The 136,484-nt window shown below is 50.8% G+C and overlaps 2 protein-coding genes across 10 annotated transcripts in view; one reads left to right on the plus strand and one right to left on the minus strand.

Moving 5' to 3' along the window:
• The window catches only part of LOC140403020 (ankyrin repeat and death domain-containing protein 1A-like), a 101,663-nt gene extending 65,410 nt beyond the window's left edge, over nt 1-36,253 (plus strand). For 4 of the 7 annotated variants that reach the window (XM_072490675.1, XM_072490673.1, XM_072490677.1 and 1 more), the window contains 8 exons: nt 1,489-1,587; nt 13,364-13,462; nt 14,056-14,148; nt 20,235-20,333; nt 21,565-21,660; nt 22,161-22,362; nt 31,146-31,277; nt 36,091-36,253. In XM_072490675.1, coding sequence (XP_072346776.1) covers nt 1,489-1,587; nt 13,364-13,462; nt 14,056-14,148; nt 20,235-20,333; nt 21,565-21,660; nt 22,161-22,362; nt 31,146-31,277; nt 36,091-36,152 — 882 coding nt within the window. In that variant the 3' untranslated portion in view covers nt 36,153-36,253. The remainder of the gene's footprint in view (nt 1-1,488; nt 1,588-13,363; nt 13,463-14,055; nt 14,149-20,234; nt 20,334-21,564; nt 21,661-22,160; nt 22,363-31,145; nt 31,278-36,090) is intronic. The other 3 variants (XM_072490676.1, XM_072490679.1, XM_072490674.1) reach the window with 2 other exon arrangements.
• A 15,277-nt stretch (nt 36,254-51,530) lies between these two features.
• Nucleotides 51,531-121,406, minus strand: LOC140403021 (uncharacterized). 3 transcript variants are annotated; one of them, XM_072490683.1, is made up of 5 exons: nt 121,211-121,406; nt 116,796-116,950; nt 103,909-103,960; nt 62,069-64,048; nt 51,531-61,960 (listed from the first exon to the last, which is right to left on the minus strand). In XM_072490683.1, exons 1-5 carry the CDS (start codon nt 121,275-121,277, stop codon nt 52,206-52,208), a joined length of 12,009 nt encoding a protein of 4,002 aa, XP_072346784.1. In that variant the 5' UTR covers nt 121,278-121,406; the 3' UTR covers nt 51,531-52,205. The 3 variants fall into 3 exon arrangements, with proteins under 3 accessions (XP_072346784.1, XP_072346783.1, XP_072346782.1); XM_072490682.1 differs by having other exon boundaries at nt 51,531-61,420; nt 61,457-64,048; XM_072490681.1 differs by having other exon boundaries at nt 51,531-64,048.
• Between the last annotated feature and the right edge of the window lie 15,078 nt (nt 121,407-136,484).

The raw sequence follows: 136,484 nt of genomic DNA on the forward strand, positions 1-136,484 counted from the left end.
CTAATGTGCTTCTGGTAAAAGGTGTTTTAAGTCGTATGGATGTTAAAAGGAAAGCTTAAAGGATTACTTAGTGTTGCATTCTTTGGGGGTTGTATTTGAAGCGATGGTTGCTAAGATGTTCACCGTATGTTTTAAAAAGGTTAACCTAAGTTCATAGAATAAACATTGTTTTGCTTTGAAAAATACTTTTCCATTTCTGCTGTCCCACACCTGTAGAGTGGGCCGTGCGCTCCCCATACCAGGAAGTCGGACGGAAGTAAAACGGGGACAGAAACACAAAGCAGTAAGGGGGAAAGTGTAAGGCAGAGAAGCCATAGTCAAAAATCAAAAAGGGCGACAGTACAAGGTACAGTGACTGAGGGGAGCTCAGTGAATAGGCCCAGTAATACTAAAAGGAATAAAACGGGAAGTGAAAACATTAATGGTAAGCGATGCGGCAGGTTGTTACAGGAAGATGTGGGTTCGACGACAAGGAAAATTAGGAGAAATTTTAAAAGGGAAAAGAACTTAGGAGAGGTTACTGATAGAACATGGAACATACAGTGCAGAAGGAGGCCATTCGGCCCATCGAGTCTGCACCGACCCACTTAAGCCCTCACTTCCACCCTATCCCCGTAACCCAATAACCCCTCCCAACCTTTTTGGCCACTAAGGGCAATTTAGCGCGGTCAATCCATCTAACCTGCGGGTCTTTGGAACAGACCTCTTCATTCACCTGAGGAAGGAGCAGCGCTCCGAAAGCTGGTGACATCGAAACAAACCTGTTGGACTTTAACCTGGTGTTGTAAGACTTCGTACTGTGCTCACCCCAGTCCAACGCCGGCATCTCCACATCACGTCTTTGGAATGTGGGAGGAAACCGGAGCACCCGGAGGAAACCCACGCAGACACGGGGAGGACGTGCAGACTCCGCACAGACAGTGACCCAAGCCAGGAATCAAACCTGGGACCCTGGTGCTGTGAAGCCACTGTGCTAACCACTGTGCTACCGTGCTGCCCTGAGGTGTTAAGATTCAAAGCCAACATAAGGGTATATTTACCTGAATGCTCGTAGTATTCGGAATAAGGTAAATGAGTTGATGGCGCAAATTATCGTGAATGACTCTGATTTAGTGGCCATTACTGAAACATGGTTAAAGGATGGTCACGACTGGGAGTTAAATATCCGAGGGTATCAAACTATTCGGAAGGACAGAGTGGATGGTAAGGGAGGTGGTGTAGCTCTGTTATTTAAGGATGACATCGGGGCAATAGTGAGGGATGACATCGGTGCTATGGAGGATAAGGTTGAATCCATTTGGGTGGAATTCTGAAGAAAGTAAAGGGATTGTCCCTCTTGGGATGTGACGAGGGGTTACGGGATGACCACGTCCAATTATGCTGCGGCCAACGGCTGGAATGGAGACTTGCCAATCAAACATTTCAGCTAGAGGGTGCTAAGGAATTGTCCCAAACTCCTTCAAACCCCCCTTGTCTGCTTGTTTTCAGGATGGACAAAGGGTTTTGCACCTCGCGGCTGAGGGTGGTCATCTGGATTGTGTCAAATTGCTGCTTGACAACCATTCTCAAATCAACGTGCTGTGTAATGTGAGTACTGGCGGGAAGCAGTGCGAGTACAATTGGTGTGGAACAGTGCGAGTGTGTGTAGTACAATCCTGGATTGCCTTTCGTCTCAGTGGGGTTGAAACCCTGGATTCATCACAACGACAGCCTCTACTTACATAGCGTCTTTAAATTGGCACAAACGCCCCAGGGCCCCTCAAAGGAGTTCCATCAAACGACATTTGACACTGAGCCTGTTAAGGAGATATTAGGGCCGACAACTAAACCTGGTCAAAGAAGTAGACGCTAAAGGAGAGTTTTAACAGGAGCGAGAGAGCCGGAGAGGTAGGGATAGGGAATTCAGGATCTTGGCAGGTGAAGGCAAAGTTACAGGTGCTGGCCTAAAATCTGGATTGCTGAAGAGATCAGAATTGGAGCCCTGCTACGATCTTGGAGAGCATTAGCGTCAATAGAGGATTGGTTGACAGGCTGGAAGCGAGGAGTGGTGTGAAACGTGCATTTCTAATTTGGCAGGCTGTAAATAGCGGAGTGCTGCAAGGAACAACTTGCATCATCGCTATTTACAATCTATTTAATGACTTCGAGCAAAGGATTAGCAGCAATCTATCTAAATTTCTCACACGTCTGAAACGCACTGTCTGAGAGTCTGGTGGAGACAGATTTACATTCAAACTATATTAACCTGACTCCGCGTGTCCCCTATCTTGTGCCTTTTACCAAATTACTTTTGATAATCCAAGCATGCTACATCCACTGGTTACCCTCTACTTTACTAGTTACATCCTCGGGAACGTTAATACTTTTGTGGGATATGATTTCCATTTCACATAGTGATGTTGACTTTGTCTGATGGTACTATGCTTTTCTAAGTGATTAGATATCGTGAATAGTAGATTCTAGCTATTCTGTATCAATTACGTCATTCCCTGTTTTCATTACCACTCCTTTTTTGAGTTACGATGTTGCATTTGTTAGATTTCAATCTGCTGGGTCTGTTCTTACTTTATTGCAAGGATGCAATGAAAACATTTAAGTTTTCTTATCCCTCTTCTACCCTCACATGTTTCCCTTTGAACCTGTGGAAAAATCTCTTTAATATCTCCAGCGAGACCTCGTTTGCTTTGACCATCAGTGCATTTCTCATTTCCCCAGTTTCTACACTTCACAGATTGAAATTGATGTTGGAAACTAAACCTTGCTTTGTGAGCTAATTCAAAATCATCCGCCATTTCTGCTGCCTGCCTAGCAGTTTTAGCCTTTCCTCTTCCACATGAGTGAATCTTCAAATTCCTCCACAATAACCGTTTCCCGAGGAGCTTCATACACTCGGGGTTGGATTCTCCGATTCTGAGGCTGTGTCTAGAGCTTGTGTCTAGTCTTACGATGGAGAAGTCGGCGGCGCCCTCGCTCCGATGCTCTGCCCAGTGGGGGGCTAGCAGCCTCGCCACAGAAACGCCCCGGCGTTCTCGGCGTGTCAGGACGGAGAATTGCCAGATCTGTGGCCGCGTATGCGCACGGTCGCAACGTACAACACGGCGGCAGCCGCGCGCGGACCCGACCTGTAACCCCCCTCGCCACCCCCAGACCACTCCCCCCAGGCCCCGCCGAAGCCCCCCTGGCCAGCGGAATGGCTCCCCCCCCACCCCCGACTGTGGCGGAGCTGGACACAGTCCGCGGCCGGCACGCGGGGTTGGCGAAACCTCAGACCACAAGTGACCCACGCCTTCGGGAAGTCGGCCCATCGAGTGCGGAGCATCGGGGGAGGGCCTTCAGGTGACGTCCTGAGGCCGCACCGATGACGCCGTTTTGGAGGGGGGGGCGGGGCTATGGAAACAGGCGCCGCCCCCGATTTCAGCGTCAAAGGGATTCTCTGCCTGATTGGCAAAGACGATTTTCGCATCGGCAATCAGAGAATCTCGCCCTGGGTCTATTTTCAATGCTTGTATCCACCTATCCCCACTAGGCCTTTGACTAAGAGAGGTTACACCTTCCTCTAGACTCCTCATCACGAGCATTTAACTGCACCCTTTCAAGTTGATAATCCATTTTCCGAAGTTCAAATTCGCTCTATTTTTCTCTGGCTTCTGTTATATCTACACGCCTGTCTTCCCTTCTCTCCTGCCATTGTCACTCTTTCCCTCTCTTTTTCCTTTGCTTTTTGAAAAATTTAGAGTACCCAATTCTTTTTCTTTTCCAATTAAGGGGGGCAATTGTCGCGCGGCCCATCCACCGAGCCTGCACATCTTTGGGGCTGTGGGGGCGAGACTCGCGCAGAAACGGGGAGAATGCGCAAACTCCACACGGGACAGTGACCCGGGGCCGGGATCGAACCCGGGTTCTGGGCACCGTGAGGCAGCAGTGCTAACCACTGCGCCAGCCGTGCCGCTCCCCTTTTTCCTTTGCTTTCAATTCCAACTCAAGCTGTCTCAGTTGCTTCATCTCCAACTGAATTGTTACGAATTGCAGTGGTGCAGGCTGTGTGACAAATCTAAATGCTGAGCTACTGCGTGAATTATGTCCACCTTCCTCACCCCTGCAGGTAAAATCAACTACAGTTTGACTGCCAAATCCAAACGCTTTTCATCACCGCCCTTGGTAAACAAACCAGAGTGACCTCTTCAACTCCCAGTTCACTCCCTCTGTAAACTGACAGGAGTATCAACTGAAAGAAAGCCTTCACACACGAGACTGTCTTTAAATTCCACAATCCCAACCCAAACTAGGAATCATATTTTTTAATCCATGCAGAGAGCGTCCAATTTTTTTTTTAGGATACTGGACCAGATCCCAACATTTGTTCGGATAACGGACGAGAGCGCAGCAAAATTAATTTGTGAAACTGTGGGGAAAGAATAATTCATGCCAGGCGTGGTGACCCTGACCAATGAGTATCTTTTATGTTCATTCAAACACGGAATTAAGCGCATTAACATCCAAGAAATAGCGTCACCATTATCAGTTAATGATAATCTTTATTATTGTCACAAGTCGGCTTACGTTAACACGGTAATGAAGTTACCGCGAAGATCCCCTAGTCGCCACATTCCGGCGCCTGTTCGGGGACACGGAGGGAGAATTCAGAATGTCCAATTCACCCAACAACACGTCTTTCTGGACTTGTGGGAGGAAGCCGGAGCACCCGGAGGAAACCCACGCAGACACGGGGAGAGCGTGCAGACTCCGCACAGACAGTGACCCAAGCCGGGAATCGAACCTGGGACCCTGGCGCTGTGAAGCGACAGTGCTAACCACTGTGCTACCTTGCCAACCAAAACAGTTCTTAAACACAAGGAAAAACTTAATCTTACAATCTATACCTGCTACTAATCCCAATAAGGCAGCCCAATACAGTTCAAATGCCACTTATAAATAAAGTTAAAATAACAGGTTTACTTACTTAGCTGTACAGAACTTTGGAGAGAGTTCCCTTCAAGAGCACATCCAGTACAATTCTGCTCAACGTAACACATTTGGCCAAACTGCTGTTCAACTTAAAATCCAATACCAGACGGCAAAACTACAGACCTGGTTCCTCCCATTAATTACATCATCTGTATCCAACTATGCTTAGCTGGGAACTAAGACCAATCCATCATAACTTAACATCACCCTGGCACAGTGGTTAGCACTGCTGCCTCACGGCGCTGAGGTCCCAGGTTCGGTCCCGGCTCTGGGTCACTGTCCGTGTGGGGTTTGCACATTCTCCCCGTTTCTGCGTGGGTCTCACCCCCACAACCCAAAGATGTGCCGGTTAGGTGGATTGGCCATGTTAAATTGCCCCTGAATTGGAATAAATAAATAATTGGGTACCCTAAATTTATTTTTTAAATTAATTAATTAATTAATGTCACCCCAGGAAATCTCCAGCAATCATTTTTTAAAAATTTAGAGTAGCCAATTCATTTAAGGGGCAATTTAGCGTGGCCAGTCCACCTAACCTGCACATCTTTGGGTTGTGGGGGCGAAACCCACGCAAACACGGGGAGAATGTGCAAACTCTACACAGCCAGTGACCCAGAGCCGGGATCGAACCTGGGACCTCAGCGCCGTGAGGCAGCAGTGCTAACCACTGTGCCAGGGTGATGTTAAGTTATGACGGATTGGTCTTTGTTCCCAGCTAAGCATAGTTGGATACAGATGATGTAATTAATGGGAGGAACCAGGTCTGTAGTTTTGCCGTCTGGTATTGGATTTTAAGTTGAACAGCAGTTTGGCCAAATGTGTTACGTTGAGCAGAGTTGTACTGGATGTGCTCTTGAAGGGAACAGACAGTGACCCAGAGCCGGGATCAAACCTGGGACCTCGGCTCCCCAGCAATCACAATTCCATTATCTTTATCTGTAACCAAGTAAGTGGTTAGAATCAATAATTTGCTCATTCTTTTACCACTCCTTAATTACAACTTTAGCAGAGACAGTCTGGGTACTTTAACCGAGGTTGTTTTCATAATGTTATTGCAACAAATATATACCGTTACCCAGGCTTTTAAGACCACTACCGCAACGGATAAAAAAATACAATATAGATAACAATTACTACATTAATTACACCTGGGCAGGACTGGAACCAATGTCCTAGGGGGTGCTTTTGCTAACACTGTTGGGGAGGTTTTAAACTAATGTGGCAGGGGGATGGGAACCAGATTAGGAAGTTAGGGGTCAGTAAAGAGGCAGCAACTAAAGCCAGTGAGGTACTAGATAATAAACTCAATGTGACTAAGGGGAAGAGTAGACAGGGAAGAGATGATGAACTCAAAGGGACAGGTGGTCTGAGGTGCATTTGTTTTAATGCAAGAAGTGTAGCAGGTAAGGCAGATGAACTTAGGGCTTGGATTAGTAACTGGGAATATGATGTTATTGGTATTACGGAGACTTGGTTGAGGGAAGGGCAAGACAAAATATCCCAGGGTATAGATGCTTCAGGAGGGATAGAGAGGGAGGTAAAAGGGGTGGAGGAGTTGCATTACTGGTCAGAGATGATAACACAGCTGTGATTAAGGAGGGCACGATGCAGGATTCGAGCACTGAGGCAATATGGGTAGAGCTAAGAAATAGGAAGGGTGCGGTAACATTGTTGGGACTTTACTACAGGCCTCCCAAAAGCGAGCGTGAAGTAGAGGTACAAATATGTGGACAGATTATAGAAAAATGTAGGGGCAATAGGGTGGTCGTGATGGGAGATTTTAACTTCCCCAACATTGAATGGGACTCATGTAGTGTTGGAGGCATAGATGGAGCAGAATTTGTAAGGAGTATCCAGGAGAGTTTTTTAGAGCAGTATGTAAATAGTCCAACTCGGGAAGGGGCCGTACTGGACCTGGTATTGGGGAATGATCCCGGCCAGGTGGTTGAGGTTTCAGTCGGTGATTACTTTGGGAGTAGCGATCACAATTCCCTAAGTTTTAGAATACTCATGGACAAAGACGAGAGTGGTCCTAAAGGAAGAGTGCTAAATTGGGGAAAGGCCAAGTATAACAAAATTCGGCAGGAGCTAGGAAATGTGGATTGGGAGCAGCTGTTTAAGGGGAAATCCACATTTGAAATGTGGGAGCCTTTTCAGGAAATGTTGATCAGAGTGCAGGACAGACATGTCCCTGTGAAAATGAGGGATAGAAATGGCAAGATTAGGGAACCATGGATGACGGGTGGAATTGTGAGACTAGTTAAGGTGAAAAAGGAAGTATACATAAGATCTAGGCGACGTAAAACTGATGAAGCTTTGGAGGAATATCGGGAAAGTAGGACAAATCTCAAACGCGCAATAAAGAGGGCTAAAAGGGGTCATGAAATATCTTTGGCTAACAGGGTTAAGGAAAATCCCAAAGCCTTTTATTCGTATATAAGGAGCAAGAGGGTAACTAGAGAAAGGATTGGCCCACTCAAAGACAAAAGAGGGAATTTATGCGTGGAGTCAGAGGAAATGGGTGAGATTCTTAATGAGTACTTTGCATCGGTATTCACCAAGGAGAGGGACATGACGGATGTTGAGGCTAAGGATGGATGTTTAAATACTCTAGGTCAAGTCGGCATAAGGAAGGGGGAAGTTTTGGGTATTCTAAAAGGCATTAAGGTGGACAAGTCCCCAGGTCCGGATGGGATCTATCCCAGGTTACTGAGGGAAGCGAAGGAAGAAATAGCTGGGGCCTTAACAGATATCTTTGCAGCATCCTTGAGCACGGGAGAGGACTGGAGAATTGCTAAGGTTGTCCCTATGTTTAAGAAGGGTAGCAGGGATAATTCAGGGAATTACATACCTGTGAGCTTGACGTCAGTGGTAGGCAAACTGTTGGAGAAGATACTGAGGGATAGGATCTATTCACATTTGGAAGAAAATAGACTTATCAGTGATAGGCAGCATGGTTTTGTGCAGGGAAGGCCATGTCTTACAAACCTAATAGAATTATTTGAGGAAGTGACAACGTTAATTGATGAGGGAAGGGCTGTAGATGTCATAATCATGGACTTCAGTAAGACGTTTGATAAAGTTTCCCATGGCAGGTTGATGGAAAAAGTGATGTCGTATGGGGTTCAGGGTGTACTAGCTAGATGGATAAAGAACTGGCTGGGCAACAGGAGACAGAGAGTAGTGGTGGAAGGGAGTGTCTCAAAATGGAGAAAGGCGACTAGCGGTGTTCCACAGGGATCCGTGCTCGGACCACTGTTGTTTGTGATATACATAAATGATCTGGACGAAGGTGTAGGTGGTCTGATTAGCAAGTTTGCAGATGATACTAAGATTGGTGGAGTTGCAGATAGCGAGGAGGACTGTCAGAGAATACAGCAAAATATAGATAGATTGGAGAGCTGGGCAGAGAAATGACAGATGGAGTTCAATCCAGGCAAATGCGAGGTGATGCATTTTGGAAGATCTAATTCAAGAGCGGACTATACGGTCAATGGAAGAGTCCTGGGGAAAATTGATGTACAGAGAGATCTGGGAGTTCAGGTCCATTGTACCCTGAAGGTGGCAACGCAGGTCGATAGAGTGGTCAAGAAGGCATACAGCATGCTTGCCTTCATCGGACGGGGTATTGAGCACAAGAGTCGGCAGGTCATGTTACAGTTGTATAGGACTTTGGTTAGGCCACATTTGGAATACTGCGTGCAGTTCTGGTCGCCACATTACCAGAAGGATGTGGATTCTTTAGAGAGGGTGCAGAGGAGGTTCACCAGGATGTTGCCTGGTATGGAGGGTGCTAGCTGTGAAGAAAGGTTGAGTAGATTAGGATTGTTTTCGTTGGAAAGACGGAGGTTGAGGGGGGGGACCTGATTGAGGTCTACAAAATTATGAGAGGTATGGACAGGGTGGATAGCAACAAGCTTTTTCCAAGAGTGGGGGTGTCAATTACAAGGGGTCACGATTTCAAGGTGAGAGGGGAAAGTTTAAGGGAGATGTGCGTGGAAAGTTTTTTACGCAGAGGGTGGTGGGTGCCTGGAACGCTTTGCCAGCGGAGGTGGTAGAGGCGGGCACGATAGCATCATTCAAGATGCATCTAGACAGATATATGAACGGGCGGGGAACAGAGGGAAGTAGATCCTTGGAAAATAGGCGACAGGTTTAGATAAAGGATCTGGATCGGCGCAGGCTGGGAGGGCCGAAGGGCCTGTTCCTGTGCTGTAATTTTCTTTGTTCTTTGTTTAATCACAGTCTTGTTTAGCAAGGGGGTGAAAGGTTCTCAGGAATATGAAAAATGAAATGAAATGAAATTGGAAATCGCTTATTGTCACAAGTAGGTTTCAAATGACGTTACTGTGAAAAGCCCCTAGTCGCCACATTCCGGCGCCTGTTCGGGGAGGCTGGTACGGGGATTGAACCGTGCTGCTGGCCTGCTTTCAAAGCCAGCGATTTAGCCCTGTGCTAAACCAGCCCCTGTCTAGATGGGAATGTGGGAGTTGACATTGTAATCGGATCAGCCGTGACCTTGTTGAATAGGCTGAGTGGCCTATTCCTGTTTCCAATTCGAATGCCCTGAAGTAGATCGAACGGTTAAGCAAGAGATTTTACATTGCTACAATTTTACGTTGTGTTTTCCAGTAACACAATGCTGCGGTGATAAAAGACATTTCACCTCCCAAAGAATTGAACAACATTGTGTCTGAATTTCAGCGCTGGTGCGATGCCCGGTATGTCGGCGATTAGCTGACCGAATCAAACAGCATGTTTCTTGAGTTGTTTGTGAGAGGCAAGGTTCAGACTGTACTCACCCCCAGCCAAACCCAAAACAGAATATCTGTGGTCAGATGGAATTCTATGGTTGGACAGCCCCTGTGCTGTTAGCTGCATTAACAACCAATTTGTTTAACTTGCCAACCAATTGGTACGTTTTGTCCTGTAGTATACATTGTGATTGTTTGAAATTTGGCATTCTTGTCTTTGTCCAAATCAAAAGCCTCAGTATCGTGTCTCTTGTCTTTTCAGCAATAATTTATCATTTACGGGATAGGCCAGAATTCGTTGCCCATCTCTCATTGCCCATTGAGAAGGTGGGGGTGAGCTGCCTTCTTGAACCGTTGCAGTCTGTGTGGTGTAGGTGCACCCTCCATGCTGTTAGGGAGGGAGTTCCAGGATGTTGCCCCAGCGACAGTGAAGGAACGGCCGATATATTTCCGAGTCAGGATGGTGAGTGACTTGGAGGGGAACCTCCAGGTGGTGGGGTTCCCAGGTATCTGCTGCTCTTGTCCTTCTAGATGGCAGTGGTCGTGGGTTTGGAAGATGCTGTCTAAGGAACCTTGGTGAGTTACTGCAGCGCATCTTGTAGACGGTGCACACGGCTGCCACTGTGCGTCGGTGGTGGATGGAGTGAATGTTTGTGGAAGGGGGAGCAATCAAGCGGGGCTGCTTTGTCCTGGATGGTGTCGAGCTTCTTGAATGTTGTTGGAGCTGCGCTCATCCAGGCAAGTGGAGAGTCTCCCATCGCACTCCTAACTTGTGCCTTGTAGATGGTGGACAGGCTTTGGGGGGGCAGGAGGTGAGTTACTCTCCGCAGGATTCCCAGCCTCTGACCTGCTCTGGTAGCCACAGTATTTATACGGCTGGGTCCAGTTCAGTTTCTGATCAATGGTAACCCCCAGGTTGTCGATTGTGGGGGATTCAGCGATGGTAATGCCATTGAATGTCACGGGGCGATGGTTAGATCCTCTCTTGTCGGAGATGGTCATTCCCGGGCACTTGTGTGGAGTGAATGTAACTTGCCCCTTGTCAGCCCCGAGCCTGGATATTGTCCGAGTCTCGCTGCGTTTGGACACGGACTGCTTGGGAGAGTGTTTTCCTCCAGGATGGACCCCCAGGATTGGGAGAGGGCGGGATGGGGGGGGGGGGGGGGTTGGGAATGTTGGTGGAGAGTGACGAACAGAAGTTGCTCAATCTCCGGATATGGGAATGACCATTTGGGACATGTGAGGAGAAATTTCTTCAGTCAAGGGGTTGGGGATCTTTGGAATTATCTGACCTGGGTAGTTGTGGAAGCTTCATTGCTGACTATATTTAAGGCAGATTCAGGTCTCCTGGGGAAAGAAGGGGTATGGAGACTGGGGTGGAAAGTGTTGTTCAAGCCCTGGGTCTGCCGTGATCGCGCTGAATGGCAACGTCGACTCAACGTGCATATGGTCGACGCCTCCTATCTCTGGTGTTCTTGTTGGTAGTAGCAAAGTTATGTTGATGGGACGGCCATGAATTTGGTCATGACAGTTTATATGGATGGTCAGACTAAGGGAGGTTAGCAAGGCAGTCCACCGGGTGCGATAACATGGTTAGTTGAGATGCGATTGAAGTCAGCGAGGTTGAGAAATTGCTTAATGCAAGAGGCCGAGAGAAGAAAGCAGTGAAGAAGGATTTTAAATGAGAGGTGACAGGTGGATCAGGATTGAACAAGGTTGCGTTGTTTGTGTGGGTGGTTCAATGGTAGAATTCTCGCCTGCCACACGCCAGGCCCCGGTTCGATTCCCGGTCAATGCAAGGCCAATGCGAGGGCTGCACAGTGGCATGGTGGTTAGCACTGCTGCCTCACAGCGCCAGGGACCCGGAGGACCGTCTGCACGTCCTCCCCGTGTGAGCGTGGGTTTCCTCCGGGTGCTCCGGTTTCCTTCCACAGTCCAAAGATGCGCGGGTTAGGTGGATTGGCCGTGATAAAATTGCCCCTTGGTGTTCAGGGATGTACAGGTCAGGTGAGGTTAAGGCGATTGGGCCTAGGTGCTCTTTTGGAGAGTCGGTGCAGACTCGATGGGCCGAATGGCCTCCTTCTGCACAATCTATGATTGCAGGACACGCATGCACCTCAAAGTCGGAGAAAGTGCCAGGGAAGTGGCAATAATTTTCATTGCCACCACAATTAGAACATAAGAACTAGGATCAGGAGTCGGCCATTCGGCCCCTCGAGCCTGCTCCGCCATTCAATGAGATCATGGCTGATCTTTTGTGGACTCAGCTCCACTTTCCGGCCCGAACACCATAACCCTTAATCCCTTTAATCTTCAAAAAACTATCTATCTTTATCTTAAAAACATTGAATGAAGGAGCCTCTACTGCTTCACTGGGCAAGGAATTCCATAGATTCACAACCCTTTGGGTGAAGAAGTTCCTCCTAAACTCAGTCCTAAATCTACTTCCCCTTATTTTGAGGCTATGCCCCCTAGTTCTGCTTTCACCCGCCAGTGGAAACAACCTGCCCGCATCTATCCTATCTATTCCCTTCATAATCTTATATGTTTCTATGAGATCCCCCCTCATCCTTCTAAATTCCAACAAGTACAGTCCCAGTCTACTCAACCTCTCCTCGTAATCCAACCCCTTCAACTCTGGGAATAACCTAGTGAATCTCCTCTGCACACCCTCCAGCGCCAGTGCGTCCTTTCTCAGGTAAGGAGACCAAAACTGAACACAATACTCCAGGTGTGGCCTCACTAACATCTTATACAATTTCAGCAGAACCTCCCTAGTCTTAAACTCCATCCCTCTAGCAATGAAGGACAAAACTCCATTTGCCTTCTTAATCACCTGTTGCACCTGTAAACCATCTTTTTGCCACTCATGCACTAGCACACCCTGGGCGAAATTCTCCCCCAACGGCGTGAGGTCCGCCGACTAGCGCCCAAATCGGCGCCAATCAGACGGGCATCGCGCCGCCTCAAAGGTGCGGAAGTCTCCGCATCTTTGGCGGCCTAGCCCCTCAATGTCGGGGCTAGGCCGGCGCCGGAGGGATTTCCGCCCCGCCAGCTGGCGCGGAAATGCGGCGCATGCGCGGGAGCGTCAGCGGCCGCTGACAGTTTCCCGCGCATGCGTAGTGGGGAGAGTCACTTCCGCCTCCGCCATGGTGGAGGCCGTGGCGGAGGCGGAAGGGAAAGAGTGCCCCCACGGCACAGGCCCTCCTGCGGATCGGTGGGCCCCGATCGCGGGCCAGGCCACCGTGGGGGCACCCCCCGGGGCCAGATCGCCCCGCGCCCCCCCCCAGGACCCCGGAGCCCGCCCGCGCCGCCTGGTCCCGCCGGTAAATACCAGGTTTAATTTACGCCGGCGGGACAGGCAATTCCTGGGCGGGACTTCGGCCCATCCGGGCCGGAGAATTGAGCCGGGGGTCCCGCCAACCGGCGCGGCCCGATTCCCGCCCCCGCCCAATCTCTGGTACCGGAGACTTCGGCGGGGGCGGGGGCGGGATTCACGGCGGCCAACGGCCATTCTCCGACCCGGCGGGGGGTCGGAGAATGACGCCCCCTGTGTCTTACCGATATGGAGCCAACCTTTGGCTGTCACTACGCTATTACTGGTAGATTTACTGTGAAGGTCTAATTCTTGATTCTTTAATCAGCAAAACCTCAATGCTCTACACTACGCAGTGAGACAGGGACACCAAGACGTCTGTCGTTTACTGGTGGAGGAAGGAATCGATGTGAATGCAGTGGGAAAGGTGAGGAAGAGCGTTTACCACCTCTCCGTAAACTCTGAGCAACCCTCATCTGTGCTGAATTAACTGATCTCAGCCACGGGGTCCAATTGGTCGCAGAATCCCGCAATAAAATAACAAAATAAAATCAGCCAGGGTTCCCACGTCTGATCAGAATTCAGAGGCTACTGCACAGATTTCGAATGGTGACAGGGTTTTGTTTGCCTCCTACTGAAACCCTGTTGAATACAAATTGGCTGGGCTTATGCATGAAGGATAGCCACTTGGGTGAGGCATTAGAGGGTGACCGATGCCTTTGGAAAAGGAGTGGCAAAGTTTGGGGAGAAGACGGGAGGAGATGTTCCGAATGGCTAACTTGTCACCATGACACTACTCAAGTCTGGCGTCAATCCATATTGTCGCCTCTAACGTAGCCTCACATGGAGGATAGCCCCATTTCTCATTGATTTAATCGATCTACGGACATTGAATTGTGTCTGATTTGGTCAGACTTTCTGAGGGTGGGGGTGGGGGGGGGGACAGAGAATAATAAGCAACCGACTGTTTCACCGACTGTGATTGACATTAATTGTGCCATTTTGTCTTATGATTGACAGTCTGCCAGTCTCCATCTCGCGGTCAAACACAACTTTGCTCAGATTGTCAAGCTCTTGGTCGACGCCGGGTGCGACATCAACATTGGTGACCACGTAGGTTCTTGTGACCACTGGGGTAATGTGAACCTTTAAACCCAACTGGAGTGAAACAGTTAAAGATTGTTAAATTGCCAAGTTAAATGTTTTTAAATTCCTATTTTCTTCAGGTATTTTTCCGTTTCTATCAATGGGAAGAAACTGAAATGGGTGTGGAGGCAATTGGACTCAGGGGGCGGCACGGTAGCGCAGTGGTTAGCACCGTCGCTTCACAGGGCCAGGGTCCCGGGTTCGATTCCCGGCCTGGGTCACTGTCTGTGCGGAGTCTGCACGTTCTCCCCGTGTCTGCGTGGGTTTCCTCCGGGTGCTCCGGTTTCCTCCCACAAGTCCCGAAAGACGTGCTTGTTAGGTGGATTGGACATTCTGAATTCTCCCTCAGTGTACCCGAACAGGCGCCGGAATGTGGCGACGAGGGGATATTCACAGTAACCTCATTGCAGTGTTAATGTAAACCTACTTGTGACAATAAAGATTATTGTTATTTGTTGACAGAATTTACAGAAACCATTTTCTATAGCCTGAGGGGTAGTTTTAACAAGTTTATGTCTATCACATTTTCCAAATTAAAATACGGATTTCATCTTTTTTAATGGAAATCAGATTTGTTATAGCAACACACTTGTCCATTGAACATAGAACATACAGTGCAAAGGAGGCCATTCGGCCCATCGAGTCTGCACCGACCCACTTAAGCCCTCACTTCCACCCTATCCCCGTAACCCAATAACCCCTCCTAACCTTTTTAGTCACGAAAGGCAATTTATCAGGGGCTGGTTTAGCACTGGGCTAAATCGCTGGTTTTTAAAGCAGACCAAGGCAGGCCAGCAGCACGGTTCAATTCCCGTACCAGCCTCCCCGAACAGGCGCCGGAATGTGGCGACTAGGGGCTTTTCACAGTAACTTCATTTGAAGCCGACTTGTGACAATAAGCGGTTTTCATTTCATTTTCATTTCATTTCACGGCCAATCCACCTAACCTGCACATCTTTGGACTGTGGGAGGAAACCGGAGCACCCGGAGGAAACCCACGCAGACACGGGGGAGAACGTGCAGACTCCGCACAGACAGTGACCCAGCGGGGAATCGAACCCGGGACCCTGGCGCTGTGAAGCCACAGTGCTAGCCACTTGTGCTACCGTGCTGCCCATCTTTGAGTTCCTGTTGGTTCCCTAGATTTGCTTTGTAGTCACATTCCTCGGTAATGTGGGGTTATTGGTGTCATGATATACACCAGTATATCATGGTGCAGACACACACTGATGGACACACAGCGGGACCAATCAACACACACAGCACCGCAGCCAATCACCAGTTAGAGCACATGCACTATAAAGACAGAGGGCATCAGAGTTCCCGCTCATTCGGAATGCAGCCTCCTAGTAGGACAGAGCTCACAGCCTGCAGCACACATCTTCACCATGTGCTGAGTGCATAGACTGGTTAGGACAAGGCATAGGTCTTTAGTTTAATCTAACATCGTGTTAACCCACAGTGAAAGTATGTTCAACAGTTTCTAACTGAATAGAATAGTGTTGCACTATTTTAAGTGTTGGTGGCCTGTATGTGTTACACGGATCCAGAACACCCAACACAACATGGTACCAGGAGCTGAGGGATGTTAGAACTTCTTAGACCTACCTGCAAGTGATCCGCCTTCCACCAGCATACAGCCACCCTGCAAAATGGACAGCGTCCGCCCGCCGCCGCCGCTCCGCATCACCGGTAACCTGGGGGCCAACTGGAAGATATTCAAACAACGCTTCCAGCTCTACCTTGAAGCCACAGACCGGGAAGCTGCCTCAGACACCAGGAAGATCGCTCTCTTCCTATCCACGGCCGGGGACCATGCCATCCACATTTTCAATTCTCTCACCTTTGCTGATGGTGAAGATAAATCAAAATTCAAGACGGTCCTCCTCAAGTTTGACACTCACTGCAACATAGAGGTGAATGAAAGTTTCGAGCGCTATGTATTCCAACAGCGTTTGCAGGGTAAGGATGGACCTTTCCAGTCCTTTCTCACCCACGTCCGCATCCTTGCGCAGTCCTGTAATTACGGGCCCACCTCCGACTCCCTGATACGCGACCCGATCGTTTTCGGGGTTCAGTCGGACCCCCTACGCCAGCAGCTCCTCGAGGTGAAGCAGCTCACCCTAGCGACCGCCATCGAGACCTGCGTGCTACACGAACACGCCACTTGTCGGTATTCCCACATCCAAGCGGCTGAAACGGCGCGGCGAGGTCCCCACGAGGCAGAACGGGTCCAAGCAATCGAGCAACTGCAGGGCCTCAGCCTGGATGAGGGCGGCCATTTCGCGCGCTTTTCACGGACTCCCGGGCTTGTGCGCACCGAACGAGGGGACGGCGACGAACGTACCACGCAGGCGCGCACCACGTACGGCCGCACCGCGCATGCGCTGTGGCGCAGCGAACGTACTGACGCTACAACGTGCGGCAACTGTGGCTCCGCCCACTTAAAGCGGCAATGTCCTGCCAAATCCCGACGATGCCTCAGATGTGGCAAACTTGGTCACTCTGCTGCTTTATGCAGATCAGCTCAGCCTGCCAACTCTCGTCGCTCCAGCCAGCCTCGCAGGAATGTCCGGGCCATTCAACCCACGGTCACCGAGTCCGATGCGGACCTACTGATATTGACACCGAGGACCCGAAGGCGCCTTTTCGAATCGGTATCGTTACAAAAATCAGGGTGTCCCCGAAGCAAAGAATCCAGCCTCTATCGGTATACAGCATCGATCCAGACGATGAGTGGTGTGCCACCCTGACGGTCAACCAGAATTTGTCGCCCACCTCAGAGAATTAATTTATGAACTTTGCGGACTTATAGACTCTCGGAATTGTTTCGCTGCTTTGTTTGATCGTTTCCCTGGTTTGTATATCGTGTTGATCTCGTTATTCTTGTTGCTTCTCTGCACCAGGCACCTTCCCATGTAACTAGCTTAGTTCTCATGTACGTAGTCCTGTAAATATGTCTTCGCACCCCACACGTAGTTAGGAACATCCTCACCATACATTATTTATTGCCACACACGTACATTCTTTTTTTTTTTAACAAACAATTTTATTGAGGTATTTTTTGGCATTGCAAACAGTTACAGATAACGAAATGTGCAAACATCAATATAAAACCAATACTTCAATCAAACCATACTGCACATGCCCGCTCCTCTCCCCTACACACTACCCGCCGATTTATCCCTCCTACTCTATTCTAATACATTCTTTTGTAAAAGGGAGGGATGTCATAATATACACCAGTATATCACGGTGCAGACACACACACTGATGGACACACAGCGGGACCAATCGACACACACAACACCGCAGCCAATCACCAGTTAGAGCACACTCACTATAAAGACAGGGGGCATCAGAGTTCCCGCTCATTCGGGATGCAGCCTCCTACAAGGACAGAGCTTACAGCTTACAGCACAGATCCTCACCATGTGCTGAGTGCATAGACTGGTTAGGACAAGGCATAGGTCTTTAGTTTAATGTAACATCGTGTTAACCCACAGTGAAAGTATGTTCAACAGTTTCTAACTTAATAAAATAGTGTTGCAGTATTTTAAGTGTTGGTGGGCTGTATGTGTTCCACGGATCCAGGGCACCCAACACATCAATTGGGTCATGGGGATATGGTGTAGGTGTTGACTTTGGGTAGGGTGCTCTTTCCAAGAGCCGGTGCAGACTCGATGGGCCGAATGGCCTCCTGCTGCACTGTAAATTCTATGATTCGATGATATGCTTCCATCAGTTTATGTTTGTAAAACAGTTCCCTGGTCTCAAGATTTTGTGGGTCAAGATTTCCCGAAGATTTGGGTAATTGTTGTGTTTTTCTGTCTGCTTATCCTTACGAAAGCTACCATCCAGCAGATTCCAGTCAGATTCCGCTGGACAGGAAGGGAGCCTTGTCCTTCAATGAAGTGAGCCAATTCTCAGTTTCTTAAATTAAAAAAAAAAAATATGTCTATTCAAATTTTCCAACAAAATTTTGAACAAACCCCCCCCCCCCCCCCCCAATAACAAAATGAAAGAAACACAAACGCAACAGACAGAAATGATACAAAACTTATACATTGGGTTTCCCCCATATACAGTAACCCCCATATGATATTCAAAGGTACCCATAGGGAAGCCCCCCCCCACCCACCCGAATTCCCCCCCCCGAAAGAGACCCCCCTCCCTCCCCCCCCACCCTTGGGCTGCTGCTGCCACTGACCTCCTCCTAACGCTCCGCGAGATAGTCTAGGAACGGTTGCCACCGCCTGAGGAACCCTTGCACAGACCCTCGCAAGGCAAACTTTATCCTCTCCAGCTTGATGAACCCTGCCATGTCATTGATCCAGGCCTCCACGCTCGGGGGCTTCACGTCCTTCCACATGAGCAAGATCCTCCGCCGGGCTACCAGGGACGCAAAGGCCAGAATACCGGCCTCTTTTGCCTCCTGCACTCCCGGCTCGTCCGATACCCCAAATAATACCAGCCCCCAACTCTGTTTGACCCGGACTTTCACCACCTTGGACACCGTCCTCGCGAGACCCCTCCAGAACCCATCCAGCGCCGGGCACGACCAGAACATATGGACGTGATTCGCCGGGCTTCCCGAGCACCTCCCGCATCTGTCCTCCATCCCAAAGAACCTACTCAGCCTCGCCCCTGTCATATGCGCTCTGTGAGTAACCTTGAACTGTATTGGGCTGAGCCTGGCGCAAGAGGAGGAAGAATTAACCCTACCCAGGGCATCAGCCCACAGAGCCTCATCTATCTCCTGAGCCGATTCTCAATGGCGAGGTGAGGAAGTGATCCGAGGTAAAGTGTTTGGCTTCCAGTCTCACTGGAAAACATGGTTAGGAGTTAGCTTACGTCTGACACAGGCGGGCGGCATGGTGGCGCAGTGGATAGCACTGCGGCCTCATGGCGCTCCCAGCTCCAGCTGCCGCTACGGCCCACGGCGGACTCAGCCGGCGGAACCGGACCGCTGAAGTAGTGCCCCCCCTTCGGCCGCTCGCGCGCCCCCCCCCCCCCGGACCGTCCGCACACAGTGCCCCAGCCCCGAATGAAGCCCCCACCCCTGCCCTCGGGCCACGTGACCGGAGCGCCCCGGAGGAAACCCACGCAGACACGGGGAGGACGTGCAGACTCCGCACAGACAGTGACCCAAGCCGGGAATCGAACCGGGGATCCCCGCAGCTGTGAAGCAACTGTGCTAACCACTGTGCTACCGTGCTGCCCAGCTTCCCAGCCCTTTGGGAGAAATAGTTTTCCCTCAACTCTCTTTTAAATTTGCTACCTCTTATCCTGAGATTATGACCTCTCGATCTCGAAATGCCTTACTAGAGGAAGTATCTATGTCCACTTTATCTCCACTCTTTATCATTCCTGAATGTACGTGCCAGCAGTGAAAGTGCTTCAATGTTCCTCTTAACGCTTCTTATACTCCCTGGTAACCTGCTTTCTCCTTTAAGGCACGTTACGACCAATATTCACTCTGGTTCTTTTTTGTAAGCAATCTATTTATTTCAATGGTCAGTACCCCTCAAATCATTTTGCCCAGCTTGTGTCATGTTACACTTTGTGATAATATGTCATTATTCTTTGCCTTGTGATCCAGAATGGTCTGATGGGCTGATTAAATGAAATAGAGTTCGCACACTCTACAGAGCTATAACTATTAATAAAGTAAGATTGAGTCTGTTAAACAGTCATCTATAATTAAGTATTACGAATGATGTCTACTTCTCTCTAAGCTAGACTAGTCCTTGATCTATCTCTCTCCTCTGCTAACACACTACCCAAGATTCCCTGAGGTCTGATATTTATACTGGGAACTGCTGGTGCCCTCTAGTGTTTGAATTACACTGAGGTGTAATAATGAACCCTTCACTGGTATACCTATATACCTGTCATTACAGCTTACAAAGTACCTTAACTGGGACAAGCTGAAAGGTGCCTGAGTGGTATGTCTGGGTTTCTGTGCATCAGCGTCACCTGCAACGGGGATAAAACATTGTTTGGGACCTTACCTTTGTCACAGGGGTGGATGTTTCTGTCTCTATCCACAGAGGCAGCAGAGTGCGTTACACCTGGCGGTAGAGAAGCGACAACTCGCAATTGTGGAGATGCTCCTCAAAAATAACATTAACTTACAGCTTCAGGACAAGGTGAGGACGAACTACGCACTCAGCAGCTTAACAGGAGTTAGCACGGAGCCGGCATTTAAAATTGCGAGCGTGCACGATGCTCTCATGCTGCAGGTCGTTAGGATAAGTATTCATGCACATGTGTTCTCACACAATGTAAGAAATCCACGCAGCATATATTGTTGCCTGTAAACCCACAACGTGCCTTTACTTGGTAATGAGAGTGGATCAGTCCTCTCTCGCCACGCCTCAAGCCCCCCCCGCCACCCCTGATCCTCTGTCTCACCATCTCACCATGTGGGGGCGAAACCCACACAGACACGGGGAGAATGCGCAAACTCCACACGGACGGGGCTTTTTTCACAGTAACCTCATTTGAAGCCGACTTGTGACAATAAGCGATTTTCGTTTCATTTCATTTTCAGAGCCGGGATCGAACCTGGGTCCTCGGTGCTGTGAGAGCCACTCCTGATTTCTTCCCTGTAAAGAACTTGCAGGGCGGTACGGTAGCACAGCGGTTAGCACTTTGGCTTCACAGCTCCAGGGTCCCGGGTTCGATTCCCGGCTCGGGTCACTGTCTGTGCGGAGTCTGCACGTTCTCCCCCGTGTCTGCGTGGGTTTCCTCCGGGTGCTCCGGTTTCCTCCCACAAGCCCCGAAAGATGTGCTGTTAGGTGAATTGGACATTCTGAATTCTCCCGGTGTGTACCCGAACAGGCGCTGGAATGTGGCGACTAGGGGCTTTTCACAGTCACCTCATTGCAGTGTTAATGTAAGCCCACTTGTGACGATAAAGATGATTAAAACTGACCTGTGGTTTAGGGGTGTGTGATAGCTAGCTGGTGTTCCTCTGGCCGGGTTGCCAATTGAGGGCCACAGAACGAGGATGTGAGAAATGAGTTTGCGAATCTGTCACTCAGACAGGCAGTTGTGCGTGAGGCCGACCTTGGAACAAACCTCAACACAGCCGGTCCCGGTAAATCAGATTCGACGTGGATCACCAAAGAGCCAGCTTGAGTGATGAGTGCCCTCCATTTCCTTCGCTTTCGCGACTCTGGCTTTCCTGCTATTGGAGCTGTCCAGGTGGTGGCTTTGTGTCCGATTCGCTCATGTACGCTGCTGTTTCAGCAACCCTGCCTTTGCTGCCGATTAACAGCTCGGGGATTTTCTGCTGTTCCTTGGAACTTAAAGCCGAGGACCAACTTTCTTTGCCGATTCATGAAACATTTAGTGATTTCTGAATGTTATCCGTAGCAGGGGAAGACAGCGCTGGATCTCGCTGTGCGGGGACAACACGCAGTTCTGGTTGATATGATTATAAAGACGGAAAGGTTCAACGCAAGACAGCTGGTAAGGTGGCTTGGGGGTGAAGTGTGTTGTGAACTTTGAGCTGTGAATGAGGGTGTGGGTGAAGGGTTTTGAAGAGAGGACAGAGGACGGGGAGAATTTCCCTGGATGGTGGCGTGGGACCTTTGATCTCTACCCAAGAAGGTGGACAGGGGGCTGGATTGTCCGATTCTGGGGCTATACAGCCCCGTCGGCGTGGGAACGGTTACGTCAGGACAAAGCGGCAAACCGATTCCCCGTTTTGCTGGGGGCGGGTGGAGAGCACGCGGCTCCTCGCTGCCGATACGCCCGGGAGAATTGCTGGGTCCGTGGCCGCGCGTGCGGGGGGGGGTGCCGTGCGTGCTACGTGACGGCGGCCGCTCGGGGGACCCGTCCCGCGAAATAGTCCCAACCTTCGGCTGGCTCACGCCCCCCCAGACCCCCCCCAGTTCCAATAACCATTGTCTACCTGAATGGGCCCCACACTGTTGTAGGTGAACTGTCCTTCTACTTTTTTCCCTCAGGGTACCTGGGAGGTTGGTGCTGAAGGACAGGGAGGTTCAGCACTGGATCTGACTTTGAACTGCGTGCAGGATCTGAACCACATCCGTGCTGTGTTGTGGATCTTGGCCACCAAGCATCTCAAGGCAGGCGACTGGAAGAAGCTCGCCGAGCACTGGGATTTTTCCAACAAACATATCATTGCCATGGAGACTCAATGGACAGGTACCCGGAGCAGATGTCGGTCACATCAGGCAAACTAGGGGGGACAAGCCGAGGCAATTGATCAGGGAAACAGAGTCATAGATTGTACAGCCCAGCAGGGCTGCCCCAGCTCTTGGAAAGAGCCCCCTACCTCACCCCACACCTCCACCCTATCCCCGTGACCCAACCCAAACCCCAGGGCAGCACGGTAGCACGGTGGATATCACAATTGCTTCACGGCTCCAGGGTCCCGGGTTCGATTCCCGGCTTGGGTCACTGCCTGTGCGGAGTCTGCACGTCCTCCCAGTGTGTGCGTGAGTTTCCTCCGGGTGCTCCGGTTTCCTCCCACAGTCCAAAGATGTGCGGGTTAGGTGGATTGGCCGTGCTAAATTGCCCTTAGTGTTGGGTGGGGTTACTGGGTTATGGGGATAGGGTGGAGGTGTTGACCTTGGGTAGGGTGCTCTTTCCAAGAGCCGGTGCAGACTCGATGGGCCGAATGGCCTCCTTCTGCACTATGAAAAAACATTTTTGGACACTAAGGGGCAATTTATCACGGCCAATCCACCTAACCTGCACGTCTTTGGACTGTGGGAGGAAACCGGAGCACCCGGAGGAAACCCACGCAGACACGGGGAGAACGTGCAGACTCCGCACAGACAGTGACCCAAGCCGGGAATCGAACCTGGGACCCTGGCGCTGTGAAGCAATTGTGCTAACCACTGTGCTACCGTGCTGCCCAGAGATCTTTAAACAGTTATTGAGATCTGACCTGCTTTCACTCACTAAAACTCAAGACTGGCTGTCTGTGTCAAAGATGCCTACTAGCGGCTGTCAAGGTAATCACTGCCTTGCACTTTAACCGGTTTCGGCTTTCCAAGCCTTTGTGGATGACAGCCATTATCACAACTTTAACATCACAGCGGCTTCTTTGCTATCCTTTCTACTTCACTATGAAAAGTACACAGCAACACAACTTATCGGGACTCAAACTTAGCATGCAAAGGCAGCTTCAGCAGACAGGTCGCATTAAGCATTGACTAATATCAGCCTGACCTAAACGCAAGACACATGTCTGCCTAAACAATTGAACATGATGGTAGGTGACAAGGAAAATGTCCTCTTACAAGTGTCACAGACAGCGATCACTTAACAGGAACCAAAACACTACGACATTCTATCAGGACTTGACGTTCCCTCAACCCAGTTCCACACGGGATGATGACCATGAGTTATGAGTTAACACTACCTCCGTTTCTTACAACACACACCGTTGACTGTTGGAATTTCACACCCAGCTCTTCAGTTGGAGCACGTAAAATAATCTCAAGGATTGGATGAACTGTTCTGAGTGGCAGCTCCTGACTAACCTCGTTTAACAATGATTTCTGTCCCGTATCCAAACTCTCGAATGCTCTCCCTACATTCCTGCACCTCGCCCGGATTCCCGATATTCCTGCACCTCGCCCGGATTCCCGATATTCCTGCACCTCGCCCGGATTCCCGATATTCCTGCACCTCGCCCGGATTCCCGATATTCCTGTCTCAAGCCCGGATTCCCAATATATTCCTGCCTCCCGCCCGGATTCCCGATATTCCTGCACCTCGCCCGGATTCCCGATATTCCTGCACCTCGCCCGGATTCCCGATATTCCTGCCTCTCGCCCGGATTCCCGATATTCCTGCCCCTCGCCCGGATCCCCTATATTCCTGCCCCTCGCCCGGATTCCCGATATTCCTGCCCCTCGCCCGGATTCCCGATATTCCTGCCCCTCGCCCGGATCCCCTATATTCCTGCCCCTCGCCCGGATTCCTGATATTCCTGCCCCTCGCCCGGATTCCCGATATTCCTGTCTCTCGCCCGGATTCCCGATATTCCTGCCTCTCGCCCGGATTCCCGATATTCCTGCCCCTCGCCCGGATCCCCTATATTCCTGCCCCTCGCCCGGATTCCCGATATTCCTGCCCCTCGCCCGGATTCCCGATATTCCTGTCTCTCGCCCGGATTCCCGATTTTCCTGCACCTCGCCCGGATTCCCGATATTCCAGTCTCCCGCCCGGATTCCCGATAGTCCTGCACCTCGCCCGGATTCCCGATAGTCCTGCACCTCGCCCGGATTCCCGATATTCCTGCTTCTCGCCCGGATTCCCTACATTCCTGCACCTCACCCGGATTCCCGATATTCCTGCTTCTCGCCCGGATTCCCGATATTCCTGCACCTCGCCCAGATTCCCGATATTCCTGCTTCTCGCCCGGATTCCCGATATTCCTGCCTCCCGCCCGGATTCCCGATATTCCTCCCTCTCGCCCAGATTCCCGATATTCCTGCACCTCGCCCGGATTCCCGATATTCCAGTCTCCCGCCCGGATTCCCGATAGTCCTGCACCTCGCCCGGATTCCCGATATTCCTGCACCTCGCCCGGATTCCCGATATTCCTGCACCTCACCCGGATTCCCGATATTCCTGCTTCTCGCCCGGATTCCCGATATTCCTGCACCTCGCCCAGATTCCCGATATTCCTGCTTCTCGCCCGGATTCCCGATATTCCTGCCTCCCGCCCGGATTCCCGATATTCCTGCCTCTCGCCCAGATTCCCGATAGTCCTGCACCTCGCCCGGATTCCCGATATTCCAGTCTCCCGCCCGGATTCCCGATAGTCCTGCACCTCGCCCGGATTCCCGATATTCCTGCACCTCACCCGGATTCCCGATATTCCTGCTTCTCGCCCAGATTCCCGATATTCCTGCTTCTCGCCCGGATTCCCGATATTCCTGCCTCCCGCCCGGATTCCCGATATTCCTGCCTCTCGCCCAGATTCCCGATAGTCCTGCACCTCGCCCGGATTCCCGATATTCCTGTCTCTCGCCCGGATTCCCGATAGTCCTGCACCTCGCCCGGATTCCCGATATTCCAGTCTCCCGCCCGGATTCCCGATAGTCCTGCACCTCGCCCGGATTCCCGATATTCCTGCACCTCACCCGGATTCCCGATATTCCTGCTTCTTGCCCGGATTCCCGATATTCCTGCACCTCGCCCGGATTCCCGATAATCCTGTCTCTCGCCCGGATTCCCGATATTCCTGCCCCTCGCCCGGATCCCCTATATTCCTGCCCCTCGCCCGGATTCCCGATATTCCTGCCCCTCGCCCGGATTCCCGATATTCCTGTCTCTCGCCCGGATTCCCGATTTTCCTGCACCTCGCCCGGATTCCCGATAGTCCTGCACCTCGCCCGGATTCCCGATATTCCTGCTTCTCGCCCGGATTCCCTACATTCCTGCACCTCACCCGGATTCCCGATATTCCTGCTTCTCGCCCGGATTCCCGATATTCCTGCACCTCGCCCAGATTCCCGATATTCCTGCTTCTCGCCCGGATTCCCGATATTCCTGCCTCCCGCCCGGATTCCCGATATTCCTCCCTCTCGCCCGGATTCCCGATATTCCTGCACCTCGCCCGGATTCCCGATATTCCAGTCTCCCGCCCGGATTCCCGATAGTCCTGCACCTCGCCCGGATTCCCGATATTCCTGCACCTCGCCCGGATTCCCGATATTCCTGCACCTCACCCGGATTCCCGATATTCCTGCTTCTCGCCCGGATTCCCGATATTCCTGCACCTCGCCCAGATTCCCGATATTCCTGCTTCTCGCCCGGATTCCCGATATTCCTGCCTCCCGCCCGGATTCCCGATATTCCTGCCTCTCGCCCAGATTCCCGATAGTCCTGCACCTCGCCCGGATTCCCGATATTCCAGTCTCCCGCCCGGATTCCCGATAGTCCTGCACCTCGCCCGGATTCCCGATATTCCTGCACCTCACCCGGATTCCCGATATTCCTGCTTCTCGCCCAGATTCCCGATATTCCTGCTTCTCGCCCGGATTCCCGATATTCCTGCCTCCCGCCCGGATTCCCGATATTCCTGCCTCTCGCCCAGATTCCCGATAGTCCTGCACCTCGCCCGGATTCCCGATATTCCTGTCTCTCGCCCGGATTCCCGATAGTCCTGCACCTCGCCCGGATTCCCGATATTCCAGTCTCCCGCCCGGATTCCCGATAGTCCTGCACCTCGCCCGGATTCCCGATATTCCTGCACCTCACCCGGATTCCCGATATTCCTGCTTCTTGCCCGGATTCCCGATATTCCTGCACCTCGCCCGGATTCCCGATATTCCTGTCTCTCGCCCGGATTCCCGATAGTCCTGCACCTCGCCCGGATTCCCGATATTCCTGCACCTCACCCGGATTCCCGATATTCCTGCTTCTCGCCCGGATTCCCGATATTCCTGCACCTCGCCCAGATTCCCGATATTCCTGCTTCTCGCCCGGATTCCCGATATTCCTGCCTCCCGCCCGGATTCCCGATATTCCTCCCTCTCGCCCGGATTCCCGATATTCCTGCACCTCGCCCGGATTCCCGATATTCCAGTCTCCCGCCCGGATTCCCGATAGTCCTGCACCTCGCCCGGATTCCCGATATTCCTGCACCTCACCCGGATTCCCGATATTCCTGCACCTCGCCCAGATTCCCGATATTCCTGCTTCTCGCCCGGATTCCCGATATTCCTGCACCTCGCCCAGATTCCCGATATTCCTGCTTCTCGCCCGGATTCCCGATATTCCTGCCTCCCGCCCGGATTCCCGATATTCCTGCCTCTCGCCCAGATTCCCGATAGTCCTGCACCTCGCCCGGATTCCCGATATTCCTGTCTCTCGCCCGGATTCCCGATAGTCCTGCACCTCGCCCGGATTCCCGATATTCCTGTCTCTCGCCCGGATTCCCGATATTCCTGTCTCTCGCCCGGATTGCCGATATTCCTGCCTCTCTCCCAGATTCCCGATAGTCCTGCACCTCGCCCGGATTCCCGATATTCCTGTCTCTCGCCCGGATTCCCGATATTCCTGCACCTCGCCCGGATTCCCGATATTCCTGCACCTCGCCCGGATTCCCGATATTCCTGCACTTCGCTCGGATTCCCGATATTCCTGCCTCCCGCCCGGATTCCTGATATTCCTGTCTCTCGCCCGGATTCCCGATATTCCTGTCTCCCGCCCGGATTCCAGATATTCCTGCACCTCGCCCAAATTCCCGATATTCCTGCTTCTCTCCCGGATTCCCGATATTCCTGCACCTCGCCCAGATTCCCGATATTCCTGCTTCTCGCCCGGATTCCCGATATTCCTGCCTCTCGCCCGGATTCCCGATATTCCTCCCTCTCGCCCAGATTCCCGATAGTCCTGCACCTCGCCCGGATTCCCGATATTCCTGCCTCTCGCCCGGATTCCCGATATTCCTGCACCTCGCCCGGATTCCCGATAGTCCTGCACCTCGCCCGGATTCCTGATATTCCTGCTTCTCGCCCGGATTCCCGATATTCCTGTCTCCCGCCCGGATTCCAGATATTCCTGCACCTCGCCCAAATTCCCGATATTCCTGCTTCTCTCCCGGATTCCCGATATTCCTGTCTCCCGCCCGGATTCCCTATATTCCTGCTTCTCGCCCGGATTCCCGATATTCCTGTCTCCCGCCCGGATTCCCTATATTCCCGCCACTCGCCCGGAGTCTCGATCTTCCTGCACCTCGCCCGGATTCCCGATATTCCTGCCTCCCACCCAGATTCACGATATTCCTCCCTCTCGCCCGGAGTCCCGATATTCCTCCCTCTCGCCCGGATTCCGTACATTCCTGCACCTCGCCCGGATTCCCGATATTCCTGCACCTCGCACGGATTCCCGATATTCCAGTCTCCCGCCCGGATTCCCGATATTCCTGCCTCTCGCCCGGATTCCCGATATTCCTGCCCCTTGCCCGGATTCCCGATTTTTCTGCCTTTCGCCCAGATTCCCGATATTCCTGACTCTCGCCCGGATTCCCGATATTCCTGCCTCTCGCCCGGATTCACGATATTCCTACCCCTTGCCCGGATTCCCGATTTTCCTGCCTCTTGCACGGATTCCCGATATTCCTGCCTCTTTCCCGGATTCCCGATATTTCTGTCTCTCGCCCGGATTCCCGATATTCCTGTCTCTCGACTGGATTCCCGATATTCCTGCCTCTTCCCCAGATTGCTGATATTCCTGCCGTCGCCCGTATTCCCGATATTCCTGTCTCTCGCCCGGATTCCCGATATTCCTGACTCTCGCCTGGATTCCTGATATTCCTGCCTCTCGCCCGGATTCCCAATATTCCTGCCCTCGCCCATATTCCCGGTATTCCTGCCCCTCGCCCGGATTCCCGATATTCCTGCCTCTCGCCCGGATTCCCGATATTCCTGCCTCTCGCCCGGATTCCCGATATTCCTGCCTCTCGCCCGGATTCCTGATATTCCTGCCTCTCGCCCAGATTCCCGATATTCCTGCCCTCGCCCATATTCCCGGTATTCCTGCCTCTCGCCCGGATTCCCGATATTCCTGCCCCTTGCCCGGATTCCCGATTTTTCTGCCTCTCGCCCAGAATCCCGATATTCCTGACTCTCGCCCGGATTCCCGATATTCCTGCCTCTCGCCCGGATTCCCGATATTCCTGCCCCTTGCCCGGATTCCCGATTTTCCTGCCTCTTGCACGGATTCCCGATATTCCTGCCTCTTTCCCGGATTCCCGATATTTCTGTCTCTCGCCCGGATTCCCGATATTCCTGTCTCTCGACTGGATTCCCGATATTCCTGCCTCTTCCCCAGATTGCTGATATTCCTGCCGTCGCCCGTATTCCCGATATTCCTGTCTCTCGCCCGGATTCTCGATATTCCTGACTCTCGCCTGGATTCCTGATATTCCTGCCTCTCGCCCGGATTCCCGATATTCCTGCCCTCGCCCATATTCCCGGTATTCCTGCCCCTCGCCCGGGTTCCCGATATTCCTGCCCCTCACCCGGATTCCCGATATTCCTGCCTCTCGCCCGGATTCCCGATATTCCTGCCTCTCGCCCGGATTCCTGATATTCCTGCCTCTCGCCCGGATTCCCGATATTCCTGTCTCTCGCCCGGATTCCCGATATTCCTGCCTCTCGCCCGGATTCCCGATATTCCTGCCTCTTGCCTGGATTCCTGATATTCCTGCCTCTCGCCCGGATTCCCGATATTCCTGCCCTCGCCCATATTCCCGGTATTCCTGCCCCTCACCCGGATTCCCGATATTCCTGCCCCTCGCTAGGATTCCCGATATTCCTGCCCCTTGCCCGGATTCCCGATTTTTCTGCCTCTCGCCCAGATTCCCGATATTCCTGACTCTCGCCCGGATTCCCGATATTCCTGCCCCTTGTCCGGATTCCCAATTTTTCTGCCTCTTGCACGGATTCCCGATATTCCTGTCTCTTTCCCGGATTCCCGATATTTCTGTCTCTCACCCGGATTCCCGATATTCCTGTCTCTCGACTGGATTCCCGATATTCCTGCCTCTTCCCCAGATTGCTGATATTCCTGCCGTCGCCCGTATTCCCGATTTTCCTGCCCCTCACCCGGATGCCCGATATTCCTGCTTCTCGCCGGATTCCCGATATTCCTGTCTCTAGCCCGGATTCTCGATATTCCCACCTCTCGCTAGTATTCCCTATATTCCTGTATCTCGCCCGGATTCCTGATATTCCGGCCCCTCGCCCGGATTCCCTATATTCCTGCCCCTTGCCCGGATTCCCGATATTCCCACCTCTCGCTAGTATTCCCTATATTCCTGTATCTCGCCCGGATTCCTGATATTCCGGCCCCTCGCCCGGATTCCCTATATTCCTGCCCCTTGCCCGGATTCCCGATATTCCTGCCTCTCGCCCAGATTCCCTATATTCCTGTCTCTCGTCCGGATTCCCTATATTCCCGCCTCTCGCCCGGATTCCCGATATTCCTGTCTCTTGCCCGGATTCCCTACATTCCTGTCTCTAGCCCGGATTCCCGATATTCCCGCCTCTCGCCCGGATTCCCTATATTCCTGTCTCTCACCCGGATTCCCGATATTCCTGCCTTTCGCACAGATTCCCTATATTCCTGTCTCTCGCCCGGATTCCCGATATTCCTGCCTCGCGCCCGGATTCCCGATATTCCTGCCTCTCGCCCGGATTCCTGATAGTCCTGTCTCTCGCCCGGATTCCCGATATTCCTGCCTCTCGCCCGGATTCCCGATATTCCTGCCTCTCGCCCGGATTCCCGATATTCCTGCCTCTCGCCCGGATTCCCGATATTCCTGCCTCTCGCAAACAGAAGGATGAGCATTTTAACATTCAGACTTTGCTCTTGACCGGAGCCAACTTGGGTGAATGGGCGGAGAGGTGGGCGGAGAGGTGGGCGGAGAGGTGGGCGGAGAGGTGGGCGGAGAGGTGGGCGGAGAGGTGGGCGGAGAGGTGGGCGGAGAGGTGGGCGGAGAGGTGGGCGGAGAGGTGGGCGGAGAGGTGGAGGCTTGGCAACAGCAGCCAAACATAACGGCAAAGTTACAAACAGACTGGCTTAATGTCGGACCGTGACTAGAATGTCACTCCCCAAAGCACAATGCTCCGTCAAACACTCCCGCCATGTAGCGTACAAAGTAGATGAAGGGTGGTGAAAGCACATCACTGTGGATGCTGGAACCTGAAGCCAAAGAGAAAATGCTGGAAAATCTCAGCAGGTCTGGCAGCGTCTGTAGGGAGAGGAAGGAGCGAACGATTCGAGTCCAGGTGACTCTTTGACAAAGAGCGATAATGACTTTACGTTGTCGTTTCGAGCATAGCTGGTCAGCAGTTACGCAGCTCAACGCTGAGGGGGGAAAAAGATTTCAAATTTGCGTTCACAGTTAGCGGACCTCCGGGGGGCATTCCTCGGCCTGATCTGCATTTTGTGTTTAGGGAAGAACAGCTATAAAGAGCATGGATACCGGATGCTGCAGATTTGGCTTCATGGCTTCGCAACCTCGGGCAATCACCCCATCAAGGAGATGTATGAGAGTCTGGTGAAGATTGGAAATGCTAAAGCAGCAGGTGAAAACCATCAAGAACGATTCTCATGCGGCGGGGCTGAATTGTGTCTTTTAGAAAGGTCCCAATGAGATATAAGCAGCTCAATATTCTTGTTAATTATGTGATCAACCCAATTTTTATTAATTCCAGGTAATTTTGCCCCGGACACTGGGAATATTTCTATGTGTTGACCATGGACCCCCACTGACATGTATTACATAGAACATACAGTGCAGAAGGAGGCCATTCGGCCCATCGAGTCTGCACCGACCCACTTAATCCCTCACTTCCACCCTATCCCCGTAACCCAAGAACCCCTCCTAACCTATTTGGTCACTAAGGGCAATTTATCATGAGCAATCCACCTAACCTGCACATCTTTGGACTGTGAGAGGAAACCGGAGCACTCAGAGGAAATCCACGCAGACACGGGGAGAACGTGCAGACTCCACACAGACAGTGACCCAGCGGGGAATTGAACCTGGGACCCTGGCGCTTTGAAGCCACAGTGCTAACCGCTGTGCTGCCCAAAAGGCAAAGGTTTTGGAAATTAATGAAACGGCTGGGGCGGACTTTTGTTGAATTTGAAAGGTTGGGCGGCACGGTGGCGCAGTGGTTAGCACTGCTGCCTCACGGCGCCGAGGTCCCAGGTTCGATCCCGGCTCTGGGTCACTGTCCGTGTGGAGTTTGCACATTCTCCCCGTGTCTGCGTGGGTTTCGCCCCCACAACCCAAAAGATGTGCAGGGTAGGTGGATTGGCCGCGCTAACTTGCCCCTCAATTGGAAAAGAAAAATGAATTGGGTACTCTAAATGTATGGGAAAAAAATAACAATTTTAATCGGTGGACACGAGCATTGGGAATTGGAACTACCTCTGAAGATCTGAGGTATCATTGTCTTGGAAGAATTTAAGAATTCGCTACCCTCTGTGATAAGGACCCATGTTGAGGACCAAAGGGTTATAACCGTTAGACAAACAGCAATAACGGCTGACGATTATGAGTTGATCCATAATTTTAAACCTGTGCTCCGTCACCCTCATAATTTTGGAAAGGACAGGAAGTGGGAGAGTGAAAGGAAGGCAGGTAGCCAAGGTCAGGAATGGAGAGCGGGGAATGCTCGTAGGACACCTCAGACCCGGAAGGAAGGCACTGAGGGTGCAGGTGAAGTCCAAAGTGTTACCGTCGCAATGGAGTGGGACATGTTCATTCAGCATGTTGGAGGTTGGGAGGAAAACCCATGAGATTTGTCATGGTTCATGAGGAGGATTCCGAACAGGGAACAAGAGTAGAGTTAACTACAGAGCAGACGTTTAGCTCTAGTTAGAACTAGGAGACCTAAGGTAAACACTGCTGTGGGAGCAGGTATGGCAAATAAGGTAGATTAGGAAATAAGCAGGGCTTTGTCCAAGAGGAAATCACCCCATTTTCACACAATAATGTAGCCAAACTCATAACTATTTTGAAGGACAGAGATGCTCCACAAACACTTCCTGGAGAGGGCTTCGGTTTTCCCTCCGGAGAGTTCAATGAAAGCGAAGGTATTAGTGAATGGGATAAGTGGAGGTTATATCCCAGTTCCATTGTATGAAGTACAATTGGAGTGTGATTATTTATCAGGTTCAGGGCAGTTGTCGGAGTGGTTAAGAAATTACCAATAGACTTACTTTTGGTAAGTGATGTGGGAGGAGTGAAAGTTATAGTTTCACCCATGATTGCAGAGAGTCCGAGGGAAGATAAGGACACGGAACAGCTACGGGAGGGAGCAAGTTCCAGATTTTTTTTCCATTTTGTGTGGTCCGGGGCAATGGATAAACAAAGTCCGCCACCACCCGAGATGGAAGCCACACCACAATTGGATGGCGGAATAGCCAAAGCTATCCTTGAGAATGAGGGTGATTCCAAGGAAGTGTTTGATAGGACTTCATTAATTGAAGCCCAGGAGCTGTACAGGTTAGCACAGAAGTTAGGGCTGAGGGGGTTCGAGAGGGCTATTCTGTTAATAATGGAGTACGGATGAGGAAATGGAGACACCTTCATAGACCTGTGGACGAGTAATCGCCGGTTGTTCATCAGATAGTGGTACTGCCCAAATACTGGAGGGAAATACCGCGGGTAGCAGCAGCAGAACATGTGGGAATTCTGAAAACTCTGGCACTTTTCCGGGCCCATGTCATCAGGATGAAATGAAAAATGAAAACCGCTTATTGTCACAAGTAGGCTTCAAATGAAGTGACGGTGAAAAAAGCCCCTAGTCGCCACATTCCGGCGCCTGTTCGGGGAGGCTGGTACGGGAATTGAACCGTGCTGCTGGCCAGCCTTGGTCTGCTTTCAAAGCCAGCGATTTAGCCCTGTGCTAAACCAGATGTAGTGCGATTCTGTAGAACCTTTCACACCTGTCAGGTAACAGGTAAAAACCAGAACATGCGATTAAACACTCATCTTTAATACCCATATGGAGAAATGTCTAGTTGGGTATTAATAGGTCAACCAGCAGCCATATTGACTGAACCCAGCGAAGGGGACTGGGATAGAAGTGGAAATCCAGTACGTGTTGTCGAATCAGTTAATTGAGCTGAGGAATGGATGCCATGTTAGTGTGGAAGCCTGATGGGTCTACCTGGTTCGGCACAGATTACTGGTAAATCAATACCATCACCAAAATGGATTTGTGTCCGATTCCAAGGGTGGAGGACTGTACTGATAGGATAGGCTGCCTCATTCGTTCTGAAAATCGATCTATTAAAGGGGTTTTAACGCCCAGAGCTGCCGCCTTTGTGACTCCAAGGGCCACAGAATCGTAGAATTTACAGTGCGGAAGGAGGCCATTCGGCCCATCAAGTTTGCACCGGCCCTTGGAAAGAGCACCCTGCTTAAGCCCGCGCCTCCACCCAATCCCCGTGACCCAGTAACCCCACCTGACCTTTTTTCGGGCACTAAGGGGCAATTTATCACGGCCAATCCACCCAACCTGCTTTGGGCTGCGGGAGGAAACCGGAGCACCCGGAGGAAACCCACGCAGACACGGGGAGAACGTGCAGACTCCGCCCAGACAGTGACCCGAGCCGGGAATCGAACCTGCTGTTCGATTTTTTAAAAAACGCACCAGCTACATTTCAGTAACTCATGTACCAAGTCGTGGCTCGGGTGCCTAACTGCATGGTCGATTTGCGTGATGTGGTAGTTTACAGTGACACATGGAAGGAGCATGCAGGACAATTGAAATAAACTGCAGTTGGCCAATTTAGTCATCAATTTGGCCAAAATCATATTTGGCAAAGCAAACATGTCCTGCATTGGGCAGGTTGTGAGACCGGGACAAGTGGTATCCAGATGGCCAAGGTGAGGTCACTACTAGATTTCCCCATTCCCAAAACAAAATGGGAGATTGAGGTTCCTCGGTCTGTGCGGGATGTGAAGAAAAACTTCAGTACGATAGTGATAACTTTGACCAATATATTGTGGAAATAAGCAAAAACCGTGTGGCCCACAGAATGCCAAACAGCGTTTGAGAAATTGCGGGTCGTACTGCTGTTTCCGAACACTATAAAACGGCCACAGATGCCAGCGACCTGGGGGGCGGGAGCCGTGTTACTACAGGATGACAAGTCAGGAATAGAGAGGCTGGTGCCAAAGAGAGTTCGCCACCATTGAGGAGGAAGCCTTTCAGCATTTTGAAATTGATGTCTGGCCTGATAATAAGCCCCACATAGCTTAGACTGACCATAATCCGCTTGCATTTGTAGAAAAATGGAAAACACTAGCCCAGTGTGCATGACAGTCGGAAGAGACCTCGTGCATTGGGATTGGGGATGAAGAACATGAATAGGATCAGGCCGATTGTAGTTCCACGTGTTAGAAATGAATGGGGTCTGGTGTGTTGACCTTCTTATGATGGGAGTAAATAGGACTGTAGCCTGTTGGGATTCCATATGACGGGAATTAATAAGTATCTGGTCCATTGCAATTCTATACACTTCTTTTAAAAAAAAAAATTTAGAGTACCCAATTCATTTTTTTCCAATGAAGGGGCAATTTAGCGTGGCCAATCCACCTACCGGCACAACTTTGGGTTGTGGGGGTGAAACCCACGCAGACACGGGGAGAATGTGCGAACTCCACACGGACAGTGACCCAGAGCCGGGATCGAACCCGGGACCTCGGCGCCGTGAGGCAGCAGTGCTAACCACACAGTGCTACCTGTGTACTTCACAGGTATATTCCTGCAGTGCAGAAGGACGGCATTCGGCCCATCTAAGTCAGCACTGCCCCTCTGAAAGAGTACCCGACCTAAGCCCACTCAACCCACCCTATGTCCGTAACCCCATAACCCCACCTAACCCGCACATCTTTGGACACTAAGGGGCAATTTATCACGGCCAATCCACCTAACCTGCACATCTTTGAACTTGTGGGAGGAAACCGGAGCACCCGGAGGAAACCCACGCAGACACGGGGAGAACGTGCAAAGTCACCCAAGGCCGGAATTGAACCTGGTTCCCTGGCGCTGTGAGGCAGCAGTGCTAACCACTGTGCCACCGTGCCGCCTCCTGATGATGGGAGTAAATAGGGATCTAGTTCATCGGGGTTCTGTCTAATGGGAATTAAAAAGCATCTGGTCCTGTGGGATTCTATGATGGAATCAACATGGCTATGGTGAGTTGGACGTCTATATGAGGGTGAGTGAGCAAGTAGGATTTTGATTCAATAGATCTGAAAATGCGGATTATATCCGGATAATCTAGAGATAGCAATGCATTTCTTTTCTTGAATATGAACTCAATTTTATGTGATTTTCTTTGTGAATGTTCATTTTATCCGAATTGTCCAAACAGAGAAAATCCGGAGGCAGGTGAACACAGAGGAGGATTCACAGCAGAGATGTATGGTGATGTGAAAATGGGACAGACGTCACAGGCGGAAGAGCAGCTGTCACTGAACAATGTTTCTGGGCCATCTTTCAAAGCTGATTCATAATTAAAAGATGTTTTTTGAAAAGGCTCAGGAGCAGCACTGATTGGCCACAGTGGCTCAAAACATAAAACAGTGTGAATCATGTCAGGACAGGGCCGTAGAGCAAGCTACTGAATACGGATTCGAGCCTGTCGCTTTGACTGTTTGTCCAAATTATAAATTGAAAGTTGGTTAAGGTTTGATCAAATAGAAAGGGGCCTTTTGAACAAAATAACGTTTCAACATCAACCCAGGCAAGGGTTACTCTAAACTCCCCTAGTCTGTGAGCGAAGGAATGCCTGATTTAGAATTCCGACAATGCAGAAGGAGGCCATTCGGCCCATCGGCACACTACCGACCCTCTGAAAGAGCACCCCACCCAAACCGACTCCCCTGCCCTATCCCAATAACCCCTTAACCTGAGCTACACATCCTTGCACACTGAGGGGTAATTTATCACGGCCAGTCCACCTAACCTGCACATCTTTGGACTGTGGGAGGAAACCGGAGCACCCGGAGGAAACCCACGCAGACACGGGGAGGACGTGCAGACTCCGCACAGACAGTGACCCGAGGCCGGAATTGAACCCGGGTCCCTGGCGCTGTGAAGCAACAGTGCTAACCACTGTGTCGTCGTGCTGGAATTAGGGGCTCATTATTTCAAAATAACGGATCTTCCATTTAAGACAGATGAGGAGAAACCTTCGAAAGGTTCGCGAGTCTTTGGAATCGTCTTCCTCCAAAGGCGGCGGAAGCAGTTTCTTTGACTATCTTACACGCAGAGCTAAGTAGATTCTTGATAAGCGAGGGAGTGAAAGGGAGGGATGTTGAGTAGAGGTTCAAATCAGGTCAGCTCTGATCTTATTGGCGGGCCCAGTGCCCTATTGCTGATCCTCATTTGTATGTTTCTATGTGTTTTGCACTGATTTAGAACACAGAACATAGAACATAGAAAAATACAGCACAGAACAGGCCCTTCGGCCCACGATGTTGTGCCGAACCTTTGTCCTAGATTAATCATAGATTATCATTGAATTTACAGTGCAAAAGGAGGCCATTCGGCCCATTGAGTCTGCACCGGCTCTTGGAAAGAGCTCCCTACCCAAGGTCAACACCTCCACCCTATCCCCACAACCCAGCAACCCCACCCAACACTAAGGGCAATTCTGGACACTAAGGGCAATTTATCATGGCCAATCCACCTAACCTGCACATCTTTGGACTGTGGGAGGAAACCGGAGCACCCGGAGGAAACCCACGCACACACGGGGAGGACGTGCAGACTCCGCACAGACAGTGACCCAAGCCGGAATCGAACCTGGGACCCTGGAGCTGTGAAGCAATTGTGCTATCCACAATGCTACCGTGCTGCCCTTAAGAACAAATTAACCTACACTATATCATTCTACCGTAATCCATGTACCTATCCAATAGCTGCTTGAAGGTCCCTAATGTTTCCGACTCAACTACTTCCACAGGCAGTGCATTCCATGCCCCCACTACTCTCTGGGTAAAGAACCTACCTCTGACATCCCCCCTATATCTTCCACCATTCACCTTAAATTTATGTCCCCTTGTAATGATTTGTTCCACCCGGGGAAAAAGTCTCTGACTGTCTACTCTATCTATTCCCCTGATCATCTTATAAACCTCTATCAAGTCGCCCCCTCATCCTTCTCCGTTCTAATGAGAAAAGGCCTAGCACCCTCAACCTTTCCTCGTAAAACCTACTCTCCATTCCAGGCAACATCCTGGTAAATCTTCTTTGCACCTTTTCCAGAGCTTCCACATCCTTCCTAAAATGAGGCGACCAGAACTGTACACAGTACTCCAAATGTGGCCTTACCAAGGTTTTGTACAGCTGCATCATCACCTCACGGCTCTTAAATTCAATCCCTCGGTTAATGAACTGATGTGCTGGGCTCCTCCATCATTGAGGATGGGGATATTTGCGTAGCCTCCTCCTCCAGTGAGTTGTTTAATTGTCCACCACCATTCCTGACAGGATGGATTACATCACAGTGAGCTGAACTGTACACAGAGATCGAGGTACAACTGTCGAGAGCTGTGCACAACATCATTCCTCAACACCCAAACTCAAATTTCCCTCTCTTTGTTAACACTGCACAATATTTGAAAATGGTAAGCGAGGGGGTCAACTCCTCTCTCATTGGTTCTCCTTCGTAACTCCAGCCTGGCATTTACAAGACCATCGCTTTTACTTCAATTATCTTTATCGAACTAAATTTGCGGTTGATCGACCTGTGTGCAGTGAGGAAAGGAATGTACGTCAGGAATAAAAGAGGAAGAAATGCAAGCTCAGAGATGCACTGAGCATGTAGTGTGGTACTGATGAATTAGAACTACAAGGGCAAGTTGTCACGGGATGTCAAACCTCTTGGACACTGAGACGTCGAGCCTCCTGATACGTGGGGAGAAATATTAAGACACGTGGGCGGCACTCCATAGCATTTACAAGGCCATTGTCCGGTTGGCAAGGTCAGATAATGCACGTTTACCATTCTGCCCTTGCATTAGATTGGATCCAAGGGGGAGTCGTTGAGGAGTCTAGTAGCTGTGGGGAAGAAGCTATTCCTATGTTTGGATTTGCATTTGGATTTTGTTTATTGTCATGTGTACCGAGGTACAGTGAAAAGTATTTTTCTGCGAGCAGCTCAACAGATCATTAAGTACATGAAAATAAAAGGAAATAAAAGAAAATAAATAATAGGGCAACACAAGGTCCACAATGTAACTACATAACACCGGCCATCGGGTGAAGCATACAGGGTGTAGTGTTAATGAGGTCAGTCCATAAGAGGGTTGTTTAGGAGTCTGGTAACAGCGGGGAAGAAGCTGTTTTTGAGTCTGTTCGTGCGTGTTCTCAGACTTCTGTATCTCCTGCCCGATGGAAGAAGTTGGAAGAGTGAGTAAGCCGGGTGGGAGGGTGTGGTAGTATGTATTAGGGGTCATGTGGGACTGGAAGCCCTAATGTCATTGGCTGACAGATCCCGGGTCCTGGTTGGCCGTTGACCTCTAGCTCCGCCCTGAAGGCGGAGTATAAGAAGCCGGAGTCCTCCCCCGCAGGCCAGTCTACTATCGAGCTGCGGGGGAACAGACACGCTTAATAAAGCCTCATCGACTTCACTCTATTCGTCTCACGGAGTCTTTGTGCGCTACAATTTATTAAGCGTGCCTAAAAAGGACTATGGAGCTCAGGATCATCCCGGAATGCCTGAGGATCAGCCCCCACGCAGTGAACGCGGCAGCAGCCTTCAAGCACTGGCAGACTTGTTTCGAGGCCTACCTCAGAACGGCCACCGGCCGGGTCACAGAAGACCAGAAACTGCAGGTCCTGCACTTGAGGTTAAGCACGGAGATTTTCTCCCTCATCGAAGACGCGGAGGATTTCCAGACGGCGTTCGCAGCACTGAAAAGTCTCTATGTCCGCCCAGTTAACCAAATCTACGCTCGCTACCAGCTCGCGACGAGACGGCAAGGTCCCGGAGAATCGATGGACGAATTCTACGCCGCGCTGCTGATTTTGGGACGAGCCTGCAGCTGCCCGTCGGTGAACGCAAACGAACACACGGACATGTTAATGCGCGATGCTTTTGTGGCAGGTATGCAATCCTCCCAAATCCGCCAAAGACTTCTAGAAAAAGAGTCGCTAGGACTCTCAGAGGCACGGGCCCTAACAGCCTCCCTAGACGTGGCCGCGCGGAATACCCGCGCCTACGGCCCCGACCGCGCGGCAGCCCATTGGGCTCCGTACGTACCCGTCGCGACAAACCCCCCCCTCCAGACACCCCACAGGCTTGCGCGGTCCAAACGCCAAGTCGCACCGGGGGCGCCCGCTGCTATTTCTGCGGCCAGGCGAAACACCCCCGGCAGCGCTGCCCGGCCCGCGCAGCGATCTGCAAGAGCTGCGGGAAAAAGGGCCATTTCGCGGTTGTGTGCCGGTCCCGCGAGGTCGCCGCTGTCCCGGGAGAACAGGGAGCCCTGCACGCCGCTTACGCTCCCCAACCCCCCTAGCGCCCCATGTACGACCCGCAGGCGCAGCCACTCTGGGTCCCGACCACCGCGGTCCCGGGAGAACAGGGAGCCCTGCACGCCGCTTACGCTCCCCAACCCCCCCCCCCCGCGCCCCACGTATGACCCGCCGGCGCTACCAATTTGGGTCCCGACCACCGCTGTCCCCAGACATGAGGGAGCCCCGCGCGGTCCTAACGCTCCCCAACCCCCCCAGCGCCCCATGTGCGACCCGCAGACGCCGCCATTTTGGGTCCCGGCCACCACGAGGGGAGGAAGGGCGCCGCCATCTTGGACCACCCCAGACCTGTATGACGCATGGGGGCGGCCATTTTGTCCACCCCCGCCGCCATCTTGTGACCCCCCAGCCACGTGCGATGTATGGGGGCAGCCATTTTGTTCATCCCCGACGCCATCTTGGACGGCAACAACGGACCCTAGTGTCGACGGCTCCACGGGGTTCAAGGAAGACGCTCCACTACTACAACCACGTCTCGCTTCAATAACGCTCGATCAAGCTCGGCCCCGGACACTCCAGAAGACGACGACAACGGTGCTAATAAACGGGCACGAGACACCATGCCTAGTCGACTCGGGGAGCATGGAGAGCTTTATCCACCCCGACACGGTAAGACGCTGTTCCTTGACCACGTACCCCAGCGCACAAAAGATTTCCCTAGCTGCAGGATCCCACTCCGTACAGATCAAAGGTTTCTGCATAGTTACCCTAACGGTGCAGGGGAGGGAGTTCAAAAACTACAAACTACACGTCCTTCCCCAACTCTGCGCCCCCACATTACTGGGATTAGATTTCCAGTGCAATCTACAGAGCCTAACCTTCAAATTCGGCGGCCCAATACCCCCACTCACTATCTGCGGCCTCGCAACCCTAAAGGTGCAACCCCCGTCCTTGTTTGCGAACCTCACCCCGGATTGCAAACCCGTCGCCACTAGGAGCAGACGGTACAGCGCCCAGGACCGGACCTTCATTCGCTCCGAAGTCCAGCGGCTACTAAAGGAGGGCATAATCCAGGCCAGCAATAGTCCCTGGAGAGCCCAGGTGGTAGTAGTGAAGACAGGGGAGAAACAAAGGATGGTCATTGACTATAGCCAGACCATCAACAGGTACACACAACTTGACGCGTACTCTCTCCCCCGCATATCCGACATGGTCAACCGGATTGCCCAGTATAAAGTCTTCTCCACTGTGGACCTCAAGTCCGCCTACCATCAGCTCCCCATCCGCCCAAGTGACCGCAAGTACACAGCCTTCGAGGCAGACGGGCGATTATACCATTTCCTAAGGGTCCCATTCGGCGTCACAAACGGGGTCTCGGTCTTCCAACGGGAGATGGACCGAATGGTTGATCAACACGGGTTGCGGGCCACGTTCCCGTATCTCGATAATGTAACCATCTGCGGCCACGATCAGCAGGACCACGACGCCAACCTCCAAAAATTCCTCCAGACCGCCAAAGCCTTGAACCTCACGCACAACGAGGACAAGTGCGTTTTTAGCACCAACCGGCTAGCCATCCTGGGCTACGTAGTGCGTAATGGGATAATAGGCCCCGACCCCGAACGTATGCGTGCCCTCATGGAATTTCCCCTCCCGCACTGCTCAAAAGCCCTGAAACGCTGCCTGGGGTTTTTTTCATATTACGCCCAGTGGGTCCCCCAGTACGCAGACAAGGCCCGCCCCCTAATACAGACCACGACCTTCCCTCTGTCGACAGAGGCTTGCCAGGCCTTCAGCCGCATCAAAGCGGATATCGCAAAGGCCACGATGCGCGCCATCGATGAGTCCCTCCCCTTCCAGGTCGAGAGCGACGCCTCCGATGTAGCTCTAGCGGCCACCCTTAACCAAGCGGGCAGACCCGTGGCCTTCTTCTCCCGAACCCTCCACGCCTCAGAAATCCGCCACTCCTCAGTGGAAAAGGAGGCCCAGGCCATAGTGGAAGCTGTGCGACATTGGAGGCATTACCTGGCCGGCAGGAGATTCACTCTCCTCACTGACCAACGGTCGGTAGCTTTCATGTTCGATAATGCACAGCGGGGCAAAATCAAAAACGACAAGATCTTAAGGTGGAGGGTCGAGCTCTCCACCTTCAACCATGAGATCTTGTACCGGCCCGGAAAGCTGAACGAGCCGTCCGATGCCCTATCCCGCGGCACATGTGCCAACGCACAAATTAACCGCCTCCAAACCCTCCACGAGGACCTCTGCCACCCGGGGGTCACTCGGTTTTTCCACTTTATCAAGTCCCGCAACCTCCCATACTCTTTAGAGGCGGTCCGTACAGTCACAAGGGACTGCCACATCTGCGCGGAATGCAAGCCGCATTTTTTCAGGCCGGATGGTGCGCACCTGATTAAGGCTTCCCGCCCCTTTGAACGCCTTAGCCTGGATTTCAAAGGGCCCCTCCCCTCCACCGACCGCAACACATACTTCCTTAATGTGGTGGACGAGTACTCCCGCTTCCCATTCGCCATCCCCTGCTCTGACATGACCGCAGCCACAGTCATTAAAGCCCTGAACACCATCTTCACACTGTTCGGTTGCCCCGCATACGTCCACAGCGACAGGGGGTCCTCTTTCATGAGTGACGAGCTGCGCCAGTTCCTGCTCAGCAAGGGCATAGCCTCAAGCAGGACAACCAGCTACAACCCCCGGGGGAACGGGCAAGTAGAGAGGGAGAACGGCACGGTCTGGAAGACCGTCCTCCTGGCCCTACGGTCCAGGGACCTCCCAGTTTCACGGTGGCAGGAGGTCCTCCCGGAAGCTCTCCACTCCATCCGGTCGCTATTGTGTACGAGCACTAATCAAACGCCTCATGAGTGTCTCCTTGTCTTCCCTAGGAGGTCCTCCTCTGGAACGTCACTGCCGACCTGGCTGGCGGCCCCAGGACCCATCTTGCTCCGAAAGCACGTGCGGGCACACAAGGCGGACCCGTTGGTCGAAAGGGTTCACCTCCTCCACGCGAACCCGCAGTACGCTTACGTGGAGTACCCCGACGGCCGACAGGACACGGTCTCCCTGCGAGATCTGGCGCCCGCCGGCAACACACACACCCCCCCGACACCATTCACCCAACCCCCCCCCTTCCTGCCACCGCCGCACCCTGCAACCCAGGAGGATCAGTCCTCCTCCCAGGCCCGACCAGGAATAAAGCCCAAGCTGAAACCGTGCGGCTCCCGGAGACGACAACACCGGAACAAGCACCACCACCACCACCGGGGCCGAGGCGATCGACACGGACGACCAGACCGCCCGACCGACTCGTGGCGTTGATCTAAATCAATATATGGACTTTTCACAAGAACATTTTGCTTTTCTCCCGATACCTTCTGTAAATAGTTGAAACAGGACAAAATTGTACATACTGTATTGCCTTGTGAATGTTTTCCTCCCAGGACCAGCCCTGTAGACCCTTACCACCATGTGAAGCATCACCCCGCCGGGTTCATTTTTGACAAGGGGTGAATGTGGTAGTATGTATTAGGGGTCATGTGGGACTGGAAGCCCTAATGTCATTGGCTGGCAGATCCCGGGTCCTGGTTGGCCGTTGACCTCTAGCTCCGCCCTGAAGGCGGAGTATAAGAAGCCGGAGTCCTCCCCCGCAGGCCAGTCTACTATCGAGCTGCGGGGGAACAGACACGCTTAATAAAGCCTCATCGACTTCACTCTATTCGTCTCTCGGAGTCTTTGTGCGCTACAGAGGGGTCTTTGATTATGCTGCCCGCTTTCCCCAGGCAGAGGGAGGTGTAGATGGAGTCAATGGATGGGAGGCGGGGTTCGTGTGATGGACTGGGCGGTGTTCACGACTCTCTGAAGTTTCTTGCGGTCCTGGGCCGAGCAGTTGCCATACCAGGCTGTGGTGCAGCCCGATAGGATGCTTTCTATGGTGCATCTGTAAAAGTTGGTAAAAGTTAATTGGTTAATTACTGCCAGTAAACCCCAGCTCCTGTCTCAGGGTATGGTTTTGGAATGTTAAGTACACACTTTGCGACTGCTTCTGGTGGGTCGCATGACCTATGAGCTAGCAACATGTCTTGTGGTAAATTCTGAAAAAGTCTAGCAGCTTCTTGTAACAAAGAGATGCTATTCAGAGCGTATCCCTTAGTTCCATTATTTACCCCGCTGGTAGATCATCTTTGGTGATGTGGAAGTTTGGTTCCGCCCTCAGTTCACCCGCACCCTTATCTGTACCTTAGCTACCTTCTGACTTGGCTCCCACAATGCTTTGTTTTGCAGTCTCCCTTGTTGTGCCCGACACAAACTCCACTAAGTTCCAAAGAAACTGCAGTCAGGACCCATCGAGCCTTTGTTTGTCAAATTCCTGAGGCCTTCCCATTTATCCAGTTCAAAATGCTTGACCTTATTTATCAATCCCCCTGTGGCCTTGCCTTCCACTGCACTTCTGCATCTTCCCAGCCAGCCCCATGACCAAGGATCTTACTTTCAGTTTTCCGACTACTCCTTCCTTACTCCTCTTGACCATCCTTTCGGCCAACACTCCAAACTCCCTTTGAGTTCAGAATCCGCAGGACGTTTTTCTGTCTTGACATTTGGTAGTACAGAGAACTTGGGTATTGCTGAGAAAGGACATTTTATTGAAGCTTTTCATCTGGTACTCATCAGAACAATCGCAAGAATACTAATGCCAGCAGAAACAAGAACAATACTTGGCAGTTAACTGTCAGTCATCATCAACTGGTGCATTCTCCATGGAAATGCCTCTACCAACCAGAGTCCACTTGCCGAACAATCAACACTCTTGTTGTCTCTCCTGCCATTGATATTCTTGCAATTGTCCTTTTGAAAAGCCTGAACAAAATGTATTTTTTCAACACCACACATTTTTCTACGTTAAACAAGCTGTATAAACACAGGCCATGAGTTGTCCTGGCTTTAGGTTAACTTAGTGTTGGCGTACCACATTCTCTGGTGGTGAGGGAATAAGGACCTCGGTGGTTCTTAATTTGCCTGTGGGATATATCTGTATCTTCCGACCTTCCTCAGTGAATCAAAAAAAAAAAATGCAAACAAATTGACTTTGCCACTCAAAATCATCCTGGGGGATGGAAACGTGGCTTTGGAGTTGGACAGGCTGGTTGGTGATGTTCCGGGAATTCGAATTTGAAGCCTCCTTGCCCTGGTGTCAGCTAAGATACCAGTTCAGAATCTGCTTCCTTGTAACATGAGGGGCTACTTTCACAACGGCCACTGCACAGTCATCAGGAGCAGGAACTCTGACTGATCCACATTGCCCCAAACCCTTGCTGAGATCTCAGATTGGAAAGGCAACTTGGAGATTTAAGTGCTCGCAGTTACATTCAATTGTGGCACATAAATTGTTCAATATTTCTCATCCCTTCCCCCTCCTCTAGTACCCAAACCAGAGGTGGTAGTATCTTTGGGTGCGGAACGGGAGAATTTATTTGAGATTCTTGGGAGGTTTTTAATTGGGCAGAAACTTGCTTGCCGGATTCGCTGATTATAAAATGTCCAACGTAAAGTGTCCCTGTGAACTCTGATCATTTCCTCTGGCACCAAGCTGGGTCCCCCATCATCTCCATCTCCTGTTCGCCCTGTCAATAACGTCACTCTCTGTAGCGTTGAGTAGAGGACCATTAGTCAGTTTGGGTTGGAGCATCAGGTGTCTCTCTCTGCTGATGATTTATTTATTTATATTACAGCCCCCTCCCTTGACGGTGTAATGAATTTGCTTCACACCTTCGCTCCTTCTCTGCGTACAGATTTAATTTCGGGAAGAATGGATGTTTCCCGGTTAACCGGCAAACCCAATTGGAGACCTTACCTTTTTGTCTTTCGGGGACGAGCTCTCGCTACCTGGGCGGGGGTCCAGGTGCTCCATACCTGGGCCTCGCGTCGCACAAGACTGGTTAATAGTGTCAAAGTAGATTTGCAGAGGCGGGTAGGATTCAAACTATTCGAAATGAACGTGCTCCTTTCAATCTCTTGCCATTTTTCTCCCAAAATCGTTTTTCTATTAAAGTTATCAAATTGATGTCCTCTTTTATTTGGGCGGATAGGAATTCCAGAACCTGTGGCGATATACTCCAAAGAGAAGCTTGCCCCTTTATTGTTTTATTACTGGGTCACTGACATTTAAAGCCTTTTGTTGTGGATCAGTGACCCCAATTCTATTTGGGTACAAATGAAGTCCCATTCCTGTCCTACTTCTATTCTTCTTGGCACAGTCACTACACCATTGCCCCCTCCCTCCCCGCTAGAATTCCCTCAAACCCAGAGGATCTCTTCTCTTAGGATTTAGAACATAGAAAATACAGCACAGAACAGGCCCTTCGGCCCACGATGTTGTGTTGAACCTTTGTCCTAGATTAATCATAGATTATCATTGAATTTACAGTGCAGAAGGAGGCCATTCGGCCCATTGAGTCTACACCGGCTCTTGGAAAGAGCACCCTACCCAAGGTCAACGCCTCCACCCTATCCCCATAACCCAGTAACCTGACCCAACACTAAGGGCAATTTTGGACACTAAGGGCAATTTATCACGGCCAATCCACCTAACCTGCACATCTTTGGACTGTGGGAGGAAACCGGAGCACCCGGAGGAAACCCACGCACACACGGGGAGGATGTGCAGACTCCGCACAGACAGTGACCCAAGCCGGAATCGAACCTGGGACCCTGGAGCTGTGAAGCAATTGTGCTATCCACAATCCTACCGTGCTGCCCTTAAGAACAAATAAATCTACACTATATCATTCTACCGTAATCCATGTACCTATCCAATAGCCGCTTGAAGGTCCCTAATGTTTCCGACTCAACTACTTCCACAGGCAGTGCATTCCATGCCCCCACTACTCTCTGGGTAAAGAACCTACCTCTGACATCCCCTCTATATCTTCCACCATTCACCTTAAATTTATGTCCCTTTGTAATGGTTTGTTCCACCCGGGGGAAAAGTCTCTGACTGTCTACTCTATCTATTCCCCTGATCATCTTATAAACCTCAATCAAGTCGCCCCTCATCCTTCTCCGTTCTAATGAGAAAAGGCCTAGCACCCTCAACCTTTCCTCGTAAAACCTACTCTCCATTCCAGGCAATATCCTGGTAAATCTCCTTTGCACCTTTTCCAAAGCTTCCACATTCTTCCTAAAATGAGGCGACCAGAACTGTACACAGTACTCCAAATGTGACCTTACCAAAGTTTTGTACAGCTGCATCATCACCTCACGGCTCTTAAATTCAATCCCTCTGTTAATGAACGCGAGCACACCATAGGCCTTCTTCACAGCTCTATCCACTTGAGTGGCAACTTTCAAAGATGTATGAACATAGATCTCAAGATCTCTCTGCTCCTCCACATTGCCAAGAACTCTACCGTTAACCATGTATTCCGCATTCATATTTGTCCTTCCAAAATGGACAACCTCACACTTTTCAGGGTTAAACTCCATCTGCCACTTTTCAGCCCAGCTCTGCATCCTATCTACGTCTCTTTGCAGCCGACAACAGCCCTCCTCACTATCCACAACTCCACCAATCTTCGTATCGTCTGCAAATTTACTGACCCACCCTTCAACTCCCTCATCCAAGTCATTAATGAAAATCACAAACAGCAGAGGACCCAGAACTGATCCCTGCGGTACGCCACTGGTAACTGGGATCCAGGCTGAATATTTGCCATCCACCACCACTCTCTGACTTCTATCGGTTAGACAGTTCGTTATCTAACTGGCCAAATTTCCCACTATCCCATGCCTCTTTACTTTCTGCAGAAGCCTACCATGGGGAACCTTATCAAATGCCTTACTAAAATCCATGTACACTACATCCACTGCTTTACCTTCATCCACATGCTTGGTCACTTCCTCAAAGAATTCAATAAGACTTGTAAGGCAAGACCTACCCCTCACAAATCCGTGCTGACTATCCCTAATCAAGCAGTGTCTTTCCAGATGCTCAGAAATCCTATCCTTCAGTACCCTTTCCATTACTTTGCCTACCACCGAAGTAAGACTAACTGGCCTGTAATTCCCAGGGTTATCCCATGTCCCTTTTTTGAATGTGAATGATTTGATGTGGAGATGCCGGCGTTGGACTGGGGTGAGCACAGTAAGAAGTCTTACAACACCAGGTTAAAGTCCAACAGGTTTGTTTCGAATCACGAGCTTTCGGAGCGCTGCTCCTCCCTCAGGTGAATGAAGAGGTGGGTTCCAGAAACATTGGATAGTCAGAGGCTTTTCCCCAGGGTAGAGGGGTCAATTACTAGGGGGCATAGGTTTAAGGTGCGAGGGGCAAGGTTTAGAGTAGATGTACGAGGCAAGTTTTTTACGCAGAGGGTAGTGGGTGCCTGGAACTCGCTACCGGAGGAGGTGGTGGAAGCAGGGACGATAGTGACATTTAAGGGGCATCTTGACAAATACATGAATAGGATGGGAATAGAGGGATACGGACCCAGGAAGTGTAGAAGATTGTAGTTTAGACGGGCAGCATGGTCGGCACGGGCTTGGAGGGCCGAAGGGCCTGTTCCTGTGCTGTACATTTCTTTGTTCTTTGTTATATGTATAGACAAAGTCAAGGATGCAAGACGATACATTGAATGCGAGTCTTTGCAGGTAATTAAGTCTTCACAGGTCCAGATGGTGCAACTCAAGAGAGGGATAATTCCAGGTTAAAGGGGTGTGAATTGTTTCTTATCGCCAAGTTCCGCACACGAGTACGGCCTCAACCGGGACCTTGCATTCATGTCGCATTACATTCACCCCCCACCAACTGGCCTGGGCTTGCGAAATCCTACCTACAGTCCGGGCTTGAGACAATTCAGGCCTCTTTAACCTGTGATTATCCCTCTCTCCAGTTGCTCCGTCTGGACCTGTAAAGACTTAATTACCTGCAAAGACTGACATTCAAAGTATCGTCTTGCATCATTGACTTTGTCTGTATATGTGTTTCTGGAACTCACTTTGTCATTCACCTGAGGGAGGAGCAGCGCTCCGAAAGCAAGTGATTCGAAACAAACGTGTTGGACTTTAACCTGGTGTTGGAAGACTTCTTGCTGTGTTTTAGGATTCGGAAATAGTTTAGGCGGCATGTCAAGCTCCTTTCCCTGTCTTCACTAGACCCTATTTGCAACAATCACCTCTTCCTACCTTCCTGTTTGGACTCAACATTTAAATCTTGGGAAGTGAAGGGTTTGGTGTGTTTTGGGTATCTGTTTGTGCGGAGGAGGTTTGCCAGTTTTATGGGGGTTATCTGATAAATTCCATCTGCCCAACTCCAGCCTCTTTCGGTATTTTCCAAGTTCACAATTTGTTACAAAAGGCTTTTCCTTCCTTTCCTTTGGCACCGCTGTCTTCCCTGACGAAGAGGATTCTGTCCCTGGGTCAGCCTGGCAAGGGGTCTATTTCGGACCTTTATGGCCATATTTTGTCGGGTTCTGCTCTGTTAAGTGTTGTGAGGGGGGGGGGAGGCGAGGGGAGAGGGGGAAAGTGAATTGGGCCCCATCCTTACTGGGGAGGTTTGGAGTGAGGCCCTTCACAGGGTCAACTGAGTCTAATGCATTTTAAGGTGGTACACAGGACGCACTTGACCAGGGCAAGGATGAGTGGGGGTTTTCCAAAATGTTGAAGATAGGTGTGATGGCTGTTCTCTTGGCCAGGCTGTGCCCCAAATCTGTAGGCCTCTTTGCTTCATTCTTCAATACCAAGTTGGAGGTACTTCATGTGGGTTTAGACCCGTGTCCGCTGGTGGCCATATTTGGTGTGTCGGGTTCACCGGAGGTTCAGTCTGGCTTAGAGGTAGATGTTCTCACCTTTGCCTCATCGACAGCACGGAGGCGAATATTGCGTGGTTGGAGAACTCCCCCCTCCGCCCAGTGCTTGGCTGGCTGACCCTAGTGCCAGTTCTACACTTGGAGAAGGTCAAATTCACCAGCAGGGGGTCAGTGACGAGGTTCTATCCAAGATGGCAACCGTTTGTTTTGTGTTTTAAAGCGTTACCGCCAGTTGTTAGGGGGTTTGGGTCAGAATTCAAGTTCATTACGTGTTGTGGGTTTTTAAAGAAGCTTTTATATCTGCTTGTGATTTTTCACATTCTTTTGTTTTGACTTCTGTTATTGTGAAAAAATTCTCACGTATTTTTAATAAAAGGATCATGCGCATAGTCTTAAAAAATCCCCGTCGCTTTCTCGTCCTGAGCCTGTGGCAATTCTTCCCTTTCAACTATTCCCCCCAGACCCCCACAGGAACAGCGCCATTCTTCAGCCAACTATATTGGAGGCCATGCGGGTGTCTCCTGTGTCCTGTTAAATAAATTCACATTGTACATTCTCTGTGGCTACCGTCCCCCATTTCTCAATCAGATCTTTGTATGGTAACATAGGTGTTTTATTGTTCTTTCTTGTTATATGTTAACACTTACAGTTGTACACGAGAAAGGCAGAGAGACAGTGCGAACTTGTGCGGTGCCCCGCAAACCAACCGTGATTCCCAGGTACCGCCCCGGTTCATTTGGTGACCTCAGCCGGTGGGGTACAACTGACCTCAGTGCCCTTGGGCGAGGGGACTGGAAGAAATTAATTTGGGTTCCGGCTTACCACTCCAATTCGGTGGATCTCTGCCGGAGAGAATGTATTTGCGCCAGGTGAGGCGGACAAGGTCGATCTGAGGTGTGATACATTGCGAGTTCAACTGAAGGTCGTCTAAAGCCTGAGGCCTTGTAACCCATCCCAGTAAGGGACACCGTCAAGATATTTGGGGAGAGCTAAATATTGACCAACCCAGGTTGATGAAGGACCTGACATTCTGTTCAGGCAGTATTGAGGGATTCCCCTCTTTTCTTATTGGATGAGGCACCGATTGAGGGGCCTGGCTCCTACCCAGAGGTGGGGGGAAAAATGAGGGCCGGTGTCTGTTGACATCTCTTCCCCCTTTGCCAAAGGGAGACGGGGCAGGGGAGTCGGGGTTGAAGGCAGCTAGCCTACCTGTTCCAGCTAAACAGAGCATTCACTGATTTCAATGATCTCGACGTGCAAATTTCAACTTGAGATATATATCTCCTTCACGCTCTCCAACCTTTACTTAATTTCCCAGTTTGGTTGAATCTGTATTCGCAAAATGAACCTTGAATGGGCAACATCCCACTTCTAACCAAACAATTTTCTGGTAGACTGTCTCTCGTCTTACTCCTTCACTGTGGGGAACAGGCTAAAACAGTCGGACAGTTAAAGTTACATGTCAGTGTTCTTTACCCACACCGCAAACTCACAGATGCAGCAGGTCGAAATGCAAAGATACAGTTACACCTCTTTTATAATTGCGAATTGCAAATGATCTCCTATAAATACATATGCCATTTCCAGGGACAAGTGTGGCGATTTCATCACTTTGGAAACACTTTTAAACATAGTTTCAAAGATTCTGGAGATAGTCCACTTGTCACCTATCCGTGGTAGAAACTCTGTGTGACGGAGTTGAACATTACTGCAGCTCCTTACGGAAAGGCCCCTCCGTCTATTGGCCAGCACGTATTCTCTGCTTTGCCATCTTGACAGTTATCCCATTGTATGTCTGCACAATGAATGACCTTTCGTGCTGTTGCATAGTTGCTGTCGATCATACTCGGTCCTGCAGCTCTGGTCACAGCAGCTATTAGAAATTGCATTTCTGAGCTTCTGGTCGAAGATTTTATTGAGCTGCCGTAGCTTTTCAGTTGGGCCGTTGCACGCTCTTTTCTGACAATTGGCTTTGCAAAATTGTGAATTGTGTTGTGGGTGGTCAATGGGAGCCTTTTATTTAATTGAGTGTTGCGATCGGTCAGCTGGGGGGGGGGGCGGCGACACTGTAGCACTCTGGGAAGATAAGGTTGGCCTTCCCTTTGAAGAGTCGTAGGAGGATTTCAAAGGTCTGGGCCAAGGTTCCTTCTCCACCTGACTGGGGTTTCCTAATCACAGTATTTATTCCAGTAGGTTAATGGAGGGCTTTCTGTGGTATCCCGTGCACAAGTCTATTAGGAATGGGATGATTGGAGGAATGTGGAGACCTGCTAGGGGATGGCATTGGCAACCTTCTATTAACAGGCGCTGTGGAAGAGAGACGGGGGGAACGATTTGATAACTTCCTATTAATAAGGGGATTTGGAAAATTGTAATGTGGAATCCAGGTAGTCACAGGAGTAACTTGAAGGGGCTCATTAAAAAAAAATGAGGTTGCTTTATTCACAGGGGCTGTTGCAACGGGGTTTTGAAATGCCGAAAGCCTCCTGTTCACAAGGACAGGTGGCGTGGATGGATGGATGGAAGACTTTCTACGCTTTGGGGCAGTTTGACTCGGAGTGTGAGAAAGGGTTGACGGCCTACTATTTGCCGGGGCAAATGGGCTCGGACTGTGAAAAGGGTATGGTGACCTCCTGTTCGCAAAGGTATCGGGAGTGATATTCTGTGAAGGATTCGATCGCTTGTTCAGAAGAGCAGCTGGACTGGGGTTGAGGGAAGGATTTGATGATTTAATGGAGGCCTTTGGAGTGAGAGTGTGGTCTGGGGTTGGTGATTTCATGTTCAGAGGGGTATTTAGGGTGGGATTGTAGGGAGGGGTTGCTGATTTTCTCTTAAGAGGGGTATTTAAAGCACTATTGTAGGGAGGAGTTGATGATTTCCTTCTCAGAGGGGTATTTAGGGTGGGACTGGAGGGATAGTTTAAGGATTTCTTATTCAGAGGGGTATTTAGGGCAGGATTGTAGGGAGGAGTTGATGATTTTCTCTTCAGATAGGTATTTGGGGTGGGAATGTGAGAACGATGTATTAACATCCTATTCAGGGGGATCTTTTGGGCAGGATTGTCGAGAGGGTTTGATGATTTCCGATTCAGAGGGGTGTTTGGAGTGGGATTGTCGAGAGGGTTTGATGATTTCCTATTCAGGGGGGTGTTTGGAGTGGGATTGTCGAGAGGGTTTGATGATTTCCTATTCAGAGGGGTGTTTGGAGTGGGATTGTCGAGAGGGTTTGATGATTTCCGATTCAGAGGGGTGTTTGGAGTGGGATTGTCGAGAGGGTTTGATGATTTCCGATTCAGGGGGGTGTTTGGAGTGGGATTGTCGAGAGGGTTTGATGATTTCCGATTCAGAGGGGTGTTTGGAGTGGGATTGTCGAGAGGGTTTGATGATTTCCGATTCAGAGGGGTGTTTGGAGTGGGATTGTCGAGAGGGTTTGATGATTTCCTATTTAGAGGGGTGTTTGGAGTGGGATTGTCGAGAGGGTTCGATGATTTCCTATTCAGGGGGGTGTTTGGAGTGGGATTGTCGAGAGGGTTCGATGATTTCCGATTCAGAGGGGTGTTTGGAGTGGGATTGTCGAGAGGGTTTGATGATTTCCTATTCAGGGGGGTGTTTGGAGTGGGATTGTCGAGAGGGTTTGATGATTTCCTATTTAGAGGGGTGTTTGGAGTGGGATTGTCGAGAGGGTTTGATGATTTCCTATTTAGAGGGGTGTTTGGAGTGGGATTGTCGAGAGGGTTCGATGATTTCCGATTCAGAGGGGTGTTTGGAGTGGGATTGTCGAGAGGGTTTGATGATTTCCGATTCAGAGGGGTGTTTGGAGTGGGATTGTCGAGAGGGTTTGATGATTTCCTATTTAGAGGGGTGTTTGGAGTGGGATTGTCGAGAGGGTTTGATGATTTCCTATTTAGAGGGGTGTTTGGAGTGGGATTGTCGAGAGGGTTTGATGATTTCCGATTCAGAGGGGTGTTTGGAGTGGGATTGTCGAGAGGGTTTGATGATTTCCGATTCAGAGGGGTGTTTGGAGTGGGATTGTCGAGAGGGTTTGATGATTTCCTATTCAGAGGGGTGTTTGGAGTGGGATTGTCGAGAGGGTTTGATGATTTCCGATTCAGAGGGGTGTTTGGAGTGGGATTGTCGAGAGGGTTTGATGATTTCCTATTCAGAGGGGTGTTTGGAGTGGGATTGTCGAGAGGGTTTGATGATTTCCGATTCAGGGGGGTGTTTGGAGTGGGATTGTCGAGAGGGTTTGATAATTTCCGATTCAGGGGGGTGTTTGGAGTGGGATTGTCGAGAGGGTTTGATGATTTCCTATTCAGAGGGGTGTTTGGAGTGGGATTGTCGAGAGGGTTTGATGATTTCCTATTATTTGTGGTATTTGTGGTGGGATTGTTGAGAGGGTTTGATGATTTCCGATTCAGAGGGGTGTTTGGAGTGGGATTGTCGAGAAGGTTTGATGATTTCCTATTTTTTGTGGTATTTGTGGTGGGATTGTCGAGAAGGTTTGATGATTTCCTATTCAGAGGGGTGTTTGGAGTGGGATTGTCGAGAAGGTTTGATGATTTCCTATTCAGAGGGGTGTTTGGAGTGGGATTGTCGAGAAGGTTTGATGATTTCCTATTATTTGTGGTATTTGTGGTGGGATTGTCGCGAGGGTTCGATGATTTCCTATCATACCCCAGAGGGGTAGATGGAGCGGTAATGTGAGATTGATTTGTTGATCTGTTCCTCACTGAATCAGACAAGGTGTGGTTATAAGGAGAGTTTGAAAATATGGTTACAGGGCTATTAGCATTAGGAATATCATTAGACACCAGAATTTGTTGATTTGCAGAAGCGGCCTCAGGAGGGCCACTCAAGGATATTGAGGACGTTCTACTCGCAGATGTCATTGTGGTAGGCTGGCTCGAAGGTGTTGAAGGTTTCATATTCACTGGAGCACTTGAGATTTTATTGTGGGAAAGTTTCTTATTCAAAGGGATTGTTAGCACTGGCTTTTGAGATAGCTTCGAAGATTTTTCATTCAAATGGGTAGTTTGAATGTGCTTTTGATGTGGTGAAGATCTATCCATTGGGATTCTTGGTGACTGAAAATGATGAAAGTGCAGGATCTGTTGACCGTCGGGGGGAATTTGATTGCGATTTTGGGTTGCTGTTGAAGATCTCCGATTTGCAGCAGCATTGACAGGGTTATTGTGGGGAGGGTTTGAAACTCTCTCGATAGGTACCTGTGCTGAATGAATATGGTGAAATTGTGGGGTTTGTCTACTATCCATATTGTTCAAAAACAATGAGGGCATCATATTCACAGGAGGATTATGGATGAAAACAGGAGGACCTACTGAAGGTCTCCAATTGGCAGGGGACATTAGAGGGGGGTTTGGGGAAGGTAATTGATTTCCATGGACAGGTGAAGGCTGCATGTAATGCAACGGTGGAATTTGACGAGTGGTTTGAGGACGAACAATGAAAAACCCTGAAGATCCTCTATTGATAGGGGCAGTTATAATAGGATCTCGGAAAGGGCTTGGTGATCGATTTTGATGGAAATGTGAACGATGAGCATAATGAGGCTGTGAAATTTGTCTACTCATTGGCGTAGCTTGAGGAACATTCAAAACCCTTGAGGATACTGTATTCATCGGGGCAGTTCCAGTGGGATTTGGGGAAGAGTTTGATGATTTATTTATCTGGATTTTTGGAGTGTATTGAATCTGTGGAATGTGTCTACTCGCTGGAGTAGCTTTGCGAAGAGCATTGTAAACCTTTGAGGAATCTCTAGTCATTGGAGACGTTAGAGTGGGATTTTGGAATGGGGTTGGAGTGGGATTTTGGAACGGGTTTGGTGATTTATTTCCATGGATATTTGGAGTGTAATGTATCTGTGGAATTTGTCTACTCGCTGGAGTAGCTTTGCGAAGAGCATTATAAACCTTTGAAGATTCTCTATTCATTGGGGAAGTTTGAGTGGGATTTTGCAATGGGGTTTGAGTGGGATTTTGGGAAGAGATTGGTGATTTATTTATCTGGATTTTTGGAGTGTATTGAATCTGTGGAATGTGTCTACTCGCTGGAGTAGCTTTGCGAAGAGCATTGTAAACCTTTGAGGAATCTCTAGTCATTGGAGACGTTAGAGTGGTATTTTGGAATGGGGTTGGAGTGGGATTTTGGAACGGGTTTGGTGATTTATTTCCATGGACATTTGGAGTGTAATGTATCTGTGGAATCTGTCTACTCGCTGGAGTAGCTTTGCGAAGAGCATTGTAAACCTTTGAAGATTCTCTATTCATTGGGGAAGTTTGAGTGGGATTTTGCAATGGAGTTTGAGTGGAATTTGTGGAAGAGTTTGATGGTTTATTTCTATGGATATTTGGAGTGTATTGAATCTGTGGAATGTGTCTACTCGCTGGAGTAGCTTTGCGAAGAGCATTGTAAGCTCTTGAGAAATCTCTATTCTTGGGGGCAGTTCCAGTGGGATTTTGGGAAGAGTTTGATGCTTTATTTCTATGGATATTTGTGGTATGGATAGGCTGAAACGCTGGACTTTGTCTCTTCAATTGAGTATCTTGAGGAACATTGAAAGTCTTTAAAGGTGCTCTTTTTGTAGGGGCAGTTAGAGTGGGAGTTTGGGAAGAGATTGATGATTGATTTCCCTGGATATTTGGAGTATGAGTATAATGAAACTGTGGAATTTTTCTACTTATTAGAATAGTTTGGGGAAGATCGATGTAAAAGCTTGAGGAGTCTCTATTCATAGGGGTAGTGGGAGTGGGGGAAGATTTTTTATTTGCTGGGGCAGTTGGAGTGCGATTGTGGGGAGATTTTGAAGATTTCTTATTTGCTGGGGCAGTTGGAGTGTGATTGTGTGAAGATTTTGAAGATTTCTTATTTGCTGGGGCAGTTGGCGCACGATTGTGGGGAGATTTTGAAGATTTCTTATTTGCTGGGGCAGCTGGAGTACGATTGTGTGAAGATTTTGAAGATTTCTTATTCACAGCGGCAGGTGGAGTGCGATTATGGGAAGGTTTTAAAGATCTCTTGTTTTTAAGAGCAGTGTGATCATGGGAGGGTTGAAATCTCCTATTCACGGCTGTAGATGCTGTTGGATAATGGGAGGCTGAAAATCTAACTGGAGTATAAATATGGGGAAACCAACGACCTGGTCTATTCGTAGGAGGAGCCTGAAGAGGACCATTCGAAAACATAGATGGGGCTCTATTCTTAGGGGCATTTAGAGGAGGAATATTAGACGCTGGTGAAGATTTCCTGCGTCCTGGATTATGAGGATATGTAGATTTTCTATTCACAAAAGTGTTTTGATTTGGGCCGTGGAGAGTAGTGACTAAAGGCCTTTTTAAGGAACCATTTTGAGAAGCAGAATGGGAAATTCTTAATCGTATTCTATTCCTGGAAGTAATTAGAGAGCTTCTATTGAAAGAAGCCTTTTGAGGACTATAGGAAACTCCTGAAGATTTTACACTTGCAGCTGCACCTTGAATAGAACTGTGGGAAGATCTGGCTAGGTTGTGATTTAAGGGTGCTTTATTTTTAAGGTTTTGGGAATACATTGAAAAGCTTCTAATTATACGAACAACAGAAGGATTCGAAGATCTTTTGCTAAGTGGGGACTTTTGTTTATGAATATGGAAAAATATTGGTGAGTTTCTAATTACATATTTATCCAAATCAGGCATCAGGTGGGAAACTGAAAATGTATTATTCACCAAAGCTTTTTGCGTGAGACTTTGGGATGACTTTGAAGGTTTGTCATGGTGGGACACCAGTGTGGAAATTCTATCAATCAGTGCAGTCTGAGCAGGTTCAGACATAGAGATTAGAGACTTTCTGTTCATAAGGCTATTATGGGGAGATGATAATGGCCTATTAAGTGGGGCATCTTTAATGAGACTTTGGGAAGGGAGGGAGAAACTTCCATCCCCCAGAGGATCTTTAGTCATATAAGCATTTGGAAGTAGAATGTGAGAAGGTGTGAAATTGTTAGAGGCAGGAATCTGAGGAGATACTGACGGTCTTCTATTCAGAGAAGCGCGTTGGATAGAAGTAAGAAAAACCACAGAAGATCTGCTATTTAAAGCAACATTGTGACTGGGACTATAGGAGACTATTGAAAGCAATTTGTTCATGTGGTTACTAAGACGATGATTATGGGTCGGCATTGAGTGCCTATTCATAGAAGGATTTGAAATGTGCCTTTTAGCCACATGAGAATTTGGAGGAATGTGGCGAGATGTTGAAGATCGACTCTTCATAGGAGCATTTCGAGTCGAATGCTGGGAAGATGATGTCCCACTCAGAGGCTCATTTTGTGTAAGGCTATTGGAAGATGATAGGGACCTCCTGCTCCTAATGGTGTCTTCCCCACTTGGTAACATTACGTCAAATTGGCTTAAAGCGTTTTCAAGAATATTCAAGTCATCTTCGTTGGGATTTCTTCTTGAAAACTGCTTTTTTGTTTCTATCAGAAGTTCTTCCAGCTGATGCACATTGGGATCCGCCATTGCTTTATTTGATGGCCCCCTTGACAATTTATTTATTCGCTCCTGACCGGAGGCTTTTTGACTATCCAAAGTCCTGGTGACTACATTATTCTGTGCCATTTTATTCGGCAGTTCCCTCCTATGTTCAGCCTGGTTAGACTTGAAACTTCCATTGCGAAGGGAGAGACTTTTGATCAATCCTTTATTCATTTCACTAATCTGCTCCTGGTTTTGTTTTGACTGGATCGACTCATGTTCTCTTTCATACGGTTTACTTTCTGGAGTAATGACCCTATTAGTGCTGTGGCTGGTTTCTTCAGAACCTCCATTCTTTTGGGTCTTTGATAGCACGGAATTCAGTTGACGTATGGCAGCTTGGATACTATCTATGTCATTCTTGATTGGTTTTCGTTTTGAAAACTGCTCTTCCAAATCCTTCGTTAAATTTTCAAGAGAAGGGATATCAGAATTCTGTTCACTATTTAGGGGTGGGTTAAATATATGTTGACGTTCAAAATCTCCTTCGGGGATGATCAAACTTCTGAGTAGCCCGCTATTGTGACCCGATATTTTCTTTATTATGGATGTGTCCTTTTTTGGTTGATTCAGTTTTGCGTTACTCATAGTCAATGGCTGGGTTTCCATTGGATGGTATCTGCTTTCTGTTTGAAGCAAATTTAGTGCAGACTCAATGTCCCCCATGGTTACTATGTTTGGAACGGGCGAGTCTTGTTTCTGGGCAAGTTTGGTTGTAGATGAGGAACCATGTCTCTGAGCAGGTTTGGTTGTAGATGAGGAACCATGTTTCTGAGCAGGTTTGGTTGTAGATGAGGAACCATGTTTCTGGGCAAGTTTGGTTGTAGATGAGGAACCATGTTTCTGAGCAGGTTTGGTTGTAGTTGAGGAACCATGTTTCTGGGCAAGTTTGGTTGTAGATGAGGAACCACGTTTCTGAGCAGGTTTGGTTGTAGATGAGGAACCATGTTTCTGGGCAGGTTTGGTTGTAGATGAGGAACCATGTTTCTGGGCAGGTTTGGTTGTAGATGAGGAACCATGTTTCTGGGCACGTTTGGTTGTAGATGAGGAACCATGTTTCTGGGCACGTTTGGTTGTAGATGAGGAACCACGTTTCTGGGCACGTTTGGTTGCCGTGGGTGGTCTATATTTCTGAGTTGCTTCTCTTAGTATATATGTGCTGTGCCTCTGTGGGGGCTTGCTTGGCGTGGTTAAGCTATGTTTCTGAGACCCTTTGGTTTGAGTGGGTGAACCATGTTTCTTATCTGTGTTGGACGGAATGTATAAGCCATATTCCTGAAGCATGTTGGGCGATGTGGCTGAACTGTATCTCTGATGCATGATTGGAGAGGATGATCCATATTTCTGAGGCTCATCTGTTGGAATGGGTAATCCAAGTGTCCGATGTAGGACGATTGGGGAGGATGATTCACCTTTGCGATGTAGGACGGTTGGGGAGGATGATTCACCTTTGCGATGTAGGACGATTGGGGAGGATGATTCACCTTTGCGATGTAGGACGATTGGGGAGGATGATTCACCTTTGCGATGTAGGACGATTGGGGAGGATGATTCACCTTTGCGATGTAGGACGATTGGGGAGGATGATTCACCTTTGCGATGTAGGATGATTGGGGAGGATGATCCATGTTTATGATGCATGTTCGGAGTGGATGATCCATAAATCTGATTAATGATGATTGGAGTGGATGAGCCATACTTTGGAGGTGCATCGGTTGGCATAGATAAGTCACCTTGCTGATTTGCTGGGGTTGGTGCGGAGGAGTCACCTTGTCGATGTGCTGGGGTTGACGTGGAGGAGTCACCTTGTTGATTTGCTGTGGTTGGTGTGGAGGAGTCACCTTGTCGATGTGCTGGGGTTGACGTGGAGGAGTCACCTTGCTGATTTGCTGTGGTTGGTGTGGAGGAGTCACCTTGTTGATGTGCTGGGGTTGAAGTGGAGGAGTCACCTTGTTGATTTGCTGGGGTTGACGTGGAGGAGTCACCTTGCTGATTTGCTGTGGTTGGTGTGGAGGAGTCACCTTGTTGATGTGCTGGGGTTGAAGTGGAGGAGTCACCTTGTTGATTTGCTGTGGTTGGTGTGGAGGAGTCACCTTGTTGATGTGCTGGGGTTGACGTGGAGGAGTCACCTTGTCGATGTGCTGGGGTTGACGTGGAGGAGTCACCTTGTTGATTTGCTGTGGTTGGTGTGGAGGAGTCACCTTGTTGATGTGCTGGGGTTGACGTGGAGGAGTCACCTTGTTGATGTGCTGTGGTTGACGTGGAGGAGTCACCTTGTTGATGTGCTGCGGTTGACGTGGAGGAGTCACCTTGTTGATTTGCTGTGGTTGACGTGGAGGAGTCACCTTGTTGATGTGCTGGGGTTGACGTCGAGGAGTCACCTTGTTGATGTGCTGCGGTGGAGAACACAGCTGGCCGATGTGCTGTGCTTGGCCAGGAGAAGTCACCTGACCGATGTGCTGTGGTTGGCTTGGAGAGGTCATGTGACCAATGTGCTGTGGTTGGCCTGGAGAGGTCACCTGACCGATGTGCTGTGGTTGGCTTGGAGAGGTCATGTGACCAATGTGCTGTGGTTGGCCTGGAGAGGTCACCTGACCGATGTGCTGTGGTTGGCCAGGAGAGGTCACCTGACCGATGTGCTGTGGTTGGCTTGGAGAGGTCATGTGACCAATGTGCTGTGGTTGGCCTGGAGAGGTCACCTTGCCGATGTGCTGGGGTTGGTGTGGAGGAGTCACCTTGCCGATGTGCTGGGGTTGGTGTGGAGGAGTCACCTTGCCGATGTGCTGGGGTTGGTGTGGAGGAGTCACCTTGCCGACGTGCTGGGGTTGGCACGGAGGAGTCACCTTGCCGATGTGCTGGGGTTGGTGTGGAGGAGTCACCTTGCCGATGTGCTGTGGTTGGCACGGAGGAGTCACCTTGCCGATGTGCTGGGGTTGGTGTGGAGGAGTCACCTTGCCGATGTGCTGGGGTTGGTGTGGAGGAGTCACCTTGCCGACGTGCTGGGGTTGGTGTGGAGGAGTCACCTTGCCGATGTGCTGGGGTTGGTGTTGAGGAGTCACCTTGCCGATGTGCTGGGGTTGGCACGGAGGAGTCACCTTGCCGACGTGCTGGGGTTGGCACGGAGGAGTCACCTTGCCGACGTGCTGGGGTTGGCACGGAGGAGTCACCTTGCCGATGTGCTGGGGTTGGTGTGGAGGAGTCACCTTGCCGATGTGCTGTGGTTGGCACGGAGGAGTCACCTTGCCGATGTGCTGGGGTTGGTGTGGAGGAGTCACCTTGCCGATGTGCTGGGGTTGGTGTGGAGGAGTCACCTTGCCGATGTGCTGGGGTTGGCGCGGAGGAGTCACCTTGCCGACGTGCTGGGGTTGGTGTGGAGGAGTCACCTTGCCGATGTGCTGGGGTTGGTGTGGAGGAGTCACCTTGCCGATGTGCTGGAGTTGGCGCGGAGGAGTCACCTTGCCGACGTGCTGGGGTTGGTGCGGAGGAGTTACCTTGCCGACGTGCTGGAGTTGGCACGGAGGAGTCACCTTGCCGACGTGCTGGGGTTGGCACGGAGGAGTCACCTTGCCGATGTGCTGTGGTTGGTGCGGAGGAGTCACCTTGCCGACGTGCTGGGGTTGGCACGGAGGAGTCACCTTGCCGATGTGCTGTGGTTGGCGCGGAGGAGTCACCTTGCCGATGTGCTGGGGTTGGCGTGGAGGAGTCACCTTGCCGATGTGCTGTGGTTGGTGTGGAGGAGTCACCTTGCCGATGTGCTGGGGTTGGTGCGGAGGAGTCACCTTGCCGACGTGCTGTGGTTGGCATGGAGGAGTCACCTTGCCGATGTGCTGTGGTTGGTGCGGAGGAGTCACCTTGCCGACGTGCTGGGGTTGGCACGGAGGAGTCACCTTGCCGATGTGCTGTGGTTGGTGTGGAGGAGTCACCTTGCCGACGTGCTGGGGTTGGCACGGAGGAGTCACCTTGCCGATGTGCTGGGGTTGGTGTGGAGGAGTCACCTTGCCGACGTGCTGGGGTTGGTGTGGAGGAGTCACCTTGCCGATGTGCTGGGGTTGGCACGGAGGAGTCACCTTGCCGATGTGCTGGGGTTGGTGTGGAGGAGTCACCTTGCCGATGTGCTGGGGTTGGCACGGAGGAGTCACCTTGCCGATGTGCTGGGGTTGGCACGGAGGAGTCACCTTGCCGATGTGCTGTGGTTGGTGCGGAGGAGTCACCTTGCCGACGTGCTGTGGTTGGCACGGAGGAGTCACCTTGCCGATGTGCTGTGGTTGGTGTGGAGGAGTCACCTTGCCGACGTGCTGGGGTTGGCATGGAGGAGTCACCTTGCCGACGTGCTGGGGTTGGTGCGGAGGAGTTACCTTGCCGATGTGCTGGGGTTGGTGCGGAGGAGTTACCTTGCCGATGTGCTGGGGTTGGTGCGGAGGAGTTACCTTGCCGATGTGCTGGGGTTGGTGTGGAGGAGTCACCTTGCCGATGTGCTGGGGTTGGTGTGGAGGAGTCACCTTGCCGACGTGCTTTGGTTGGCGCGGAGACATTACCTTGCCAATATTTTGCAGTGGACGTGGTGAAATGACCTTGCTGAGGTTGTGTGGTTGTTATTGAGAAGTCATCGTGGTGAGGAACATTGAATGACGTGGAGAATTCTTCTCTCGGAGGTCCTTTGACTGAAATGGAGTAGCCATCTCCCTGAGCTGCTGTGATCAAATTGGGTGCACCATGTTTGTGAGATTCTCCCTGAGCAGACATAGTGGGGCTGGACTGTGTATGGGACAACTCTACAGCTGGAATCAGATCCGTGAAGTGTTCCACAGTCTCAATTATGATTGACTCTTGCACCGAGAAACTTGGCCTCAATTGCTCATGGAAATGGTCAATCTCTCCCTGCTGGTTGGTGGGTTTGGGAAAAGTATTCAGCATTGTTTTAACAAGGCTTTCAAAGGAAGAAAACTCTTCCTCCTGCTTGGAAACGTTACGTTGAATTGGGGTTGAAGAACTTTCCATCTGAGGAAGACCGTACTCAGATGAGTCACCCGGTGTCCTGTCGATTGCTTCGTGATCTACTTCCAAAGAATCCTTCTTTTCACTTTTCCCATTCAGTACTTTTTCACAGGTTTGTTGTATTGCTTTCCTCGTACCAGGTATTTCATTTTGTGTCCTGCGAGCTTTGAATCTCATATACTCCTCAAACATTTGGTAAAACAATTGCAGGACTTGCTCGACGTCAGTTGGCACCTTGCGGTGGTCCTCTGACTTTGCCGAATCAAGATCTATCTGATACGGAGGAGCTCCATCGATCTTATTGCTGTTGCTATGGGTCACATGAGGACCAGTAAGATCCATCGCAGGCAGCAAGTGTTCCTTTCCATGCATGGTATGTCTCACATCACCGGTCTTTCCTTCCAACATGCTTTCCAAATATGATGGCATGCTTGCATTTTTTACATAGAAATCAAAAATGATATCACCCAGGGTTCTGCTGTCACGGCTGAGACGTCTCAGATCTCCTGGAACTAAATCACAAACAAATATAGATTCAGTTTTCCGCCTCTATTCAAGCGAAAGGTGGTCCCAATTTTATTTCCAAACTGTACAACATATCATCAAATGAATTCAGTTAAACACTTTGCCCCCTTCATAACTCGGGTAAACTGCAGCCTCCGGTCAATTGTTATTTGTTTGTTGAGCAGAGTTGTTCAAGGAATAGGAGGCGACAGGAAATGCAGGCCACAGAGCAGCCAAACAGACTTGAGAGGCCAAAGGCCTACTCCTGGTTCCTCTGCTCCCTAACTTCTGCCCATGGACTTGCCAGAGAGCAAATGTTTGAACTTTAATTAGGTGAATATAGGTTATCCAGCCAGTTAATTAGCTGAGTGTGGATCGTGGGGTTGAATTAGACTGTACAGCGAGATAATTAGCTAAATTGGATTAAGGGGCTGGTTAATTAACTGAGCTGAATTGTACCACCATTTAATTAGCTGGATGGGAATGTACAGCCATTTAGCTGAATTGGACATTTGGGCTGTTTCCTTAACTGAATATAGATAACAATGCCGGTTAATTGGCTGAATTGGATTGTGCGGCCGGTTAATTGGCTGAATTGGATTGTGCGGCCGGTTAATTGGCTGAATTGGATTGTGCGGCCGGTTAATTGGCTGAATTGGATTGTGCGGCCGGTTAATTCGCTGAATTGGATTGTGCGTCCGGTTAATTGGCTGAATTGGATTGTGCGGCCGGTTAATTGGCTGAATTGGATTGTGCGGCCGGTTAATTGGCTGAATTAGATTGTGCGGCCGGTTAATTGGCTGAATTGGATTGTGCGGCTGGTTAATTGGCTGAATTGGATTGTGCGGCCGGTTAATTGGCTGAATTGGATTGTGCGACCGGTGAATTGGTTGAATTGGATTGTGCGACTGGTTAACTGGCTGAATTGGATTGTGCGACTGGTTAACTGGCTGAATTAGATTGTGCGGCCGGTTAATTGGCTGAATTAGATTGTGCGGCCGGTTAATTGGTTGAATTGGATTGTGCGACCGGTTAATTGGCTTAATTGGATTGTGCGACTGGTTAACTGGCTGAATTGGATTGTGCGGCTGGTGAATTGATTGAATTAGATTGTGCGGCCGGTTAATTGGCTGAATTAGATTGTGCGACCGGTTAATTGGCTGAATTGGATTGTGCGGCCGGTTAATTGGCTGAATTGGATTGTGCGGCCGGTTAATTGGATGAATTAGATTGTGCAGCCGGTTAATTGGCTGAATTAAATTGTGCGGCCAGTTAATTGGTTGAATTGGATCGTGCGACCGGTTAATTGGCTGAATTGGATTGTGCGACCGGTTAATTGGCTGAATTGGATTGTGCGACCGGTTAATTGGCTGAATTGGATTGTGCGGCTGGTTAATTGGCTGAATTGGATTGTGCGACCGGTTAATTGGCTGAATTGGATTGTGCGGCCGGTTAATTGGCTGAATTGGATTGTGCGACCGGTTAATTAGCAGAATTGGATTGTGCGGCCGGTTAATTGGTTGAATTGGATCGTGCGACCGGTTAGTTGGCTGAATTGGATTGTGCGACCGGTTAATTGGCTGAATTGGATTGTGCGACCGGTTAATTGGCTGAATTGGATTGTGCGGCTGGTTAATTGGCTGAATTGGATTGTGCGACCGGTTAATTGGCTGAATTGGATTGTGCGGCCGGTTAATTGGCTGAATTGGATTGTGCGACCGGTTAATTAGCAGAATTGGATTGTGCGGCCGGTTAATTGGCTGAATTGGATTGTGCGACCGGTTAATTGGCTGTATTGGATTGTGCAGCATGTTAATTGGTTGAATTTGATTGTGCGACCGGTTAATTAGCTGAATTGGATTGTGCAGCCGGTGAATTGGTTGAATTAGATTGTGCGGCCGGTTAATTAGCTGAATTAGATTGTGCGGCCGGTGAATTGGTTGAATTCGATTGTGCGGCCGGTTAATTGGCTGAATTGGATTGTGCGACCGGTTAATTGGCTGAATTGGATTGTGCAGCAGGTTAATTGGTTGAATTCGATTGTGCGACCGGTTAATTAGCTGAATTGGATTGTGCGACCGGTTAATTGGCTGAATTAGATTGTGCGGCTGGTTAATTGGCTGAATTGGATTGTGCGACCGGTTAATTGGCTGAATTGGATTGTGCGACCGGTTAATTGGCTGAATTGGATTGTGCAGCAGGTTAATTGGTTGAATTTGATTGTGCGACCGGTTAATTAGCTGAATTGGATTGTGCGACCGGTTAATTGGCTGAATTGGATTGTGCAGCAGGTTAATTGGTTGAATTCAATTGTGCGACCGGTTAATTAGCTGAATTGGATTGTGCGACCGGTTAATTGGCTGAATTGGATTGTGCGACCGGTTAATTGGCTGAATTGGATTGTGCAGCAGGTTAATTGGTTGAATTTGATTGTGCGACCGGTTAATTAGCTGAATTGGATTGTGCAGCCGGTAAATTGGTTGAATTAGATTGTGCGGCCGGTTAATTAGCTGAATTAGATTGTGCGGCCGGTGAATTGGTTGAATTAGATTGTGCGGCTGGTTAATTGGCTGAATTGGATTGTGCAACCGGTTAATTGGCTGAATTGGATTGTGCGACTGGTTAATTGGCTGAATTGGATTGTGCAGCAGGTTAATTGGTTGAATTCGAATGTGCGACCGGTTAATTAGCTGAATTGGATTGTGCGACCGGTGAATTACCTGAATTAGATTGTGCAGCTGCTTAATTAGCTGAATATAGTTTCTACAGCTGGTTAATTATCTCCAGAGATACGGTAGCTTTGTGGTAATGTCACTGGGCTAATAATCCCGAGGCCGCGCTAATACCATGGGGACACAGGTTCAAATCTCACCAAGGTGTAACATCCATTTGAAAGGCCATCCAACTATCACTGATTGTCCTCAACACCTATAACCCGGCATGGGAGCCATCCAGCCGGGGATAATTGGTCCCTTTCTTACAAACTCTTTAGACTCCCTTTGCTGTTTACTTCAGTCCCAGACACCACCATCTCTAAGTATGTCCGGTTTCACTGGCAGGGCAGAGGCAGTCGAGGCAGTAGCACAGTCCGCCAGGAAGGAGTTGCCCTGGCAGTTCGCAACAGTGAACGCATGAAGGTCTCCTGGCAAGGACTGAGTACCACATAGTGCCCACCTTCAGCTGGTGAATCAGTACTGAGGGTGTCAACGACACAGACTCTGAGTGAGGACCTTCAATGTCCAACCTGAAGAATGGCTTTGTCGCACCACGATTGGCCAAGTGGGACAACTCCGGCTGGACACAGCTGCTCGACTCGCTTTGCGCACTTGGTGAGTAAACCAACAAGAGGGAAAGACCTACTCAACCGAGTCCTCATCGATCTATCTGTGGCAAATGCATCTGTCTACTACAGTATAGGTAGGAGTGCCCATCACAGGTTGAAGATGCCTTCAGACTGAACTTGCAGCGCTGACACTGTGTTAGATGGGATGGTCACAACAGCTCAAATCTGGGCATTGACCTTGCGACCATCAACAGCAGAACTGCATTCAGCCACACTGCGGAACCTCATGGGTGGCAATAGGCTACACTCCATCACTACCACCGAGGGAACGGAAAGTGCAGGGGGGCATATCAGGAGCGGCATCAGGGCAGATCTAAAAATGCGCCATTGTGCTGAAGCGATTAACTCAAGGGAAACAACGGAAGCCACCTGAGCTCAACCAACTGGGCAGATCGGAGCTCTGCAGTCCTGTCACATCCAGCTGGCGAATGGACAATGGAACAACTATCAGCGGAGGAGGCTCCACAAATGTTCCCATCCTCAATGATAGGGGAGCCCTTCGCATCAGTGCAAGAGACAAGACTGGAGTATTTGCCATTTCCAGAAGTGCCGAGTGGATGTTGCCCTCTTCGTGAGGTCCTCAGCATCACGGATGCCAATCTTGAAAAATGAAATGAAAATCGCTTATTGTCGCGAGTGGGCTTCAAATGAAGTTCCTCTGAAGAGCCCCTAGTCGCCACATTCCGGCGCCTGTTCGGGGAGGCCGGTACGGGAATTGAACCGTGCTGCTGGCCTGCGATTTAGCCCAGTGTGCTACACACATCTTCAGTCAATTCGCTCCACATCTGGAAAGGGCAAGAGCAGCGGATACCTGGGACCCCCCACCGCCTGGAGGTTCCCCTCCAAGTCACTCACCACCCCTGACTGGGAAATACATCGGCCGTTCCTTCACTGTCGCTGGGGCAAAACTCCTTCCTAACAGCACAGTGGGTGTACCTACATCACAGGGACTGCAGCGGTTCAAGAAGGCAGCTCACCCACCACATGCTCAAGGCCAAGTAGGGATGGACAATAAACGCTGGCGGAGCCAGCGAAGCCCACGTCTCATCAAAATAAATTTGAAGAAAGACACTGGATACTGCGAACAAACCACCATTGAAGACACGTTCCAGAACTAGCCATGCCCTGAGGGAAGCTGCTCCAGTACATCTACACCACTGGGCTGTACCCGCGTCAATGCAAAGGTCTGTGCAGGTCCTGTGCACAGAAAGCAGGGCTATTCCAATCTGGCCAATTACTGCCCCGTCGGCCCCCACTTGTTAATCAGCAACGCAATGGACGCGGTTATTGTCGGTGGTCCCAAGCAACATTTACACAGCAATAGCTTGCTCACTGACATTGAGGGTTCCGCCTGGTCCAGCCACACTGCTCCTCATCTTGTTAGTGCCTTGGCCCTAACAAATATAAGAATTGAACTCCTGAGAGGAGGGAAGAGTGATTGTCCTCGACACCACGGCATCATTTGACTTACTGTGGCATCAAGCAGCCCTGGAACAATTGAAGGCAAAGGTTTGGGGTGGTACCTAGCACGAAGGAGGAGTTTTTTGCGGAGACACTAGGAGGACTGTGCGTTGTTCTGACACCACGTTGAATACAGTGGAAAGAATGCAAAAGAGTTTCAGGAATGAGAAACTTCAGTTTCATAGAATCATAGAATCTACAGTGCAGAAGGAGGCCATTCGGCCCATCGAGTCTACACCAGCTCCTGGAAAGAGCACCCTACCCAAGCCCACACTTCCACCCTATCCCCATAACCCAGTAACCCCACCCAACACCAAGGGCAATTTTGAACACTAAGGGCAATTTGGACATTAAGGGCAATTTATCGTGGCCAATCCACCTAACAGCACATCTTTGGACTATGGGAGGAAACCGGAGCACCCGGAGGAAACCCACGCACACACGGGGAGGACGTGCAGACTCCGCACAGCCAGTGACCCAAGCCGGAATCGAACCTGGGACCCTGGAGCTGTGAAGCAATTGTGCTATCCACAAGGCTACCGTGCTGCCCACAATGCTACCGTTTCGAGGATAGATTGGAGAGGTTGGGACTGTCCTCCCGGGAGGCTAAGAGGAGATTTGATCCAGGTGTTCAGTGTCATGAGGGGGCTGGAGAGAGTAGACGGGGAGAAAGTGTTCCCGCTGGGGGAAAGGATCGAGAGCGAGAGGGCGGGGGTTTAAAGCGATTTGCAAAGGAAACAAATGTGAATTCGGAAGAAAAATGTTTTCACCCAGCGGGTGGCGGGAACGCACTGCCTGGGGGTGTGGTGGAGGCGGGTTCAATGGAGGCACGCAAGAGGAAATGAGATGATTGTGTGAATGGAAGCAATGTGGAGGGAGGTGTGGGGAGAGGCAGAGTAATGACACCGAGTCATGATGGTCTGCATCAGCCCACCTGATGGGCCAAATGACTTGCTCCTACACCATAAGAATCCTGTGATTCGCTGATGATGTGAGTGTGGTTGTTGGAGGCAAACAAGTGCAGGGTTCCTGCTGGTCTGTGATGCGGACACGGCCAGCAGCGGGGGTTCAATTCCCGTACCGGCTGAGATTATTAATGAACTGCCCTTCGCCTGAGGTGTGGTGATCCTTGGGCCCCGGCCGGCTTGGCGGGAGTCCTGATAAACGGCGCCGGAGAATTTAATGGCCATTTAAACACTGCGGCTACAAGAGTAGTTCAGAGACTGGGAATGCAAAGTTATATAGGTGCTTGACTAACAAGGGAGTCAAGTGGCTTAGTGGTATTGCCACTGGGCTAGTGATTCAGAGACCATGGGTACTGCTCTGGGGAGCTGTGTTTAAATCCCAGCACGGCAGAATTCAGTCTAATGATGACCATGAAACCACTGTTGGAAAATCTCATCTCGGTTCTTTTGAGAATGTTTGATTGGTGGAGCCGTTGACAGTTCTGCTCCGGATTTGTAAGTTCGATCCACCACCCGGCTCTCTCCACCAGCTCTGCGTGCTTCATACAAGATGCACTGAAGCGATTAATCAATGTTCCTTTGATAGCAAGTTCCTTCCAATCCCAAGACCTCTACCACCTGGGTGCAGATGCGCGGGAACGGCTCCAACTCAACGGTTTCTCTCCAAGCCACACACCATCCTGACCTGGAGCTAAAGAACCGTTCCTTCACTGTCACTGGGTCAAAATCCCAGAACTCCCTTTCTAACAGTACAGAGATGGAGCTCTCACCACCACCAGCATTGCAGTTAGCAATGGACGTGACCAACAATGTTCACAAGCCATAAATAATGAAAACCACTGTCCTGGTTACAAAGAACAAAACAAAGAACAAAGAAATGTACAGCACAGGAACAGGCCCTTCGGCCCTCCAAGCCCGTGCCGACCATGCTGCCCGACTAAACTACAATCTTCTACACTTCCTGGGTCCGTATCCCTCTATTCCCATCCTATTCATGTATTTGTCAAGATGCCCCTTAAATGTCCCTATCGTCCCTGCTTCCACCACCTCCTCCGGCAGCGAGTTCCAGGCACCCACTACCCTCTGTGTAAAAAACTTGCCTCGTACATCTCCTCTAAACCTTGCCCCTCTCACCTTAAACCTATGCCCCCTAGGAATTGACCCCTCTACCCTGGGGAAAAGCCTCTGACTATCCACTCTGTCTATGCCCCTCATAATTTTGTAGACCTCTATCAGGTCGCCCCTCAACCTCCTTCGTTCCAGTGAGAACAAACCGAGTTTATTCAACCGCTCCTCATAGCTAATGCCCTCCATACCAGGCAACATTCTGGTAAATCTCTTCTGCACCCTCTCTAAAGCCTCCACATCCTTCTGGTAGCGTGGAGACCAGATCGTGATGTGGAGATGCCGGCGTTGGACTGGGGTGAGCGCAGTAAGAAGTCTGACAACACCAGGTTAAAGTCCAACAGGTTTGTTTCGAATCACTAGCTTTCGGAGCGCTGCTCCTTCCTCAGGTCGCTGTGAGGAAGGAGCAGCGCTCCGAAAGCTAGCGATTCGCAACAAACCTGTTGGACTTCAACCTGGTGTTGTCAGACTTCTCAGTGTGGTTGGATCACACTAACGTACAGTTAATTCGTTGAATTAGCGAATGGGGCTGTTTAATCAGCTGGATATAGATTATGCAACTGACTAGTTAGTTGAATTGGATAACGGAGTCGCTTAATTAGCTGAATTTGATTGTATAGCTGGTTAATTTGATGAATTGGATTGTGCAGCCAGTTAATCAGTTAAATCGGACAACGGAGCTGGTTAATTCAGTTAAACATAGGTTCTGCAACCAGTTAATCAGGGCAATTGGATACTGCAGCCAGTTAAATAGCTTAATTGCACTGTCGCTGCTGATTATTTAGCGGACAAGGATTGTGGTGACGTTGAATTAACTGAATTGTAATATTTAGAACATAGAACATTCCAGCGCAGTACAGGCCCTTCGGCCCTCGATGTTGCGCCGACCTGTGAAAGAGACAATTAATTCGCCAAATTGGCTTTTTAAGACAATTAATTAACTGAAATGAGATGTGACTCCAGTTAATTAACTGAATTTGACCAGGGACTTATGAATTGAATTAAATTATTGTCCAATTTGTTGATTGATTAAAGTTGATGAGCTTGTTTTTCTTCAATTTAGGTTCAGTTGAGATCACAAATTGGGAATCTTCTGCTCTGCCACCTGACAGGTGAATGGACCCGACACTGATCATAGAATCGCAGAATTTACAGAGCAGAAGGAGGCCATTCGGCCCATTGAGTCTGCACCGACCCACTGAGAGAGCATCCGACCTAACCTCACGCCTCGTAACCCAGTAACCCCACAACCTTTTGTATACGAAGGGGCAATTTATTGTGGCCAAATCCAGCTAACCTGCACATCTTTGGACTGTGGGAAGAAACCGGAGCACCCGGAGGAAACCCACGCACACACGGGGAGGACGTGCAGACTCTGCACAGACAGTGACCCGAGTTCGGAATTGAACCCGGGACCCTGGCGCTGTGAGGCAGCAGTGCTAACCACTGTGCCACCCGGGATCCCTGGCGCTGTGAGGCAGCAGTGCTAACCATTGTGCCACCCGAGTCCCTGGTGCTGTGAGGCAGCAGTGCTAACCACTGTGCCACCCGAGTCCCTGGTGCTGTGAGGCAGCAGTGCTAACCACTGTGCCACCCGAGTCCCTGGTGCTGTGAGGCAGCAGTGCTAACCACTGTGCCACCCGAGTCCCTGGTGCTGTGAGGCAGCAGTGCTAACCACTGTGCCACCCGAGTCCCTGGTGCTGTGAGGCAGCAGTGCTAACCACTGTGCCAACTTGCCGTCCCTGATCAGTGATGGTCAATACTTAGCTGTTATAGGAAACTGGGTAAACAGCAGATTAGACACGATCCTTCACCTCTAACATTTGATTTATCAATCAAGTCTAGATTCTGTTTTCTAATTTAGAGTACCCCATTTGGGTTTTTTTCCAATTGAGGGGCAATTTAGCGCGGCCAATCCACCTGCCCGGCACATCTTTGGGTTGTGGGGGCGAAACCCACGCAGACACGGGGAGAATGTGCAAACTCCCCACGGACAGTGACCCAGAGCCGGGATCGAACCCGGGACCTCGGCACCGTGAGGCCGCAGTGCTAACCACTCCGCCACCGTGCCGCCAATCAAGTCTAGATTCATGGAGTGATTTCTACTGCCTGTAAATTAAATGAGATTTGGAAACTCTAACCAATGCTTTGGAGATATAATTCCGAAGTAAGAACGTGCTCTGAACTATCACGTCTGGCTTCAGAAAAATCAAAAGATTGGCTGAGGTAGGAAAGCATCACATCACGAGACCGGGAGTGTAGAGGGAGCTTTACTCTGTGTCTAACCCCATGCTGTACCTGTCCTGGGAGTGTTTGATGGGGACAGTGTAGAGGGAGCTTTACTCTGTATCTAACCCCGTGCTGTACCTGTCCTGGGAGTGTTTGATGGGGACAGTGTAGAGGGAGCTTTACTCTGTATCTAACCCCATGCTGTACCTGTCCTGGGAGTGTTTGATGGGGACAGTGTAGAGGGAGCTTTACTCTGTCTCTAACCCCGTGCTGTACCTGTCCTGGGCGTGTTTGTTGGGGACAGTGTGTAGGGAGCTTTACTCTGTATCTAACCCTGTGTTGTACCTGTACTGGGAGTGTTTGATGGGGACAGTGTAGAGGGAGCTTTACTCTGTATCTAACCCCGTGCTTTACCTGTCCTGGGAGTGTTTGATGGGGACAGTGTAGAGGGAGCTTTACTCTGTATCTAACCCCGTGCTGTACCTGTCCTGGGAGTGTTTGATGGGGACAGTGTAGAGGGAGCTTTACTCTGTATCTAACCCCGTGCTGTACCTGTCCTAGGAGAGTTTGATGGGGAAAGTGTAAAGGGAGCTTTACTCTGTATCTAACCCCGTGCTGTTCCTGTCCTGGGAGTGTTTGATGGGGACAGTGTAGAGGGAGCTTTACTCTGTATCTAACCCCGTGCTGTACCTGTCCTGGGAGTGTTTGATGGGGACAGTGTAGAGGGAGTTTTACTCTGTATCTAACCCCGTCCTGTACCTGTACTGGGAGTGTTTGATGGGGACAGTGTAGAGGAAGTTTTACTCTGTATCTAACCCCGTGCTGTACCTGCCCTGGGAGTGTTTGATGGGGACAGTGTAGAGGGAGCTTTACCCTGTATCTAACCCCGTCCTGTACCAGTCCTGGGAGTGTTTGATGGGGACCGTGGAGAGGGAGCTTTACTCTGTATCTAACCCCGTGCTGTACCTGTCCTGTGAGTGTTTGATGGGGACAGTGTAGAGGGAGCTTTACCTGTATCTAACCCCCTGCTGTCCCTGACCTGGGAGTGTTTGCTCGGGACAGTGTACAGGGAGCTTTCCTCTGTATCTAACCCCGTGCTGTACCTGTCCTGGGAGTGTTTGATGGGGACAGTGTAGAGGGAGCTTTACCTGTATCTAACCCCGTGCTGTACCTGTCCTGGGAGTGTTTGATGGGGACAGTGTAGAGGGAGCTTTACTCTGTATCTAACCCCGTGCTGTACCTGTCCTGGGAGTATTTGATGGGGACAGTGTAGAGGGAGCTTTACTCTGTATCTAACCCCGTGCTGTACCTGTCCTGTGAGTGTTTGATGGGGACAGTGTAGAGGGAGCTTTACTCTGTATCTAACCCCGTGCTGTACCTGTCCTGGGAGTGTTTGATGGGGACAGTGTAGAGGGAGCTTTACTCTGTATCTAACCCCGTGCTGTACCTGTCCTGGGAGTGTTTGATGGGGACAGTGTAGAGGGAGCTTTACTCTGTATCTAACCCCGTGCTGTACCTGTCCTAGGAGAGTTTGATGGGGAAAGTGTAAAGGGAGCTTTACTCTGTATCTAACCCCGTGCTGTTCCTGTCCTGGGAGTGTTTGATGGGGACAGTGTAGAGGGAGCTTTACTCTGTATCTAACCCCGTGCTGTACCTGCCTGGGAGTGTTTGATGGGGACAGTGTAGAGGGAGTTTTACTCTGTATCTAACCCCGTCCTGTACCTGTACTGGGAGTGTTTGATGGGGACAGTGTAGAGGAAGTTTTACTCTGTATCTAACCCCGTGCTGTACCTGCCCTGGGAGTGTTTGATGGGGACAGTGTAGAGGGAGCTTTACCCTGTATCTAACCCCGTCCTGTACCAGTCCTGGGAGTGTTTGATGGGGACCGTGGAGAGGGAGCTTTACTCTGTATCTAACCCCGTGCTGTACCTGTCCTGTGAGTGTTTGATGGGGACAGTGTAGAGGGAGCTTTACCTGTATCTAACCCCCTGCTGTCCCTGACCTGGGAGTGTTTGCTCGGGACAGTGTACAGGGAGCTTTCCTCTGTATCTAACCCCGTGCTGTACCTGTCCTGGGAGTGTTTGATGGGGACAGTGTAGAGGGAGCTTTACCTGTATCTAACCCCGTGCTGTACCTGTCCTGGGAGTGTTTGATGGGGACAGTGTAGAGGGAGCTTTACTCTGTATCTAACCCCGTGCTGTACCTGTCCTGGGAGTATTTGATGGGGACAGTGTAGAGGGAGCTTTACTCTGTATCTAACCCCGTGCTGTACCTGTCCTGTGAGTGTTTGATGGGGACAGTGTAGAGGGAGCTTTACTCTGTATCTAACCCCGTGCTGTACCTGTCCTGGGAGTGTTTGATGGGGACAGTGTAGAGGGAGCTTTACTCTGTATCTAACCCCGTGCTGTACCTGTCCTGGGAGTGTTTGATGGGGACAGTGTAGAGGGAGCTTTACTCTGTATCTAACCCCGTGCTGTACCTGTCCTGGGAGTGTTTGATGGGGACAGTGTAGAGGGAGCTTTACTCTGTATCAAACCCCGTGCTGTACCTGTCCTGGGAGTGTTTGATGGGGACAGTGTAGAGGGAGCTTTACTCTGTATCTAACCCCGTGCTGTCCCTGTCCTGGGAGTGTTTGATGGGGACAGTGTAGAGGGAGCTTTACTCTGTATCTAACCCCGTGCTGTCCCTGTCCTGGGGGTGTTTGATGGGGACAGTGTAGAGGGAGCCTTACTCTGTATCTAACCCCGTGCTGTACCTGTCCTGGGAGAGTTTGATGGGGAAAGTGTAAAGGGAGCTTTACTCTGTATCTAACCCCGTGCTGTACCTGTCCTGGGAGTGTTTGATGGGGACAGTGTAGAGGGAGCTTTACTCTGTCTCTAACCCCGTGCTGTACCTGTCCTGGGAGTGTTTGATGGGGACAGTGTAGAGGGAGCTTTACTCTGTACCTAACCCCGTGCTGTACCTGTCCTGGGAGTGTTTGATGGGGACAGTGTAGAGGCAGCTTTACTCTGTTTCTAATCCCGTCCTGTACCTGTCCTGGGAGTGTTTGATGGGAACAGTGTAGAGGGAGTTTTACTCTGTATCTAACCCCGTCCTGTACCTGTACTGGGAGTGTTTGATGGGGACAGTGTAGAGGAACGTTTACTCTGTATCTAACCCCGTGCTGTACCTGCCCTGGGAGTGTTTGATGGGGACAGTGTAGAGGGAGCTTTACTCTGTATCTAACCCCGTGCTGTACCTGCCCTGGGAGTGTTTGCTGGGGACAGTGTAGAGTAAGCTTTACTCTGTATCTAACCCCGTCCTGTAACTGTCCTGGGAGTGTTTGATGGGGACCGTGGAGAGGGAGCTTTACTCTGTATCTAACCCCGTGCTGTACCTGTCCTGGGAGTGGTTGATGGGGACAGTGTAGAGAGAGCTTTACCTGTATCTAACCCCGTGCTGTCCCTGTCCTGGGAGTGTTTGCTGGGGACAGTGTAGAGGGAGCTTTCCTCTGTATCTAACCCCGTGCTGGACCTGTCCTGGGAGTGTTTGATGGGGACAGTGTAGAGGGAGCTTTACCCTGTATCTAACCCCGTCCTGTACCTGTCCTGGGAGTGTTTGATGGGGACCGTGGAGAGGGAGCTTTACTCTGTATCTAACCCCGTCCTGTACCTGTCCTGGGAGTGTTTGATGGGGACAGTGTAGAGGGAGTTTTACTCTGTATCTAACCCCGTCCTGTACCTGTACTGGGAGTGTTTGATGGGGACAGTGTAGAGGAACTTTTACTCTGTATCTAACCCCGTGCTGTACCTGCCCTGGGAGTGTTTGATGGGGACAGTGTAGAGGGAGCTTTATCCTGTATCTAACCCCGTCCTGTACCTGTCCTGGGAGTGTTTGATGGGGACAGTGGAGAGGGAGCTTTACTCTGTATCTAACCCCGTGCTGTACCTGTCCTGTGAGTGTTTGATGGGGACAGTGTAGAGGGAGCTTTACTCTGTATCTAACCCCGTGCTGTACCTGTCCTGGGAGTGTTTGATGGGGACAGTGTAGAGGGAGCTTTACTCTGTATCTAACCCCGTGCTGTACCTGTCCTGGGAGTGTTTGATGGGGACAGTGTAGAGGGAGCTTTACTCTGTATCTAACCCCGTGCTGTACCTGTCCTGGGAGTGTTTGATGGGGACAGTGTCGAGGGAGCTTTACTCTGTATCAAACCCCGTGTTGTACCTGTCCTGGGAGTGTTTGATGGGGACAGTGTAGAGGGAGCTTTACTCTGTATCTAACCCCGTGCGGTCCCTGTCCTGGGTGTGTTTGATGGGGACAGTGCAGAGGGAGCTTTACACTGTATCTAACCCCGTGCTGTCCCTGTCCTGGGGGTGTTTGATGGGGACAGTGTAGAGGGAGCCTTACTCTGTATCTAACCCCGTGCTGTACCTGTCCTGGGAGTGTTTGATGGGGACAGTGTAGAGGGAGCTTTACTCTGTACCTAACCCCATGCTGTACCTGTCCTGGGAGTGTTTGATGGGGACAGTGTAGAGGGAGCTTTACTCTGTATCTAACCCCGTGCTGTACCTGTCCTGGGAGAGTTTGATGGGGAAAGTGTAAAGGGAGCTTTACTCTGTATCTAACCCCGTGCTGTACCTGTCCTGGGAGTGTTTGATGGGGACAGTGTAGAGGGAGCTTTACTCTGTCTCTAACCCCGTGCTGTACCTGTCCTGGGAGTGTTTGATGGGGACAGTGTAGAGGGAGCTTTACTCTGTACCTAACCCCGTGCTGTACCTGTCCTGGGAGTGTTTGATGGGGACAGTGTAGAGGGAGCTTTACTCTATTTCTAACCCCGTCCTGTACCTGTCCTGGGAGTGTTTGATGGGGACAGTGTAGAGGGAGTTTTACTCTGTATCTAACCCCGTCCTGTACCTGTATTGGGAGTGTTTGATGGGGACAGTGTAGAGGAACTTTTACTCTGTATCTAACCCCGTGCTGTACCTGCCCTGGGAGTGTTTGATGGGGACAGTGTAGAGGGAGCTTTACTCTGTATCTAACCCCGTGCTGTACCTGCCCTGGGAGTGTTTGCTGGGGACAGTGTAGAGTAAGCTTTACTCTGTATCTAACCCCGTCCTGTAACTGTCCTGGGAGTGTTTGATGGGGACCGTGGAGAGGGAGCTTTACTCTGTATCTAACCCCGTGCTGTACCTGTCCTGGGAGTGGTTGATGGGGACAGTGTAGAGAGAGCTTTACCTGTATCTAACCCCGTGCTGTCCCTGTCCTGGGAGTGTTTGCTGGGGACAGTGTAGAGGGAGCTTTACCTGTATCTAACCCCGTGCTGTTCCTGTCCTGGGAGTGTTTGATGGGGACAGTGTCGAGGGAGCTTTACTCTGTATCTAACCCCGTGCTGTACCTGTCCTGGGAGTATTTGATGGGGACAGTGTAGAGGGAGCTTTACTCTGTATCTAATCCCGTGCTGTACCTGTCCTCGGAGAGTTTGTTGGGGACAGTGTAGAGGGAGCTTTACTCTGTATCTAACTCCGTGCTGTACCTGTCCTGGGAGTGTTTAATGCGGACAGTGTAGAGGGAGCTTTACTCTGTATCTAACCCCGTGCTGTACCTGTCGTGGGAGTGTTTGATGGGGACAGAGTAGAGTGAGCTTTACTCTGTATCTAACCCCGTGCTGTACCTGTCCTGGGAGTGTTTGATGGGCACAGTGTAGAGGGAGCTTTACTCTGTATCTACCCCCGTGCTGTACCTGTCCTGATAGTGTTTGATGGGGACAGTGTAGAGGGAGCTTTACTCTGTATCTAACCCCGTGCTGTACCTGTCCTGGGAGTGTTTGATGGGGACAGTGTAGAGGGAGCTTTACTCTGTATCTAACCCCGTGCTGTACCTGTCCTGGGAGTGTTTGATGGGGACAGTGTAGAGGGAGCTTTACTCTGTATCAAACCCCGTCCTGTACCTGTCCTGGGAGTGTTTGATGGGGACAGTGTAAAGGGAGCTTTACTCTGTATCTAACCCCGTGCTGTCCCTGTCCTGGGAGTGTTTCATGGGGACAGTGTAGAGGGAGCTTTACTCTGTATCTAACCCCGTGCTGTACCTGTCCTGGGAGTGTTTGATGGGGACAGTGTAGAGGGAGCTTTACTCTGTACCTAACCCCGTGCTGTACCTGTCCTGGGAGTGTTTGATGGGGACAGTGTAGAGGGAGCTTTACTCTGTATCTAACCCCGTGCTGTACCTGTCCTGGGAGAGTTTGATGGGGAAAGTGTAAAGGGAGCTTTACTCTGTATCTAACCCCGTGCTGTACCTGTCCTGGGAGTGTTTGATGGGGACAGTGTAGAGGGAGCTTTACTCTGTCTCTAACCCCGTGCTGTACCTGTCCTGGGAGAGTTTGATGGGGAAAGTGTAAAGGGAGCTTTACTCTGTATCTAACCCCGTGCTGTTCCTGTCCTGGGAGTGTTTGATGGGGACAGCGTAGAGTGAGCTTTACTCTGTAACTAACCCCGTCCTGTACCTGTCCTGGGAGTGTTTGATGGGGACAGTGTAGAGGGAGTTTTACTCTGTATCTAACCCCGTCCTGTACCTGTACTGGGAGTGTTTGATGGGGACAGTGTAGAGGAAGTTTTACTCTGTATCTAACCCCGTGCTGTACCTGCCCTGGGAGTGTTTGATGGGGACAGTGTAGAGGGAGCTCTACTCTGTATCTAACCCCGTGCTGTACCTGCCCTGGGAGTGTTTGCTGGGGACAGTGTAGAGGGAGCTTTACTCTGTATCTAACCCCGTTCTGTACCTGTCCTGGGAGTGTTTGATGGGGACCCTGGAGAGGGAGCTTTATTCTGTATCTAACCCCGTGCTGTACCTGTCCTGGGAGTGTTTGATGGGGACAGTGTAGAGGGAGCTTTACTCTGTATCTAACCCCGTGCTCTCCCTGTCCTGGGAGTGTTTGCTGGGGACAGTGTAGAGGGAGCTTTCCTCTGTATCTAACCCCGTGCTGTACCTGTCCTGGGAGTGTTTGATGGGGACAGTGTAGAGGGAGCTTTACCTGTATCTAACCCCGTGCTGTACCTGTCCTGGGAGTGTTTGATGGGGACAGTGTAGAGGGAGCTTTACTCTGTATCTGACCCCGTGCTGTACCTGTCCTGGGAGTATTTGATGGGGACAGTGTAGAACAAAGAACAAAGAACAAAGAACTGTACAGCACAGGAACAGGCCCTTCGGCCCTCCAAGCCCGTGCCGACCATACTGCCCGACTAAACTACAATCTTCTACACTTCCTGGGTCCGTATCCTTCTATTCCCATCCTATTCATATATTTGTCAAGATGCCCCTTAAATGTCCCTATCGTCCCTGCCTCCACTACCTCCTCCGGTAGTGAGTTCCAGGCACCCACTACCCTCTGCGTAAAAAACTTGCCTCGTACATCTACTCTAAACTTTGCCCCTCTCACCTTAAACCTATGCCCCCTAGTAATTGACCCCTCTACCCTGGGGAAAAGCCTCTGACTATCCACTCTGTCTATGCCCCTCATAATTTTGTATACCTCTATCAGGTCGCCCCTCAACCTCCTTCGTTCCAGTGAGAACAAACCAAGTTTATTCAATCGCTCCTCATAGCTTATGCCCTCCATACCAGGCAACATTCTGGTAAATCTCTTCTGCACCCTCTCTAAAGCCTCCACATCCTTCTGGTAGTGTGGCGACCAGAATTGAACACTATACTCCAAGTGTGGCCTAACTAAGGTTCTATACAGCTGCAACATGACTTGCCAATTCTTATACTCAATGCCCCGGCCAATGAAGGCAAGCATGCCGTATGCCTTCTTGACTACCTTCTCCACCTGTGTAGCCCCTTTCAGTGATCTGTGGACCTGTACTCCTAGATCTCTTTGACTTTCAATACTCTTGAGGGTTCTACCATTCACTGTATATTCCCTACCTGCATTAGCCCTTCCAAAATGCATTACCTCACATTTGTCCAGGTTAAACTCCATCTGCCATCTCTCCGCCCAAGTCTCCAGACAATCTAAATCCTGCTGTATCCTCAGACAGTCCTCATCGCTATCCGCAATTCCACCAACCTTTGTGTCGTCTGCAAACTTACTAATCAGACCAGTTACATTTTCCTCCAAATCATTTATATATACTACAAAGAGCAAAGGTCCCAGCACTGATCCCTGTGGAACACCACTGGTCACAGCCCTCCAATTAGAAAAGCATCCCTCCATTGCTACCCTCTGCCTTCTATGGCCTAGCCAGTTCTGTATCCACCTTGCCAGTTCACCCCTGATCCCGTGTGACTTCACCTTTTGTACTAGTCTACCATGAGGGACCTTGTCAAAGGCCTTACTGAAGTCCATATAGACAACATCTACTGCCCTACCTGCATCAATCATCTTAGTGACCTCCTCGAAAAACTCTATCAAGTTAGTGAGACACGACCTCCCCTTCACAAAACCGTGCTGCCTCTCACTAATACGTCCATTTGCTTCCAAATGGGAGTAGATCCTGTCTCGAAGAATTCTCTCCAGTAATTTCCCTACCACTGAAGTAAGGCTCACCGGCCTGTAGTTCCCGGGATTATCCCTGCCACCCTTCTTAAACAGAGGAACAACATTGGCTATTCTCCAGTCCTCCGGGACATCCCCTGAAGACAGCGAGGATCCAAAGATTTCTGTCAAGGCCTCAGCAATTTCCTCTCCAGCCTCCTTCAGTATTCTGGGGTAGATCCCATCCGGCCCTGGGGACTTATCTACCTTAATATTTTTTAAGACACCCAACACCTCGTCTTTTTGGATCACAATGTGACCCAGGCTATCTACACCCCCTTCTCCAGACTCAACATCTACCAATTCCTTCTCTTTGGTGAATACTGATGCAAAGTATTCATTTAGTACCTCGCCCATTTCCTCTGGCTCCACACATAGATTCCCTTGCCTATCCTTCAGTGGGCCAACCCTTTCCCTGGCTACCCTCTTGCTTTTTATGTAAGTGTAAAAAGCCTTGGGATTTTCCTTAACCCTATTTGCCAATGACTTTTCATGACCCCTTCTAGCCCTCCTGACTCCCTGCTTAAGTTCCTTCCTACTTTCCTTATATGCCACACAGGCTTCGTCTGTTCCCAGCCTTTTAGCCCTGACAAATGCCTCCTTTTTCTTTTTGACGAGGCCTACAATATCATTCGTCATCCAAGGTTCCCGAAAATTGCCGTATTTGTCTTTCTTCCTCACAGGAACATGCCTGTCCTGTATTCCTATCAACTGACACTTGAAAGCCTCCCACATGTCAGATGTTGATTTGCCCTCAAACATCCGCCCCCAATCTATGCTCTTCAGTTCCCGCCTAATATTGTTATAATTAGCCTTCCCCCAATTTAGCACATTCATCCTCGGACCACTCTTATCCTTGTCCACCAGTACTTTAAAACTTACTGAATTGTGGTCACTGTTACCGAAATGCTCCCCTACTGAAACATCTACCACCTGGCCGGGCTCATTCCCCAATACCAGGTCCAGTACCGCCTCTTCCCTAGTTGGACTGTCTACATATTGTTTTAAGAAGCCCTCCTGGATGCTCCTTACAAACTCTGCCCCGTCTAAGCCCCTGGCACTAAGTGAGTCCCAGTCAATATTGGGGAAGTTGAAGTCTCCCATCACCACAACCCTGTTGTTTTTACTCTTTTCCAAAATCTGTCTACCTATCTGCTCCTCTATCTCCCGCTGGCTGTTGGGAGGCCTGTAGTATACCCCCAACATTGTGACTGCACCCTTCTTATTCCTGATCTCTACCCATATAGCCTCACTGCCCTCTGAGGTGTCCTCTCGCTGTATAGCTGTGATACTCTCCTGAACAAGTAGCGCAACTCCGCCTCCCCTTTTACATCCCCCTCTATCCCGCCTGAAACATCTAAATCCTGGAACGTTTAGCTGCCAATCCTGCCCTTCCCTCAACCAGGTCTCTGTAATGGCAACAACATCATAGTTCCAAGTAGTAATCCAAGCTCTAAGTTCATCTGCCTTACCCGTAATGCTCCTTGCATTAAAACATATGCACTTCAGGCCACCAGACCCGCTGTGTTCAGCAACTTCTCCCCGTCTGCTCTGCCTCAGAGCCACACTGTCCATATTCCCTAGTTCTCCCTCAACGCTCTCACCTTCTGACCTATTGCTCCCGTGCCCACCCCCCTGCCATACTAGTTTAAACCCTCCCGTGTGACACTAGCAAATCTCGCGGCCAGGATATTTATGCCTCTCCGGTTTAGATGCAACCCGTCCATCTTATACAGGTCACACCTGCCCCGGAAGAGCTCCCAGTGGTCCAGATAACCGAAACCCTCCCTCCTACACCAGCTGTTTAGCCACGTGTTTGTCTGCTCTATCTTCCTATTTCTAGCCTCACTGGCACGTGGCACAGGGAGTAATCCCGAGATTACAACCCTCGAGGTCCTGTCTTTTAACTTTCTGCCTAGCTCCCTGAACTCCTGCTGCAGGACCTCATGCCTCTTCCTGCCTATGTCGTTAGTACCAATATGTACAACGACCTCTACCTGTTTGCCCTCCCCCTTCAGGATTCCCTCTACCCGTTCGGAGACATCCTGGACCCTGGCACCAGGGAGGCAACATACCATCCTGGAGTCTCTTTCACGTCCACAGAAGCGCCTATCTGTTCCCCTGACTATAGAGTCCCCTATAACTATAACTCTTCTGCGCTTTGACCCTCCCTTCTGAACATCAGAGCCAGCCGTGGTGCCACTGCTCTGGCTGCTGCTGTTTTCCCCTGATAGGCTATCCCCCCCGACAGTATCCAAAGGGGTATATCTGTTCGAGAGGGGGACAACCACAGGGGATTCCTGCACTGACTGCCTGCCCTTTCTGGTGGTCACCCATTTCTCTGCCTGCACCTTGGGTGTGACCACACTTACATAACTGCGATCTATGACGCTTTCCGCCACCTGCATGCTCCTAAGTGCATCCAATTGCTGCTCCAACCGAACCATGCGGTCTGTGAGGAGCTGCAGTTGGGTGCACTTTCTGCAGATGAAGCCATCCAGGACGCTGGAAGCCTCCCGGACCTGCCACATCTCACAGTCAGAGCACAGCACCCCTCTAACTGACATTGCGTCAATTAATTAAAATTAAAATTTGTCTTTTTTTTTTATAAATACTTTTTTTTTTTAAATTACAAAGTTACTGTCAACTATCTGTTTCCTAGCACTAGATTTCTAATAGAAATGCGATAGCTAACTATAATATCCTCCGATCTCTGGCTTAGATATCCTCTAAATTATAATTAAGTTATTATGTTTAATTAGTTCCCAAATAGTCAAAAAAATTTAGGTTAGAATCCCAACCAGCCACTCAGGTCACAGCTTTTCTGTCCCCCCCGACACACACAATTTGAAAAAAGGTATAAAAGTAAAAATCACTTGCTTACCTTCTGAGATGTTCTCAGGTTCTCTCGCTGACAGAGACTGCTCCTCCACCTCCAATCCTTGGCCTGCACAATGCTAATAATATATAATATAATATGGCACTTACCTTACACCAATGGGTCTTATTATTAGGTTAGAGGAGGAGGGTGGGTGGGAGACACTACACGTGTAGTGTCTCGGGTTTCCTCTCCACCAGAATTTATTGGGGGGGGGGGGGGGCTTGCCAGAGGTCGAACTTCCGGTTCCCGCCGAAATCCAATGGGCTGCTCCTGTAAAGGTAAGAGCTTTTAAACTAACTACTCACCTCCCAGAAGGCCCCTGCGCACCGCTGCCGCCGAAATCCAAAGGGCTGCTCCTGTAAAGGTAAGGTTTTTAAACTCACTACTCACCTCCAAGAAGGCCCCTGCGCACCGCTGCCGCCGAAATCCAATGGGCTGCTCCTGTAAAGGTAAGAGCTTTTAAACTAACTACTCACCTCCCAGAAGGCCCCTGCGCACCGCTGCCGCCGAAATCCAAAGGGCTGCTCCTGTAAAGGTAAGGTTTTTAAACTCATAGTAGAGGGAGCTTTACTCTGTATCTAACCCCGTGCTGTACCTGTCCTGGGAGTGTTTGATGGGGACAGTGTAGAGGGAGCTTTACTCTGTATCTAACTCCGTGCTGTACCTGTCCTGGGAGTGTTTGATGCGGACAGTGTAGAGGGAGCTTTACTCTGTATCTAACCCCGTGCTGTACCTGTCGTGGGAGTGTTTGATGGGGACAGTGTAGAGTGAGCTTTACTCTGTATCTAACCCCGTGCTGGACCTATCCTGGGAGTGTTTGATGGGGACAGTGTAGAGGGAGCTTTACTCTGTATCTAACCCCGTGCTGTACCTGTCCTGGGAGTATTTGATGGGGACAGTGTAGAGGGAGCTTTACTCTGTATCTAACCCCGTGCTGTACCTGTCCTGGGAGTGTTTGATGGGGACAGTGTAGAGGGAGCTTTACTCTGTATCTAACCCCGTGCTGTACCTGTCCTGGGAGTGTTTGATGGGGACAGTGTAGAGGGAGCTTTACTCTGTATCAAACCCCATGCTGTACCTGTCCTGGGAGTGTTTGATGGGGACAGTGTAGAGGGAGCTTTACTCTGTATCTAACCCCGTGCTGTCCCTGTCATGGGAGTGTTTGATGGGGACACTGTAGAGGGAGCTTTACTCTGTATCTAACCCTGTGCTGTACCTGTCCTGGGAGTGTTTGATGGAGACAGTGTAGAGGAGCTTTACCTGTATCTAACACCATGCTGTACCTGCCCTGGGAGTGTTTGATGGGGACAGTGTAGAGGGAGCTTTACTCTGTATCTAACCCCGTGCTGTACCTGTCCTGGGAGTGTTTGATGGGGACAGTGTAGAGGGAGCTTTACTCTGTATCTAACCCCGTGCTGTACCTGTCCTGGGAATGTTTGATGGGGACAGTGTAGAGGGAGCTATACTCTGTATCTAACCCCGTGCTGTACCTGTCCTGGGAGTGTTTGATGGGGACAGTGTAGAGGGAGCTTTACTCTGTATCTAACTCCGTGCTGTACCTGTCCTGGGAGTGTTTCATGCGGACAGTGTAGAGGGAGCTTTACTCTGTATCTAAACCCGTGCTGTACCTGTCCTGGGAGTGTTTGATGGGGACAGTGTAGAGTGAGCTTTACTCTGTATCTAACCCCGTGCTGTACCTGTCCTGGGAGTGTTTGATGGGGACAGTGTAGAGAGAGCTTTACTCTGTATCTAACCCCGTGCTGTACCTGTCCTGGGAGTGTTTGATGGGGACGGTGTCGAGGGAGCTTTACTCTGTATCTAACCCCGTGCTGTACCTGTCCTGGGAGTGTTTGTTGGGGACGGTGTCGAGGGAGCTTTACTCTGTATCTAACCCCGTGCTGTACCTGTCCTGGGAGTGTTTGATGGGGACAGTGTAGAGAGAGCTTTACTCTGTATCTAACCCCGTGCTGTACCTGTCCTGGGAGTGTTTGATGGGGACAGTGTAGAGGGGGCTTTACTCTGTATCTAACCCCGTGCTGTATCTGTCTTGGGAGTGTTTGATGGGGACAGTGTAGAGGGAGCTTTACTCTGTATCTAACCCCGTGCTGTACCTGTCGTGGGAGTGTTTGATGGGGACAGTGTAGAGGGAGCTTTACTCTGTATCTAACCCCGTGCTGTACCTGTCCTGGGAGTGTTTGATGGGGACAGTGTGGAGGGAGCTTTACTCTGTATCTAACCCCGTGCTGTACCTGTCCTGGGAGTGTTTGATGGGGACAGTGTAGAGGTAGCTTTACTCTGTATCTAACCCCGTGCTGTACCTGTCCTGGGAGTGTTTGATGGAGACAGTGTAGAGGGAGCTTTACTCTGTATCTAACCCCGTGCTGTTCCTGTCCTGGGAGTGTTTGATGGGGACAGTGTAGAGGGAGCTTTACTCTGTATCTAACCCCGTGCTGTACCTGTCCTGGGAGTGTTTGATGGGGACAGTGTAGAGGGAGCTTTACTCTGTATCTAACCCCGTGCTGTACCTGTCCTGGGAGTGTTTGATGGGGACAGTGTAGAGGGAGCTTTACTCTGTATCTAACCCCGTGCTGTACCTGTCCTGGGAGTGTTTGATGGGTACAGTGTAGAGGGAGCTTTCCTCTGTATCTAACCCCGTGCTGTACCTGTCCTGGGAGTGTTTGATGGGGACAGTGTAGAGGGAGCTTTACTCTGTATCTAACCCCGTGCTGTCCCTGTCCTGGGAGTGTTTGATGGGGACAGTGTAGAGGGAGCTTTACTCTGTATCTAACCCCGTGCTGTACCTGTCCTGGGAGTGTTTGATGGGGACAGTGTAGAGGGAGCTTTCCTCTGTATCTAACCCCGTGCTGTACCTGTCCTGGGAGTGTTTGATGGGGACAGTGTAGAGGGAGCTTTACCTGTATCTAATCCCGTGCTGTACCTGTCCTGGGAGTGTTTGATGGGGACAGTGTAGAGGGAGCTTTGCTCTGTATCTAACCCCGTGCTGTACCTGTCCTGGGAGTATTTGATGGGGACAGTGTAGAGGGAGCTTTACACTGTATCTAACCCCGTGCTGTACCTGTCCTGGGAGTGTTTGATGGGGACAGTGTAGAGGGAGCTTTACTCTGTATCTAACCCCGTGCTGTACCTGTCGTGGGAGTGTTTGATGGGGACAGTGTAGAGTGAGCTTTACTCTGTATCTAACCCCGTGCTGTACCGGTCCTGAGAGTGTTTGATGGGGACAGTGTAGAGGGAGCTTTACTCTGTATCTAACCCCGTGATGTACCTGTCCTGGGAGTGTTTGATGCGGACAGTGTAGAGGGAGCTTTACTCTGTATCTAACTCCGTGCTGTACCTGTCGTGGGAGTGTTTGATGGGGACAGTGTAGAGTGAGCTTTACTCTGTATCTAACTCCGTGCTGTACCTGTCGTGGGAGTGTTTGATGGGGACAGTGTAGAGTGAGCTTTACTCTGTATCTAACCCCGCGCTGGACCTGTCCTGGGAGTGTTTGATGGTGACAGTGTAGAGAGAGCTTTACTCTGTATCTAACCCCGTGCTGTACCTCTCCTGGGAGTGTTTGATGGGGACAGTGTAGAGGGAGCTTTACTCTGTATCTAACCCCGTGCTGTACCTGTCCTGGGAGTGTTTGATGGGGACAGTGTAGAGGGAGCTTTCCTCTGTATCTAACCCCGTGCTGTACCTGCCCTGGGAGTGTTTGATGGGGACAGTGTAGAGGGAGCTTTACTCTGTCTCTAACCCTGTGCTGTACCTGTCCTGGGAGTGTTTGATGGGGACAGTGTAGAGGGAGCTTTACTCTGTATCTAACCCCGTGCTGTACCTGTCCAGGGAGTGTTTGATGGGGACAGTGTAGAGGGAGCTTTACTCTGTATCTAACCCCGTGCTGTACCTGTCCTGGGAGTGTTTGATGGGGACAGTGTAGAGGGAGCTTTGCTCTGTATCTAACCCCGTGCTGTACCTGTCCTGGAGTATTTGATGGGGACAGTGTAGAGGGAGCTTTACACTGTATCTAACCCCGTGCTGTACCTGTCCTGGGAGTGTTTGATGGGGACAGTGTAGAGGGAGCTTTACTCTGTATCTAACCCCGTGCTGTACCTGTCGTGGGAGTGTTTGATGGGGACAGTGTAGAGTGAGCTTTACTCTGTATCTAACCCCGTGCTGTACCTGTCCTGGGAGTGTTTGATGGGGACAGTGTAGAGGGAGCTTTACTCTGTATCTAACCCCGTGCTGTACCTGTCCTGGAAGTGTTTGATGCGGACAGTGTAGAGGGAGCTTTACTCTGTATCTAACTCCGTGCTGTACCTGTCGTGGGAGTGTTTGATGGGGACAGTGTAGAGGGAGCTTTGCTCTGTATCTAACCCCGTGCTGTACCTGTCCTGGGAGTATTTGATGGGGACAGTGTAGAGGGAGCTTTACTCTGTATCTAACCCCGTGATGTACCTGTCCTGGGAGTGTTTGATGGGGACAGTGTAGAGGGAGCTTTACTCTGTATCTAACCCCGTGCTGTACCTGTCCTGGGAGTGTTTGATGGGGACAGTGTAGAGGGAGCTTTACTCTGTATCTAACCCCGTGCTGTACCTGTCCTGGGAGTGTTTGATGCGGACAGTGTTGAGGTAGCTTTACTCTGTATCTAACCCTGTGCTGTACCTGTCCTGGGAGTGTTTGATGGGGACAGTGTAGAGTGAGCTTTACTCTGTATCTAACCCCGTGCTGTACCTGTCCTGGGAGTGTTTGATGGGGACAGTGTAGAGGGAGCTTTACTCTGTATCTAACCCCGTGCTGTACCTGTCCTGGGAGTGTTTGATGGGGACAGTGTAGAGGGAGCTTTACTCTGTATCTAACCCCGTGCTGTACCTGTCCTGGGAGTGTTTGATGCGGACAGTGTAGAGGGAGCTTTACTCTGCATCTAACTCCGTGCTGTACCTGCCCTGGGAGTGTTTGATGGGGACAGTGTAGAGGGAGCTTTACTCTGTATCTAACCCCGTGCTGTACCTGTCCTGGGAATGTTTGATGGGGACAGTGTAGAGGGAGCTATACTCTGTATCTAACCCCGTGCTGTACCTGTCCTGGGAGTGTTTGATGGGGACAGTGTAGAGGGAGCTTTACTCTGTATCTAACTCCGTGCTGTACCTGTCCTGGGAGTGTTTCATGCGGACAGTGTAGAGGGAGCTTTACTCTGTATCTAAACCCGTGCTGTACCTGTCCTGGGAGTGTTTGATGGGGACAGTGTAGAGTGAGCTTTACTCTGTATCTAACCCCGTGCTGTACCTGTCCTGGGAGTGTTTGATGGGGACAGTGTAGAGAGAGCTTTACTCTGTATCTAACCCCGTGCTGTACCTGTCCTGGGAGTGTTTGATGGGGACGGTGTCGAGGGAGCTTTACTCTGTATCTAACCCCGTGCTGTACCTGTCCTGGGAGTGTTTGTTGGGGACGGTGTCGAGGGAGCTTTACTCTGTATCTAACCCCGTGCTGTACCTGTCCTGGGAGTGTTTGATGGGGACAGTGTCGAGAGAGCTTTACTCTGTATCTAACCCCGTGCTGTACCTGTCCTGGGAGTGTTTGATGGGGACAGTGTAGAGGGGGCTTTACTCTGTATCTAACCCCGTGCTGTATCTGTCTTGGGAGTGTTTGATGGGGACAGTGTAGAGGGAGCTTTACTCTGTATCTAACCCCGTGCTGTACCTGTCGTGGGAGTGTTTGATGGGGACAGTGTAGAGGGAGCTTTACTCTGTATCTAACCCCGTGCTGTACCTGTCCTGGGAGTGTTTGATGGGGACAGTGTGGAGGGAGCTTTACTCTGTATCTAACCCCGTGCTGTACCTGTCCTGGGAGTGTTTGATGGGGACAGTGTAGAGGTAGCTTTACTCTGTATCTAACCCCGTGCTGTACCTGTCCTGGGAGTGTTTGATGGAGACAGTGTAGAGGGAGCTTTACTCTGTATCTAACCCCGTGCTGTTCCTGTCCTGGGAGTGTTTGATGGGGACAGTGTAGAGGGAGCTTTACTCTGTATCTAACCCCGTGCTGTACCTGTCCTGGGAGTGTTTGATGGGGACAGTGTAGAGGGAGCTTTACTCTGTATCTAACCCCGTGCTGTACCTGTCCTGGGAGTGTTTGATGGGGACAGTGTAGAGGGAGCTTTACTCTGTATCTAACCCCGTGCTGTACCTGTCCTGGGAGTGTTTGATGGGTACAGTGTAGAGGGAGCTTTCCTCTGTATCTAACCCCGTGCTGTACCTGTCCTGGGAGTGTTTGATGGGGACAGTGTAGAGGGAGCTTTACTCTGTATCTAACCCCGTGCTGTCCGGGTCCTGGGAGTGTTTGATGGGGACAGTGTAGAGGGAGCTTTACTCTGTATCTAACCCCGTGCTGTACCTGTCCTGGGAGTGTTTGATGGGGACAGTGTACAGGGAGCTTTCCTCTGTATCTAACCCCGTGCTGTACCTGTCCTGGGAGTGTTTGATGGGGACAGTGTAGAGGGAGCTTTACCTGTATCTAATCCCGTGCTGTACCTGTCCTGGGAGTGTTTGATGGGGACAGTGTAGAGGGAGCTTTGCTCTGTATCTAACCCCGTGCTGTACCTGTCCTGGGAGTATTTGATGGGGACAGTGTAGAGGGAGCTTTACACTGTATCTAACCCCGTGCTGTACCTGTCCTGGGAGTGTTTGATGGGGACAGTGTAGAGGGAGCTTTACTCTGTATCTAACCCCGTGCTGTACCTGTCGTGGGAGTGTTTGATGGGGACAGTGTAGAGTGAGCTTTACTCTGTATCTAACCCCGTGCTGTACCTGTCCTGAGAGTGTTTGATGGGGACAGTGTAGAGGGAGCTTTACTCTGTATCTAACCCCGTGATGTACCTGTCCTGGGAGTGTTTGATGCGGACAGTGTAGAGGGAGCTTTACTCTGTATCTAACTCCGTGCTGTACCTGTGGTGGGAGTGTTTGATGGGGACAGTGTAGAGTGAGCTTTACTCTGTATCTAACTCCGTGCTGTACCTGTCGTGGGAGTGTTTGATGGGGACAGTGTAGAGTGAGCTTTACTCTGTATCTAACCCCGCGCTGGACCTGTCCTGGGAGTGTTTGATGGTGACAGTGTAGAGAGAGCTTTACTCTGTATCTAACCCCGTGCTGTACCTCTCCTGGGAGTGTTTGATGGGGACAGTGTAGAGGGAGCTTTACTCTGTATCTAACCCCGTGCTGTACCTGTCCTGGGAGTGTTTGATGGGGACAGTGTAGAGGGAGCTTTCCTCTGTATCTAACCCCGTGCTGTACCTGCCCTGGGAGTGTTTGATGGGGACAGTGTAGAGGGAGCTTTACTCTGTCTCTAACCCTGTGCTGTACCTGTCCTGGGAGTGTTTGATGGGGACAGTGTAGAGGGAGCTTTACTCTGTATCTAACCCCGTGCTGTACCTGTCCAGGGAGTGTTTGATGGGGACAGTGTAGAGGGAGCTTTACTCTGTATCTAACCCCGTGCTGTACCTGTCCTGGGAGTGTTTGATGGGGACAGTGTAGAGGGAGCTTTGCTCTGTATCTAACCCCGTGCTGTACCTGTCCTGGAGTATTTGATGGGGACAGTGTAGAGGGAGCTTTACACTGTATCTAACCCCGTGCTGTACCTGTCCTGGGAGTGTTTGATGGGGACAGTGTAGAGGGAGCTTTACTCTGTATCTAACCCCGTGCTGTACCTGTCGTGGGAGTGTTTGATGGGGACAGTGTAGAGTGAGCTTTACTCTGTATCTAACCCCGTGCTGTACCTGTCCTGGGAGTGTTTGATGGGGACAGTGTAGAGGGAGCTTTACTCTGTATCTAACCCCGTGCTGTACCTGTCCTGGGAGTGTTTGATGGGGACAGTGTAGAGGGAGCTTTACTCTGTATCTAACTCCGTGCTGTACCTGTCCTGGGAGTGTTTCATGCGGACAGTGTAGAGGGAGCTTTACTCTGTATCTAAACCCGTGCTGTACCTGTCCTGGGAGTGTTTGATGGGGACAGTGTAGAGTGAGCTTTACTCTGTATCTAACCCCGTGCTGTACCTGTCCTGGGAGTGTTTGATGGGGACAGTGTAGAGAGAGCTTTACTCTGTATCTAACCCCGTGCTGTACCTGTCCTGGGAGTGTTTGATGGGGACGGTGTCGAGGGAGCTTTACTCTGTATCTAACCCCGTGCTGTACCTGTCCTGGGAGTGTTTGTTGGGGACGGTGTCGAGGGAGCTTTACTCTGTATCTAACCCCGTGCTGTACCTGTCCTGGGAGTGTTTGATGGGGACAGTGTAGAGAGAGCTTTACTCTGTATCTAACCCCGTGCTGTACCTGTCCTGGGAGTGTTTGATGGGGACAGTGTAGAGGGGGCTTTACTCTGTATCTAACCCCGTGCTGTATCTGTCTTGGGAGTGTTTGATGGGGACAGTGTAGAGGGAGCTTTACTCTGTATCTAACCCCGTGCTGTACCTGTCGTGGGAGTGTTTGATGGGGACAGTGTAGAGGGAGCTTTACTCTGTATCTAACCCCGTGCTGTACCTGTCCTGGGAGTGTTTGATGGGGACAGTGTGGAGGGAGCTTTACTCTGTATCTAACCCCGTGCTGTACCTGTCCTGGGAGTGTTTGATGGGGACAGTGTAGAGGTAGCTTTACTCTGTATCTAACCCCGTGCTGTACCTGTCCTGGGAGTGTTTGATGGAGACAGTGTAGAGGGAGCTTTACTCTGTATCTAACCCCGTGCTGTTCCTGTCCTGGGAGTGTTTGATGGGGACAGTGTAGAGGGAGCTTTACTCTGTATCTAACCCCGTGCTGTACCTGTCCTGGGAGTGTTTGATGGGGACAGTGTAGAGGGAGCTTTACTCTGTATCTAACCCCGTGCTGTACCTGTCCTGGGAGTGTTTGATGGGGACAGTGTAGAGGGAGCTTTACTCTGTATCTAACCCCGTGCTGTACCTGTCCTGGGAGTGTTTGATGGGTACAGTGTAGAGGGAGCTTTCCTCTGTATCTAACCCCGTGCTGTACCTGTCCTGGGAGTGTTTGATGGGGACAGTGTAGAGGGAGCTTTACTCTGTATCTAACCCCGTGCTGTCCCTGTCCTGGGAGTGTTTGATGGGGACAGTGTAGAGGGAGCTTTACTCTGTATCTAACCCCGTGCTGTACCTGTCCTGGGAGTGTTTGATGGGGACAGTGTACAGGGAGCTTTCCTCTGTATCTAACCCCGTGCTGTACCTGTCCTGGGAGTGTTTGATGGGGACAGTGTAGAGGGAGCTTTACCTGTATCTAATCCCGTGCTGTACCTGTCCTGGGAGTGTTTGATGGGGACAGTGTAGAGGGAGCTTTGCTCTGTATCTAACCCCGTGCTGTACCTGTCCTGGGAGTATTTGATGGGGACAGTGTAGAGGGAGCTTTACACTGTATCTAACCCCGTGCTGTACCTGTCCTGGGAGTGTTTGATGGGGACAGTGTAGAGGGAGCTTTACTCTGTATCTAACCCCGTGCTGTACCTGTCGTGGGAGTGTTTGATGGGGACAGTGTAGAGTGAGCTTTACTCTGTATCTAACCCCGTGCTGTACCTGTCCTGAGAGTGTTTGATGGGGACAGTGTAGAGGGAGCTTTACTCTGTATCTAACCCCGTGATGTACCTGTCCTGGGAGTGTTTGATGCGGACAGTGTAGAGGGAGCTTTACTCTGTATCTAACTCCGTGCTGTACCTGTCGTGGGAGTGTTTGATGGGGACAGTGTAGAGTGAGCTTTACTCTGTATCTAACTCCGTGCTGTACCTGTCGTGGGAGTGTTTGATGGGGACAGTGTAGAGTGAGCTTTACTCTGTATCTAACCCCGCGCTGGACCTGTCCTGGGAGTGTTTGATGGTGACAGTGTAGAGAGAGCTTTACTCTGTATCTAACCCCGTGCTGTACCTCTCCTGGGAGTGTTTGATGGGGACAGTGTAGAGGGAGCTTTACTCTGTATCTAACCCCGTGCTGTACCTGTCCTGGGAGTGTTTGATGGGGACAGTGTAGAGGGAGCTTTCCTCTGTATCTAACCCCGTGCTGTACCTGCCCTGGGAGTGTTTGATGGGGACAGTGTAGAGGGAGCTTTACTCTGTCTCTAACCCTGTGCTGTACCTGTCCTGGGAGTGTTTGATGGGGACAGTGTAGAGGGAGCTTTACTCTGTATCTAACCCCGTGCTGTACCTGTCCAGGGAGTGTTTGATGGGGACAGTGTAGAGGGAGCTTTACTCTGTATCTAACCCCGTGCTGTACCTGTCCTGGGAGTGTTTGATGGGGACAGTGTAGAGGGAGCTTTGCTCTGTATCTAACCCCGTGCTGTACCTGTCCTGGAGTATTTGATGGGGACAGTGTAGAGGGAGCTTTACACTGTATCTAACCCCGTGCTGTACCTGTCCTGGGAGTGTTTGATGGGGACAGTGTAGAGGGAGCTTTACTCTGTATCTAACCCCGTGCTGTACCTGTCGTGGGAGTGTTTGATGGGGACAGTGTAGAGTGAGCTTTACTCTGTATCTAACCCCGTGCTGTACCTGTCCTGGGAGTGTTTGATGGGGACAGTGTAGAGGGAGCTTTACTCTGTATCTATCCCCGTGATGTACCTGTCCTGGGAGTGTTTGATGCGGACAGTGTAGAGGGAGCTTTACTCTGTATCTAACTCCGTGCTGTACCTGTCGTGGGAGTGTTTGATGGGGACAGTGTAGAGTGAGCTTTACTCTGTATCTAACTCCGTGCTGTACCTGTCGTGGGAGTGTTTGATGGGGACAGTGTAGAGTGAGCTTTACTCTGTATCTAACCCCGCGCTGGACCTGTCCTGGGAGTGTTTGATGGTGACAGTGTAGAGAGAGCTTTACTCTGTATCTAACCCCGTGCTGTACCTCTCCTGGGAGTGTTTGATGGGGACAGTGTAGAGGGAGCTTTACTCTGTATCTAACCCCGTGCTGTACCTGTCCTGGGAGTGTTTGATGGGGACAGTGTAGAGGGAGCTTTCCTCTGTATCTAACCCCGTGCTGTACCTGCCCTGGGAGTGTTTGATGGGGACAGTGTAGAGGGAGCTTTACTCTGTCTCTAACCCTGTGCTGTACCTGTCCTGGGAGTGTTTGATGGGGACAGTGTAGAGGGAGCTTTACTCTGTATCTAACCCCGTGCTGTACCTGTCCAGGGAGTGTTTGATGGGGACAGTGTAGAGGGAGCTTTACTCTGTATCTAACCCCGTGCTGTACCTGTCCTGGGAGTGTTTGATGGGGACAGTGTAGAGGGAGCTTTCCTCTGTATCTAACCCCGTGCTGTACCTGTCCTGGGAGTGTTTGATGGGGACAGTGTAGAGGGAGCTTTACTCTGTATCTAACCCCGTGCTGTACCTGTCCTGGGAGTGTTTGATGGGGACAGTGTAGAGGGAGCTTTACTCTGTATCTAACCCCGTGCTGTACCTGTCCTGGAAGTGTTTGATGGGGACAGTGTAGAGGGAGCTTTCCTCTGTATCTAACCCCGTGCTGTACCTGTCCTGGGAGTGTTTGATGGGGACAGTGTAGAGGGAGCTTTACTCTGTATCTAACCCCGTGCTATACCTGTCCTGGAAGTGTTTGATGGGGACAGTGAAGAGGGAGCTTTCCTCTGTATCTAACCCCGTGCTGTACCTGTCCTGGGAGTGTTTGATGGGGACAGTGTAGAGGGAGCTTTGCTCTGTATCTAACCCCGTGCTGTACCTGTCCTGGGAGTATTTGATGGGGACAGTGTAGAGGGAGCTTTACTCTGTATCTAACCCCGTGCTGTACCTGTCCTGGGAGTGTTTGATGGGGACAGTGTAGAGGGAGCTTTACTCTGTATCTAACCCCGTGCTGTACCTGTCCTGGGAGTGTTTGATGGGGACAGTGTAGAGGGAGCTTTACTCTGCATCTAACTCCGTGCTGTACCTGTCGTGGGAGTGTTTGATGGGGACAGTGTAGAGTGAGCTTTACTCTGTATCTAACCCCGCGCTGTACCTGTCCTGGGAGTGTTTGATGGTGACAGTGTAGAGAGAGCTTTACTCTGTATCTAACCCCGTGCTGTACCTCTCCTGGGAGTGTTTGATGGGGACAGTGTGGAGGGAGCTTTACTCTGTATCTAACCCCGTGCTGTACCTGTCCTGGGAGTGTTTGATGGGGACAGTGTAGAGAGAGCTTTCCTCTGTATCTAACCCCGTGCTGTACCTGCCCTGGGAGTGTTTGATGGGGACAGTGTAGAGGGAGCTTTACTCTGTCTCTAACCCCGTGCTGTACCTGTCCTGGGAGTGTTTGATGGGGACAGTGTAGAGGGAGCTTTACTCTGTATCTAACCCCGTGCTGTACCTGTCCAGAGAGTGTTTGATGGGGACAGTGTAGAGGGAGCTTTACACTGTATCTAACCCCGTGCTGTACCTGTCCTGGGAGTGTTTGATGGGGACAGTGTAGAGGGAGCTTTACTCTGTATCTAACCCCGTGCTGTACCTGTCGTGGGAGTGTTTGATGGGGACAGTGTAGAGTGAGCTTTACTCTGTATCTAACCCCGTGCTGTACCTGTCCTGAGAGTGTTTGATGGGGACAGTGTAGAGGGAGCTTTACTCTGTATCTAACCCCGTGATGTACCTGTCCTGGGAGTGTTTGATGCGGACAGTGTAGAGGGAGCTTTACTCTGTATCTAACTCCGTGCTGTACCTGTCGTGGGAGTGTTTGATGGGGACAGTGTAGAGTGAGCTTTACTCTGTATCTAACTCCGTGCTGTACCTGTCGTGGGAGTGTTTGATGGGGACAGTGTAGAGTGAGCTTTACTCTGTATCTAACCCCGCGCTGGACCTGTCCTGGGAGTGTTTGATGGTGACAGTGTAGAGAGAGCTTTACTCTGTATCTAACCCCGTGCTGTACCTCTCCTGGGAGTGTTTGATGGGGACAGTGTAGAGGGAGCTTTACTCTGTATCTAACCCCGTGCTGTACCTGTCCTGGGAGTGTTTGATGGGGACAGTGTAGAGGGAGCTTTCCTCTGTATCTAACCCCGTGCTGTACCTGCCCTGGGAGTGTTTGATGGGGACAGTGTAGAGGGAGCTTTACTCTGTCTCTAACCCTGTGCTGTACCTGTCCTGGGAGTGTTTGATGGGGACAGTGTAGAGGGAGCTTTACTCTGTATCTAACCCCGTGCTGTACCTGTCCAGGGAGTGTTTGATGGGGACAGTGTAGAGGGAGCTTTACTCTGTATCTAACCCCGTGCTGTACCTGTCCTGGGAGTGTTTGATGGGGACAGTGTAGAGGGAGCTTTGCTCTGTATCTAACCCCGTGCTGTACCTGTCCTGGAGTATTTGATGGGGACAGTGTAGAGGGAGCTTTACACTGTATCTAACCCCGTGCTGTACCTGTCCTGGGAGTGTTTGATGGGGACAGTGTAGAGGGAGCTTTACTCTGTATCTAACCCCGTGCTGTACCTGTCGTGGGAGTGTTTGATGGGGACAGTGTAGAGTGAGCTTTACTCTGTATCTAACCCCGTGCTGTACCTGTCCTGGGAGTGTTTGATGGGGACAGTGTAGAGGGAGCTTTACTCTGTATCTAACCCCGTGATGTACCTGTCCTGGGAGTGTTTGATGCGGACAGTGTAGAGGGAGCTTTACTCTGTATCTAACTCCGTGCTGTACCTGTCGTGGGAGTGTTTGATGGGGACAGTGTAGAGTGAGCTTTACTCTGTATCTAACTCCGTGCTGTACCTGTCGTGGGAGTGTTTGATGGGGACAGTGTAGAGTGAGCTTTACTCTGTATCTAACCCCGCGCTGGACCTGTCCTGGGAGTGTTTGATGGTGACAGTGTAGAGAGAGCTTTACTCTGTATCTAACCCCGTGCTGTACCTCTCCTGGGAGTGTTTGATGGGGACAGTGTAGAGGGAGCTTTACTCTGTATCTAACCCCGTGCTGTACCTGTCCTGGGAGTGTTTGATGGGGACAGTGTAGAGGGAGCTTTCCTCTGTATCTAACCCCGTGCTGTACCTGCCCTGGGAGTGTTTGATGGGGACAGTGTAGAGGGAGCTTTACTCTGTCTCTAACCCTGTGCTGTACCTGTCCTGGGAGTGTTTGATGGGGACAGTGTAGAGGGAGCTTTACTCTGTATCTAACCCCGTGCTGTACCTGTCCAGGGAGTGTTTGATGGGGACAGTGTAGAGGGAGCTTTACTCTGTATCTAACCCCGTGCTGTACCTGTCCTGGGAGTGTTTGATGGGGACAGTGTAGAGGGAGCTTTCCTCTGTATCTAACCCCGTGCTGTACCTGTCCTGGGAGTGTTTGATGGGGACAGTGTAGAGGGAGCTTTACTCTGTATCTAACCCCGTGCTGTACCTGTCCTGGGAGTGTTTGATGGGGACAGTGTAGAGGGAGCTTTACTCTGTATCTAACCCCGTGCTGTACCTGTCCTGGAAGTGTTTGATGGGGACAGTGTAGAGGGAGCTTTCCTCTGTATCTAACCCCGTGCTGTACCTGTCCTGGGAGTGTTTGATGGGGACAGTGTAGAGGGAGCTTTACTCTGTATCTAACCCCGTGCTATACCTGTCCTGGAAGTGTTTGATGGGGACAGTGAAGAGGGAGCTTTCCTCTGTATCTAACCCCGTGCTGTACCTGTCCTGGGAGTGTTTGATGGGGACAGTGTAGAGGGAGCTTTGCTCTGTATCTAACCCCGTGCTGTACCTGTCCTGGGAGTATTTGATGGGGACAGTGTAGAGGGAGCTTTACTCTGTATCTAACCCCGTGCTGTACCTGTCCTGGGAGTGTTTGATGGGGACAGTGTAGAGGGAGCTTTACTCTGTATCTAACCCCGTGCTGTACCTGTCCTGGGAGTGTTTGATGGGGACAGTGTAGAGGGAGCTTTACTCTGTATCTAACCCCGTGCTGTACCTGTCCTGGGAGTGTTTGATGCGGACAGTGTTGAGGTAGCTTTACTCTGTATCTAACCCTATGCTGTACCTGTCCTGGGAGTGTTTGATGGGGACTGTGTAGAGGGAGCTTTACTCTGTATCTAACCCCGTGCTGTACCTGTCCTGGGAGTGTTTGATGGGGACAGTGTAGAGGGAGCTTTACTCTGTATCTAACCCCGTGCTGTACCTGTCCTGGGAGTGTTTGATGGGGACAGTGTAGAGGGAGCTTTACTCTGTATCTAACCCCGTGCTGTACCTGTCCTGGGAGTGTTTGATGCGGACAGTGTAGAGGGAGCTTTACTCTGCATCTAACTCCGTGCTGTACCTGTCGTGGGAGTGTTTGATGGGGACAGTGTAGAGTGAGCTTTACTCTGTATCTAACCCCGCGCTGTACCTGTCCTGGGAGTGTTTGATGGTGACAGTGTAGAGAGAGCTTTACTCTGTATCTAACCCCGTGCTGTACCTCTCCTGGGAGTGTTTGATGGGGACAGTGTGGAGGGAGCTTTACTCTGTATCTAACCCCGTGCTGTACCTGTCCTGGGAGTGTTTGATGGGGACAGTGTAGAGAGAGCTTTCCTCTGTATCTAACCCCGTGCTGTACCTGCCCTGGGAGTGTTTGATGGGGACAGTGTAGAGGGAGCTTTACTCTGTCTCTAACCCCGTGCTGTACCTGTCCTGGGAGTGTTTGATGGGGACAGTGTAGAGGGAGCTTTACTCTGTATCTAACCCCGTGCTGTACCTGTCCAGAGAGTGTTTGATGGGGACAGTGTAGAGGGAGCTTTACTCTGTATCTAACCCCGTGCTGTACCTGTCCTGGGAGTGTTTGATGGGGACAGTGTAGAGGGAGCTTTACTCTGTCTCTAACCCCGTGCTGTACCTGTCCTGGGAGTGTTTGATGGGGACAGTGTAGAGGGAGCTTTACTCTGTATCTAACCCCGTGCTGTACCTGTCCAGGGATTGTTTGATGGGGACAGTGTAGAGGGAGCTTTACTCTGTATCTAACCCCGTGCTGTACCTGTCCTGGGAGTGTTTGATGGGGACAGTGTAGAGGGAGCTTTCCTCTGTATCTAACCCCGTGCTGTACCTGTCCTGGGAGTGTTTGATGGGGACAGTGTAGAGGGAGCTTTACTCTGTATCTAACCCCGTGCTGTACCTGTCCTGGAAGAGTTTGATGGGGACAGTGTAGAGGGAGCTTTCCTCTGTATCTAACCCCGTGCTGTACCTGTCCTGGGAGTGTTTGATGGGGACAGTGTAGAGGGAGCTTTACTCTGTATCTAACCCTGTGCTGTACCTGTCCTGGAAGTGTTTGATGGGGACAGTGTAGAGGGAGCTTTACTCTGTATCTGACCCCGTGCTGTATCTGTCCTGGGAGTGTTTGATGGGGACAGTGTAGAGGGAGCTTTCCTCTGTATCTAACCCCGTGCTGTACCTGTCCTGGGAGTGTTTGATGGGGACAGGGTAGAGGGAGCTTTACTCTGTATCTAACCCTGTGCTGTACCTGTCCAGGAAGTGTTTGATGGGGACAGTGTAGAGGGAGCTTTACTCTGTATCTGACCCCGTGCTGTATCTGTCCTGGGAGTGTTTGATGGGGACAGTGTAGAGGGAGCTTTACTCTGTATCTAACCCCGTGCTGTACCTGTCCTGGGAGTGTTTGATGGGGACAGGGTAGAGGGAGCTTTCCTCTGTATCTAACCCCGTGCTCTACCTGTCCTGGGAGTGTTTGATGGGGACAGTGTAGAGGGAGCTTTACTCTGTATCTAACCCCGTGCTGTACCTGTCCTGGGAGTGTTTGATGGGGACAGTGTAGAGGGAGCTTTACTCTGTATCTAACCCCGTGCTGTACCTGTCCTGGGAGTGTTTGATGGGGACAGTGTAGAGGGAGCTTTACTCTGTATCTAACCCCGTGCTGTACCTGTCCTGGGAGTGTTTGATGGGGACAGTGTAGAGGGAGCTTTACTCTGCATCTAGCCCCGTGCTGTACCTGTCCTGGGAGTGTTTGATGGGGACAGTGTAGAGGGAGCTTTCCTCTGTATCTAACCCCGTGCTGTACCTGTCCTGGGAGTGTTTGATGGGGACAGTGTAGAGGGAGCTTTACTCTGCATCTAGCCCCGTGCTGTACCTGTCCTGGGAGTGTTTGATGGGGACAGTGTAGAGGGAGCTTTACTCTGTATCTAACCCCGTGCTGTACCTGTCCTGGGAGTGTTTGATGGGGACAGTGTCGAGGGAGCTTTACTCTGTATCTAACCCCGTGCTGTACCTGTCCTGGGAGTGTTTGATGGGGACAGTGTAGAGGGAGCTTTACTCTGTATCTAACCCTGTGCTGTACCTGTCCTGGAAGTGTTTGATGGGGACAGTGTAGAGGGAGCTTTACTCTGTATCTGACCCCGTGCTGTATCTGTCCTGGGAGTGTTTGATGGGGACAGTGTAGAGGGAGCTTTACTCTGTATCTAACCCCGTGCTGTACCTGTCCTGGGAGTGTTTGATGGGGACAGGGTAGAGGGAGCTTTCCTCTGTATCTAACCCCGTGCTCTACCTGTCCTGGGAGTGTTTGATGGGGACAGTGTAGAGGGAGCTTTACTCTGTATCTAACCCCGTGCTGTACCTGTCCTGGGAGTGTTTGATGGGGACAGTGTCGAGGGAGCTTTACTCTGTATCTAACCCCGTGCTGTACCTGTCCTGGGAGTGTTTGATGGGGACAGTGTAGAGGGAGCTTTACTCTGTATCTAACCCCGTGCTGTACCTGTCCTGGGAGTGTTTGATGGGGACAGTGTAGAGGGAGCTTTACTCTGCATCTAGCCCCGTGCTGTACCTGTCCTGGGAGTGTTTGATGGGGACAGTGTAGAGGGAGCTTTCCTCTGTATCTAACCCCGTGCTGTACCTGTCCTGGGAGTGTTTGATGGGGACAGTGTAGAGGGAGCTTTACTCTGCATCTAGCCCCGTGCTGTACCTGTCCTGGGAGTGTTTGATGGGGACAGTGTAGAGGGAGCTTTACTCTGTATCTAACCCCGTGCTGTACCTGTCCTGGGAGTGTTTGATGGGGACAGTGTCGAGGGAGCTTTACTCTGTATCTAACCCCGTGCTGTACCTGTCCTGGGAGTGTTTGATGGGGACAGTGTAGAGGGAGCTTTACTCTGTATCTAACCCGTGCTGTACCTGTCCTGGGAGTGTTTGATGGGGACAGTGTAGAGGGAGCTTTACTCTGCATCTAGCCCCGTGCTGTACCTGTCCTGGGAGTGTTTGATGGGGACAGTGTAGAGGGAGCTTTCCTCTGTATCTAACCCCGTGCTGTACCTGTCCTGGGAGTGTTTGATGGGGACAGTGTAGAGGGAGCTTTACTCTGCATCTAGCCCCGTGCTGTACCTGTCCTGGGAGTGTTTGATGGGGACAGTGAAGAGGGAGCTTTCCTCTGTATCTAACCCCGTGCTGTACCTGTCCTGGGAGTGTTTGATGGGGACAGTGTAGAGGGAGCTTTCCTCTGTATCTAACCCCGTGCTGTACCTGTCCTGGGAGTGTTTGATGGGGACAGTGTAGAGGGAGCTTTCCTCTGTATCTAACCCCGTGCTGTACCTGTCCTGGGCGTGTTTGATGGGGACAGTGTAGAGGGAGCTTTACTCTGTATCTAACCCCCGTGCTGTACCTGTCCTGGGAGTGTTTGATGGGGACAGTGTAGAGGGAGCTTTACTCTGTATCTAACCCCGTGCTGTACCTGTACTGGGAGTGTTTGATGGGGACAGTGGAGAGGGAGCTTTACTCTGTATCTAACCCCGTGCTGTACCTGTCCTGGGAGTGTTTGATGGGGACAGTGTAGAGGGAGCTTTACTCTGTATCTAACCCCGTGCTGTACCTGTCCTGGGAGTGTTTGATGGCGACAGTGTAGAGGGAGCTTTCCTCTGTATCTAATTGCCTATTTGCATTGTTGCCGCATTCTCTTGAATGTTTGTGTGTGAAAGTAAGGATTGGATTGTCCTTCTGCTTTTCAGTATTGGGTCTGGCATCCTTTTGGGCATTGAAATGAAAATGTCTATTCCTATCTGTTGGAAAATTTTCATGTGGGGGCACTTGTGGGTAGACTCAGGTTTGTTCAATAATGGGCAGCACGGTGGCACAGTGGTTAGCACTGCTGCCCCACGGCGCTGAGGACCCGGGTTCGATCCTGGCCCCGGGTTACCGTCCGTGTGGAGTTTACACGTCTCCCCCCCCCGTGTTTGCGTGCACAGGTGGACAAGGTAGGTGGATTGGCCGCGATAAATTGCCCCTTAATTGGACAAAAAGAATTGGGTACTTTTAATTTTTTTAAAACGTTTGCTGAATAATTTCTGTGACGTGAGAGCCTGGCTGTACGTCTGTCATGATCATCCCACACGGGAATCCCGACCTCACTGAACGGGACCAAGTAACTCCATCCATTAATCGGGGACTAAAGGGTGAAATCTTTCTTAAACACTAAGTTTCTAATGTTTTCTTACCTCTCTCTTTGAACAAGTTCTGGCGTTGCGGAGTGTGGCCAGTAGTGAACAACTAAGAGAGGAAAAATGGACAGAAATTTAAATCTACAGATAAAATTGTATTACTGTTTTATAGTAACGTCTGCTCCTAATTCCGGTAACCCCGAGAGAAAGACTTTTCCGTCTGTTTTAAATGGGTGACCCCTTAATTTGAAACAGTGACCCCTGGTTCTACATTCTCCCACCAGAGGGAACCTCCTCTCCCACGCCCACCATGTCGAGACCCTTCAGGACCTTGTGTGCTTCAGTCCATTCGCCTCTTAAACTGCAACAGAATCAAATCTACCTTGCCCAATCTTTCCTCATAAGACAACCCACCCATTCCAGGTATTAGTCTGGTAAACCTTCTCTCAACTACTTCCAACGCATTTGCACCCTGAAATAAGGAGACCAGTGCTGTACACAATACAGTCCTAGTCAAATTGGCAGGCAGTAACCAGTGAGGTACCGCAGGGATCGGCGCTGGGACCCCAGCTATTCACAATATATATTAATGATTTGGATGAGGGAACAAAATGTAACATCTCAAAGTTTGCAGCTGATACCAAGTTGGGTGGGAGGGTGAATTGTGACGAGGATGCAGGGATCCTGCAGCAAGATCTGGACAGGTTGGGCGAGTGGGCAAATCAATGGCAGATGCAGTATAATTTGGATAAGTGTGAGGTTATTCACTTTGGAAGCAAAAACAGGAAACCAGATTACTCCCTGAATGGTTGTAAATTGGGAGAGGGGAGTGTGAGCGGGACCTGGGTGTCCTTGTGCGCCAGTCGCTGAAGGTAAGCTGCAGGTGCAGCAGGCGGTAAAGAAGGCTAATGGTATGTTGGCCTTCATTGCGAGAGGTTTCGAGTATAGAAGCAGGGATGTGTCGCTGCAATTGTACAGGGCCTTGGTGAGGCCACACCTGGAGTATTGTGGGCAGTTTTGGTCTCCTTCTCTGAGGAAGGATGTTCTTGCTCTCGAGGGAGCGCAGCGAAGGTTTACCAGGTTGATTCCAGGGATGGCGGGACTGTCATACGAGGAGAGATTGACTCGGTTGGGATTGTTCTCGCTGGAGAATGAGGGGGGAGCTCATAGAGACTTATAAAATTCTAACGGGACTGGACAGGGTAGATGCAGGGAAGGTGTTACCAATGATGGGTGTGTCCAGAACCAGGGGACACAGCCTGAGGATTCAAGGGGAGAATGTGCAAACTCCACACGGACAGTGACCCGGGGCCGGGATCGAACCCGGGACCTCGGCGCCGTGAGGCAGCAGTGCTAACCACTGCGCCAACATGCCGCTTAGGATTGGCCATACTAGGGGCGGCACGGTGGCGCAGTGGTTAGCACTGCTGCCTCACGGCGCCGAGGACCCGGGTTCGATCCCGGCTCTGGGTCACTGTCCGTGTGGAGTTTGCACATTCTCCCCGTGTCTGCGTGGGTTTCGCCCCCACAACCCAAAGATGTGCAGGGGTAGGTGGATTGGCCGCGCTAAATTGCCCCTGAATCGGAAATAATACTGTGTTTCTCATCACCATTGTTAATGTGGGTCCTCGGTGCCGTGAGGCAGCAGTGCTAACCACCATGCCGCCCGGAAACTCAGCTGAAGCATGTTCACTCTCCAGCTGATCTGGAAATGCCCATCGTCGACAGAGTGGTCCTCAGTGCGTCATTCCTAACATCCTCCCACACTTTAGACAGAGAGGTCTTCAGAGGCAATGACCGGACAACCGAATTGTAACATGATCGAGGCAGCCCGTTGTGCTGGAGTATTCACTGCTCGCACCTTGATTGAATTCCCGATTAGTGAGTTGCCACCTCCGGGTGAAACCTAACAGTGACCCTCTCGAGGCGAACTTGATTTTATCCAGACAGAGAAAGCTCGCCATGTCCGATAGCCAGGTCTCCGACTTCGGGGGCTTTGAGTCTCTCCAAGCTGATAGTATCCATCTCCGGGCTACCAGGGAAGCAAAGGCCAGAACGTCTGCCTCTTTCTCCTCCTGGATTCCCGGGTCTTCCGACACCCCGAACATCGCCACCTCCGGACTCGGTGCCACCCTTGTTTTAACACCGTGGACATGATGTCCGCAAACCCCTGCCAGAATCCCCTAAGCTTCGGACATGCCCAGAACATGTGGACATGGTTCGCTGGTCCTCCCGCACATTCTGCACACCTGTCTTCCACCCCAAAGAATCTGCTCATCCAGGCCATTGTCAAGTGAGCCCGGTGAACGACCTTGAATTGAATCAGGCTGAGCCTGGCACATGTTGTGGACGCATTGACTCTACTCAAAGCGTCCGCCTAGAGACCATCCTCTATCTCTCCTCCCAGCTCCTCCTCCCACTTGCGCTTCAGCTCCTCGGTCTGCGTCTCCTCCGACCCCATAAGTTCCTTGTAAATGTCCGAGACGCTCCCCTCCCCCACCCACCCTCTGGAAACTACCGTGTCCTGAATCCCCCTTAGCGGTAGGAGCGGGAAGGTTGACACCTGTTTACGTAGGAAGTCCCGCACCTGCAGATACCTGAATTTGTTTCCCCTCGCCAACCCAAACGCCTCCTCCAGCGCCCTCATACTCGGAAAGCCCCCCTCTATAAACATAACCCCCATCCTCTCAATCCCCGCTCTCCGCCATATCCGGAACCCCCCATCCATACTTCCCGGGGAAACCGCTGATTATTACAGATTGGGGACAAGACCGATGCTCCCTCTGCTCCCACACGTCTCCTCCATTGCCCCCAGACTCTCAGGGCCGCCACCACCACGGGGCTGGTGGAGTACCGTGCTGGCGGGAACGGCAGAGTCGCAGTTACCAACGCCCCCAGACTGGTGCCCTTGCATGAAGTCACCTCCATTCGCTCCCATGCCGACCCCTCCCCCACCACCCACTTCCTGATCATGGCTATATTTGCCGCCCAGTAATAGTTACTAAAATGTGGCAGCACCAGCCCGCCCTCTCCCCGACTCCGCTCAAGCATTACCTTCCTTACCCGCGGGGTCTTGACGCCCAAACAAAACCAGAGATCACTCTGGTGACCCGTTTAAAAAAGGACCGCGGAATAAAGATGGGGAGGCATTGAAACACGAACAGGAATCTCGGGAGGAGATAAGCTCCCAGCCAGTGACAACGGGAGCGCGTCCCATCTCCAAAAATCGTCCTTCATTTGGTCGACTAGTCGGGCCAGATTTAATTTATGCAGCCGGTCCCATTCCCACGCCACTTGGATGCCCAGGTACCTAAAGCTTCCCCCTACCACCCTAAACGGCAGCTCCCCCAATCGCCTCTCCTGTCCCCTCGCCTGGGTCGCAAACATCTCACGTTTCCCCATATTTAGCATAACCCAAAAAACGGCCAAATTCCCCTAGAATCCTCATGATTTCTCCCAACCCCTCTATTGGGTCCGAAACGTACAGAAGCAGGTCGTCTGCATCGAGCGAAACTCTGTGCTCCCCCCCCCCACCCCCTCCTGGACCAGCCCCTTGAGGCTCTCCGAGCAATTGCCAACGGCTCTATAGCTAGCGCGAACAACAGTGGGGAGAGGGGGCATCCCTGTCTCGTCCCCCGGCGCAGTCTAAAATAATCCGATCTTGTCCTATTCATCCGTACGCTTGCCACAGGAGCCCGATACAGTAACCTGACCCAGTCAATAGAGCCCCACCCGAATCAGAACCGTTCCAGTACCTCCCACAGATAATCCCATTCAAAAGCCTTTTCTGCTCCATTGCGATCACTACCTCCACCTCCCTACCTTCCGGGGGCACCATGATCACATTTAGGTCCAGGCTTTCTAACCTGTTCAAAATACCTGTGACCAGGCGTTTTCAGAACCCTTCCGTCGACCCTCTCAAGGTATACTTGACTTTCTCTAAACGTCAAGACTCCGTCAAGTCGCTTAACGATACCGCGGCATTGGGCGTGACTGACGACTTCCGTCCAAACTGAACTCGTCTACGGGCCATTAGCGAGGCCAAGGCCAGGGCGTCCGCCCGCCCCCCCTCTGCAGCTCCGGTCAATCGGAAACCCACAAAAGGTGGCCACTAAAAGGCAAGGCTGCAATACAACGCCAAGGATTGCTGACATGGTGCCGAAGAAGGAGGCCCGAAAGCTCATCAGGTCAGAACAAGACCAGAACATGTGCGTCTGATGCGCCGGGCCCCTGGGGCACTGCGGACTTTGGGGGGAGGGGGGCTGTTACAACCCCCACAGAGGCTACGGGGTGTGTGGACCATCAGTATTCTCCATGACTTTTGCTGTGTACAAACCTCCCTGGTAACAGGTGGGGGCTTCCCCTCCACCAGGAGAGCCTGTGCAGTATAAAAACCCCATCCGAAGTGAATGTCGGGGCAGGAGAACCCCTCGGGGAGTGGAGCAGTCAGTTTACGCTCGGTAATAAACCCAGTTTGTGCATCCTACTTATTCCACATCTACGGTTCTGGGCAACGTGAATAGTTGTTCGCTACCTGCGTTGTCGCGATCCCCCATGATATCGGAACTCTTCCATCGGGCAAATCTCCTCTCAACCTTCGCTAAAGGGAACAGACCCAGCGCTTGTCAAACCTAACTTCCCTTCAGTAAACCCAAACTGATTTATTTTGATTTTGCTATACATTTAAAAAAAAAACAATTCTCAATGAAGGAGCAATTTAACGAGGAGAGTGTGTAAACTCCACACGGACAGCGACCCTGGGCCGGGATTCGAACCCGGGTCTCCCAACCACTGCGCCACATGCCGCCCTGAGACGGCAGTGCTAGCCACTGCACCGCCACGCCCCCCTGTATTGCCCCTTAATTGGGGAAACAAATGAATTGGGTACTCTAAATTCACGGGGAAAATAAATAATGGATTCCAGCATTTTCCCAGCAACGGATAACCGACCTATAGATCACTCCTTGCCCCTCTCTCTCCTTTCTTCAAAAGCGGTGTAACATCTGCCAATTTCCAATCTAGTGGGTCTGTTCCTGCACCTAAGGAATTTGGGGAAATCAGACCTCGCGCATCCACTATCTCTGTAGCTCTCTTTTAGGACCCTAGGCTGAGAGGTGGCAAATGGAGTTTAATGCAGAAAAGTGTGAGGTGATTTCCTAGCCACGGTAGCACAAGTGGATAGCACAATTGCTTCACAGCTCCAGGGTCCCAGGTTCGATTCCGGCTTGGGTCACTGTCTGTGCGGAGTCTGCACGTCCTCCCCGTGTCTGCGTGGGTTTCCTCCGGGTGCTCCGGTTTCCTCCCACAGTCCAAAGATGTGCAGGTTAGGTGGATTGGCCAATGATAAATTGCCCTTAGTGTCCAAAATTGCCCTTAGTGTTGGACTGGGTTATGGGGATAGGGTGGAGGTATGGACCTTGGGTAGGGTGCTCTTTCCAAGAGCCGGTGCAGACTCGATGGGCCGAATGGCCTCCTTCTGCACTGTAAATTCTATGAACATTTTGGAAGGAATAACAGGAAGACAGAGCACTGTGCTAATGGTAAGATTCTTGGCAGTGTGGATGATCAGAGAGATCTCGGTGTCCATGTACATAGATCCCTGAAAGTTGCCACCCAGGTTGAGAGGGTTGTTAAGAAGGCGTACGGTGTGTTAGCTTTTATTGGTAGAGGGATTGAGTTTCGGAGCCATGAGGTCATGTTGCAGCTGTACAAAACTCTGGTGCGGCCGCATTTGGAGTATTGCGTGCAATTCTGGTCGCCGCATTATAGGAAGGATGTGGAAGCATTGGAAAGGGTGCAGAGGAGATTTACCAGAATGTTGCCTGGTATGGAGGGAAGATCTTATGAGGAAAGGCTGAGGGACTTCAGGTTATTTTTGTTAGAGAGAAGAAGGCTAAGAGGTGACTTAATTGAGGCATACAAGATGATAAGAGGGTTGGATAGGGTGGACAGTGAGAGCCTTTTTCCTCGGATGGTGATGTCTAGCACGAGGGAACATAGTTTTAAATTGAGGGGAGATAGATATAAGACAGATGTCAGAGATAGGTTCTTTACTCAGAGAGTAGTAAGTGCGTGGAATGCCCTGCCTGCAACAGTAGAGGACTCGCCAACACTAAGGGCATTCAAATGGTCATTGGATAGACATATGGACGATAAGGGAATAGTGTAGATGGGCTTTAGAGTGGTTTCACAGGTCGGTGCAACATCGAGGGCCGAAGGGCCTGTACTGCGCTGTAATGTTCTATGTTCTATGTTCTAGGCTGTGGGCCATCAGATCCTGGGACTTGTCAGATTTTAGTTACTTAAATTTCTCCACTAATTTATCTCCGCCTTTATTGATTTCCTCACTATATTTAGCTGCTGATTCCGGAATGAAACTCGTGTCCTCTGTGATGACAGACACAAAATATTTGTTCAATGCCTCTGTCACCTCCTCCGTTCGCCACGATAATCTTTCCTGTGTCTTGTTTCTAAAGGGAACAATATTTACTTCAGCTATTCTCTTCCTTTTTTATATATTTATACGAGCTCTTACCGGCCTTTTAAAAAAATGTTATGGCTAGTTTACTCTCATATTCTATTGTTTCCTTTCAATCAACTTTCTGTTGGTCGTTTTGCTAGTATCTGAAACACTCCCAATCCTCACACGTGCTACTTTTTTTCTTCCAACATTGTAAGCCTCTTTTTAAAACTAATATTGTCCTTAACGTTCTGAGTTAGACACGGATGGATCTTTCTGGCCACCTTTTTCTTTTAAAAAAATAAGTTTAGAGTTCCCAATTCCTCCCCCCCCCCCCCGCCCCCAGTTAAGGCGGCAATTTAGCGCGGCCAATCCACCAACCATACACATCTTTGGGTTGTGGGGGTGAGCCCCACGAAGACACGGGGAGAACGTGCAAACTCCACACGGACAGTGACCCGGGGCCGGGATCGAACCTGGGACCTGGTCGCCGTGAGGCAGCAGTGCTAACCACTGTGCTGCCCCTTGCGCCACTGAAAGACGTGCTTGTTGGGTGAATTGGACATTCTGAATTCTCCCTCTGTGTACCCGAACAGGCGGCTGAGTGTGGCGACGAGGGGATTTTCACAGTAACTTCATTGCAGTGTTAACCCGGGTCCTTGGCGCTGTGAGGCAGCAGTGCTAACCACTGTGCCACCGTGCTGACCCGGGTCCCTGGCGCTGTGAGGCAGCAGTGCTAACCACTGTGACACCGTGCTGACCCGGGTCCCTGGCGCTGTGAGGCAGCAGTGCTAACCACTGTGACACCGTGCTGACCCGGGTCCCTGGCGCTGTGAGGCAGCAGTGCTAACCACTGTGACACCGTGCTGAACCGGGTCCCTGGCACTGTGAGGCAGCAGTGCTAACCACTGTGACACCGTGCTGACCCGGGTCCCTGGCGCTGTGAGGCAGCAGTGCTAACCACTGTGACACCGTGCTGACCCGGGTCCCTGGCGCTGTGAGGCAGCAGTGCTAACCACTGTGACACCGTGCTGACCTGGGTCCCTGGCGCTGTGAGGCAGCAGTGCTAACCACTGTGTCACCGTGCTGCCCGGGTCCCTGGCGCTGTGAGGCAGCAGTGCTAACCACTGTGACACCGTGCTGACCCGGGTCCCTGGCGCTGTGAGGCAGCAGTGCTAACCACTGTGTCACCGTGCTGACCCGGGTCCCTGGCGCTGTGAGGCAGCAGTGCTAACCACTGTGTCACCGTGCTGACCCGGGTCCCTGGCGCTGTGAGGTAGCAGTGCTAACCACTGTGTCACCGTGCCGACCCGGGTCCCTGGCGCTGTGAGACAGCAGCGCTAACCACTGTGACACCGTGCTGACCCGGGTCCCTGGCGCTGTGAGACAGCAGCGCTAACCACTGTGACACCGTGCTGACCCGGGTCCCTGGCGCTGTGAGACAGCAGCGCTAACCACTGTGACACCGTGCTGACCCGGGTCCCTGGCGCTGTGAGGCAGCAGTGCTAACCACTGTGTCACTGTGCTGACCCGGGTCCCTGGCACTGTGAGGCAGCAGTGCTAACCACTGTGTCACCGTGCTGACCCGGGTCCCTGGCGCTGTGAGGCAGCAGTGCTAACCACTGTGTCACCGTGCTGACCCGGGTCCCTGGCGCTGTGAGGCAGCAGTGCTAACCACTGTGACACCGTGCTGACCCGGGTCCCTGGCGCTGTGAGGCAGCAGCGCTAACCACTGTGACACCGTGCTGCCCCGGGTCCCTGGCACTGTGAGGCAGCAGTGCTAACCACTGTGACACCGTGCTGACCCGGGTCCCTGGCACTGTGAGGCAGCAGTGCTAACCACTGTGTCACCGTGCTGACCCGGGTCCCTGGCACTGTAAGGCAGCAGCGCTAACCACTGTGTCGACCCGGGTCCCTGGCACTGTGAGGCAGCAGTGCTAACCACTGTGACACCGTGCTGCCCCGGGTCCCTGGCACTGTGAGGCAGCAGTGCTAACCACTGTGTCACCGTGCTGCCCCGGGTCCCTGGCGCTGTAAGGCAGCAGCGCTAACCACTGTGTCACTGTGCTGACCCGGGTCCCTGGCACTGTGAGGCAGCAGTGCTAACCACTGTGACACCGTGCTGACCCGGGTCCTTGGCGCTGTGAGACAGCAGTGCTAACCACTGTGACACCGTGCTGACCCTGGTCCCTGGCGCTGTGAGGCAGCAGTGCTAACCACTGTGACACCGTGCTGACCCGGGTCCCTGGCACTGTGAGGCAGCAGTGCTAACCACTGTGCCGCCGTGCTGACCCGGGTCCCTGGCACTGTGAGGCAGCAGTGCTAACCACTGTGTCACCGTGCTGACCCGGGTCCCTGGCGCTGTGAGGCAGCAGTGCTAACCACTGTGTCACCGTGCTGACCCGGGTCCCTGGCACTGTGACGCAGCAGTGCTAACCACTGTGTCACTGTGCGGACCCCGGTCCCTGGCGCTGTGAGGCAGCAGTGCTAACCACTGTGTCACCGTGCTGACCCGGGTCCCTGGCGCTGTGAGGCAGCAGTGCTAACCACTGTGTCACCGTGCTGACCCGGGTCCCTGGCGCTGTGAGGCAGCAGTGCTAACCACTGTGTCACCGTGCTGACCCGGGTCCCTGGCGCTGTGAGGCAGCAGTGCTAACCACTGTGTCACCGTGCTGACCCGGGTCCCTGGCGCTGTGAGGCAGCAGTGCTAACCACTGTGCCACCGTGCTGACCCGGGTCCCTGGCACTGTGAGGCAGCAGTGCTAACCACTGTGTCACCGTGCTGACCCGGGTCCCTGGCGCTGTGAGGCAGCAGTGCTAACCACTGTGTCACCGTGCTGACCCGGGTCCCTGGCGCTGTGAGGCAGCAGTGCTAACCACTGTGTCACCGTGCTGACCCGGGTCCCTGGCCCTGTGAGGCAGCAGTGCTAACCACTGTGTCACCGTGCTGACCCGGGTCCCTGGCGCTGTGAGGCAGCAGTGCTAACCACTGTGCCACCGTGCTGTCCCGGGTCCCTGGCACTGTGAGGCAGCAGTGCTAACCACTGTGACACCGTGCTGACCCGGGTCCCTGGCACGGTGAGGCAGCAGTGCTAACCACTGTGTCACCGTGCTGACCCGGGTCCCTGGCACTGTGAGGCAGCAGTGCTAACCACTGTGTCACCGTGCTGACCCGGGTCCCTGGCGCTGTGAGGCAGCAGTGCTAACCACTGTGTCACCGTGCTGACCCGGGTCCCTGGCGCTGTGAGGCAGCAGTGCTAACCACTGTGCCACCGTGCCGTCCCCACGCTTTTCTTCTCCAATGGAATGTACTTTTGTTGAACATTTTGAATTGATTCTTGAAATGTTTCCCACTGTCCAATTACTCTCATATCTTTAAGTCTATTTACCCAATTGACTATCGCCAGTTCGTCCCTCCTACGGAAGTAATTGGCTTTGTCTTTTTTTAAATTAACGGGCCATTTAGCGTGGCCAGTCCATCTACTATTATTAGTTATTACAAGGGTAGCATGGGGCACAGTGGTTAGCACTGGGGCTGCGGCGCTGAGGACCCGGGTTCGAATCCTGGCCCTGGGTCACTGTCCGTGTGGAGTTTGCACATTCTCCCCGTGTCTGCGTGGGTCCCGCCCCCACAACCCAAAGATGTGCAGGGTAGGTGGATTGGCTGTGGTAAATTGCCCCTTAGTTGGAAAAAAAAATTATCGGGTCCACTAAATTAAAAAAAAATGAGTGTGTTACTAAACCCATGCTGTCAAGTCGAAGGCAAAGTTTATTCACTTATTGTACGACATATAAGAACATAAGAACTAGGAGCAGGAGTCGGCCATCTGGCCCCTCGAGCCTGCTCCACCATTCAATGAGATCATGGCTGATCTTTTGTGGACTCAGCTCCACTTTCCGGCCCGAACACCATAACCCTTAATCCCTTTATTCTTCAAAAAACTATCTATCTTTATCTTAAAAACATTTAATGAAGGAGCCTCTACTGCTTCACTGGGCAAGGAATTCCATAGATTCACAACCCTTTGGGTGAAGAAGTTCCTCCTAAATTCAGTCCTAAATCTACTTCCCCTTATTTTGAGGCTATGCCCCCTCGTTCTGCTTTCACCCGCCAGTGGAAACAACCTGCCCGCATCTATCCTATCTATTCCCTTCATAATCTTATATGTTTCTATAAGATCCCCCCCTCATCCTTCTAAATTCCAACGAGTACAGTCCCAGTCTACTCAACCTCTCCTCGTAATCCAACCCCTTCAGCTCTGGGATTAACCTAGTGAATCTCCTCTGCACACCCTCCAGCGCCAGTACGTCCTTTCTCAGGTAAGGAGACCAAAACTGAACACAATACTCCAGGTGAAAGTACAATGATTAATCTTTCTAAATACCCCAGCCCTCATACTGTAGCCACGTTAAATGGCTGCGTCCCGATTAATCTGGCCCAAACCCAGTTTAAAACGGCTAACCCGAAAGACTGCTGGGAAAAGCAGCTAACGAGACACAAGCAGGCAGCTGCAGACAGTTTTGCATATTCGGCTCTGGGAACGTAGCCCAGATCGATACTCAGGGCTATCAACAGCCCATCAACCCAGGTATCCGCAGTTGCATTCAGGACTGTTTACACCTAATCTATTCAGACATCCACAGTTAAATCGGCTATCCCCGGGAACAATTGCAACATATTAGCAATTGAATGCCGGGCCAGACCTGTCGGCGCCTGCAGTGGCCGAAACAAAGACAGGTGAGCGACCACCCCCCGATCGAGGAATCGCCCCGTTATTGGACACATCGACCCCAGAGACTGGGGACAGAATCCAATCACTTGGGACTCAGGGTCAAGGGCCGCCCCGGGAGGCGGGAAGCCCCTGGGCCCTATAAAAGTGAGGGGCCAAGTTCAGATCTCTCTCTCTCTCTCCTCTTCGCCTGCTCGAGACCTTCGCAAGACCAGCCACCGGCAGCAGTAAGTTTGAATCCAGCGATCGCTATCCGGTAGAGACACCTAGCCACCGACCTGTAGCAGCCTTTTGAATCCCGCGGGCCAGATCTGATTGGACAAGCCATTCGTTTCCCTGACCTGGTGGGCTCTTCCTAAGTTAAGTATTGGCCAGTAGTGATAGGTTTGTTATATAGAAAGTAGTATTAGGGTATTAATATTGCTTGTTGTATATAATAAATGACCGTTGTTTTAATCCTTACTAAGCGGTGTGCTGTGTTATTAATCATAACCTGAACTTGAACCACGTGGTGGTATCATAAAGATACCTGGCGACTTGTGAGCAAAGGTGACGTAATCAGAGCCAATAGACTAAAGCTAGAAAGAGCAACAATACACATGCACCAAAAAATAAGTCAATTCTTCCACAAGGATAAATCGTGGAGTCCTTGAAATGGTGTCGTGGTTACGCAGTTGGTTTGTCAGCGTGGCCTCCTGATATACCGATGACTCTTGCGGACTTTTCAGGCGGAATGTGTGGGAAACCATCCGATCAGGGTGCATCACCGCCTGGCACGGCAACCGTGTGCCGCAAGATCGCAAGGAGCTGCAGAGTGCGGTGAACTCAGCCCAACGCATCACACCAGCTTGCCGCCCCCACATGGGTTCTGTCTACACCATTTGGGTTCTGTGGTGGAGGGTGTCTGGAGCCCCATGGAACACACGCGGCGTCTTAAGGGGACAAAATTCCTGAGTCCCACCCATTGTAATACAACCTGGTCCTTTCTGGTGTTGAAATGCTGAGTCTGGGGTCATAGAACACACAAGTGCAGAAGGAGGCCATTCGGCCCATCGAGTCTGCACCGACCCACTTAAGCCCTCACTTCCACCCAGTGAGAGCCTTTTTCCTCGGATGGTGATGTCCAGCACGAGGGGACATAGCTTTAAATTGAGGGGAGATAGATATAAGACAGATGTCAGAGGTAGGTTCTTTACTCCGAGAGTAGTAAGGGCGTGGAATGCCCTGCCTGGAACAGTAGTGGACTCGCCAACACTAAGGGCATTCAAATGGTCATTGGATAAACATATGGACAATAAGGGAATAGTGTAGATGGGCTTTAGAGTGGTTTCACAGGTCGGCGCAACATCGAGGGCCGAAGGGCCTGTACTGCGCTGCAATGTTCTATGTTCTATCCCTGTAACCCAATAACCCCTCCTAACCTTTTTGGCCACTAAGGGCAATTTAGCGCGGCCAATCCACCTAACCTGCACGTCTTTGGGCTGTGGGAGGAAACCGGAGCACCCGGAGGAAACCCACGCAGACACGGGGAGGACGTGCAGACTCCGCGCAGACAGTGACCCAAGCCGGGAATCGAACCCGGGGCCCTGGAGCTGTGAAGCCACAGTGCTAGCCACTTGTGCTATCGTGGCTAGAAGAACCCCACCTCAGCTTGATCGTAGCTGAGGTTTACAATGTTTGACTTTCAGTGAAGCCTGTCACAGACACACAGATGGGGGGGGGGGGGGGGGAGGGGGTGATTTAGATTAACTTACCTTTGATCTTTGTGGGCTGGGTTTCATAGCTGGCTCTGCACGTCTCTTGGGGCGTATCGCGAAGGGGTTTTCAGTCAGTCCTGGACTTCGGCCTTTGCGATGCTGGTGAGGAGCGAATGGGACGGTGGAAACAGCTGTACAGCTGCAGGGAAGCACTGGATATCAGAGGAAGAGAGATTTGCATTTGTACAGTCAGAATATGAAATATAGCTTCAAACGCCAGGCTCAATACAGTCTCTGAATCCCCGATCTGTGATTCTTACACCTTGTACACTGCCCATCAAGCAGCCATGTGCTTTAGATAGCTTGTGGTAGAATGTGCCCCCCTCCCCAACCCGTCCCCAGCCACAGCTGGGCAGCTGAAAGCAAAGAGGCGAGACTCAGATGGTACGGCCATCCCCCATGCCTTCCGGAACTTCACCACAGCGTCAATCCCTGACCGATTTAAGAAGTGGAAGAGACAATTATATGAGGCACGGAGGTCCTGCTCTCAAAGCTCTTCTCCATTTCAGTTCTGACCACATCCCAACACATGTCCCATCAACTCCAATACATTTATATTTAATCAAACAACTCAACCAAGTTAATCAAACATGATTTGCCTTTAAGGCATCCACGTTGGCTGCCTCTTATTAATCAATGTTCTTCTCAAGTGACAATTAATTTTATCCTGGATTATACTCTCTAGAAATTTACCCTCACAGACACGCGGTCTGAGGTTGCCTGGTTTACAACTCTACCCTTCTTTCGGTTTGCAATCTCGGCACAACTCTCGTATCCGGGAGGATTGGGCCGCACAATGGCTAGCACGGCTGCCTCACAGCGCCAGGGCCCCGGGATCGATTCCCGGCTCGGGTCACTGTCTGTGCGGAGTCTGCACCTTCTCCCCCGTGTCTGCGTGGGTCTCCTCCGGGTGCTCCGGTTTCCTCCCGCAGCCCAAAGATGTGCAGGGTAAGGGTGGATTGGCCGCGATAAACTGCCCCTTAGGGTGGAGTTGCTCGATGGGCCTCCTCCGGCACTGTAGGGGTCCTATGATTGGAAGATTGTGGTCAGAGCCTTTGCAACCTCCACCCTTACGTCCCGAAAATAGATAAACCTGGACGAAAGCTTTTCTATTTTGATCGATAATCTTTAAATTATATTTTAATTCTATCCTGTAATGCTCCGTAACTAACATGAGTGGCACCCTCTTCTCTGAGGAACAGATATCAAATACTCATTTAGTCCTTCAGTTCTCTGCACAGGGTGACCTCCTTTAATAACCTTAATTATCCCGCCCGCCTTTTACTATTAATAAAAAACTTCACTGCTCCCTGTATCGCCCAACAAAATCCTCAACATCCACCACCTTTGTTCCCCTTTCAATTAATCTCCGCACCTCCTTTACTCAGCTCGAGTCCCCAATGGATTCCGTCCCGTTACATCCAGGGAGTTAAAAAAAACAACAATTATTTCACAGGACGTCGGTGTGGCTGTCGCGGGCTCAGCCGCCACTTTAGTTGCCCGTCCCCAGTTGCCCCCGAGATGGCGGCTCAGTACCACCTTCCCGAACGGCTGCGGTCCATGGGGGTGTAGGTACACCCACCATGCTGTCAAGGAGGGCGTCCGTGGATTTTGATCCAGTGACATTGAAGGAACGGCAATATAATTCCCAGTCAGGGTGGTCAAGCTGAGGTGGGGTTCTTCTAGCCACGGTAGCACAAGTGGATAGCAATGTGGCTTCACAGCTCCAGGGTCCCGGGTTCGATTCCCCGCTGGGTCACTGTCTGTGCGGAGTCTGCACGTCCTCCCCGTGTCTGCGTGGGTTTCCTCCGGGTGCTCCGGTTTCCTCCCACAGTCCAAAGATGTGCAGGTTGGGTGGATTGGCCGTGATAAATTGCCCTTAGTGAGCAAAAAGGATAGGAGGGGTTATTGGGTTACAGGGATAGAACATAGACTTTTTTCTAAATGGGGAAATGCTTCGGAAATCAGAAGCACAAAGGGACTTGGGAGTCCTTGTCCACGATTCTCTCAAGGTTAATGTGCAGGTTCAGTCGGGAAGGCAAATGCAATGTTAGCATTCATGTCATGAGGGCTAGAATACAAGACCAGGGATGTACTTCTGAGGCTGTATAAGGCTCTGGTCAGACCCCATTGGGAGTATTGTGAGCAGTTTTGAGCCCTGTATCTGCGGAAGGATGTGCTGGCCTTGGAAAGGGTCCAGAGGAGGTTCACAAGAACGATCCCTGGAATGAAGAGCTTGTCGTACGAGGAATGGTCGAGGACTCTGGGTCTGTACTCGTTGGAGTTTAGAAGGATGAGGGGGGGCCTTATTGAAACTTACAGGCTACTGCGAGGCCTGGATAGAGTGGACGTGGAGAGGATGTTTCCACTTGCAGGAGAAACTAGAAGCAGAGGACACAATCTCAGACTAAAGGGACGATCCTTTAAAACAGAGATGAGGAGGAATTTCTTCAGCCAGAGGGTGGTGAATCTGTGGAACTCTTTGCCGCAGAAGGCTGTGGAGGCCAAATCACTGAGTGTCTTTAAGACAGAGATAGATAGGTTCCTGATTAATAAGGGGATCAGGGGTTATGGGGAGAAGGCAGGAGAATGGGGATGAGAAAATATCAGCCATGAATGAATGGCGGAGCAGACTCGATGGGCCGAGTGGCCTAATTCTGCTCCTATGTCTGATGGTCCAGGGAGTTGTTGAACCTCCTGGGTTTCAGGAATGCACTCTCGTAGGCACGTGTAGAGTATTCCATCACATTTCCGATTGGTGCCTGGTGAGAGGCTTTGGGGGAAAGCGGGAGATGAGTAACTTGCTGCATCACTCCCAGCCTCTGGCCTGCACTTCCAGCCACAGTATTTATGTGGTTGAGCCAGTTCAGTTTTTGGTCAATAGAGCCCCCCTCCCCCCCCGATTTGATTGTGGGGGATTCAGCGATGGTAATGGCATTGAATGTCAGGCGGAGAAGGCCAGATTTTCTCCTCGTAGATCATAGCATTTACAGTGCTGAAGGAGGCCATTCGGCCCATCGAGTCTGCACCGGCCCTTGGAAAGAGCCCCCACTTAAGCCTCCCACCCTATCCCCGTAACCCCACCCAACCTTTTTTGGACACTAAGGGCAATTTATCATTGGCCAATCCACCTAACCTGCACGTCTTTGGACTGTGGGAGGAAACCGGAGCACCCGGAGGAAACCCACGCACACACGGGGAGGACATGCAGACTCCGCACAGACAGTGACCCAGCGGGGAATCGAACCTGGGACCCTGGCCACAGTGCTAACCACTGTGCTGCCCTCTTGTTGGAGGTGGTCATTATTTTTTTTATTTTTTATAAATTGTACAGTACCCAATTATTTTTTTCCAATGAAGGGGCAATTTAGCGGGGAGACCCACGCAGGCGCAGGGAGAATGTCCACGCGGATAGTGACGCGGGTCCTTGGCGCCTTGAAGCAGCAGTGCTAACCACTTTGCCACCATGCCGCCCCTGAAAAGATCATTCATTACTGCCACTTATCCGCCCAAGCCTGGGTATTGTCCAGATCTTGCTGGACATGGGCACAGACTACGTCAACTTCCGCGGAGTAGTGGAGCAATGTGTGAAGATTAGCGTACATGCCCAATTCTGCCCTCAGGCTGGCTGAGCCGGGAACGTTACCCTGAGAAACTCCGGCAGTGAGGTCCTCGGACCGAGAGGACTGATCTCCAACAAGCGCCCGGCACAGCTCCATCCAGTGGAGAGCTATCTTCGGTCTCCCATTGGGAATACTGAGCCTGCACCCAGTCTCTCTTCTCCCACTGGGAATACTGAGCCTGCACCCAGTCTCTCTTCTCCCACTGGGAATACTGAGCCTGCACCCAGTCTTGTCTTCTCCCAGTGGGGATACGGAGCCCGTCCCCGGTCTGTGTAGTCCTCCAAGGTCCGAGTGCCCACTTAACCCTCTTACTCCGCACCTTCAATTTCACATCCACCAGGGACTGACGCCCCCCCCCCCCCCCAACCCGCCCTTTTCAATCTCCCGAATTAACCCACCTACCAGTCGAGCATCTTCGCCAGTCACTGCCCCCCCCCCTCCCCCGGGGTCTGTTCGACCGCCGTCAATCCGAGACGGTAGCGATGGCCGTTTCGGCCGGCGCGACGCGACGGAACCGGCCCCCAAGGGGAAGGTTCCCCCTCCCCTCGCTGGGCTGGACGCAGCGGGTGAGGGGGGGGGGGGGGGGGTTGGGTTGAGAAATTATTCCCCCCCCCCCATCCTCTCCTCCGTGTGCACCTGTCACAAATCGCAGACCCCCCCCCCCCACAACCCTGTATCAGTCTAATACAAACCCCCCTTTCCCATTGCCCGCATCGAACCCCCCCACCCAACTGAATGATAGTTGGGTGAGGGGGGTAAGGGGGTAATTTTGAAGCCAGCAGCACTTACCACAGAGACACAGAGCCAGAGCAGTCAGGGTAAAGAGAGGGGGAACATTTCTGGGGGGTTTGTACATCTTGCTGCAGACTTGGGGAGGGGGACTTTGCCCCAGAGGGAGAGTATGTGTGTGTGTTTTTTTTTGTGGGGAGGGGGGGTTTCCTGGTCCTTTCACACCCTCCCCATGTTCAGCTGTTGCTCTGGCTGCTGCTTCCCAGGCTCACAGCTGATGTCCAGTCGGTTGCCCCGGGAGAGGGGGTTTTGAATGATACCTGCGCGCGGTGCAGCCTGGGGGCTGTAGTTCGGCTGCGCGGAGACGCGCGGCAGGGTGCGCGGGGCGGAACTGCAACTCCCGGCGGCCCCCGCGGCGCCGCCCCGGCGCTCCCCCCGGAGGCCGGGCCCGGCACTGCAGCCTGGCATCACACAATGGTCTGAATTGCACCCCTTCTTCCCAGTCCACATTCCCCCCCCCTTCTTCCCAGTCCACATTCCCCCCCCTTCTTCCCAGGCCACATACCCTCCCCTTCCAGTCCACATTCCCCCCCCCCTTCTTCCCAGTCCACATTCCCCCCCCCCCCCTTCTTCCCAGGCCACATACCCTCCCCTTCCAGTCCACACCCCCCCTTCTTCCCAGGCCACATACCCTCCCCTTCCAGTCCACACCCCCCCCTTCTTCCCAGGCCACATTCCCCCCCCCTTCTTCCCAGGCCACATACCCTCCCCTTCCAGTCCACATTCCCCCCCCCCCTCTTCCCAGGCCACATACCCTCCCCTTCCAATCCGCATTCCCCCCCTTCTTCCCAGGCCACATACCCCCCCCTTCTTCCCAGGCCACATACCCTCCCCTTCCAGTCCACATTCCCCCCCCCTTCTTCCCAGGCCACATACCCCCCCCCCACCCTTCTACCCAGGCCACATACCCTCCCCTTCCAGTCGACATCCCCCCCCTTCTTCCCAGGCCACATACCCTCCCCTTCCAGTCCACATTCCCCCCCCCTTCTTCCCAGGCCACATTTCCCCCTCTTCTTCCTGATCCACATTCCCCCCTTCTTCCTAATCCACATTCTCCCTTCTTCCTAATCCACATTCCCCCCTTCTTCCTAATCCACATTCCCCCCTCTTCTTCCTAATCCACATTCCCCCCTTCTTCCTAATCCACATTCCCCCCTTCTTCCTAATCCACATTTCCCCTTCTTCCTAATCCACTTTCTCCCCCTTCTTCCTAAAACACATTCCCCCTTCTTCCTAATGCACATTCTCCCCCTTCTTCCCAGGCCACATTTCCCCCTCTTCTTCCTAATCCACATTCCCCCCCTTCTTCCTAATCCACATTCTCCCCCTTCTTCCTAATCCACATGCCCCCCTTCTTCCTAATCCACATCTCCCCTCTTCTTCCTAATCCACATTTCCCCTTCTTCCTAATCCACATTTCCCCTTCTTCCTAATCCACATTCCCCCTTCTTCCTAATCCACATTCCCCCCTCGTCTTCCTAATTCACATTCCCCCCTCTTCTCCCTAATCCACATTCCCCCTCTTCTTCCTAATCCACATTCTCCCCCTTCTTCCTAATCCACATGCCCCCCTCTTCTTCCTAGTCCACATTCCCCCCTCTTCTTCCTAATCCACATCCCCGCCATCTTCCTAGTCCATTCCCCCTTCTTCCTAATCCACATTCTCCCTTCTTCCTAATCCACATTCCCCCATCTTCTTCCTAATCCACATTCTCTCCTTCTTCCTCATTCACATTCTCCCCCCTTCTTCCTAATTCACATTCCCCCCTTCTTCCTAATCCACATTTCCCCTTCTTCCTAATCCACTTTCTCCTCCTTCTTCCTAAAACACATTCCCCCTTCTTCCTAATCCACATTCCCCCCTTCTTCCTAATCCACATTCCCCCCTTCTTCCTAATCCACATACCCCTCTTCTTCCCAATCCACATTCCCCCCTCTTCTTCCTAATCCACAACCGCCCTGTTCTTCCTAATCCACATTTCCCCTTCTTCCTAATCCACATTTCCCCTTCTTCCTAATCCACATTCCCCCCTCTTCTTCCTAATCCACATTCCCCCGTTCTTCCTAATCCACATTCGCCCTTCTTCCTAATCCATTCTCCCCCCTTCCTAATCCACAATCCCCCGTTCTTCCTAATCCACATTCGCCCTTCTTCCTAATCCATTCTCCCCCCTTCCTAATCCACAATCCCCCCTTCTTCCTAATCCACAATCCCCCCTTCTTCCTAAACCACATTCTCCCTTCTTCCTAATCCACATTCTCCCCCCTTCTTCCTAGTCCATCCCCTCTTCTTCCTAATCCACATTCCCCCATCTTCTTCCTAATCCACATTCTCTCCTTCTTCCTCGTTCACATTCTCCCCTTCTTCCTAATCCACATTCCCCCCTTCTTCCTAGTCCATTCCCTCTTCTTCCTAATCCACATTCCCCAATCTTCTTCCTAATCCACATTCCCCCATCTTCTTCCAAATCCACATTCTCTCCTTCTTCCTCGTTCACTTTCTCCCCTTCTTCCTAATCCACATTCCCCCCCTTCTTCCTAATCCACATTCCCCCCTCTTCTACCTAATCCACATACCCCTCTTCTTCCCAATCCACATTCCCCCCTCTTCTTCCTAATCCACATCCCCCTCTTCTTCCTAATCCACATTTCCCCTTCTTCCTAATCCACATTTCCCCTTCTTCCTAACCCACATTCCCCCTTCTTCCTAATCCACATTCCCCCCTTCTTCCTAATCCACATTCCCCCCTCTCCTTCCTAATCCACATTCCCCCCTCTCCTTCCTAATCCACATTCCCCCCTTCTTCCTAATCCACATTCCCCCCTCTCCTTCCTAATCCACATTTCCCCTTCTTCCTAATCCACATTTCCCCTTCTTCCTAATCCACATTTCCCCTTCTTCCTAACCCACATTCCCCCTTCTTCCTAATCCACATTCCCCCCTTCTTCCTAATCCACATTCCCCCCTCTCCTTCCTAATCCACATTCCCCCCTCGTCTTCCCAATTCACATTCCCCCCTCTTCTCCCTAATCCACATTCCCCCTCTTCTTTCTAATCCACATTCCCCCCTTCATGCTAATCCATATTCTCCCCCCTTATTCCTAATCCACATTCTCCCCCCTTATTCCTAATCCACATTCTTCCCCCTTCTTCATAATCCACATTCCCCCTTCTTCCTAATCCACATTCCCCCTTCTTCCTAATCCACATTCCCCCTTCTTCCTAATCCACATTCCCTCCTCTTCTTTCTAATCTACGTTCCCCCTCTTCTTTCTAATCCACATTCCCCCCTCTTCTTTCTAATCCACATTCCCCCCTCTTCTTCCTAGTCCACATTCCCCCCTCTTCTCCCTAATCCACATTCCCCCTCTTCTTTCTAATCCACATTCCCCCCTTCATGCTAATCCACATTCTCCCCCCTTATTCCTAATCCACATTCTTCCCCCTTCTTCATAATCCACATTCCCCCTTCTTCCTAATCCACATTCCCCCTTCTTCCTAATCCACATTCCCTCCTCTTCTTTCTAATCTACGTTCCCCCTCTTCTTTCTAATCCACATTCCCCCCTCTTCTTTCTAATCCACATTCCCTCCTCTTCTTTCTAATCTACGTTCCCCCTCTTCTTCCTAGTCCACATTCCCCCCTCTTCTTCCTAATCCACATCCCCGCCATCTTCCTAGTCCATTCCCCCCTTCTTCCTAATCCACATTCTCCCTTCTTCCTAATCCACATTCCCCCATCTTCTTCCTAATCCACATTCTCTCCTTCTTCCTCATTCGCATTCTCCCCTTCTTCCTAATCCACATTCCCCCCTTCTTCCTAATCCACATTCCCTTCTTCCTAATTCACATTCTCACCTCTTCTTCCTAATCCACATTCCCCCATCGTCTTCCTAATCCACATTCTCTCCTTCTTCCTAAACCACATTCCCCCTTCTTCCTAATCCACATTCCACCTTCTTCCTAATCCACATTCCCCCTTCTTCCTAATCCACATTCTCCCCCTTCTTCCTAATCCACATTCCCTCCTCTTCTTTCTAATCTACGTTCCCCCTCTTCTTTCTAATCCACATTCCCCCCTCTTCTTTCTAATCCACATTCCCCCCTCTTCTTCCTAGTCCACATTCCCCCCTCTTCTCCCTAATCCACATTCCCCCTCTTCTTTCTAATCCACATTCCCCCCTTCATGCTAATCCATATTCTCCCCCCTTATTCCTAATCCACATTCTCCCCCCTTATTCCTAATCCACATTCTTCCCCCTTCTTCATAATCCACATTCCCCCTTCTTCCTAATCCACATTCCCCCTTCTTCCTAATCCACATTCCCTCCTCTTCTTTCTAATCTACGTTCCCCCTCTTCTTTCTAATCCACATTCCCCCCTCTTCTTTCTAATCCACATTCCCCCCTCTTCTTCCTAATCCACATCCCCGCCATCTTCCTAGTCCATTCCCCCCTTCTTCCTAATCCACATTCTCCCTTCTTCCTAATCCACATTCCCCCATCTTCTTCCTAATCCACATTCCCTTCTTCCTAATTCACATTCTCACCTCTTCTTCCTAATCCACATTCTCCCCCTTCTTCCTAAACCACATTCCCCCTTCTTCCTAATCCACATTCCCCCCTTCTTCCTAATCCACATTCCCCCCCTTCTTCCTAATCCACATTCCCCCTTCTTCCTAATCCACATTCCCCCTTCTTCCTAATCCACATTCCCCCCCTTCTTCCTAACCCACATTCCACCTTCTTCCTAATCCACATTCCCCTCTTCTTCCTAAACCACATTCTCTCCCTTCTTCCTAATCCACATTCCCCCCTTCTTCCTAATCCACATTCCCCCCCTTCTTCCTAATCCACATTCCCCCCCTTCTTCCTAATCCACATTCCCCTCTTCTTCCCAATCCACATTCCCCCCCTTCTTCCTAATCCACATTCCCCCCTCTTCTTCCTAATCCACATTCCCCCCTTCTTCCTAATCCACATTCCACCTTCTTCCTAATCCACATTCCCCTCTTCTTCCTAATCCACATTCCCTCCTTCTTCCTCGTTCACATTCTCACCCCCCTTCTTCCTAATCCGCATTCCCCTTCTTCCTAATCCACATTCTCTCCTTCTCCCTAATCCACATTCCCCCTTCTTCCTAATCCACATTCTCCCTTCTTCCTAATCCACATTCGCCCTTCTTCCTAATCCACATTCTCCCCCCTTCTTCCTAGTCCATCCCCTCTTCTTCCTAATCCACATTCCCCCATCTTCTTCCTAATCCACACTCTCTCCTTCTTCCTCGTTCACATTCTCCCCTTCTTCCTAATCCACATTCCCCCCTTCTTCCTAGTCCATTCCCTCTTCCTTCCTAATCCACATTCCCCAATCTTCTTCCTAATCCACACTCTCTCCTTCTTCCTCGTTCACATTCTCCCCTTCTTCCTAATCCACATTCCCCCCTTCTTCCTAGTCCATTCCCTCTTCCTTCCTAGTCCATTCCCTCTTCTTCCTAATCCACATTCCCCCATCTTCTTCCTAATCCACATTCTCTCCTTCTTCCTCGTTCACTTTCTCCCCTTCTTCCTAATCCACATTCCCCACTTCTTCCTAATCCGCATTCCCCCCTTCTTCCTAATCCACATTCCCCACTTCTTCCTAATCCGCATTCCCCCCTTCTTCCTAATCCACATTCTCCCCCTTCTTCCTAACCCACATTCCGTCCTCTTCTTCCTAAACCACATTCTCTCCCTTCTTCCTAATCCACATTCCCCCCTTCTTCCTAATCCACATTCCCCCTTCTTCCTCATCCACATTCCCCCATCGTCTTCCTAATCCACATTCTCCCCCTTCTTCCTAAACCACATTCCCCCTTCTTCCTAATCCACATTCCCCCCTTCTTCCTAATCCACATTCCCTTCTTCCTAATTCACATTCTCACCTCTTCTTCCTAATCCACATTCCCCCTTCTTCCTAATCCACATTCCCCCATCGTCTTCCTAAACCACATTCCAACTTCTTCCTAATCCACATTCCCCCCTTCTTCCTAATCCACATTCCCCCTTCTTCCTCATCCACATTCCCCCATCGTCTTCCTAATCCACATTCTCCCCCTTCTTCCTAAACCACATTCCCCCTTCTTCCTAATCCACATTCCCTTCTTCCTAATTCACATTCTCACCTCTTCTTCCTAATCCACATTCCCCCTTCTTCCTAATCCACATTCCCCCATCGTCTTCCTAAACCACATTCCAACTTCTTCCTAATCCACATTCCCCCCTTCTTCCTAATCCACATTCCCCCCTTCTTCCTAATCCACATTCCCCCTTCTTCCTAATCCACATTCCCCCTTCTTCATAATCCACATTCCCCTTCTTCCTAATCCACATTCCCCCCGTTCTTCCTAATCCACATTCGCCCTTCTTCCTAATCCATTCTCCCCCCTTCTTCCTAATCCACATTCTCCCTTCTTCCTAATCCACATTCTCCCCCCTTCTTCCTCGTCCATCCCCTCTTCTTCCTAATCCACATTTCCCCATCTTCTTCCTAATCCACATTCTCTCCTTCTTCCTCGTTCACTTTCTCCCCTTCTTCCTAATCCACATTCCCCACTTCTTCCTAATCCACATTCCCCCCTTCTTCCTAATCCACATTCCCCCCCTTCTTCCTAATCCACATTCTCCCCCTTCTTCCTAATCTACATTCCCTCCTCTTCTTCCTAATCCACATTCCCCCCTTCTTCCTAATCCACATTCCCTTCTTCCTAATCTACATTCCCTCCTCTTCTTCCTAATCCACATTCTCCCCCTTCTTCCTAATCCACATTCGCTCCTTCTTCCTCATTCACATTCCCCCATCGTCTTCCTAATCCACATTCCCCCCCTTCTTCCTAATCCACATTCTCCCCTTCTTCCTAATCCACATTCCCCCTTCTTCCTAATCCACATTCCCCCCTTCTTCCTAATCCACATTCTCCCCTCTTCTTCCTAATCCACAATCCCCCCTTCTTCCTAATCCACATTCTCCCCCCTTCTTCCTAGTTCATCCCCCCTTCTTCCTAATCCACATTCTCCCCCCTTCTTCCTAGTTCATCCCCTCTCTTCCTAATCCACATTCTCTCCTTCTTCCTCGTTCACATTCTCCCCTCTTCTTCCTAATCCACATTCTCCCCCTTCTTCCTAATCCACATTCCCCATCTTCTTCCTATCCACATCTCTCCTTCTTCCTCGTTCACATTCTCACCCCCCTTCTTCCTAATCCACATTCCCCCTTCTTCCTAATCCGCATTCTCCCCTCTTCTTCTAATCCACAATCCCCCCTTCTTCCTAATCCACATTCTCCCCCTTCTTCCTAATTCATCCCCTTCTTCCTAATCCACATTCCCCCATCTTCATCCTAATCCACATTCCCTCTTCTTCCTAATCCACATTCCCCCCTTCTTCCTAATCCGCATTCTCCCCTCTTCTTCCTAATCCACATTCCCCTCTTCTTCCTAATCCACATTCTCCCTTCTTCCCCATCCACATTCCCCCCTTCTTCCTAGTTCATCCCCCCTTCTTCCTAATCCACATTCTCCCTTCTTCCTAATCCACATTCCCCCCTCTCCTTCCTAATCCACATTCCCCTCTTCTCCTAATCCACATTCCCCCTTCTTCCTAATCCACATTCCCCTTCTTCCTAATCCACATTCCCCTCTTCTTCCTAATCCACATTCCCCCCTTCTTCCTAATCCACATTCCCCCCTTCTTCCTAATCCACATTCCCCTCTTCTTCCTAATCCATTCTCCCCCTTCTTCTAATCCACATTCCCCCCTTCTTCCGAATCCACATTCCCCCCCTTCTTCCTAATCCACATTCCCCCTTCTTCCTAATCCACATTCCCCCCTTCTTCCTAATCCACATTCCCCTCTTCTTCCTAGTCCATTCCCCCTCTTCTTCCTAATCCACATTCCCATCTTCTTCCTAATCCACATTCCCCCCTTCTTCCTAATCCACATTCCCCCCTTCTTCCTAATCCACATTCTCCCCCCCTTCTTCCTAGTCCATTCCCCTCTTCTTCCTAATCCACATTCCCCATCTTCATCCTAATCCACATTCCCCTCTTCTTCCTAATCCACATTCTCTCCTTCTTCCTCATTCATTCTCCCCCTTCTCCCTAATCCACATTCCCCCCTTCTTCCTAATCCACATTCCCTTCTTCCTAATCCACTTCTCCTTCTTCCTAATCCACATTCCCCCTTCTTCCTAATCCACATTCCATCGTCTTCCTAATCCACATTCCATCTTCTTCCTAATCCACATTCTCTCATTCTTCGTTCACATTCTCAACCCCCCTCCTTCCTAATCCACATTCCCCCCTTCTTCCTAATCCACATTCCCCCTTCTTCCTAATCCACATTCCATCTTCTTCCTAATCCACATTCCATCTTCTTCCTAATCCACATTCTCACCCTTCTTCCTAATCCACATTCCCCCCTTCTTCCTAATCCACATTCCCCCTTCTTCCTAATCCACATTCCCCCCTTCTTCCTAATCCACATTCCCCCTCTTCTTATCCAATCCACATTCCATCTTCTTCCTAATCCACATTCTCACCTTCTTCCTAATCCACAATCCCCCCTTCTTCCTAATCCACATTCCCCTTCTTCCTAATCCACATTCCCCCTTCTTCCTAATCCACATTCCCCCCTTCTTCCTAATCCACATTCCATCTTCTTCCTAATCCACATTCTCACCTCTTCCTAATCCACAATCCCCCCTTCTTCCTAATCCACATTCCCCCTTCTTCCTAATCCACATTCCCCTTCTCTAATCCACTTCCCCCTTCTTCCTAATCCACATTCCCCTTCTTCCTAATCCACATTCCCCCTTCTTCCTAATCCACATTCCCCTTCTTCCTAATCCACATTCCCCCCTTCTTCCTAATCCACATTCCCCCTTCTTCCTAATCCACATTCCATCTTCTTCCTAATCCACATTCCATCTTCTTCCTAATCCACATTCTCTCATTCTTCGTTCACATTCTCAACCCCCTCCTTCCTAATCCACATTCCCCCTTCTTCCTAATCCACATTCCCCCTTCTTCCTAATCCACATTCCCCCCTTCTTCCTAATCCACATTCCCCCTTCTTCCTAATCCACATTCCCCCTTCTTCCTAATCCACATTCCCCCTTCTTCCTAATCCACATTCCCCCTTCTTCCTAATCCATTCTCCCCCCTTCTTCCTAATCCACATTCTCCCTTCTTCCTAATCCACATTCCCCCCTTCTTCCTAATCCACATTCCCCCTTCTTCCTAATCCACATTCCCCCTTCTTCCTAATCCACATTCTTTCTTCCTCGTTCACATTCTCCCCTTCTTCCTAATCCACATTCCCCCCTTCTTCCTAATCCACATTCCCCCCTTCTTCCTAATCCACATTCCCCCCTTCTTCCTAATCCACATTCCCCCCTTCTTCCTAATCCACATTCCCCCTTCTTCCTAATCCACATTCCCCCCTCGTCTTCCTAATCCACATTCGCCCTTCTTCCTAATCCACATTCTTTCTTCCTCGTTCACATTCTCCCCTTCTTCCTAATCCACATTCCCCCCTTCTTCCTAATCCACATCCCCCCTTCTTCCTAATCCACATTCCCCCCTTCTTCCTAATCCACATTCTCCCCCTTCTTCCGAATCCACATTCCCCCCTCTTCTTTCTAATCCACATTCCCTTCTTCCTATTCCACATTCTCCTCTCTTCTTCCTAATCCACATTCTCCCCCTTCTTCCTAAATCGACATTCTCCCCTCTTCTTCCTAATCCCACACCCCCCCTTCTTCCTAATCCACATTCTCCCCCCTTCTTCCTAGTTCATCCCCTCTTCTTCCTAATCACATTCCCTTCTTCCTAATCCACATTCTCTCCTTCTTCCTCGTTCACTTTCTCCCCTTCTTCCTAATCCACATTCCCCACTTCTTCCTAATCCACATTCCCCCCTTCTTCCTAATCCACATTCCCCCCCTTCTTCCTAATCCACATTCTCCCCCTTCTTCCTAATCTACATTACCTCCTCTTCTTCCTAATCCACATTCTCCCCCTTCTTCCTAACCCACATTCCCCCCTTCTTCCTAAACCACATTCTCTCCCTTCTTCCTAATCCATTCTCCCCCTTCTTCCTAATCCACATTCTCTCCTTCTCCTCATTCACATTCCCCCATCGTCTTCCTAATCCACATTCCCCCCCTTCTTCCTAATCCACATTCCCCCTTCTTCCTAATCCACATTCTCCCCTCTTCTTCCTAATCCACAATCCCCCCTTCTTCCTAATCCACATTCTCCCCCCTTCTTCCTAGTTCATCCCCCTTCCTAATCCACATTCTCCCCCCTTCTTCCTAATCCACATTCTCTCCTTCTTCCTCGTTCACATTCTCCCCTCTTCTTCCTAATCCACATTCTCCCCCCTTCTTCCTAATCCACATTCTCTCCTTCTTCCTCGTTCACATTCTCCCCCTCTTCTTCCTAATCCACATTCCCCCATCTTCTTCCTAATCCACATTCTCTCCTTCTTCCTCGTTCACATTCTCCCCCCCTTCTTCCTAATCCACATTCCCCCTTCTTCCTAATTCAACATTCCTTCTTCCTAATCCACATTCCCCCCTTCTTCCTAATCCGCATTCTCCTCTCTTCTTCCTAATCCACAATCCCCCCTTCTTCCTAATCCACATTCTCCCCCCCTTCTTCCTAATTCATCCCCTTCTTCCTAATCCACATTCCCCCATCTTCATCCTAATCCATTCTCTTCTTCCTAATCCACATTCTCCCTTCTTCCCAATCCACATTCCCCCTTCTTCCCAATCCACATTCTCCCCCTTCTTCCTAATCCACATTCCCCTCTCCTTCCTAATCCACATTCCCCTCTCCTTCCTAATCCACATTCCCCCTTCTTCCTAATCCACATTCTCCCCTTCTTCTAATCCACATTCCCCCCCCATTCTTCCTAATCCACATTCTCCCTTCTTCCTTATCCACATTCCCCCCTCTCCTTCCTAATCCATTCCCCCTCTCCTTCCTAATCCACATTCTCTCCTTCTTCCTCATTCACATTCCCCCATCGTCTTCCTAATCCACATTCCCCCCCCTTCTTCCTAATCCACATTCTCTCCTTCTTCCTCGTTCACATTCTCCCCTCTTCTTCCTAATCCACATTCTCCCCCCCTTCTTCCTAATCCACATTCTCTCCTTCTTCCTCGTTCACATTCTCCCCCTCTTCTTCCTAATCCACATTCCCCCCTCTTCTTCCTAATCCACATTCTCTCCTTCTTCCTCGTTCACATTCTCCCCCCTTCTTCCTAATCCACATCCCCCCTTCTTCCTAATCCGCATTCTCCTCTCTTCTTCCTAATCCACAATCCCCCCTTCTTCCTAATCTACATTCTCCCCTTCTTCCTAATTCATCCCTTCTTCCTAATCCACATTCCCCCATCTTCATCCTAATCCATTCTCTTCTTCCTAATCCACATTCTCCCTTCTTCCCAATCCACATTCCCCCCTTCTTCCTAATCCACATTCCCCCCTTCTTCCCAATCCACATTCCCCCCTTCTTCCTAATCCACATTCTCCCCCTTCTTCCTAATCCCAACATTCCCCCCTCTCCTTCCTAATCCATTCCCCCCTCTTCTTCCTAATCCACATTCCCCCCTTCTTCCTAATCCACATTCCCCCCTTCTTCCTAATCCACATTCCCCCTTCTTCCTAGTCCACATTCCCCCCTTCTTCCTAGTCCATTCCCCTCTTCTTCCTAATCCATTCTCCCCCCTTCTTCCTAATCCACATTCTCCCTTCTTCTAATCCACATTCCCCCTTCTTCCTAGTCCATTCCCCTCTTCTTCCTAATCCACATTCCCCATCTTCTTCCTAATCCACATTCTCTCCTTCTTCCTCATTCACATTCTCACCTTCTTCCTAATCCACATTCTCCCCCCTTCTTCCTAATCCACATTCTCTCCTTCTTCCTCGTTCACATTCTCCCCCCTTCTCCCTAATCCACATTCCCCCCTTCTTCCTAATCCACATTCCCTTCTTCCTAATTCACATTCTCCCCCTTCTTCCTAATCCATTCGCCCTTCTTCCTAATCCACATTCTTTCTTCCTCGTTCACATTCTCCCCTTCTTCCTAATCACATTCCCCCTTCTTCCTAATCCACATCCCCCCCTTCTTCCTAATCCACATTCCCCCTTCTTCCTAATCCACATTCCCCCTTCTTCCTAATCCATTCTCCCCCTTCTTCCTAATCCACATTCCCCCCTTCTTCCTAATCCACATTCCCCCCTTCTTCCTAATCCACATTCCCATCTTCTTCTAATCCACATTCCCTTCTTCCTAATCCACATTCCCCCCTTCTTCCTAATCCACATTCCCCCTTCTTCCTAATCCACATTCCCTTCTTCCTAATCCACATTCCCCCCCTTCTTCCTAATCCACATTCCCCCCTTCTTCCTAATCCACATTCCCTTCTTCCTAATCCACATTCCCATCTTCTTCCTAATCCACATTCCCCCTTCTTCCTAATCCACATTCCCCCCCTTCTTCCTATTCATCCCCTCTTCTTCCTAATCCACATTCCCCCATCTTCTTCCTAATCCACATTCTCTCCTTCTTCCTCGTTCACATTCTCACCTTCTTCCTAATCCACATTCCCCCTTCTTCCTAGTCCATTCCCCCCTTCTTCCTAATCCACATTCCCCCTTCTTCCTAATCCACATTCCCCCTTCTTCCTAATCCACATTCCCCCTTCTTCCTAATCCACATTCTCCCCTTCTTCCTAATCCACATTCCCCCCTTCTTCCTAATCCACATTCCCCCTTCTTCCTAATCCACATTCCCCCCTTCTTCCTAATCCACATTCCCCCCTTCTTCCTAATCCACATTCCCCCTTCTTCCTAATCCACATTCCCCCTTCTTCCTAATCCACATTCCCCCTTCTTCCTAATCCACATTCCCCCTTCTTCCTAATCCACATTCTCCCCTTCTTCCTAATCCACATTCCCCCCTTCTTCCTAATCCACATTCCCCCTTCTTCCTAATCCACATTCCCCCTTCTTCCTAATCCACATTCTCCTCCCTTCTTCCTAATCCACATTCTCTCCTTCTTCCTCGTTCACATTCTCACCCCCCCCTTCTTCCTAACCCACAATCCCCTTCTTCCTAGTCCATTCTCCCCCCTCCCCACAAGGACAGACACAGACCAGCCTTCATTGAAACGTTTGGAACTTTTATTTTGTGCAACTTTTAATTTATAAAAAACAGCATTAAGTTGACAGCACAAAACAAAGCCAGAGCTGTTCCCAGGAGGTTCCCAATGACTCAAAATGTTCACCGCCTCCCCCCCCCCCCCCCCCAATCCTCCTCATCCCCCTACACACACCATCAAGTTAAAATAAAAAGGGGGAAGAGTGGGGTGGGGTGGGGGGAGTTTCAAGTGGGGGGATGGGAAGAAAGGAGGGGGGGGGGCGGGGATGTAAATCTAGGCAAATCTGGATGTTTCACAAATAGTCATGGGCGGAGAAAGGGGTGGGGTGGGATTAGGATTTGGAGGCCAGGACGGATACAAAAGTGGGGGGGGGGGGGGGAACATTTACACCGGCGGCCAGCAAGTGGGGAATCGACATATGCAAGCGCATATCCTGGGAATATCCCGAGAAAAAGCAACTGGAGAAACATTCACGGACCACGGCAGCTTAACTGCTCTGGTTTAGATATATATGCTGAAGGAGTACAGTGCTCCAAATTCATTATTCCAAATTTAAAAATCCTACAATGGCTTCATCCAAATACAGTATATCCTAAAACCAAAAAAAAAAAACTATTCTTCCAAGTACAACTTAAACACACAAAAAAATGGAGAGGGGGACGGGGGAAATTGTTTTTCTTAAAAAGCAGACCAAACGGACTATTTACAAAGTGTCCTTTTTAAAAACTGGAGTGTGTGTGTGTGTGTGTGTGACGGTTGGAGCACTTATCAGCATTTATTTGTGGAGGATGGTTACGGAGAGGGAGCTGTCCGCCGCAACGGCAGACGGGGCAACGCCCCCATCCCCAAGGGGGCCGACCGCCCAGTCTGGGCGGAGGGGAATGAAAGCGTGGGACAAGAGTGGCGGGGGGGGGGGGGGAAGCTACACCCTTCTTCAGCCAAATTCGGGTATCGTACGAGAGCTGGGGTCCCAACTGCTCGCCCGCATCCCTCGCTCAAGTGGGCGAAAGGGTGCAGACCGGACATGCTGGCTCTGTTTTGCTCTCCAGAGACACCACCGTGACAGTGGTTTTTCAGTTCAGAATTCCAGCATCTTGCCCTTGTCCCTTTCTGAAGGAGGGCAGCAGAAGCCATTTGGACACCTCCCCAAGATTGAACAGCTTTTTATTCCCGAGGAACCTCTCCAATCCTGAGAGCAGGTAAATAAATTCTGAGCGTGCTCGCCCGTAGGTATCGCTAAAAACCACAAGGATCTACAAATACAAAACCCACCCCTACTGGTGAATAACTGTCTGCACCTATCGAAGAATTCTCAGCAAGGGGTTTACAGTTAAAAAATGCATTTTACTGATAGGAGTTGAAGGGAGACAGACGTCAGCAAGCTACATAAAACAGCACTTGCAAAAATTACACCCAGCTGTACATCTTAAACCCAGTGTAAAATCCAGTCCCATTCGAACAATAGTTTAGTTGAATGTTGCAAACTATAACGGGGTGCCCTCAATCCCCTTTCTCCCCCCCCCCCCCTTCTCAGTCCTCCCCGGAAAAATAGGTCCAGACGCATCATTGAAAAACCCAAAAATTACTTCAGAAAGAAAGATGATGCCAGAGTCGCACAGTAGATTCCGCTCAGTCGCTGGAAAGGCTGGTTACTGTACCGGCTGACCCCAGCCATCGACTGCAGTGGCCTCCGCACCTCAAAACAAAAACGCCCCGGGATCATCTCCAGTGTTCCGACTCTCTCTCTGATTGGGGGGGGGGGGGGGGGGGGGGGGGGGGGGGGGGGGGGGGGGGGGGGGGGAAACCAGTATCTATATATTTTTTTTTTAAAAAAAAGAAACGTTTTAGAATTCAGCCAGCAGGGGAAACGGCGACGGAGGGAATCTCGTACAGGTGCTGACACGATGGCTAGGAGTGAAGCCCGTCTGTCGAGTCGGCCTCAGTAGCCGGTGAAAGGGGAGGGGGGGGGAAAAGGGGTTTCCACATTCCATCCATTAAAAAGCTCTAGAACTATCTGGACACTTGGGAGTTCGAGAGTGGGTTAATTCCTGGCAACTCTCTCA

This window comes from Scyliorhinus torazame, chromosome 26 (genome assembly GCF_047496885.1).
Source record: "Scyliorhinus torazame isolate Kashiwa2021f chromosome 26, sScyTor2.1, whole genome shotgun sequence".
Taxonomy (NCBI): Eukaryota; Metazoa; Chordata; class Chondrichthyes; order Carcharhiniformes; family Scyliorhinidae; genus Scyliorhinus; species Scyliorhinus torazame.

Bases quoted from the DNA above. Each gene is read 5' to 3' on its own strand.
- LOC140403021 (XM_072490681.1), bottom strand. From the start codon at position 121,277: ATGTACAAACCCCCCAGAAATGTTCCCCCTCTCTTTACCCTGACTGCT. The intron at 116,951-121,210 runs GTAAGTGCTGCT...TCTGATATCCAG, and splicing joins TCTGGCTCTGTGTCTCTGTG to TGCTTCCCTGCAGCTGTACA. The intron at 103,961-116,795 runs GTAAGTTAATCT...TTCCTCTCTTAG, and splicing joins CCAGCCCACAAAGATCAAAG to TTGTTCACTACTGGCCACAC.